The sequence below is a fragment of the Triplophysa rosa genome, linkage group LG23, assembly GCF_024868665.1.
Source record: "Triplophysa rosa linkage group LG23, Trosa_1v2, whole genome shotgun sequence".
NCBI classification, from domain to species: domain Eukaryota; kingdom Metazoa; phylum Chordata; class Actinopteri; order Cypriniformes; family Nemacheilidae; genus Triplophysa; species Triplophysa rosa.
In genome coordinates, this window is record NC_079912.1 from 7,183,385 (window position 1) to 7,304,815 (window position 121,431).

General features: G+C 38.4%; 2 protein-coding genes across 8 annotated transcripts; both read left to right on the forward strand.

Annotated features, from left to right (window-relative positions):
* Positions 1-3,150: 3,150 nt before the first annotated feature.
* On the forward strand, positions 3,151-16,922 carry LOC130546685 (polymeric immunoglobulin receptor-like). Of its 7 annotated transcripts, none has more exons than XR_008961801.1 (14): positions 3,151-3,250; positions 3,360-3,677; positions 4,683-5,025; positions 5,097-5,153; positions 9,696-9,796; positions 9,942-9,976; positions 10,129-10,188; positions 10,355-10,423; positions 12,304-12,400; positions 12,496-12,600; positions 13,759-13,953; positions 15,817-15,917; positions 16,017-16,075; positions 16,153-16,922. XR_008961801.1 is itself a non-coding variant. In XM_057322047.1 (9 exons), exons 1-8 carry the CDS (start codon positions 3,157-3,159, stop codon positions 10,418-10,420), a joined length of 1,074 nt encoding a protein of 357 aa, XP_057178030.1. In that variant the 5' UTR covers positions 3,151-3,156; the 3' UTR covers positions 10,421-10,423; positions 12,304-12,485. The 7 variants fall into 7 exon arrangements, 3 of the variants coding, with proteins under 3 accessions (XP_057178030.1, XP_057178029.1, XP_057178032.1); XR_008961803.1 differs by having other exon boundaries at positions 10,132-10,188; XR_008961802.1 differs by lacking the exon at positions 16,017-16,075.
* Positions 16,923-41,759: 24,837 nt separating this feature from the next.
* Positions 41,760-101,102, forward strand: tgfbr1b (transforming growth factor, beta receptor 1 b). The gene is made up of 9 exons (XM_057323078.1): positions 41,760-41,886; positions 66,242-66,487; positions 71,181-71,417; positions 76,445-76,675; positions 77,552-77,719; positions 83,914-84,070; positions 86,683-86,807; positions 89,544-89,674; positions 96,348-101,102. Exons 1-9 carry the CDS (start codon positions 41,814-41,816, stop codon positions 96,471-96,473), a joined length of 1,494 nt encoding a protein of 497 aa, XP_057179061.1. The 5' UTR covers positions 41,760-41,813; the 3' UTR covers positions 96,474-101,102.
* The last annotated feature ends 20,329 nt before the right edge of the window (positions 101,103-121,431 follow it).

Below are 121,431 nucleotides of genomic sequence, written 5' to 3' on the forward strand. Positions count from 1 at the left end.
AAAGCAACAGGTTATGGAAGGAATTCTGTTTCAATAGATTCATTTATTTATTCATATTTTGAGTTAAAGTATCTTTAATAATTTATTATTTTATAGTAATTTATTTCAAAATATTTTTAATATGACTCATTGACTGCTAAAACATCATTTGAAGGAAATCTCTCACAATTATTTTGTCTTTTATGGCGTCTGCAGTTTGCAAGAGCTTCTACCACAGACGTTCACTGAGAACTATGCTGTGAGATGCCTTCATTTTACATTGTTTTCACTCCCAGCAACAACCCCTGACAGGCAAAACTAAGAGACCACCGTTTTTAGTAACTGACCTAGAACATGGTGTGATCGCTCATCGACGACCTTGTCTTCTAGAGAACTGATAACTCTACTGCTGTACAGAGAATGTAATGAGACCAGAATTAGATGAACCCTATCAGATTATTCTCTGTCTTGGAACATTTTAAAGTGAAGCTTTTGAGGGACTCTTGTGTTATTATTTGATTCCTAAAATGCATTCACAATTTCCATGTTTGTATAATCACATTACAATTCAGATTTATTTTCCAAAGCTCTTTTCACAGTTTTGCATTATTGCAAAGCCTTTACAGTAAATACATGTTAGTAGAGACAGTGGAGACGAAATGAAAAAGAGGAAATTATGAAATGCATCGAATACGTGGTAGGATTGCATGATTTTTATTAATGTACTGTATATATTGACAAAAATAGCTCATAATAGTTGCCGGGATGTTTTTAATTGGACAGAGCTATTAAAGGAATTCTGTCATAATTTATTCACCCTCATGTCAATAAAAAAAATGTATGAACTGTATAAACCTGTGAAACACAAAAGAAGACTATTTTTGAGAAAATTCTCAGTGGTTCATACAATGGAGGTTAATGGGGTCCTACAAAATTCTTCCAAATATCTTTCGTGTTCAGCAGAAAAAAAGTTTTTGAATAGCGTTATAGTGCATAAAATATGAAAGAATATTAATTTTGTGGTAAAAATCCCTTTAATGGGGGATAATATGGGTATCATAGATCCTATAGAGAAAAATGACTTAATTGTCCTAAAATACAGTACATTTTTGTCACAATACTATGTACCTTCCGCATATTCAACACTACAGATACGTCAACATTTGCATTGCCTTTATAGGAAAAATGCGTTTTAGTGGATGTTTCTGTTCAAAACAACATGCAAAACAAACTGAAAAGGCTGCTTTAGAGTCAGAAAGTGGTAGACATCCCAAATGCAATGCTGGGAAATTCCTCTTAAGGCTATTGTTACATATTGTGCATTTGCTTTTAATAGATTCCAGCACTTTCTAAAATGTGTCACTTGCCAGAAGCTCTCTGCGCATGCTTCTCTATCAAATCTGATGATAATAGAAACTCGTGGCTTTTGAAACTCCAAAGGTATCAATTTTCTCAGAATCACACATTCTCTGGAAGCCTGCAGCAAAGGTATAGTACAGAGTGAGGTATTGTCTGCATGTACAAACTTTTTCAGCTTTTTGACTTGATGGGGATGAAAGAAACAGCAGTAAAAAGGTACATGTGACAGAACACAAATGCTGCTCATTTTACTGGTGTGAAACAGGATATTTATTTAATAAGATGAAATTTAGGTCCAGGCTCCATGACAGATATTTAGCATGCTTTAATACAAAAGACAATTCGTGTGAAGACGGCCCGCTTTAAGAAACCTGAGGATTCTACCGGACAAAAGGTTGAGAGAAAAGGACTGGGATCATATCACTGCTGGAGAAACTCGGTCATTTTCACTAACAGCAAAGATCTTTCATCATCCAGCTTCAACTATCACTTAACAACCAGCACAGGTGTGGATACGCCTGAGTATGTGACTATGATTTTTAACAAACTACTGTCTGCCACAGTATTTTATTTTTGGAAACAAATAAAGAAGATTATTTAAGAAAAAAACATTTCTTGCATTTAATGGTTTGAGCTGTTTTAATAGGTGATCAGATGCCACATTTGTGCTCACTTAAAGGGATAGTTCACCCAAAAATGGAAATTAAAAATTAAAACAAATTCTTTTTGGGTGAACTATCCCTTTAAGGTAACTCAGCTTTAAAAAATCATTTTAGGATGTTATGTGACATTTATTGGAAATAATAAAAGATTGTACTATTGTCTTATCAAGCACAGTAAAAGTCCACATATGTCCACAAAAAAACAGCAACTTTACAGTTGTTATTAATGGCAAATTAAGACATGGATTTGCAAAGTCTGACTGCATGTGTGTTTAATTTGGTTGAACACATACAAGTCATTGCATGTGACTAAGAACTACAGCACATACTCTGTTGCAAGTCTGAGACATTTTACATGAACCTTAACAGAAAGCGTCATAGATGAAATACTATAAATGATCTTGCGTAACTCTTTGGGTTTGCAAAGAAACATAGATGATCATTTCCTGTAATGTGCAAATGTGTATGTGCATCCAAGTAATACATGGGAACACTGTCCAAAGACGCATGGTGATTTGACCACAAGTGTTGCATAAACGTTTACATCAAGAGCTTCCTATTGATGAACACCATGACACCATACAGTAGTAGTTATAGGCCAACTATATTATAAGATCTACAACAGTATCTATTGCAATCTTTTATATTTTTCTGATGGGGCTTTGTCACTTTAAAAATAATTAGATAAATGTGGTCCCAGTTTGTTGTTTTGAGTCGACAATATTTGCTGACAGGATGGTGTTTGTTCTACTAGCATGAAGCATTTGTGCATGTACCGGAAGTTTAGTTGTCACACAATACACGCTTCATGGACTGCCTGTGGTTTTCATAGGCAATCAGTGATCTTATCCTGTAAATGATGTACTGTAAAGTGTGATAAAAAAGGAAGAAATTGTATAGCTGTTTTACAAATATATTCTTATACGAAATTAAAGTTTGATTTAATATATGATTTAATACGTGCCACAGTGTTAATGAGGAGAGGTTAAGGTTTCATATTAACAACAAGAACAACAACAAAAATGATTCTTTGTGAAATGTATCAATGTCAACAAGAGATCTAAATCGGAAAATGTAACACTGATACAATAGGACTTCAACCCAAATAACCTTTCATAAAAGTGGGGGCGGCATTTTCCGATGTGTGCAGGAGGAAATGCAAGTGGTAAAAAAATGTTGGCAGTCTCATACTTTCGCAGCCACAACAATGAATCGGCATGTTCTTATTTTCATGCTTATAAACATCTCAGGTGAGGCAAATATGAGATTACAAAATACAATTTTATACACGTATTTTTAATTAATGTTGGACATTTAATGAACAGACTCAATTTAATAAAGTGAATCTTATCTCTTTAGGTGCACAAGATGTTCGAACTGTCAGTCAAGTGTCTGTCCAGGAAGGAAAGTCTATCATAATCCCATGTTGGTATAATCAAATTTATGTACATGATGTAAAATACTTAAGTGTCGGACAGTATTTAATTACTAGTAAGTATGTGGGCTCAGATGGTCAAATGAAACACAAGGCAATATCTGTTTCGGATAATAAAACGTTAAATATTTTGACGGTGGAAATGAGGAGTGTTCAGAGGGGTCAGACGGGCAAATATTGGTGTGGAATTAAACTACCTGGACCTGATGTTGTAGAAGCATTCCATTTAACAGTCACCACAGGTAAAATTATCACTTTATTACTTTAATTCATTGAGATTAAGTTTGACCGTGCAAAACACTCTAGAACAGCAACATGAATAGCAAGAAACACTATAATATAAAAAGTAGGCTAATGGTAACACTTCACAATAAGGTGCTTTTAGTTAACATTACAGTAAATGCATTAGCTAACGTTAGCTAATGACCAATTTAGTTTTTCAGCATTTATTAATCCTTGTTAATGTTAGTTCATGGTGCATTAACTAATGTTAACAGTGACAACATTTGATTTTAATAATGTAGTAAATGCTGAAATTAACATTAATTAATATTAATAAATGCTGTATTGTATTGTTCCTTGTTAGGTCATGTTAGCTAATGCATCAACTAATTGTTAACAAATAACACATTATTGTAAAGTGTTACCAAAGTAATATAAAGTATGATTAAAGTCCCCGTGAACCGGAAGTTTCGATCGTTTTTACTTCCTATTCGGACACATTTCCGAGTGAAAAGGAATTTCAAAGGAGAAAATAGTGGGCGTGGCTTGCGTTTTTCCCTGCGAATTGATTGGATGTGTAAAAACAGCTTTTGCATTGATTTTGAAATGAAATTCGCAGCAGACTGACAGTTGAAGGGGAGGAGTTAACGGATGCTCCGGCCAAGCCGTATAATTTACGTCATTTGAGATGGTCAGTTCAGGGCAGAAGTGCATTTTCAGATTTTAGCTGAAGATTAGGAGGGTACATGGATTTTAAAAAGAAAATGACTTATACATTGATAAACTATTTACTATAAATGCTGCAATATTTCATGAAAAAATAAAAATTGTCATTTTTAATTTTACTGGGACTTTAAAATGGGTATATAAAATGTATACAAAGAAATCAGACACTCAGGTTGCATTAAAAAAAACTCAGATTCTTAGATCCTTCAAAAACAAAGCTGTTTTTCAATTATTATTTTGGTAGAAGTATCTAAGAAAAGCATATTTAAGTTAAACATTTGCTTGCTCTTCCGTTTCAGGTATCTCTGGCCTCTATGTAGAGAATCAGATGTTGATGGGTTTTGAGGCGGGTAGTGTAAGCATCTACTGTCATCATCATACACCTCGTAAAAGAGATGAGATGTGGTGTAAGCTGGGCGGTCACTGCATGACTGGAACATCTGGATCTTTAGAAGGAGCTTCTGTTGAGGTCAAACATTATTCAGGATTAATGATTGTGACCATGAGCAAACTGAAGAAAGAGAACACAGGATGGTACTGGTGCTCTGCGAGGAACCTACAAATGCCTGTTCATATTACTGTATCTGCCAGAAGAGAAACTATCAGCACTGCCACCACAGAGATGACCTCTAAACAGCCAACGTAAGATAAAGATCAGTTCATATAAAATAGATGTGATGATGGTTTGATTTCACTTCTGTATAATTTCCCAGATCATCCAGCACTGTACAGTTCTCAGGAACCTTCACATCTGTTCCTCAAAATCTAAGGTAGTTTCCAAGAGTCATATACAGTATGTGTATAGTATAGTTTGTATAGTCATGTGATGTGATGCATTGACCTTTTCCAATCAATCTTAAAATGCTAATCTGTTTACAATATTGACTTTTTTATCAAATTATAAATACTTATTACACGGCTCGTTGGAATGCTCTGATTGGCCAGTCGCGACATTTGCAGGTTCGTTATTCCCAGATAACAACCTCTCAAAACTAATAACACATGGTAACCCGGATGCAGCAAATCATTTTGACAGGTTTTTGTTTTGACAAATTAAATGTAAATATATCTGGTAACACTTTAAAATGCTGTTTCATACTTAATAGGTAGTTATGCAGAAACTAATGCATAACAAATGGTTAGTGCTGCATTAACACTGTAGTCATTACTGATAACTAATAAGGAAGAAAGATGAACTAATCAGCAGGTAACACCATCCAGATGTTTAAGGTAAGTAACAATTAGTTACTTATTACTTGTTTAAAAGTCATTAATAAATACTGAATGCTGTGTCTCCTGCAGAATTGCAAAATAACACATTTAACTGTTTATTATAATATAAATAATCTAAAAGGTGTGCATAATAGCTGACACACACATGGACACTGTACAGTTAGTCTTGTGGGTATAAGTCATTCCCTTTAAATGCCATTGAAGTTGGAAAAAGGTATTTTAATGTGTACTTTAGAGATGGTCCCTAAATTCACGAAAGTTTAATGTCAAACCAACTTTATGCCAGTGAAACGCGGCAATGAACGCATGCTTTATATGCGCCACGCACTCGTGTGTAAACACATTAGGACAATTTATATATAAAACAGTATACAATATTGGTTAATGTTCCTGTAGGAAGGAGCATGTTCTGTTGACAGAGGCTTCAATTCCGCGAGTAGGCTACAGTTTGCAAAACCGTGCGCACGGATTGCGAAAGCGTGGGCACAGATTATGAATTCGTGGGTACAGATTTCAAAAACCGAGGGGACGGTTTACAAAACCGAGAGCACGGATTGTAAACTCGTGGGTACAGTTTATTAATCCGAGAGCACGGTTTTGTAAACTGAGGGAACGAATTACAAAACTGTGGCCATGGATTTGCGGATCTTGTTTTTTTTTCTCCGTGGGGTGACCAGAGGGCTCCGTAGCTTCCAGTTGTTTCTGTAAATCAGTGTCTTGTTTGCTTCTCTTTTCTGTAGCTTTCATCTGTCTGTATAAATAATTTATACTATAAAGACAGCAGCGATTTCATGTTGAATATATCAATAAAGTAAATGGATAGATGTGGTTTATAGCAGCATTTTAGCAGCATTCAATCTGAACACGCTGCTGCTGTGACTTCTGCATACAGGGCCGTTATGTTCATGCCCCTCCCCCTTAAAGTAACAGTGCATTATTTGCGGTTACAATACTGTAACGATTGATTGACAAGAAAAACTTTCAATTTTACCACAGAAACATTAGTGACAATACAGTGATTAGGAGGGGGGTTATTTTTTACTATTCTCTTTTTATTATTTGTTTTGAATCGATATAAATAAAAATATTACATAAATAAAAAATTCTACAACATTCCCAAAAGAATTTGTTCAAATTAATTAAAACTATTCGTATAATTATGTTGGCTTGACAGAGCCAACATACTGATCTTGTATCTAAGCTTATTATTATTCTTCCAATGATTCTTCTTGTTCTTCTTCTGATCCCTCAAATTTCTGACTGCTACTCCTCCTAGAGCTTTCAAGCTACATCCACCAAACTTTCCACAAACCTTCAAACTGGTCTGACTTGAGTTGCTATATCTTTTCTGACTGATCCGGGTTCTGGTTTTCGAAAACAGGACTCTCAAAACCACCTAATTTCCCATAGACTTAACATTGCGACAAACTTTGACGGGTCATAACTCAAAGTGAGGATGTCGTAGAAACTTGCGAGTTATCATGTTTGAAGAAGCTGGCAGGCTCTGTAAGAACTTACCTCACAATGGGGTGTAAGTTGCACCCCTGGGGCGTAAGAGCCCCCCAAATCCCCCTTTGACTTATAATGGGACAGGAAACATGCCCATATAAGGCGTCATAACTGTCCCATGTTGAATAACTTCGCAGTACAACCACTTAGAGACAAGGGGGTGGGCTCATTTTACTCAGGCAACCAATCAGTATCCCAGGAACTTCCTTAAGCTACGAAGCCACGCCCATAGCAACCATTTACAGCAACCTAGCAACCGCTTCCCATAGACTCCCATTGTAAAAAGTCCAGATGGATATCTTTGCAACACAGTGTCGTAGAGACAAGGGGGTGGGCTCATTTGGCTCAGGCAACCAATCAGTATCTCTGAAACTTCATTAAGCTACGAAGCTACGCCCATAGCAACAAAACATGTTAACTTAGCAACCATTTAACAAGACCTATAACTCTACATCAGAACATCGTAGAGACATGGGGGTTGGTTTGTTTCACTTGGGACTTGAAGCATCATCAATTGGTTTCTACTAAGCCACGCCCATAGCAACCAAACAGGTTAGCCTAGCAACCATTTAGCAATACCTATATCTCTGCATCAGAACATCATAGAGACACGGGGGTTGGTTCGTTTCACTCATAGCTTAGAATATCATCAACTGACATATACGAAGCCACGCCCATAGCAACCAAACAGGTTAGCCTAGCAACCATTTAGCAATACCTATATCTCTGCATCAGAACATCGTAGAGACACGGGAGTTGGTTCGTTTCACTCATAGCTTAGAGCATCATCAATGGCATATACCAAGCCACGCCCATAGCAACCAAACAGGTTAGCCTAGCAACCATTTAGCAATACCTATATCTCTGCATCAGAACATCATAGAGACACGGGGGTTGGTTCGTTTCACTCATAGGTTAGAGTATTATCAATTGCAGATTCCAAGCCACGCCCAGGTGTCGTTATAATCATGCTAGTAACATGCTAATCATTCTAACAACATACTAAACCCGGTTTTAACACACTGGGGTCACATTATTTTTTCCATCATGTTAGAAAAAGTTTAACGATAAAATCTTTCAAACTATTTCAAACTCTTCAGGACAGGCTTTGTCAAGCCAACATAAAGTTTGTACTCGAACTTTACTATCTAGTTAATCCTAATACCAAACAGGTATCTTTAATAGGCTGTTTACTGGCAAAATTATTTTTCGCAACTGTTAGTGAGTAGTTAACGGATAGTTATTTTAAATGAGTCTTATTTAAAGTGAAAGTGACCTATTAGTCAGATATGGTGACCCATACCCGAAATGTGACCTCTGCATTTAACCCATCCAGAGAGTAGTGAACACACACACAGCAAGTGGTGAACACACGTACACCCAGAGCAGTGGGCAGCTATCACTGCAGTGCCCAGGGAGCAAGTAGGGGTAAGGTACCTTGCTCAAGGGCACCTCAGTCGTTACCCGCCGGCCCTGGGAACCGGCAGGCCACGACTGCCCCTGACTATTATTGTACTATAGTTCTGCAGGAGACTAGAGCATTTAGTTGTTATTAACAACTATTAAATAAGTAATAAGTAACTAATTGTTACTTACTTTAAACATCAGTATGTTGTTACCTACTGATTAGTTAATCTTTCTTCCTTATTAGTTATCAGTAAGTCACTAACCATTTGTTCTGCATTAGTTCCTGCATAACTACCTAAGTATGAAACAGTATTATAAAGTGTTACCATATATATTTTAATAACATATATATAAATATATGTTATTAAAAAAAAACATATATATAAATATATAAATATATATGTACTGTATATTTACAAATGATTAAACCAAATTGCCTGTTCATGATATCTGAACGTTGTTTCTTACCTTAAAACCGAAAGTAAACAGCTTCCTTACGAAAATTAACCATGTTTTTTTTGTGGTACAAGTGTAGTAACCATGGTTTTTTGGTGCATTGATTACTTAGGGCAAAACCATGGTTTTACTACAGTAACCATGGTTTTTTGGTTTTAACTGTAGTAAAACCATGGTCAATTGTCGAGGAAGGTCTGCATTAGGCAAAAATGAGCTAATAAAATATTTCAAATTCACATTTCATGTCCAGTTTTTTTCTCATGTGGTAGTAGCCGAGTAATAAACGGGATAATGTACAAGCAGCCGGCTGTTATCGCGAAATAAGCCCCTTCCGCTTTGCGTCGGGTCCTGGGGCCAGTTGCATAAACATAGCCGCTAAGTTAAGACTGTGTCTTAACAACTATTCTCACAGACTAGCAAATAGTTAGGACTAATTTGTCTTACTTTTCATATTTCAATTTGACCAATCTACCTTTGTATGTACAGTAACTGACTTGAAGAAGTAATGACCAGTCATGTAGAAAAAAAATGGATGACTAACTTAAGCAGTTAAGGCTAAGCCGTTTATGCAACCGGCCCCTGATCACACTGTCGGGGCTTATTTCTGCTATAACCACCAGCTGCCTGAACATTATGCCTTACATAACAAATGTCTATGACAATGATCAGAACAGTTCTTAATTTCTTAATGTCATTTTTTCTTGCAGTCATAGTGAGGAACCTGCCGTATCATGGCTAATAATTCTGGGAATTCTTTTTGTGCTAATAGTGATATGTAGCTGTACTGCAGTGATATTGCGCAAAAAGAGTAAGTCTGTTGCATACTGTGCATGCTCTTGTGTCTTGTTATTGTCTACAAGAATAGATAAGATATCAAATGAAAAGGCCATTATAATACAGTACAGTAGAACCAATGATTGACTCATAATCTGTTTTGAACAATAAACCAACAGAACAAAAGCCAAGAAATTCCACCTTAAGAAAACAAGTGAGTAAAAGAAGTCAAGAAGTTGTTATTTTAGCTCACACCCCTTTTATTCAAATCATTTATAACCTCTGCTGATGGTTTCTAAACAGTGTGCAAGTGTTTGCTCAGAGCTCATGATGTTTATGTGGTTAAATACGTTGTTGTTTCCAAAGCAGTCAAACACTAACAGTGAAGAAACACACTTCAGTTCAGGTGAAAGACAACCGACACAGGTACTGCAATGTTTTCAAAAGTTTGAAAGCTTTTTATACAAAGTACAATGTCATTGGAAGGTTTTTCTTGGCTTTGTGTGTACATATAATTTTTGGATTAACACTATAAATGTGAATTTTCATTGTAAAAACTGGATGATATACTGTGGTATTTCACATTTGACAGACATCACAAGCAGCTCCTGAAGATTATGAGTTGATCTACTCGACGGTTTCATTTAAAGAGCATTAACAGGTAAACAGATCAACTTATATCAAGCACCAGCATAATCATAAAACTCCCATCTCGTGTTTTCTACCTTTACTGAAGTAGATCTTGGATAACAAAATGATGAATGTAAAATAAATCTGTACTGTATATACATTAAGATGGACCTTTGTTGATTTTAGGTCAAGGGAAATTCTGATAGTTTGACTATCATGCTACACGTGGACTTGTTTAGCTTCCTCAAAAAAGTTTCCATGTTTGCAAATGGTTTCTAAATGTAAATAGACACATGTGAAGTGACTTCAGAATCAGTCTTCAGTGTTTTCGAGCAACTTACTGATGATGACAATTCAGTAAAAGGTTGTGTTGCCAAAACTGATAAAAATGTTGTGAAAGTAATAAGGTACTCGATGCTGTTCTTTATAACTCATGTCTCAGCCATGATTTATTCACAACAAAACAACTACCCTCAAGTACTTCATTACTTAATAAAATGGTTACCCCAATAATACAAGCATTAAAGCCCAAAAATATATGTTATCAATGCAACTTTCGTGAAGTCAAATTGTGGTCATCAACAAAAGACAAAACCGACATCTCTCTGACTTTATTTTTTACTGTTTGAAGTACAGTACATATGAGAAACACTTTATTTATTCTGTTACATATACCTGCACAAATTTGGTGGATTATTAAATTTAACTGTTAAGTAGATTGTGTTCTGCCTGTCAAGCAATGTGTTTATACATAAAATAAACGTTTCGTCACGTTTCATTTAGTTTATTGAGTTGGCTTGTGCAATTTCTGTCAAACAGCTAACAAAAATGTCACGTGATTTCCGGTAAGGGAAGCTCCCTGATTTTTGCGTTGCATTGTGGGAATTTTTAGGGAACAAACGTTTCAGTGCACTGGAAAGATTGTGTGAATGAGAAAGCCCTTAAAATGGCCGACTCACTGATCTGTGCCCCGACTGCTGAACAAGGGAGCTGACTGAGACACTTCACTTTGCTTTGTGGACATTGTAGTCTGTGTCCTTTGAAGGTCACATCCTTCAGATTGAGACAATCATTTTTTATTCAGTTGACAGGTGTGAAAGAGTAATGTGTTGGCACAGCATCCTACTTCCTTTTCTACCAGTATGTCCTACGAAAGACGTTTAACTGTTGAGGATGCTCTGTATACCGCATCATTCAGAGATACAAAGGATAGTGATATTGATCAGTTTTAGAATTCTTAAGTAATGTTGGCCATGGCTGCTTAGCACATAAGCATGGACAAAACAAGTGGGTAAACTGTAATAAGATGTGGTGGACAAAAAAAAAGGAAACAACAATATGTAGTTCTCAAGAAAAGGTCACCACAGCCAACAACATGGCAAAGAACAACGGAGCAAACTAACCAACACAGTGTTGTCATTAATGTACTGCTATAGGATAGAACTGATATGTGGAGAGATAAACACAGGCACAGCTTCACTTGAACATTTTCACACATGCAGACACAATGACGACTGCAGCTCTTCTGCTGGTGTTTCTTCTAACAGACATTTTAAGTAAGACATAAATTAACAAATCTGACTGACAGTTTATGAGACGTTTCAACATGAGAACATTCAACAACAATCTAATGTCAGTGTTGATACTTTGGGAATGTTGCATGCTTGAGATAACAATAATGAAGTCTCCGACAATGTGATTCTATGTCAAAAATAGGATTTGAGAATTTTAGGAAGACCTTTAACATTTAGATTTTTCAAGAAGCAACAATAAACAAGAAGGCCTGTGATTGTACAGCCAATGGGAAGCATCAACATAACACAATATTTTATTTTATTGTTTCAACATTTAAGATTATGCAGAACAAGGAACCCAGGAATTAAGTTATCAATGTGTTTTTTCTATCCGCAGGATCTGAAGAAGCCCTCACGAGTAAAATATCTGTTAAAAAAGGACAAACTGTCATAATCCCTTGTTTATATGATGCTCATTTTGCTACTTACCCAAAGTACATAAGTTTTGGACCTTATTTTAGATTGAGTCATTACACACAAAACAAGAGAATATCTATTCTGGATTACAAAACACAAAACTTTTTCACAGCAACGCTGAGGAATGCTCAAGTGGGCGACACTGTAAATTACTGGTGTGGTGTTGATTTACCCGGACAAGATCGTGGAACACATTTTTCATTAGATGTCACAAAAGGTAAGATCATTTGTCTTTGAGCAATATAAAGCTGGCTGTCTTTTAGTTTGTTTTTAACATTTTTGGGGTCTTGTCACTCATTATCCAGAATGTTAAAATTTAGAAGAGAATAATTTTGTCTCTTTATGTAAAGCCTGGTTCTCACTGGAAGATATTTTGGCTAAATGACTGATAAATAAAGTGACTCATCACGAGTCACATAAACTTTTTATTCACGTGCCCTCATAATCTTAAATCAAAATCATAAACTTCCCGTCCCCCTCCAAACGGCATCTCTTCGTAAAATATCACCACGTAAAATGTCTTGACTTCCAGGGTTATAAATATGTAAATATACATGCGCTATGTGTACCAAAAGTTGTGCTGACTGACATGAAAAAGGGGGAAATTCATGTCCATGAACACGAATCAACAGATTCAAAATTTCGTGACTATGTTACCAAATGCTGCAAGACGATCAAAAATAGCAGGGGATTTTTATAAATATTATTAAAATAGTATTTATTCACTTAGCCCCGGTTTCACAGACAAGGCTTAAGACTAGTCCCAGACTAAAATTAATTTTGAGTTCTGAAAATAATTTGCCCTGACATATCTTTATATATTGTTTTGTTTCAAGATGCACATCAGTAATGTTTTTTTCTACGACATTTTAATAAAATAGCCTAAATTAACTAAGGCATAGTCCTGGTTTAGGCTAAGCCGTGTCTATGAAACTGGGCCATATTGTTTAAACATTGTTTAATTGGCAAGGTATCAGCATAACACCACAGACTCTACTAAAGTGTGACACGAAAAAAAAAGTTTAAAAAAAATATTTTTTGTTTTGATTTATTACTTTCCAAAGTTAATTTCAGCTGTTGCAAAGTAGAAAAAAGAAAGCTGCTACATACCTCAAACGATACCACCGACCTTTGGAATGTGCTGTAATTCTAAAATGCACTTTACTTGTTGTATTACCGTAAACTGGTCCCGACAACCTGTTTCATAAACTGGTTTTAGGGGTTGATAAAAACATATCAATTGCCACATCAATTGTTACTAGGATTTGAAGATTTCTTGCTATTACATGTTACTACATTTATAAGGCTGTAATAAGGTCCTTTGAGTGTGTCTTTGAGGTTGCTTTATCTCTGACCGTTTCTTTCCAATGTTTAGGTAACACAAAGCTTCATATCTCCAGTCAAAATGTGACAGCAGGGTGAAAATATAAGCATCTAATGTTATGGAGCTTCAAAATGGTGTAAGATTGGGGGATCATGTGCTGAAGAAAACATAGGAACCTTGGATAAAACCAAAGTGGACATCAGCGGTGACGACAAAGTGTTGAGTGCAGAGGTGGACAGTAACGAAGTAAATTTACATGAGTACTGTACTTAAGTACACTTTTTGAGTATCTGTACTTTACTTGAGTATTATTTTTTCTGAGTACTTGTACTTTAACTTGACTACATTTGAAAGACAAATATCATACTTTTTACTCCACTACATTTATAAAAAGGTCCAAAAGTAGAAAATGGTTTCTATGCAGCGGGGTTTCCTGTGTGCACAATTTATCTGGCTTGCGATCTGCCAGGACCTTTTACTGTTGCCAAGTATTTCAGATTTTCTAAGCTCGCGGTTTTCCGGCAAGCTTTGAATGGCCATTTGGCAGATTTTTTTAACGCAAATCTGGCAACTCTGGGATCTTCCCCGCTAAACTAATGTAAACGTAGGCGCTGCTACATCGTTGATAGCGCTCTAAAAAGGCAAATAGAACATTAAAAGAGGAAAAAGGCACATGTTAAAGTGTGGTGTAATCATCTGTGGGTTACGATCAGTCAAAGATCGTTGAAACATTGTCATGAAAATGATCGGCATAACGGCTAAACGGTAAATAAGCATCACATACACCTTGAGCTACACGTGCGTGTTAACTTCTGATCTGCTGTTATATCATTTAAAGCGATTTGGAAAATGAATGATGTTTCTACTGAAGTAACTATAGTTGAAGTATTCCTGTTGAAATAAAAACAATAGAACCCTGCCCAAAATACAACATAAAGTGTAATGGATTTAATGGTTATAATGGGACTTGTATTATGGATACTTGTTGTCTAGTTGTATGTGATGGATTCTATTGGTGGGATGGTAAATCCTATTGGAATAAAACCCAAAACACACTACAAAGAGGAATTTAATTTAAAAATCTCATTCTAATTAAAAAATTCATTGTTTTTTTTCAGCAGGGATGGTATTTGCATTAAAACCACAGTATCCACAAATTTACCATTTTCTAAATATAGGAACCATACTCCAATTAATAATCTTTAGTAAAACCACAGCAACTAAACATACCATAGTTTCATTATATTCATTATTATACTAGCTATAGTTTATGTTTGTAGTTAAATTATGGTAATAAGTCCAACAAACACATGGCTTCTACACTTTACTATTTACAAGAACCTTACTACTTACTGGTAAATTGCTGCTAAAACTGGTAAAGGGAATATACAAAATAAAAGAACACTGCTCATAAATACATATAGGCCTAGGGGGCTAATGAGGATAATTAGGCTAAATGATCATACAGGATTATATCTAAACTAAACATATGTGTGCTAAACATATAAAGCTCTTAAAGGAGTTGCTCACTGCAAAATTTGCCCCCATTGACTTTCCATAGTAGGAATAAAAACTACTATGGAAAGTCAATGGGGGCAAATTTTGAAGTGAAGTACTCCTTTAATACAACTGATTCTGTGAGCTACTCGGTGTATTCAGTAGGGTGCTTCAGAGGCACAAGGTATACGACGATAAAACAATGCACAACTGACATAAAGGAAATTTACTTTTAATACTTGAGTACTTTTAAAAGCACGTACTTCTGTACTTTTACTTAAGTAAGAATCTGTCTTTACAACTTTTACTTGTAGTGGAGTAATATTTGACCAGTAGTATCTGTACTTTCACTCAAGTAAGGAAGTTGTGTACTTCGTCCACCTCTGGTTGAGTGTGACATTAAAAGCACTGCAGAGAGAGGATGCAGGATGGTATTCATGTTCTGATGGGTAATCACAAATACCTGTTTATATATCTTTGGGAATGCCCCCACGTTTAAAAGACACCTCTGTCCATCTAAAAACATAAGCAATTGTAATCAAAAGATGTATATAACGTCATCAAAAGAAATCTGGATTGGTTGACCTGATGCTATTCTCTACTTTATAACAGGTCTAGTGATCATAAGCAATCCTTATGGCTTGTTATTTTGGGGCTGGTGCTGTCAATAATAATCTGCGGAGTTGTGATATTACTTCATTTTCAAAAAAGGAGTAAGTGATTTCTTTATTTGATCAGAAACAAATCCTGAAAAAATACTTGCTCTCGCTATAAGAGATAATTAAAATACATGTGGGTATGTCTACCTACAGAACGGAGAGCAGCTGCTTTAGATATTTATGAATGCATGGACGGGAAACGATTACCTCAAGTAAACTTCCCATCTTAATAGTCATGATAATAACAACTATTGTCTGTTTTCACTTTCTTTATTTTGTTTTAATACAGGAAAGTAATCGTGAGAAAAATGCACACGAAAATGCATATGAAGTTATGAGCAGAACTGAATGCAACATCAAGGTATTTTTGCTTTGTAATGTAATAACGAAAACCCACTGAACAGAACAGTAACTGTAAACACTGTAACTGTAAAGTGCTTGAGTATATACACATTTACACACATTCTTCCTGTACATCATATTCATTTGTTATAATTTGATGACAGTTTTTGCTTCTTTGTGTTTTTGTCTGTCTGTGTGTGCGTGTGTGTGTGTGTGTGTGTGTGTGTGTGTGTGTGCGTGCGTGCGTGCGTGCGTGCGTGCGTGTGTGTGTGTGTGTTATGGTAGCAAGCAGTAAAGGATGATAAAGATATATTATATGCAACTGTGGTGAAAAAAGTCAACATCATCTGATCTTCATCTCTTTCTTACCTTTTTATAATCTGAAGAACATTTTTTCGCCATAAAGAACCTTTTGTGAAACAGAATGGTTCTTCGGATGGTTCTTTATGGAACCATTTAGACAAAAAAGGTTCTTCTATGGCACCATGAAGAACCTTTATTTTTAAGAGTGAATAGAGTCCCTTTAGATAATTTCTGATAACAAGCAAAAGAAAAAATAAGTAAATGACATTAGCTAGCAAGTTAAAAGTATGTCTAGCCAGTATTATTTTGGGTTATCGAAGAACCATTACTTGACTAAACTTAAATGAGAAAAGTTTCAAATTTCAACAAATTGTTTATTTTATAAAATTATTTTATACAATAAAATTCAACAAACTGTTTAATCGATACAATTATTATAAAATATAATAGTAATATAAATACATTTTAACATAAATAAAATAAAATATAAATAAAGTTATATTATTAGCCACTTGCCAGATCAACAAACAGACCGGAAGTTAACTTTGAGCCAGGCGTGTACATCCGATGAAGATGTCTGCTGCACACACTTCACCTTGTCTGGTCTGACTAAAGCCCATTGCACATTGAGTCCGAAATTTGCATCCGAAATTTCCACACGTTAAAAAATAAATACGACCTCACGTTGTGTCAGTCACATTTACACACCGCCTCTGATATTTTCGTCCGTCATAAAAAAAATTCAGACCGGGTTCGATTTTCTGCGTTTTCGCATCCGTAGCAAGCATTTTGAGTGGCCTTTTATAACAATTCAGACACACCGTACAAACGAGAGGCAAATACGAAAAAACGCATACGAAAATTTCGGACTGTATGTGCAAAGACCTTTAGAATGACAGACTGCTTACATGCTACACTTAACACTTTTTGTAATGTAAAATTACATGTTTTTTGTTTTCTCCATTGGAGTATTGGGATCCTCGCCACCGTTTGAATACTTTTTTGTACAATTTGCCTGGCCGGGGGGGGGGCTGCTTTATTTATTTTAAGATTTTACTTAATTAATATTACATATTGGAATTCATAGTCTGTTTAATATTTGAACTGTGTTTCTCTCTTCCTTATCTTAAATGTGTACTTTAAATGTTTTGCTTATAGTCAATATGTTTTATGTACAGCTGCTTTATAACAATGATATTTGTAAAAAGCACCGCTATATAAATAAAGTTGACTTGACTTGACACAACTTTACTGTTAATTTTTGTTTTGTTTTTTGTTGGTTCAAAAAAAAACTGTTACCTTAAAATTCAAGAAATTCCTTAACTTAACTAATTTATTAAGTTGAATTAACTCAAAAGCAACCAGGTTACTTATTTTTTTAAGTTGAACCAAAAAAATGTTTACAGTGTAAATTTGCAGCTTATGTCTTTTAACATTTTTACTGCATTTCAAAACTGCATGAAAATTATGTAACAGTAAAATATCACAACATTACAGGGGTTTTTTTGTACTGATTATTTCTCACCTGCTTCTGTTGATGTTTAAATCACGATAAAAACATGTGATAAATGACATGCATTTTATAGTTGCATCACACAAATCCACAAACACTTACAAAACAGTAGCAGACATGGTGAAGGGGGTGGGTTATAAATGAGGAACTGTGGATGTAATAGGAGAATATTTGTCATGCATTTCTAACAAGCATTCTCACAATGACACAGTGATGGACCCGTGTTGCCTTCTGTTCGTCCTTCTGTTGATAAAACTTTCAGGTAAGATTGATTGCAAAACATAATAAATTCTATTCTAAAATTCTATTCACATTTAGTTCTGTAATGATTTACGATTTTGGATTGTTGTGAGGCAGCCTTAAATTAAATATTAATACAGAAAGTAGTGACAAAGATAAAAGAGAACCAAAGAACACATTTTTATTGAAATAAGCAAAGTAGAAACATCTGAGCTCTTAAGACTTGTATAATTAACTATTTTAATTTAAATAAATGTATATTTAAACTAATTATTTTATTTTGAAGGTACTCATGATGTCATAAAAATACCTGTTCAGAGGGGACAGTCTATTCTAATTCCTTGTTTATATAAACGGGAATATGTATATTCAAACGATTTCTTGAGTGCCTTATGCTATCGGGTTTTGAGTCATCACAGTAAACTCTCTTACCAGCGATATAACCCCCAAAAAGTATTTTTCTCTGATGATAAGACTCATAAAATCTGCAGTGTGGACAATGTTCAGGAGTCTGGTGATTACTGGTGTGGTGTTCTTCCACCAGGCAGTCCTAATAAACAAACTACCTTTGTTTTGGAAGTCGCTACAGGTGAGGCTATCATTCAATTTGCCGTAATCTCTTAATTAACTTTATTATTATTATTACACAAACAGTTACAGTAAATTAATGTAGTTTAACTTTTTTGTGTATTTCAGGCCCTTCAGGGCTTTATGTGAGCAGTCAGTATCTGACAGGATTTGAGAATGACAGTGTTACCGTTACCTGTTATCATCACGGGAAACATTATGTAAAATGGTGTAAGTTTGGGGGGCACTGTATGAGTGGAACATCAGGAACTTTAGACGGAGCCTCTGTTGAGATCAGATATTCTCAGGCGTTCATGACTGTGACCATGAACAAACTGAAGATGGAGAACACAGGATGGTACAGTTGCTCATCAAAAGACCTTCAGATACCTGTTTATATAACTGTAAAACAGAAAATGAGCCTGACTTCAACAGAATTACCTCAGATCACACCTGAAACAACTGCCAGAAAAAGGTATTTCATGATTGATCAGATGTGGCATTTTTTTCGATGAAAACGCTTATTTTACTAAATGCTGTTTACAAATGATCATATCTTCTGTTCTACATTGCAGGACGGCTGTTCTGTTTCTGTTGCCTGTGATTCTGGAAGTCCTCTTGGTCATATTAATTTATGCATCATGGAGACTCTTTAAATTATGCAGAGAAAGTAAGTTGAGTTTTGCGATACCAAATTGATCTACAATCTGTGATCAGTGATCACACATTACACGCTGTGGCATTAAAATACATAGTCACATGTTTTAATTTCTAATGAAACGCATTCTTTAGGATGCTTAATATCTAGGAAACACGAAGCAGAAGCCGCTTATTATGTAACAATGCACAAGAAACAGTCGTCGCACGTAAGTTCATAAACACTGCATCAGTTCTCTGTAAGCATTACACAATGAATAGATAGATTTGCACCAAAGAGACAAAAATCAGACAATATCAAATGAAAATCAGATGATTAATCCAATTAAACTTAATAATTAAATAAATAGTAACCGTATGATGTATAAGGGCTCATATTTACTAATTTAAGAAATAATACTTTGTTTCTTTTTTGTGTCAAATTACAGCAAACCGGCTGTGCAGATGTTGGAACATATGAAAGAATGGCTGGCCTTAAAAGTGATATTGAGGTATAGTAAAGCACAACACTTCATACTGAAATATGTGATGTTCCGGATGTAAATGGTCTATTATGTGTGTAACAGAGTATTTTTTCAATAGATTTAGCTGTGGTTTGTACTAATGTTTTTTTTTCTATCCTCAGACGGAGCCAGATTATGTCAATGTTACAAAGACATGACAACAAGTCTATTGTTGTTTCTCTTTTCTTTACAATTTAAGCACTGTATAAAGTATTTTTGATCATTTATTTATTTTTCGTTTGTGTAATTGTTTAAGTAATGTTTTTTTTAATGTGAGGGCACCTATATTGAGGCAGCAGATGCTATATAATGTGTTATGAAGTGTAATTTGTAGGACAAGGAAACTGGATAATTAAAGGAGTGATGGTTAATGCATGCGTTTTGGAGCAAACATAACTGTTGATGATACTTTGATGGAGATATCACAATCCAAGCACAATCAAAAGGAATGTTTTTACACAATCTTGTGCATCATTACAACAATAAATGGTCAATGAACCCTTGAAAGGTTTGGTTTTTGTGCATGTGTATGACCTTGTTTTAATATCCCGGTGGGGACTTAAACCCGATTGCACACCAACTCATGGAGACCCATGCTGACCAAAATTGAGACTTATAAATCGTACAGTACAGTTCTGTCGCACCTGCATGGTTAAACGATTTAAGTGTTTCCTGAAACCATTGTTCTAACGATCAGTCGCAAACAGAGGCGTATTAAGACCTCATGGTGCCCCTGGGCAACAGCCCCAGAGGTGCCCCCCACCTACCCACACGCAAGAATCCACTCATTAAAAGATTTATATATTAAAAGTTTTTATAAGAATGAAACTCAACAATTTACAATGTACTATTTTACAAGAATTACACATTAACATGACACTTTTGTAGAATAGAACACAAAAAACAACTCTTTTCATCAAGTATTTTTAACAATTAGGCCTACTGTAGTTGAGGGGCACCTGCTTTCTGTTGTAATGTTGTATTTCTTGTTTTGATGTAGTGAAAAACAAAAATCACTAACAACATTTTTTTAACAGGTGTAAATGTTGTGCGTGCCACAAAGTGGGGGTACAGGAACATACTATACTGTATATATATATATATATATATATATACAGTGGTGTGAAAGTGTTGGCCCCCTTCCTGATTTCGTATTTTTTTGCATGTTTGTCACACTTTAATGTTTCAGATCATCAAACAAATTTACAACATGCAGTTTTTAAATGAAGGTTTTTATTATTAAGGGAAAACAAAATCCAAAACTACATGGACCTGTATGAAAAAGTGTTTGCCCCCTAAACCTAATAACTGGATGGGCCACCCTTAGCAGCAACAACTGCAATCAAGCGTTTGCGATAACTTGCAACGAGTTTTTCACATCGCTGTGGAGGAATTTTGGTCCACTCATCTTTGCAGAATTGTTGTATTTCAGCCACATTGGAGGGTTTTCGAGCATGAACTGCCATTTTAAGGTCATGCCACAGCATCTCAATAGGATTCAGGTTAGGACTTTGACTAGGCCACTCCAAAGTCTTCATTTTGTTTTTCTTCAGCCATTCAGAGGTGGACTTACTGGTGTGTTTTGGATCATTGTCCTGCTGCAGAACTCAAGTTCGCTTCAGCTTGAGGTCACGAACAGATGGCCGGACATTCTCCTTTAGGATTTTTTGGTAGACAGAATAATTCATGGTTAAATTTATCACAGCAACTCTTCCAGGTCCCGAAGGAGCAAAACAGCCCCAGACTATCACACTGCCTCCACCATATTTTACTGTTGGTATGATGTTCTTTTTCTGAAATGCGGTGTTACTCTTACGCCAGACGTAATGGGACACATACCTTCCAAAAAGTTCAACTTTTGTCTCGTCAGTCCACAGAGTATTTTCCCAAAAGTATTGGGGATCATCAAGATGTTTTCTGGGAAAACTGAGACAAGCCTTTAAGCTCTTTTTGCTCTGCAGCGGTTTTCGTCTTGGAACTCTGCCATGCCATTTTTGCCCAGTCTCTTTCGTATGGTGGAGTCATGAACACTGACCTTAACTGAGGCAAGTGAGACCTGCAGTTCTTTGGATGTTGTTGTGGGGTCTTTTGTGACCTCTTGGATGAGTCGTCGCTGCGCTCTTGGGGTAATTTTGGTCAGCCGGCCACTCCTGGGAAGGTTCTCCACTGTTCCATGTTTTCGCCATTTGTGGATAATGGCTCTCACTGTGGTTCGCTGGAGTCCCAAAGCTTTAGAAATGGCTTTATAACCTTTTCCAGACTGATAGATCTCAATTACTTTCTTTCTCATTTGTTTCTGAATTTCTTTGGATCTCAGCATGATGTCTAGCTTTTGAGGATCTTTTGGTCTACTTCATTTTTTCAGGCAGGTCCTATTTAAGTGATTTCTTGATTGCGAACAGGTGTGGCAGTAATCAGGCCTGGGTGTGGCTTGAGAAATCAGTGGTGTAAAGTATTGGAGTAAATGTACTTAGTTACTTTACTTAAGTATCTTTTTGGCTACTTTGTAGTTGTACTGAGTATTAAAGATATTAGCAACTTTTACTCTCTACTTAACTACATTTTTGAACAAGTATATGTACTCTTTACTCCACTACATTTGTAATGACTAATGCAATTACACATTACATTTTGCATGACACCTATCTTATAATTAATATTGCCATTTACAGGGCAATGAAGGTACTACAATCTTGTGGATTTTGCTCTAACTTACAAAAACTTGTCAACATGGCTTCTTTATATGAATATGAGTGCAGTATCAGGTAGATGTCAATCGCTGGCGGTTTACACACGGTTAGCCCTTACCCGCTATTTCTACAGTAATATATTGGCAACACTGTTGCCAGCTAGTTACTGTAGGTCACACATCTACAAAAGCTCTTATTTTTAAAACTAACTCTTCCTAAATGTGCTCTAAACATGTTTGCTCAAAATTTGACCATGTGGTGGGACTATTGCCATGAAGTGATGTAAACCAGTAAAAAGAATGTATAGTATTTCAATTTTCAAAAGTGCTCTCACACTATATAGACAAAATATTAACCTATAGAATGAGTCGGACACAGAGAAATGAACAATCCACATATGAATCTCAACAATGGTGACAATCAACTGAACAGCTTCATGCTGCAATGCATGCTGGGTACATAGTACAAAACTCATTCATGATTGTTTGTCACCATTGATGAGGTTTGTATGTCAAGTGTCTAACTGTGTCTCAATTGCAAAGAAAGATTTTCTGACAGAGATCTTTCCATTATAACATGTAATCACTTTACCAAACATATCTTAATAAATCTTTAATGCTATATTATTATTATTTAATGATTGAATTCTTTCAGATGTATCTTCAGTTACTAAGCAAACATAAAGTTGCGGTTCCTGTAAAGTCCCTTTCAGTGTTATTGTATAAGTGTACATTTTAAAGCTACAAGAAAGTCAAAGAGTCCAACCAAAGCAAACACTGATCGCCATAATGGTGACTTAAAACATAATTGAACCACTATGAACTCGAGTTAAATCTCAATAAGATCTTACACAGATGACAGAAATAAAGTGAAAGTGGTGTCTGTAATATGTGAAGATGTTATTGATGTTTGTGTTTAATTCTCCTCTGGTGAAATCTTGACAGATTTATTGTGTTCATCTGTTATTTACACTTGTTCATCTAAGACTGTGTGACTTAAGTGCGTTAATAGATTCTTTAATAATGTATCTTCAAACAGCCATTGCAGTAGTTTACTGTAAAACACCTACAGTAACTAGCAGGCAACAGTGTTGCCAATATATTACTGTAGAAATGGCAGGTAAGGGCTAACAGTGTATGTGAAATGAGGACATGACTGCAGCTGGCGATGAGGCCCAAACCAGCATGTCCAGTGCAAAAAGGCTTTGACTTTTTGATTCTACTTAACATTACTTTATTTATCCGTTATATTGAAGAGACCTTTTTGAAGGAGTTTGGTTTACTTATGAGCAGTTGAGCTTAAATGAGACTTGGGTGTTTGTAATAGACGTACAGTAGGTTATGATGTCGGCCATGATTTGTTGCAATTTTGAGGTGTTCAGTCTTATTATGATTTAAGAAAATAAATGCGATTGCTCTCCTCACGAATCGACTGTTTCTAGTTTTTCACTGACATGTCTCTTAAGTGTTGAGGACTAGTGCTGCTTTGAGCCTACCTTCAGTATGAGTAAAATACTCAAGTACTGTTCAAATCAGATACTCGAAGACTTTTACTCAAGTCGTTTTGAAATTGGTGACTTGTAACTTGTAATGGAGTAATTTTCACTGCAAGGTATCTGTACTTTTACTTAAGTATGGTTTTCAGGTACTCTTTACACCTCTGTGAGAAATTGAACTCAGGTGTGATAAACGTCTTGGTTATGTAACCTCAGTTCCCTCATGGAGGGAACGAGACGTTGTGTCGAACCGACAGATGGGGTTCGTCCTTGAGAACCTATCGCTTCCGACTACTTTAGAAAAGGCCAATGAAATTGGCGAATGAAATTTGCATGCCGGACTCCGCCCCCGGATATCTGGGTATAAAAGGGGACGGCGTGCTTCATTCATTCACCTTTGTGCTGAGGAGCCTGAGACCTCTCTTGACTGCAGCAGTGGGCAGCACGTGCTGTGGCATAAGGGACACAACGTCTCGTTCCCTCCATCAGGGAACTGAGGTTACATCCGTAACCAAGACGTTCCCTTTCTTTCAGTCTCTCGACGTTGTGTCGAACCAACAGATGGGATTCCTATGGAAAAGGCCACGGCGCTGTGCTGTGTCACAATCTCTAGCAATCACTGGCCTGGGCGTGTCAGACGTGAGCGCTACTGCGAAATTGTAATCTACCAGTGGATAGGTAGGGGGTCCCAGAGCTTTTTGAAATGTGGGAAGGCCCCTGCCTTCGGCCCTCACAGGCGGCGGCCTTGTTTCACTAACAGCGAGAAGCCGCCCGGTACCGTAAGGCCACTGGGTAAGAGCTACTTCCTCAAATGGGGGACGCGCTACAGAGACCACTTCCTACAGTAGGGAGGAGTTTAGTGGAGATACCAACATGGTCTCGCCGTTTAGGGGAGAACACATGGGAGAAATGTGCGGACTGAAGGAGTTAACCGCAAGGTGGAGGTCCACCTAGGGAAGGTCATGGGTTGCCAAGGTGGGAACCAATCATGAGGATACATGAGACGGAACCGCCCGATTGGGGGGGGTTACAACATCCGGTAGCACTAGGTCCGGTAAGAGCTGTGTTGTGGATAACTCAGTTGGTACATGGCCTAAGGGGCAGGGCTGCTCTGCCCTGCCCACCCGCAGGAGGTGCTTGCTTAGTGATGGATGGAATGCCTGTTCTTCACCCAGTGGGGGAAGAAGGGGGGAAAAAATAGCACACTGACCCACCTGGGAGGGGGAAAGGTGCTTTCGCAGGCGTACGCCCTACTGGCCGCCGGTCTTAACCTGATGCCCTGCAAGACTCGAGCTGATACCAGTTTTACGTGGAGGCTGTAGAACCTCGCGAAGGTGTTGGGCGTAGCCCAACCCGCAGCTCTGCAGATGTCTGCCAGAGAGGCGCCCTGAGCCAGTGCCCACGAGGAGGCTATACTCCGTGTGGAGTGAGCTCTCACTGCCAGTGGGCACGGACGATCTTAGGACCGATACGCTGTAGTGACGGCGTCCATGATCCAGTGCACCAATCTCTGTTTTGAGACAGCCCTCCCCTTCTGCTGACCTCTAAAACAGACAAAGAGCTGCTCAGAGCTCCTGAAGCTCTGTGTGCAGTCCAAGTAGAGGCGCAATGCATGTACTGGAAACAACACGGATGGGGTTGGGTCTTCCTCCCCGGTGGGGAGCGCCTGTAAGTTTACCACCTGGTGTCTAGGGGGAGTGGTGGGAACTTTGGGCACGTAGCCGGGCCGGGGTCTCAGGATAGCGTGAGAATCACCGGGCCCGAGTTCTAGGCAATCTGTGGACACGGAGAATGCTTGGTAGGTCCCCTACCCTCTTGAGTGCCATCAGGAGAGCCGTTTTTATCGTGAGGTGAGAAAGAGTGGCATCTCCGAGGGGCTCGAAGGGGGGCCAGGATGGCATCAAGGTCGCAAGAGGGTATGGGGTGCGGACGAGGCGGTAGCCTTCTCATGCCCCTTAAGAACCTAATGATCAGGTACACTTGATGCTCCTCTTCCCTGACCTTGCACAGGGTCTGTGCAATGAGGCTCACTGGGGGGAAGGCGTACTTCCGCTTGTCCCACGGCCAGCTGTGCGCTAGAGCATCCGTGCCGAGGGGGGCCTCGGACGGGAGTACTAGCGGGCAATGGGTGGTGTCCAGGGAGGCAAACAGGTCTACCTGAGCCCGCCCGAACTGTACCCAATGAGCTGGACTGGGCGGGGGTGGAGTCGCCACTCTCCGCGAGGTGTCAACTGACGAGAGAGCGTATCGGCTGTCTGGTTCAGGTCGCCTGGGATATGTGTGGCTTACAGGGATCTGCTCACCTGTGGACTCCACAGGAGGAGGCGTTGGGCGAGTCGTGTTAGCTGACGCGAGCGAACGCCACCCTGTCGGTTGAATACGCTACGGCAGTTGTGCTGTCCGACCGGACCAGCACGTGCTTGTCCTGCACAAGAGGTTGTAGCCCTTCAGTGCGGGTAGCACATCCAACAACTCTAGGCAGTTGATATGCCTGCGCAGGCGGGGGCCCGTCCATCGCCCCGACACTGCGTGCCCGTTGCACACGGCACCCCAACCCTGCAGGGAGGCAGCTGTCGTCACCACGACATGCCTCGTAACCTGCCCGAGAGGGACCCCCGCGTAGAAAGGTCATTGAAGACCAAGGGGTTAGGGTGCGTCGGCAGAGAGGCGTAATCACCATTCGCCTGCTGCCGGTGTGCCACGCTCTCCAGGGATCTCGACTCTGTAGCCAGTGTTGGAGCGGTCTCATGTGCATCAACCCGAGGGGTATCACCACCGCCGAGGATGCCATGTGCCCAGGAGCCTCAGAAATTGTTTCAGGGGGACCGCTGACTGCATGAAATATTCAGTTCAACACTGACTGAGCGCGCTCTGAAGTCATTCAGCTGTAATGGAGACAGAGTTGAGTTCCATACCAAGAAAGAGGATGCTCCGCACAGGGGAGAGCTTGCTCTTTTCTCGGTTGACCTGTGGTCCCAATCGATCTAGGTGCCGAAGCACTAGGTCCCTGTGTGTATATAACAGATCTCGCGAGTGTGTCAAATGAGCCAGTCGTGAGATAGTTTAGTACCCGCACACCTCTCTCCCTGAGGGGAGTGAGGGCGGCTTCCACGATCTTCCTGAAGACTCGTGGGGACAGGGACAGACCAAAAGGGAGGACTCTGTACTAATATGCCTGACCCTCGAAAGCGAACCGTAGGAACGGGCGATGACGAGGGAGAATCGAGACATGAAAGTAAGCGTCCTTCAGGTCGATTGCCATGAACCAATCTTGACATCTGATAGATGCCAGGATGCGCTTCTGCGTGAGCATCCTGAATGGCAGCTTGAGTAGGTGCCTGTTCAGGGTACGCAGATCTAGCAACCCCCTTTTTGGGGACGATGAAGTACGGGCTGTAAAACCCGTTGAACATCTCGGCTAGAGGGACGAGCACGATTGCTTCCTCACCAGAGGGGTGGCGACCTCGACCCGATGCACGGGAGCATCCTTGCCTCTGCCTGAGGTTTGGAGGATGCCGAAACTTGGGCGGGCGTCTGGGGAGTTGGACCGCGTTGCAGAGACGGATCGTATCCCGTAGTCACCGTGACGGTTTGGGAAGCCTTGCCAGGCTCTCAGGGACCGATACAGGGAGGCTAGGGGTACGTTCTGCTTCATCGACCTCCCGGGGGGTGGTTCGATGGCTGGCAGTGTGGATCCCTCGCCGTGGGGGGGCGCCCGGAGAGGAGATCGGCTCTGCTGTTTTACCTGCCTGGCGATGATGTAGCACAACGCACCATCGATTGAGAGTGCATAGGCTGATGATTATCCTCAACATTGGGTCTTGCCTCAACGTTGAGTTGCCGAACACCATCGTGTAGAGGGTGAGAGCGGCTGTGATAATACCCAGACGATGATGTAGCACAACGCACCGTCGATTGAGAGTGCTTAGGCTGCTGATTATCCTCGACATTGGGTCTCGCCGGGACGCAACGTCGAGTTGCCGAACACCATCGTGTAAAGGGTGAGAGCGGCTGTGATAAACACCCAGAGAGAGAGAGAGAAAACTCTTAGAAGTGGGCTGTTGGGACGGGGCAGGAACCGTCCCGGATCGACCAATCAGCGAAGGAATGGCTGGGGTCGGGCCCGAAGGTATTCTCGATCTCCCTGGGGTCTTCCCATGAGGGCCGCTTCGGCTTCCACCGCGGCTGCTGACGGGGTGGTGGTTTCCTCTTCGATGTCTTCTTCCGGGGGGCCGCCTGAGTGGGGGGCGCCGAAACCGGAAGGCGTCGAAGAGGACCAGGGCTGCTGGGAAGCAGACTGTGCACGGGATCTTGACGGCCAGAGGGCAGCCGAGTCGCGGCGGGGGAGGATATCTTGATATCCTCTGTCTGCTTCTTTACTGTCGAGAACTGCAGCTCGACAGTATCACCAAACAGCCCCCCTTGCAAAATGGGTGTGTCGAGAAAGCGGACTTTCTCAGCGTTACTCATCTGTGCAAGGTTCAGCCAGAGATGTCTCTCCTGGACCACAAGTGTGGACATCGCCCGACCCAGGGCCCGCACGGTCACCTTGGTTGCCCGTAGACCGAGGTCGGTGACAGCGCGGAGTTCCTGCATAAGCGCTGGGTCGGTCTTACCCTCGTGGAGCTCTCTCAACGCCTTGGCCTGACCTGCAGGATGGCCATAGCGTGTAGAGAGGGGATAGCTTGGCCCGCAGCAGAGTAAGCTCTCGACATCTTGGATGCCGAAAAAACCTACATGCTTTGGACGGGAGTCTAGGTCGAGCCCCTGGGGGACATCGACGTATCCTCTAGCTGCCCCACCATCGAGGGAAGAAAGGGCGATGGAACTAGTTGACATGCACGCGCCGAAGGGGGCGTTCCAGGTCGTATTAAGTTCCTCATGCACTTCCGGGGAAACACGGCACTGGGGGCGAGTACGGTTTGGAGCCGCTCTCAAACCCGAGGTACCATTTATCCAGCCACGAGCGTTGGGAGAGGCAGTGCGTGCACTGCAACCCAATGCCGGTGGTCCGGGGAAGCATGGCTGACATTTCGACGTCCGCTTCTTCCTGGGCTCGACCCCCCGAGGGAGGGAGCTCCGAGGAATCGTCAGAGTCCGATGCCAGTAAGTCGCCCTCCGATGCTGCAACGGACATCTCATCATCATGCACCGTTTCCGAATACGTGGTTGAGGAACAAGACGGTGGGACCGTCTCATGGGGAACGGTCAGACGAGCGAGACGAGGTGTGAACGGTCCACGAGCCGGTGGCTGACAGATTAGCGCTCACAGTAATCCTCATATCACCCTCGCTGCTCGCTGTAGCGGACGGCAGGGCCATAGTTCCGCTGTCACGGAACGGGAAGCAGACGAGGTGGTGGCTGAGTCCCATGGGAACACAGCCACCCGTGACGCAACGTCTGAATCGTCAACCGCCCGCATTGCGGGCAGGACGTATCCACAAGGGCTGCCCCAGCGTACTGGAAGCAGACCTCGTGTCCGTCCCTCTCCTCGATGAGTGTGTTGCACCCACGAGAACAGCGGGACATGCCACGCTGGAGAAATTTGCTCTTTTAGAGAAAAAAACTCGAACACTTCTGGAACCGCCGAGAAGCCCAGGGGAAGTTGCCGCAGGAAGAGACAGTCCGCTGCACCACGTCGTAGAACCGGCAGTCTTGTAGTTGCTATCTTGTAGCGAAGTCTGTTGATCATGAGCGAAGGCTCCGAAGAACAAAAGGTGAATGAATGAGGCACGCCGTATCCCTTTTATACCCGGATATCCGGGGGCGGAGTCCGGCATGCAAATTTCATTGGCCTTTTCTAAGAAGTCGGAAGCGATTGGTTCTCATGGACGAACCCCATCTGTCGGCTCGACACAATGTCGAGAGACCGACAGAAAGGGAACTTGGTATTTATCAATATGGACGTGAGCGGTTGCTACGATCAAATCTCACGACAGGTCTCGGCTCGTGTAGGCTACGCAAGCTTTGAGAGATAGGGTGAAGGTACGTGTATGCTTTACTCTTCTGATAACTGATGAGGAATAATGACAAATAGAAAGATAGATTACGTTTTTTCGTTTAGTATAACAATGTAAAATTAGATTCCAATGCGATTTCTTATTTTCATTACATAAGTAAAGTATTTTCTTTTCTAGCCTAATTACAGTATATGATCATTTAAATGTTTAAAATTACAAGGTTAACGGGTGCTTTGGTGTACAAATTAAACTTTAATGAAATTTTTGGTTACTTCTAAGATCATTTACGACAAGTAAAATGCACAATTAAAAGTAAAACGTTTAAAAAACTACAATATGCCTAATCAATATATTTACAAGCCAAGGGTTAGTTTACCTATTTTGCAAGATGATAGCTTCTTTGTTTGACAAATATGCATTCTAATGAAAACAAACACAAAACACATGATTTACTGTTTATTTTATTTGTGCGATGTTCACTTGGGGGTGGAAGACTCGCACTGGGTCACAGCTCGAGGTTGCCTGGCTTTGTGTGGCAGGCTCCAGGCTGGTTTGGGGTGTGGGGTGTGGGGGCAGAAGACCGCTTGTTCTTGCCTCTGACAAATCTGAAAGAGAAAAAAATAAATGAAGCAAATTTAGAACTGTGTGTGCTTGACTTAAGCAGCCTGCAATGCAAGATTAGCAGAACCCCGTTTAGAAACATGCATCCATCTCCTCCGCCACAGACTAATTTCTCTTCACCTAAATGAAAAAAGTTAAAAGTTGTATAAAAAACATTTACACATTTAATACACATTTAATTGCGCCGCAAAAATGATCAGTAATTTACATCTACATTCGTTTTTACATTATCCCATTAATGTAACTCAAACAAAATTCTTTAAGACTGAAGTCAAATTAATTTGATTTAAATGCATTATCCAACCAAAGTAATTTAAAGCAACAACAATACTTTCAGTATAAAAATAATAGTGAAACAATAATAATAAATTATTTGCGGTCATTTTTACCATATCCAGTAAATATCCAATAAAAAATACAAACCTCAGCTGGAGTTCGGTTCGCTGTTGCCCGCAACAGTGATCTCTTTCCAAACTGTTTTTCACTTCTTCGGATTTCGCTTTTCAAAGTTAAAGTTTACAAATCTAAACCGTAAAAATTCCTCCTTTTGGCCGGATTACGTTTCTCCATGTCGCAAAATCTAGGGGCGAGGTGTCTACATCCACGAATTTATTGGGACGTGATATGTAAATTACGATTTATGAAGGTACGATCATTCGTATACATTCGTATAATATATTCGTATATATAGATGAGATTGGCGGCATGCGAATGTTTGATTAATCTCACGTGAACCCTGTCGTAAAATGATTTCTGCGCACGGATCTGCGCTCATTTCTACGTTAGATTGATAAATGAGGCCCAATGTATATATAACAAGGTTATCATTACTAATTTAACTGCTAGAGAGATGCACTGAACAGACGGGTTTCATTGCACATACAGCTATTCAAACGCTCTTTTTAAGCACAATGGGCCTCAATTATTAATCTAAAATAATCCCCTACTTTACTTTTTCTAAGGAGAAGTAATTAAATTACAGTATTTATTTACTTAGTAACTAGTTACACCCAACACTGAACCTGATACAGCATTTCACATTTTACAAACAGGCAGGAAATTATGAGTTGATATGAGTTGATCTATATAACACTTTCATTTAGAGAGCATTAACTGGAAAACAAACCAGCTTTTATATCCATTTTAAACAAACCCCAACATAATTATAAAACTCTCATCTCTTCTTTTCTATGCCCTTTTCTACAGTAGACCTCAGATAACAAAATTATGAATTTAGCTAATACCACTTTTTTGAAGATTAATTTTATTTAAATCGTGAGATTTGTTACATTGTCACAGATACCACACAGATATCATGTTTGACAGAATTTGACATTATCATGACAGGATCTGAGAATTGAGGTTTTACCATCTGCTGTAAACTAACTTTAGCATGCATCAGTGTAGTCTTCATTGTTTTCGAGCAACTTGGTTAAGAGATTGATTCCCATGCATAAACCGATAAAATGCTAAATCAATTTGGATATTATGAATTGAAATGATGCAAAACAATTATGCAAAAAATATATATCTTGCATAATTCTTGTGTTGTTCAGCCATTACATAGCACATAAGCATAAACATAAACAAGTAGATGTGGTGGACAAAAAAGGAAATAACACTACGTATTACTCAAGAAAAGGTCTGCACAGTTGACAACATGGCAAAGAAAAGCAGAACAAGCTAACCAATGCAGTGTTGTCTGGCACAAAAAACTATGCAATGTGTACTGGAAGTTAAGTTTGGACCACAGAAGCGGACATGCGCGATAACGTTTGTTTGTTATGAGCATTTATCTCACATGTGGTGATATAAACACAGTCACAGCTTCACTTGAACATTTTCACACAGACACAATGACGACTGCAGCTCTTCTGCTGGTGTTTCTTCTAACAGACCTTTTAGCTAAGACACAAATATAAAAAATCTGACAGTTTATGAGAAATTTCAACATGTGATCATTCAACAAACTATAGTCAGTGTTGATATGTTGTATGCTTGAGCTAACAAAGATGAACCTTCCAACAAGATCATCCTGTAATGTTAAAAACAGGATTCAATCATTTTTAGAAGACCTGTGTCCAGTTGCATAAACTTTATTTGTATAGCACATTTACCACAGCCACCTGACCAAAGTGCATTACAGAAGAGCCAAAAATACACAGATAACAAACCAGACAGAAAATCTAAAACAACCCATTTAAAAATGACCGTATCACAGTAGTCAATACGCTAAAGAAAACAGTAAAGATTTAAAAAAAGACAAAGAATGTCTAAAGGCAGGGCATTCCAAAGCCGGGCCAAATAAGGAATAAGGACCAAAACTCAATGTTTTATTCATAGGTCATTCAAAAAAAGAAGTTGTTGAATGAACTTAATTAAATTAAGGAAAACTTTTCCACGAAATTGAATTACATTACTCCAATTAAATCTAATTTGTTTGAAACGATTCTTTATAATCTGGTTGTATGAACTTAATTTTTTTAGTAGTCTTGATTAAATTAATTTGTGTCGTGCCTACTAAATAATGTTTTGCGATGCATAATATAAAGAATTTTACACTTAATTTTGTCATGTCTACTATATACACTGAAAAAGAAATCTGTTGGATTAACATGAAAAAATTATGTACATCGGCTCCCTTTCTGTCGGTCTCTCGACGTTGTGTCGAACCGACAGAATGGGGTTTGAAACCTATCATCTTCTGAGTATTTAGAAAAGGCCAATGAAAATTGGCAAATTAAATTTGCATGCTGGACTCCTCCCGGAAGAGTGGGGTGGCTGCTCAGCCCGGCCCCCTTAGGCCGGGTACAGTTGAGTTATCTACCACATAGCTCTAACCGGACCTAGTGCTCCAGACGTGGTAACCCCCCTGCTGGGTGGTTCCATCTGATGTATTCTCATGAGTGGTTCCCACCTCGGCAACCCATGACCTCCCTAGGTGGACTTCCACCTTGCAGTTAACTCGGGGTTAACAGTCCGCATATTTTCCCATGAGTTCTCCCCTGATGGCGAGACCATGTTGGTGTCTCCACTAATTCCTCCCCACAGTAGGTAGTGTGGTCTATGTAGCGTTTTTCCCCAGGGGGGAATAATGCTTACCCAGTGGCCCTTACGGTGCCGGGTGGCTTCTCGCTGTTAGAGAAACAAGGCCTCCGCCCGTGACGGCCGGTGGTAGGGGCTTCCCACCTTTTCTTCAAAAGCTCTGGGACCCTCTACCTCTCCACTGGACGGTTACAATTTGGCGCTAGCGCTCACGTCTGACTCGCCCAAGCCAGTCAGCGTCGCTCCGCTAGAGATTGTGACGCGGCACAGTGCTGTGGCGTTTTCCATAGGAACCCCATCTGTCGGCTCGACACATCGTCGAGAGACTGACAGAAAGGGAACGTCTTGGTTACGGATGTAACCTCAGTTCCCTGATGGAGGGAACGAGACGTTGTGTCCTTCTTGCCACAACGCTGGCCACCCGCCGCAGCGGTCGAGGGATGCTCTCAGGCTCCTCAGACCAAAAGGTGAATGAATGCAGCACGCCGTCTCCCTTTTATACCCGGATATCCGGGGGCGGAGTCCGGCATGCAATTTTCATTCGCCAATTTCATTGGCCTTTTCTAAACTAGTCAGAAGTTGATAGGTTCTCAAGAGCGAACCCCATCTGTCGGCTCGACACAACGTCTCGTTCCCTCCATCAGGGAACTGAGGTTACATCCGTAACCAAGACGTTTTCCTGATAAGATTTAATGGTGTTCTGTTGGTTCTCATCAGCCAGATAACATCCCAATAATTGAACCGAACTTATTACGAGGAAAAACTTTGATTAAAACACAGTCAATAAAATATCTGTTGAAAAAGGACAAACTGTCATGATCCCTTGCTCGTTTTGTTAATTTCCCAAAACACATAAGTTTTGGAGCTCATTTTAGATTGAGTCATCACATACAAACAAGATATTATCTATTTTGGATTACAAAACAGAAAACTTGAGGAATGCTCAAGTGGGCGACACTGGAAATTACTGGTGTGGTGTTGATTTATCCGGACAAGATCGTGGAACACATTTTCTATTAGATGTCACAGAAGGTAAAATCATTTGTCTTTCAGCAATATAAAGCCATCTGACTGTTCTTTAGTTTATTTTTATAATGTTTAGGGTCTTGAGTGCACCTATCGGACAACAGGAGGTAGTTTCATATGAAGGTGAAAATATAATCATACAATGTCATGGAGCTTCAAAATGGTGTAAAATTTGGGGACCATGTGCTGAAGAGAACAACAGAACCTTGGATACAACCAAAGGGAACATCAGTGGTGATGACAAAGTGTTGAATGTGACCTTGAAGGCACTGCAGAGAGAGGATACATGGTATTTCTGTTCTGATGGGAAATCACAAATGCCTGTTTATATCTTAATATACATGCCCTTTGACACACCTGTCCATGTCCATGCGTGTGTTATGGTAGCTAACGCTACAAGATAATAAAGATACATATGATCCTCATTAACAGACAATCTAGTCACTATATGCTTGTCTGAATCACAGACTGGTAAATGCTACACTTACCTGGTTCTCCTGGAGTCTCCAGCATTGCGCTTCCTGTGTTGTCCATCGTTCCTTGTTTGCACTTGTTCATCAGTTCCATGCGGAAAACATTACCTTTCTGGTGTGGAAATGGGTATGGTGTTCAACATTTATTTGCAACAACAAATATACGCGGGCACTTACTGTAAAACTACATAGGCAGCAGATGCTATATAATATGAAGCATTTAATGTGCATGTATCAGAAATGGATTTATACAGCCAGATACTGAAATTTATAGTTTGCCTGATGTCATGTGATGCTCATGTTATACAAGACAACCGATAATTAAAGGAGTAATTGTTAATGCTTGTGTTTTGGAGCAAACACAACCGTTGGTGATACTGTAATGGAGATATCACAATCTATTCTAAGCAGAAACAAAAGCAACGTTTTTACACAATCCTGTCATTGCTATAACACATGGTCAATTAACATTTGAAAGGTTTTATTTTGCTTGTGTTGTTGTGACAAATCATATTTATTTCATACTGTATAAGGGAACGTGTTTCATTCAAAGTAAATGGAAAGAGGGATTCAAATGTTATTAATAATGAATAAATAAAGTAGCACTGAAAGTAGGTTAATATACCTACTGTACATGCTGAGTAAATGCCGATAAATAAGCTTGAGTGTGTGTGTTTGCGTGTGCGTGTGTGTTCCTCAAGAGGGCCTCAGAGAGATTTGTCTTGAGTGTCAGAGGGTAATGTATTATGTATACATGGACGTGTGTGTATCGAGCGGGGTGCAAACGGCTTTAACTTACTAACCTGAACCAAACAGAGCTGATGGTTCTACATCAGTGGTTGTTCTGCCTTTTACATGCTTTAACGTATGCCTCTGGCTGACATTCAGCACAAAACAACACACTTTGTGTTTAAAGCCACTATGTAATATAAGAATGGTGAATGTAAAGGTCAATGTCTACAGAGGTTGGAAGAAGCTGAGCTTTTCAGAATCAGAATCAGAATCAGAAGAGCTTTATTGCCAAGTGTGCTTGCACACACAAGGAATTTTCTTTGGTGTTGGAAGCTTCTAGTACAGACATTTAACACAATGACAATACAATATAATACGATTTACAGTCTAAAAGATTCTAAATTGTGCATATATAAAATAAAGACTATTTTACAGAAAATGGGGGATAATAACATATAAGAGACATTGTACCGGGTAGTATATAGTAGAATAAACATATTAACAGATTGTATGTACACTTGTGCAAATGGATAATTTAGTAATTTTATTTAAAATAGTTTTAAATAAGGATCAAGCGTATTTATCCATCATTTTAAGTATTGAACATAGCCTATATTGAATATTATATAATAGTGCATTTGATTGTATCATGAAATAACCAATCACCAAAAGGTTATGTTCCTATTAGCCAAAGGACTTCAAATCCCTTGGTCAATTTAAGACTTGTGTAGAATCAGATTTATTTTTACATTTACATTTACATTTAGTCATTTAGCAGATGCTTTTATCCAAAGCGACTTACAGATGAGGGAAACAATGGAAGCAATTGGAACAACATAAGGACAACAAAAGCATAAGTGCAATAAAAAACTGGTCTCATATTTTTCTTTACCTTCTGTTAATTTAAACCATGTGTTTTGATGGCTGTTGGTTTAATATGCTGTTTACATTTTATTATTGACAAAAGTATTAGATACATTTTTATTTGGTTGTTCTGGTTGTGGGAATGAATCTCTTCACCTCAATTAACAATTATGATTAATTATCCATGATTAGGTAATGAACAGTCTGAAAGCAATTTCCCTGGAGTTCGAGTCAATCAGCGATTGTTTACCCAACACTGTTGTGCTTTGGCTTGGGGCTTATACGGCACATTTCTTTGCAAAGCTGGTTCGGAAAGATTTCTATTATGAAAAGCACTACACAAATAAATTGAATTAAACCGAATATTGTGGCGCAGTGACGACAGCTTGTCATAATATGATACACTTGCGTTCAACTTCATTTTCCATATAAGCAAAATACAAATACAATTATGAGTCTAAATAAAAAGTGTGAATGTAATAAGGTTGCGAAACACTTCTTTTTATCATATTCAGATGAAACGCATCACCATAACAGCATTACGGGCAGCTGACTTCAGTGAATAATGACTCAGTTACTTCTCTGATCTTAGAACAGCCTTATAGCGGCTGAATGAAATTTGCATTGCGTCACATGATTAGGGGCAGATTTGCACGGATTTGTGAGTGTGGGAAAAAAGTCCAGGTGGTGGGGGGAGGCCGACTGGGCTGTGAATGACAGCTGGGGTGTATTCCGCAGGGAGCGCCCTACTCGTTCTCATTATCTCTTTCTCTTTTTATTCCCTCCTTCCGTTTCTTTCTTCCAAGCGATGGGCACCGTGTTCTTTCAATTTTTCTCTCATCTCCCGACACTTGCTGTTTAGAGACAGTAATGATGGAAGATGCACAGATGGCTCAGAGCAGGACTCTGGATCTACCTGTGAGGACAGCTGGTGACGTCCCATTAACACTTAAAGAGAGGTCTGCCACTGTCACCTGAGCACCAGGAGGGCCTTGGCAGCCTTTGTCAGAACAATAATCAGGGAAATGAGAGAGAGAAAAACAATGCACTATGATTACAAATAGTCTTTGTATCGCAGGACCATGCAAAACTCAATTCTGTGGCGTTGTGGATGGATCACAAAGTGTCTGAATGGTTGCTAGAGCCTTGCTAGGGGGTTGCCAAGATATTCTGGGTGGTTGCTTGCTTACTGGGACCAAAGAGCTCCCTGTGATATGTGCGTCCTTATAGACATAAGTCTATGAGAAATTGCAACACAATCTCACGGCAATATCAATTTGTACGATCTCATTTGTATGTTTTAGTAAGATTTGCTTTTGCACCAGTGACGTTAGGTTTAGGGGTGGGGTTAAGGGAGGGGCTTCGATATGGCATTTTTTCTAATAATCATACATTTTTGGAAGATTAACATTGCATGAACTGATAAGAATTAGCCACCTCGTGAAATAGTTACGAAGTCTTGTAACTAATTCGTATAAATTTATACGATCTCATTTGTTTGTTTTAGTACAATTTGCTTTCGCGCCAGTCACGTTAGGCTTAGGGATGGGGTTAGGGGAGGGACTTCGCTATGGTGTTTTTCTGATAATCGTACATTTTGGACAATTCGCATCACATCGTTAAGAATTAGCCACCTCATAAAATAGTTACGAATTCTCGGGAAGATCAGGCTGGAAATTCTCAACAGTTTTTTTGTCATCGTTTACTGTAGAATCAAATCCCCAACCACACATATGAGCAATACTAAAAGTGATGCTCGCCTTGGTATCTAGCTCGAACATAATTCAAAAAAGTGCCAAGAGGTGGTTTGGGCCGATTTGAAATGGTGTTTCCTTTAAAGAAGACACTAAAGTGAGACCCAAATGAGAACACGTGTTATAACCCGTGACATGAGTAAGACTAATTAAAGATAAATGGTGTGTGACCCACGGTAACCTGTGAGGGAGGCGAGGGACTGTTTTTGCAAAGCAGACAGACAAGACACATGGGGGTTCATGTGACGACAATTGTGATTAACTCGCTAGTCTTGCAAAAGTCGACTGTCCTCATTCACACATGTCTGTTGAGCCACATATAGTTCCCTTAACTGGAATAGAGTCCTTCCGCAGAAACATAAATGCTTACAGGGAAGAAAGTTAGAGTTCCTCACCTCAATATTGCTTATTAAGGACAAGTCAGAAGAGACAATGGAGGCACTTTCAGTGACAGATTTTTTCATGGAAATGAATGCTTTTCTTTAGCCCTGCCAAATCAGAAAAGTGCCAGTTCTTTAAACTGTGCTAAAAAAAAACGTCTCTTTTACAGGAAGTTTAGTTGTTAATGTTTTTTTCTTTTAATACAGCACACTAAAAGTTCCAGACTTCAGAATTTTTAATAAAAAAATAAAACAGTTGTTTGAGGTGTACATGCTTAGATAAAACACTCACCTCCTTTATTTTCCTAATTAGCACAAAAACACTGTCATTTTTTTTGAACATGCACTTTTGTTGAAGAATTACTCTGTGGACCAAAATATTCCCTTAAGTTAACACATTTTTTGCTTGCCCTACTTATGGTTAACCCCATTACTGCTTAATAGCCACAGAAACCTTTTTTAGAAGAACACTGTTGTGCAGCGTAAATTAATGGGCGTTTCGGAGTTTTGGGCGCTAAATTAGGTGTGCCACCGACAGCCCATTTTAATTATGTCTCAAGGTCAAAAACCAAACCCATCATTAGGCAAAAACAGGTCAAGTTTCTAATTAAGTTATGTGTATTTTTTTCATTGCTATATGCCATTCCTACAACTTATTAAAATTGTTAAAAGAAATGCATTAAAACCATCTGTTGATAACATTAACATATACAGTACAAAACATTAAGCCTATGTAAGAAATGTTTGTAGGCGTTTGTATTGTGTTTTATGTGTCAGCTTTTGAATTTAAAATTGGAGATTTGAATAGAAATGACTGTAAATATATTTTGAGCATCTGACTTTAAAGTTAGGTTGAATTCAATGACAGTAAAATGCATTTTTTGGGGAAAGATCCATACTTCACAAGAACAAATGACAAATGTTTGTGGGCGGTTACATTTCCCATTTAATTGGATTTTATTGTCTGTGTTTGAATAAAAGACAAAAATAAGTTTATATTAAGGAGACAGATTTATGCTGGTAAACAGTGAAATGTGTGCTCTGTTCTTTAAACATCTAAATGAATCTGGAAGAAAAAGTATGTTTTTGTTTAAAAACTTATAGTTACAATAACACTGAGTGAAGTAAAATTGTAGTAATTACACACAATTACTTGAGTATGTCAGATCTCTTGCCAAAGTGAAAACTTTTCTCCCCAGACATGTTACAAACAGGGACATGTAGACAGCTGATATGACTGGTAGCTCTGTCTTTTAACTCAGATCTGAACATGCAGAACATAAGAGGCCTCGTGAAGATGACACAGCACCATGGCCATTATCCATATGTCAATCCACAATAATGCGATGATGGGGGATGTTATTTTGACCAAAAAGAAGCATAAAAGTTAGGCAAACCAAAAAGAAGGCGTAAAACATATCAAGCCAAACACAACTTTCTTTATAGCCCGTCTTCTCCATAATAGCTCTCTATAGGATTTTGAGGTGACGGCTTTGCAGAGAAGTTAGATAAACATCTCTGTTGCGATATTCAAAAGATACCGCCACATATTTTTTGGCATTGGGGTTTTAGTTAGTATGGAGATGGGGGATGGGCCTCTTAGTAAGCAAACCCTGTATCCTAGACCTGCAAGGCCAAGACAGAGATTAAACAATAGGCGATCATCAATCTCTGTCACTGCCCATGGGTTTGGGGGGTGGAAGGTTTGAGGAGGTCAGATGCTTTGTCCTTATTGATAAATATATGCAGAAATGCTGAGAAGCACCACTCACAACTTAGCCTGTGTGAACACCATTATGTCCAACAATGACAGTGTGTTATTCAGATTATATATAAACATTTTATATAGTTATTTACACATTTTAAAAATGCATGTTGTCCACCTACGTTTTGCCAGACAAATATTCAAAGTTCAATACCAATCATATTGTTATCAGATTAAATGTGATTTTATCTTTATAAACTTTTCACAGTTTATGACTCTTTACTAAAATATTTTTGTAAATTGATGATTTAATGGTATACAGAATGATTACATTATTAGCATGGTATTTAAACGGCCTGCATTTGATTATAAAACACATATGAAATGGTAACAGAACTGCCATTATTCCAACAAATATTACCACTTTCAGACAATCGCGGTAATGCCATATTTGTTTTCATTCATTGTTAAATAAACTTAACACCCGAAACCTGTTTAAAATATTTAAAATAAAATATTAAATAAAACAATAGGAGACGGACCTTATTTTGAAAGTAAAGCTATCATGATCTCTTTAATTTCACCAAGAAACGGTCATGCACAATTGATGTACGATTATTATTTTCGTGCATTCATAAGAGGTCATAGCCAAAACAAATCAGACCGAAGGGGAACAGGGAATTTGTTATTATGCAATAACAGAGTCCAGCTGAGGTCCAGAGAGAGAGAGAGAGAGAGAGAGAGAGAGAGAGAGAGAGAGAGAGAGAGAGAGAGAGAGAGAGAGAGAGAGAGAGAGAGAGAGGGACAGAGAACTGGAGGGAGAGAGAGAGAGAGAGAGAGAGAGAGAGAGAGAGAGAGAGAGAGTAATGTGGGTTTTACTCCGGCTGGGCGGGGATCGGTGTCGGTCCGTCCTAGCCAATGATCAAACGTGTTTTTCCTCTTCCTCTCTTCCGTCGCTCTCTCTCTCTCTCTCTCTCTCTCTCTCTCTCTCTCCCTCTCCCTCTTTTACTCCTCCGGCAGCTCAGTCTGCCTGAAGAACTTGAGTGTTGCAGAACAAGTGTGAGCGCAAGCAGGAGGTTGATGATGGATGCAATACCGTGTCGTCTCGTGTTTTTAGCTCTGTTCTTTGGAGCCAGGATCCAACACACAGAAGGTACAGGCAATACGCTCTCTTCTGCATGTTGCATGCGCGATTTTAAAACTCCATTCTTGCGTTTTTGTGCAGCGAATGCTTGTAGTCTGGGGCCGCTCGGAGGGTTGCTCTTTGTTTGCAAGCAACTGCAGCCCCAAAGAGTGTCTGTCTTTCTGCAAAGATGGCGCAGGTCAGCGCGAGACAGAGAGAGAAAGAAAGAAAAAAAGAGAGAAAAAATAACGATATGATGTCAGTGAAATGTTTGTTGTTTTGTGAAGTAATCTCCGAGAAAAAAATAGCGAAACCGACAAGAAAGGCGCAGAAGGCGCTTAAAAGTCCATCACATCACACCTGATTGTCACTGAAGATCAGACTAAACAAACGAACACGCGAAGAGTGTTCAGATGATTCATGTCTGAGTTGTGTGTCTGAATAATAGTTGTTCAACATCGTGTCTGACTACGGGATGTTCGTGTGTAATATTATTATGGTCAGTCTTTATGATCGCTGGATAGACGTGCTATATAACGTTACACTCATCTCATCCCTGTTTACAGCGGATCGTTCACATGCTTTTCTTTACTAATGCAATTTATTTGAGGTATTTTACATTGAAAGTGTTATGCGATTATTAACCATGCTCTCTAAAAAACGCGTCTAAAACTTTTTAATCTGTCAGATATTTGGGAAATAGTCGGATAACTCGCTACTTAATTGTTTTATGCGAAGTAACGGACTGTTTTGTTCATTAAGTCAAATAAAACGAATCCCATACGCAGTTATTTACATTAGCTAGCTGGAATGGGCTAACGTTAACTATCCAGATACGTCAACTGTTTAAATATACGCTTAAACCGCTTGTTACGTTGCGCAAATAAATTATAATATAGTGGTGATTTGACAGATATGACATTAAAGCGTTATGTTTGACGTTAAATGTATGTTTTTAACGTATACAAAAGTTGAAGTTGTGTTTAGTCAACTGACGTTTGCATACAGTAGATTAGCTGTTAGCTGTTTGGCTAACTTATCTAACTCCTCGATCGGAAACTTTAAATATCATTTAAATAAATTACACGACAAAGCTTAGCTGACCCCTTTGCGGTTGGTTATAAATGGAGAATGTGTCTAGCTAAATAGCACTTACAGAGTATTTCCTGGCATTGTTTATGTCAATACTAAGTTACCTGTTATTGAAATCGTACAGCTTTTAAAAAGTCGAGTAACGTTAGTTGCGGTACGTTGGTATATGAGCATTATTCTTAGATATGATTATTGTAAACATAAGTGACGGAGGATGTCACCTGTTTGTGTATATAGACAAGACTGTGGGCTGTGCCTCAAACCAGTTGAGTTCCTCCCTGGCCCGCAAGATTGGCCACTAGACACTAAAAAAGTACCAGCAACCTTGGTAATACAACAGTACATTAATATGCTTACCTGTAATTTTACCATCACTGTGACTACTACTTTAGTACGTTTATGTAAGGTTAGGTATTTTTGAACGTAGGGCTGTCACGATTCTGAAATTTGACTGACGATTAATTGTCTTCTAAATCATTGCGATTATGACGATTAATTGTCTGTTTTAGGGCTTTGGCGATTATGACGATTAATTGTCTGTTTTTGAGCTTTGACATTTTATTCTCATACATTTTTGATTCAGCAATTGAAACGACCATATTGTTCTGAATACAAGACTGTTTTTTTCTTGGAAATACATCAGAAAACATTGGGTCATCATATATTTAAGGTTTAGGCTTTTACCTGTCAATAATACGACTGCCAAATACTTTTAAATGAAGTAAATTGATCAGGAGTGAATTGAAGCCACCATTAAAATACTATCAGTCATAGAAAAGCTTCTAGTCTGTTTTTTTCTCACTTGCAAGACTACAATAAAATTTTACCTTTGTGTTAATAAAATTTTGGTAGACTGGTTTTCACACTGAGATTCGCTTAAATAATATTAAATTGTACTGCAGGTAATTTGTATATGTTTTAGTTTTTTTTAAGTGATTGTGTTGTGGTGGTACATTTTACAAGTATTACCATGCTTTAGTAACAATATATACACTAAAATATGCAATATGCAGATGCACTACAGCTCCCCCTAGTGTCTTCTATAGAGATGTGCAATAATTGCGATGATCTGAAACCATCGCGATGAGGTCAAACAATCGCGATGAGACGATTATTTAATAATCGTGACAGCCCTATTTGAACGTGCCCTAGTTAGTTAGCATGATAGGTTTTGTAATACAGCCTGTGCCAGCTGTGTTGGGTCCTTCATTATCTTAAACTCTTTTGTCATGTGGAATATTAAGATGGAAATGACTTCGGGCTTGAGCGTGTCACAGTGAGTTGAAATAATTATTATTCTGCTTTGTCTGATGGGCAGAGAGAGGGTACAGTTGTTGTCATACGCACTTATTTTCAAGTGACATAAATTTGTGTCACCGTAACTAAATCATTGGCTGCTTTACTTGAGCTATGTTTGATTCATGGAAGTCCTTGAAATTTGAATGCGAGGACAAGCACCGATGCTCAAAGCCACATGATACACTAAAACAGATGTTTTTGAGGTGTTTTTCATGCTATGAAAGCAGTTAAATGTAATTTTCTGTCCTTTGGCATTTACTTCAAGTATGAAACGAGAACATGAAATGGCAATGTTAATGTCACTGGATGTGCACTATACTTCTTGTCTGCTTCAGCAGTGCCCAATTATTCGTGACGCCTTGTAACCTTTACCTATGAATGCCGCTTTAAACAGTGAGTTGATGTACTAAAACATGGATTGTAAGTGTAAATACAAAGTATAAAATAATAATGCAAAGGTGTAGAATGGCTGCAATGCTGACAGGCCGCCAGTCTTTCTCCGACACCTTTGAAATGTTTGCGAGAGGTATGATGCTGGTACTCTTATGTTGTGTTCACACCAAACGCGAACAATCGTGTCCTCCTCACTCTTTATTACTCGTATAGTAGGTTATTTATGCGCACGTGACGTGGGAAAACATCGCACGACGGGGAGTCTTCACGCGTCCCGACGTGTCAAACAGTAGATGTCAGTGAGCTGTTCGCGCAAATTTTTAGCTCAAGTTGAATTTTTTTCGCGTTTGGTGTGAACACAGCATTAGCATTATAGACCCCATCAATGCTTATTGTGATGATGTTAACAGATCAGACCACATCTTTGTGAATTAAATGCAAATGCATTTTCAATTGTGAGAGTGTGGCTTTTTATATGGGCAATAAATTACACATACAGATTGACCATTTGTCTAATGTATTATTGTGAGCAAAATATACAACAAAGAACCATGTTGTTGTTCAAACTTGTAAAGAAGAATACCTCAGCAACTCGCAGATGATGCACTGTTTGCAGCTTAGCTGCCAGATGCATGACTAATGTGCGAGTGAGGCCTTCTCGGTTTGTGCCGTGCTGTGGATGTATACTACAGGCATATCCAGAGACACACTTGGGAGCATGATTTAAACCAGAGTTTAGCCTGAGGCCCCTGCATAGGCCCTTAGAGGCTCCTCTTTAGAGTGAGCATTTGATACACAGTCAATACAGTAATGTTACCTTTGGGATGAGGAATCTCAAGTATTCGTATGACCCCCAAACTGCCTGTTGTCCTGGCGTGCAGAACCAAAACTTATTTGAAAAGTTGCATAAATGCCGGCTAAGAAATTAATTCGGAGGTAGCGATGCGTTCGGCAGCCTCCTAGGGCTTTGGTATATTGAGGCATTGGGACTTTTTAAGTGGCAGTCTAATAGAGTTTTGTTTTAAGTGGCACTCTTTCTGTCGTGCAGAGTTGCAGTTAATAATGCAGCCACATTTGCAAGTCCTTTTCGCTGAATGGCATGACTAGAATTGATGCCACCGCAAACACCAGGCTCTCCGGCTGTTCTTTAAACCATTGAGCCACTGTCAGCCCGACAAAAAAAACGATAAGGGTTGCTTTCGTGCAATCCATTTGTTGTCTGTATTTACTGAAGCTATTTGGCCTAAGTGGCCTCCTTGGGTGCACAAACGTAAGCCTTCCTCATCATTACAGGATGGGTATAACGGTTATATAATCATTCACCACAAAATCATTGCCGACATTTGGAAATTCTGCTTCCTTTGGGATGAAACGGAGCTCTCTGTGAGCCCTTTTCTGTAGATCAGAGCAGTCTCGGATTCTCGTATTCGATCCTGTGTGGTGCTCTGGCTAGCTATAATTGTTGGAGGGATTTCATATCACTTCAGAGAATATTATACAGCCTGTGGGATTTATGGTTTAGAGCAATGAGAGATTGTGACATGATTAATGGGATGTGTCAAAAGATAAAACATATTGCGCGTGGTTAGAAATGCATAGTTTAAACAAAAAAAAACCCAAAACGTTTAATGAGTTTGATATCCCTAACATCTCCAGTTGTGTTTCGTGGAAGAAAAATACTTGATGCAGGTTTAAAACAACATTTGAACACACTATTAATTGGTAGCTGATGAAGGTAAAGAAACAGCCCTGCCCCAATGACCTGTTCCTCTCTGGGGCCGGAAGACATTGGCACGCGGTGCCCTTTTATGCCAGCGAAGTGCTGGAATGCAGCGAGTCCTGCTCTTTATTTGAGTCATTTGTTTTACTGGCTGATTTGAAAGGGAGCTTTGCCGGTTTTACAGCTTTCCCCTTCCTCTCGGAGCTAGTTACCTCGAATGGAGATTGTCCCTGTCCAATCGGCAAAGAGAGAGGGCAGTTTTATGATCCCTGTGTGGCTCAAAGGCTGCCTGGAGCGCCGGGTATTTATAAAGAAGTCCGTCATGTGCTCTGCAAACCAGCAATTAGCAGTGCCTCAGGCAGCGGGAGCGCTGGAAAAAAGTTAGGATGTAAGCGGAGATGAGATCGTACTCTTTGACGGTTTACTGCCCTTTTCTCTCCGAAGGCTTATTAGAACGACAGGTTGAAGAACGCAGCAGACGTGAAAAGTCAGTTTCGGAGGGCCGTGTTTTGGTGTGTCCTAGAAAATGTGTCTCCGGCTAACACTTGCGTGGGAACAATACGCCCACAGAGTACGGTTGCTCCATGACAGCAAGCAGGGAAGATGTCCCCTGGAGCTTGTGAAACTGCATAGCTCTGTTAACATCCTGCATGTGAACGCTCAACGGGAAGGCACAAACCAGAGAACTTTAAGGACACCCAGACATTCCAGTATGATAGCCAGTCGGCTGGAACTAGGTCACTGTCAAAGCAACAATTTCTTGCTGGTCTGAGTTTTTTGAGTGAACTTATAGATGTCTACCTAGCTTGGCAGGACCATTTTGTTTTACTCAATTTCTTGTTGTCATGTTGTGTACCGCCTTCAGGCATTTCAATATTAGGATAATATTTTCTAAATAACTGGTAGTCGCTTACGGAGCTGCTGTAGTATCGGTGCCCAAGAAGCTTTCCAAAAAGTCTGTATTCAAGCAGTGGTTTTCTTCAGGAGACATTTTAAATAAGCCAGATAACATACTTATTCAGAACTGAACCATCAGTTGTTTTGTGGAATATGCTCATGGGGAATATTTGGGCTGTCTATGCAGAAATATTGTATTGCATTACGGGACGTTAGGCATAAGATCATGTTGGCATGTTGGGTTTGGAGACCAATTTATGCTTCTGCTTATGTATATACATATATGTTTGTATGTAGTAGGGCTGTCATGAAATCAGACTTGTGCTACACAATTATTATGGCCAAAAGAGTTAATGATAATGATCTTACACTCACACATTTTACAGCCCAGCATTGGGTCAAGAAGGGATGAACCCAGCCAGTGGGTTAAAATAACCCAGTAAATGTTTGAATTTGACCCAATATTGGGTTAAAACAACCCAGCATAGGTTAATTTATAACCCAGTGGTTGGGTTTCTCCCATTTTGAGACGATGCTGGGTTGAAAAAAAACCCCTCATTTTCAAAGTGTATTGTAATATCTATTGATTTTTTCACAAATAAATGATCATTCAAATAATTCTTTAATTAAGGTTATTTTGTGCTGTCTTTTTTGGCCAATGAATCACTCAAAATCAGTTGTAGGAAGGCAGAGAGAAAGTTTTGCGAGAGAGTGTAACCACTGAGGGTCTTGTTAAACAAGTGGAATAATGTGTCCACTGATACTGGGGATGAGTTACTCACAATATTATCAATTTCACAGCAATTCGTAAATATTTTACGAGGTAGGTCATTTAAACGTGTACGTGTTTGTACGGTTTTTACGATTTGCTTTTGTGCCAGTGATGGTTAGGTTTAGGGGAGGGGCTTCAGTATTGTGTTTTTCTACTAATCGTAAATTTTTGTGCAATTCCATTTTACGAATTAGCCACCTCCTAACAGATTCCATCAATCTGAAGGAATCTACTGTTGCATTTTCTTAAAGTCAAATTTCTAGAAAGAAACGTGTATATAAGAGCTGTTGGATCCTTCTTAAAGGAGTAGTTCACCTTCAAAATGAAAATTCTGTCATCATTTACTAGGGGTGGGAAAAAAATCGATATGGCGATTTATCGCGACATTTCAGCCCGCGAGACGTTATCGATACTCTGGCACAAAGTATCGATTTTCTTTCAAATACAAAAGATCTAAATTCATACCTACACTGTGCTTACCAGAACAGCAGTACCCACATATTTCTTGTGGTGACGCTCACAGATTACGGATGGTCAGATGAACGGAAATTGTAATTCACAGCGGAGATGAAATACGAGCATAATGGCGGACCAACAACAAATTAGAGATGCGCCAGCGTCTTTTAAATCAAAAGTTTGGGCGCACTTTGGATTTCGTAGTGAATGTAAATAAGTAGACGTGGTTAGCTCTGCAAGTTGGGAATACTCTTTTCACCTTCTTTCAGTCTGCAGTTTCGTGATTCGCTCCAGTCCGGCGCTTTCTCTCTCACCCGCAGTGCTCGTGCAGGGGTGCAGGTATCTGCGCGTGCATATTAAAAAAGCTCATTCTCACGTATTTCAGAAGTCCAAGTGTTTTGTAAAGCTTTAATAGTTTTTATAAAGTTCAACTTAAGGCGAGCCGAGGTGAAACTTGCATTGAAATGCGCGATGATCCTCATAGCGTGAGCGCTTTGACGTGACGCGCCGCAAACCCCCGTTTTGGCAGACGCGTGTGGAGTCACCAGAGATTCACAGTCCAAAGACAAGCGCAAGCATAAACAAACAAATAAAGACAGAGTCGCAACACACTAAAAATGCTCATCTAATAGATCCTTTTTTCCCTTCATTTACAGATGTCGTGATGTATTTTTATAGAATTGCCAAGCGATATATCGATTATCGCAGAATCGGCGCATTGTGATATTATCGGTATCGTGAGCCCTGTATCGAATCGTATCGGGAGGTACCCTGCGATTCCCATCCCTATCATTTACACACCTTGTCATTTCAAACCTGTATGACTTTCTTTCTTCTGCAGAACACAAAAGAAGATATTTTGAAAAATGTTTGTAACAGAACAGCACAGCCCCCCATTCACTTCTATTATAACCGATGCAAGTGAACGGGGGGCTGTTAACAACAGTCTTCAAAAAATCTTCTTTTGTGTTCTGTGGAAGAAAGAAAGTCAAACAGGTTTGAAATGACAAGAGGGTGAGTAAAAGATGACAGAATTTTCATTTTGAGGTGAACTATTCCTTTAACCAAGACCAGGAGTATGATTCCTTATCATTTGTTCTTGGAGACAGACACGTATAGCGTAAAGCCTTGTGGGAAAGGTTAAGGTTGACAGGGTCCATCTGAGTCCTCACACCCAAACCCACATCTGTCTTGGACAAAAGGCTCGCAATAAAGGGGGGAACGAGGTTAGGGGCCTGAGTGGTGACCTATGGAAATGACTTTGGGATCGCTTGCATGATGATAAAAGGTTCCACAGCTCCCCAGCAATAAAAGCTTGGGGGAGGGGAATCGGAGGACCCATGTTTTGTGAATGCATGTATGGCGTCTGCGCACGAGTAGCCACTTCATTCCCTAACCTCTCTTCATATGTGACGTGCATGCACCCTCCGCTCAAAGTAATGATGTATGAACCAGCGCAGGGATTTCGGTTGCCAGGAAACGGGATGTAATTAATTCCACTGCACACGGAAGGTGAGCGCGAGGAGTTGTGCTAAGTGGCTTTCTTTGATGAAGAGTCCACGTGATGCAAAGCCTGCATCCCTCCTCTTTGGCGTTATATCCCTACAACCAGCTCTCTGGTTTTCCTTCGTGCTTCTTGGAATCCAAGCACGGGGATGATGACGTTAGCTTTGGTTTTTGAAGTTATTGTTTTGCTTCTAAAAGATTTTACACATTGTTTGAGAGGAGTACGCTTGTAATGTAGGTTTAAGATTTAAAGGGATACTTCACCCAAAAATGAAAATTCTGTCATCATTTTACTCACCTTAGTTGTTTTTAATCTGTATAAATGTCTTTGTTCTGATGAACACAAAGAAAGATATTTGGAAGAATGCTTATTTCCAAACAGATCTTGCCCCCCATTTACTCCCATAGTTGGAAAATTACTTTATCATTTTTTTGTTCTTTTGAACACAAAAGACGACATTTTGAAGAATGTAGGACAGCAAACAGTTCTGTGGCACTTTTGACACCATTGTATTTTTTCCTACTATGGGAGTCAATGGGGGGCAAAATCTGTCTGTCTATAAGCATTCTTCCAAATATCTTTCTCTGTGTTCATCAGAACAAAGAAATTTACAGATTTGGAACAACTCCAAGGTGAGTAAATGATGAGAGAATTGTTATTTTTGGGTGAAGTATCCCTTTAACAGCAAAAGCACATAACGTTAGTGTGTGTCAACAGAATACTTCACCCAACATTTCACATACTCATCCTGGATGTGTATGATTTTATTTTATAGAAGTATAAGACAAAAGACATCATTCACCAGCTCTTTGTAAAACCTTGAATCTCATGAATTGGAACAACACTGTTTTCGTAAGTTTAGACCTCTGTTCTCTGTTGTTTTAGACTTTAAAACCTATTACATCATAAAGAGCAAGATTGCGCTGGATGAAATATATTTCATGTGACTGTGCCAAGTTACTTCGTAAGTGTTTGGAGCTTTGTTTGGTTGTCCGCAGTGCCCTTTTATTTCCAAAAAAGGTCAGAATTACGTAGTTTCTTTGGTGCTGTCTGAATTGTATATCACTAATAACAGGAATAAAGATACTTCCACAATAAATCTCTTGTTGCTAAAGTCCACTAACAAAAAGTATGGTTTTATTACCCATATTTTAGGCATTTATTGTGTTATATGGTGGATTGTTTTGTGTGCCATTTAAAAACCAAATTCGTCATGTAAATAGTAGAGATGCACTGATATGTCGGCCAATAATTGGTTTCGGTCGATAAAAGCAATTTTTCACATTAGCGGCTATCGGCCGATAGTTTAAGAACAGCTGATGATCAGGGCTGATAGTCTTCTGTCAATCAAAAGAGAACAGGAAAATGCAATGAATTTTTGCTTCGTATGTATGTACTATGTAGAAAATGTTAAGAAACATCACCAGTTTGTTCAATATTAATAGTCATTATATAAATTAATAGCTTTCAGAAAGTAAAGAAATATTAATTTAATCTTCAAAATCTGTATCGGCTGATATCACCCAGGGCTCGACATTAATGCTCGTCCGGGACAAGTGAATGTTTTGTATGGGCAAGTGAGAGAGAGAGAATTGATAAACTGTAGTAAACACTATAGTAAGGTTCAAAAACACTATAGTGTCTAGGAATTTTACTGCAGTCTACTATAGTAAATAACACTATAGTATACTACAGTAATTTATGTGGACAAATATACCTCTATTTTATGGTAAAAAAAAAGCATATTTGCAAATTAGTTAAATTAGATTTATTTAGAAATGCAGGCTGACCAATCCAGTCAACCGCATTACCAATTTACTTCACGATGAAGATTAATTACTTGGCTCTAAAAACTCAACACACTCTTCAATTGATCCCCGTCCGCTGTTCGGGCAAGTGAAGGGATTGCGAACAAATAGCACACCTATTCATTTAACTCCACAGCGTGCTTTTATTACGCCAGCAGATTGCCTTGGCATAGAGCATGCAAGAGCTTTCACTTGTTTTCCCTCTCCCTGCCGAAAAGATTGAAAGGCACTTCTCTTTTAATGCAGGATAATTCAATTACTTAATTAGTGTTTCAAGCCAAAGGCTCCAAAGATGTTATATTCGATCGGCATTGATTCTCAAATTCAGTCATCATTGTCTTGAGAGAGGTTTTTCCTCTTTTCTTTTTTTGCATCCATACTTTTTATTTGTAGCCACTCTGGAGACTTGAAATACCGCAGACGTTTGAGACCCAGCAGTGCGAAGCTGAACCCCCCTGTCCCTTTCCCATCCATTAAAAAATGGCTTAGTGGGTCCTAATCAGATAGAGCACAATGACATTAGTTTAATTGAAAGCATTGTAGAACTTAAGGACTCAAAATTGCATGCTTTTCATGAACGGCAAAAGTTATTGCAGAAAGGGGCCAATTGTCCGTAACTTAATTAAATCGTTGTAGTTACGCTGTTTCAAGGGACCTTTTGAAAATTTTAACACACGGTTTTATGGCCTTCACTGCTAGGATTTATTGAAAGGTATGCGAATGCTGCTTTCAAATAAATTAAAAACAATTAATGGATAAATATGAAAGTCTTATAAAAGTCCATGTATTGCAGACTGTAAGAAAGTGAGAAACCTGTAGCTCAGTTGGTAGAGCATTGTTTAGATAAAATCTTCTGCCAAATGCATAAACGGAAGTGTAGAAATGAATACACAAGGATTTAAGAGTAACAAAGTCAACAGGTGATTCCGCATGAACGTGAGCTGACCATTAAACAAAACCCCATGGCAAGGTCCTGTTTAATAATGCCCTCCATAAAACGGAAACAAGTCTGTATTCATCTTTAGAAAGTATGCCTGTGGCCTTCCAGCTTTGATGTTTTCAAGATTTTGACAAGCATGGCCCCAGCTGTAGCGCACATGTGTCTCCCGTGCCATCTTTTCATAAAGTTTGTCCGTGGGTGTTTCGGTTCTCATCCTAACATAAACAGACAGATATGAAGTAATTGCGATGTCACTGTCTCGGCGGAAGGGGAAAAGTGATATGAAAGGCAGGGCAGGAAGCCGCTGTGGAAAAATAACATCTTTGGATTGTGTGAGAAGCAAACACGCTCGGTTGTTTAATGCCTGCTGCGTTCATGCGGCTCAGCTTTGTAGACCCCAATTGACTTGCGTACTTGAGAATATCACAGTGGTAAAGTGATAAGTGAACTCTTGTGTTAAGATCTTACTATGGGGAAATATTAGTCAAATGCCTCGTTCCATTTTTATCGGCTGTTATGGGACTTTGACGTCAGATGGTGTTCAAGTGGCAAGACTGCACTACAGCGAGTGAATTTGAATAGCTGAAAGACCAGAGCCGTTGAATATGAGAGTTACGACACTCACATAGACCTCCATAGGAAGAAAGGAAAGTAACTCGCATCATGAAGCGTCCGATAGTTCCAAACATTGCACTGAAGCCCATTCATTTCAGTGTCTCCCAAACGGACTTGCTGTACATTTAGTGAAATAACTACATGTTTTTACATTTTAACGAGTTGGCAGTTTAAAGTAAATGTTATCTGATCTTTTATTCATATTACTCCCAAGATAAAATGCTGATATAAATGTAGTGAACGTAGTAATCAGTGTACACAATGTGCTAATATTTAGCTAAATTTATGCAAATACAGCTGCTGTTACCTGTCCCGCGAAAATCTGTTTGGAACTATTGAGGGCTCCGTGAACCACGTGACCACACGGCGGCGAGATCGAGTGTCATAACTCTCATATTCAACGGCTCTGTAAAAGACGGATTGAACTCCGTGTTTCCCACAGGATTTTGAGAGACTGTGACGCTGATAACGGTCATACACTACTTAGCATATTTGTGACATCATCACGTCGTGTTTGCATTTGGTCTAGTTTTGGCGCTTGAAATCTGTTTCGCTTCTACTCTCTGATCACATTATATTGTATTTTTACACAACTGAATGCTATTTTCACATATTATCTGTTCTGTTGTCACACATAAAACAAGCATAAAATAGTGGCTAAACACGACCCAATAACATTTCTTTGTATTACTAACATTACTAACGTTTCTTTAACTGCTGCCAAAATCCTGATTCATAAACGCGACATCGTCTGACAAAATCTTTGGCTATATTAGCCTAACAAGGGTTGGGAATCGAAAATCGGAATCGTTTGGGAATCGGAATCGAAAGGCTAGGAATCGGATACTTGAAATAAAAATATAAATTCCTGTGTGCATATTTTCAGAAATGTGCTTGTGTTAACTTGTGATAAAGCATAGGAACCACAAATTGACCGTAGTTTCATTATAGTAACTACTAGGGATGCCACAATACTCAATATAATATTGAACCATTCGGTACGACCTTCACGGCTCAATACGTGTACTGTAAGTGAATTGCGGTTTTGCGTTTTTAAATTATTTCCGTGCGCTCAATTACGGGCTGGCGTTATTGTATGCCCGTTGTACTAAAGTGATAATCTCCGAATTTGGCACATCAAGAATGTATTTTTACACTGCATACGAAAGCAGCACGCTCGCATTGCTCTCACCCAGCACATGCAAAAAGAGCGCCTACGGCACCATGCCAAAGTCCGTTTAATGAAAGTCATGCCACTCGGCGGCCTTTTGGACATCTATTTATGTCATAACAAGAGCGCCTCCAGGCAGCTATTTAGCATTGCATGTCTTCCAATTAATTGCAATTGCAGTGGCGCACCTTGTTAATATATTATCTTTGGCCTTTCCCATTGAGCGCTTGTGTTTGCAGTGTTCACACGCACCGCACTTTACTTCCATTACAGCAGTCGCAAGTTTTGCATTGTTATTTTATAAGTGCAAAACCTCTTCAAGAAGCTTGTTTTACTGGCATGTTGATGAACAGTAAACCAAAAACTGCTGTGAGCCAGGAATTTGTACAAATTGATTTTTGCTTAAAGATAATAAAATAAGTAAAGTTGAAGGTACAATGCGGGATGTTTTGTATGATCTATTAACAGAAATGCAATATAACATACAAAACTGTGTCTTTAGATGTGTATAAAAACCTTACGTAATGAAAAGTTATGTTTTTATTACCTTAGAATAAACCAGTTGTATCTACATAGGGAGCGGGCCTATCTACATGGAATTTGTTATGTTGCACAGCCATGTTTTGTACAGTAAGCTCTAACGGACAAACAGCTCTACAGAGCGCGTTTCGTATATGTTGGTCTTCGTGTGTTTTTTTAGACGCAGCTTGCGTCATCACTCAGTTGAAGACGCACAAAGTAGTAAGTCGTAGTACGGAGAGAAGGAGTAGTCGTCGTCTAGCTGAAGCAATTGATTGTTCTGTCTTAGAAGTTTTGATAAAATGGAGGACCATGCGTATTATGCACAAGAGCCGACAGAGCGTGAATCTCCGTCGTCAAAGTGGGAGAATGGGAAGTGGGGACCTGACAAGAGCTGAGATGATAGAGCTGGATAAAGAAGGACGCGGTCTCTTGACATGTCTTCACCACAAAATTTCAAATGCTATTAGATTATTAATGATAATCTTAAACTATAATTTATTTTATTATTAAGTTTATTTATTTTATTTAGCCTTGTTGTGCAAGCTCTCTGGAGCTTGTGCAGAGGCAGCAGCTTTTGCCAGAGGGGAACTGGAATCCCCTGGTTGGGCCTGGGTTCTCCTGAGGTTTTTTTTCTGCCTGACCGGGGGAGGGGAAGTTTTACTTAATTAATATTGCATATAGGAATTTATAGTCTGTTATATTTGACCTGTGCTTCTCTCTCCTTTATCCTAAATGTGTGCTCTCACTGAGCGTGTGTGTGTGTGTGTGTCTCTATGTCTATGTGTGTTAGTACGTGTGCATATTGTGTGTGTGGAGTGTTTTGTGTGTGGGTGTGTCTGTCTTCTGTGTTTTCAACCTTTTCTTGTTTCTGCAGGTACAACTTTAATTATTTTGCTTATAGTCAATATGTCTCATGTACAGCTGCTTTGTAATAATGAAAATTGTAAAAGCGCTATATAAATAAAGTTGAGTGAGTTGAGTTGAGTCAAAGTAGCGCAAACGTGATGCTGCCAGACGAATTTGAGACAAATGGCGGCAGAAATCCAGGATAAACATCGGTGTATCTATTACCAGATGGAAGGCACTGTTGAAAGACAAATGTTTTCAAGGCGACGCCGAAGTTGCCTGTTTTCTGCTAGATTGGTAAAATAATTCAACATTTTCAATGTTTCCACTTTTTCAATGTTTACCAAACAACTGTTTTGTTGAAATGGTAACGTTAGCATTTTATACAAATGGCCATATAACCTCTGAATAATTATGTTGTCCCTGCGGTACGTACTCCGGTTGTTCCTGACTTTACAAAGGTGGAGACAAACGTCTACTAACTTACACCTAACTGCCTATGTCGCTGTCAGATCAAACGCTTTGAACAGCGTTGCTATTTACGATTAGCTAACATTAGTTACTTCACTACTCTCAGCGTGTACTAGATAGCACGCAAGAAATATATCTAATTATAGAATTGTAACAGTAACTTTCGCAATAGAATACATGTTAAATGATTAATTACGTTAATATATTGCCTTACCTTTGTAAAGAAACATCGTTGCTTGTATCACTGCTATCCGCTGTCTCCATAGACGACATCTTTTTTTACTGTTGCGGCCACCTTCGTACTTCGAGGGAGATTCGTTGCAAAACTATAATACAACGCTAGTGGCCGCTGATTTTCAAGAACTGCGCCTTTAAATAAAGAGAATTTCAGTAAAAATAACTTTTTACTGTTCCTGTCACATAAGCATAGAACAATGAAAAAACACTTTAATGTGCCAAGCCATCAGAACCCAACCGAAATGAAAAGCGTGGGTGAAAAACTGAGGTGTGAGCTGTATTGTTGCATCAATAGTACCTACAGTTTAACCATGATGTAGAAATTGTAGTAAATCAGATAAAACATGATTGCTATGTGTGTATATATATATATATATTTTTGCAAACCAGTCAATAAGCAGGCTACATGATCATACAGGTTGATATCTAAATGTTTTACTTCAACTGTGGAATCGAAACTGGGAATCGATAAGAATCGGAATTGATAAGTAGAATCGAAATTCGAATCGGAATCGCTAAAATTCAAACGACACCAAACCCTGGTTACTTGTTTGTCTCATGCAGCGCACAGCCATCAATGTGTTGTTGTGTTATTATGAGCGCTTTTTTATTTTAATTGCGAGTGATAGCAGACAATTCAGAAATTTGGGAGAATACACTGTTACACAGAGTTATAACTACAGAACACGCGCACGCACCGCACCGTACGACCGCTCTGTCTTACTTAGTATTAGTAATATTAATACTTAATACTTAGTATTAAGAAATCGTTTGTAAACCTCTCTACTTTATTAGGAATTGCTCTTCTTCCCCCCTCAAGACTACAGTGCAGGAGAAATTAGCAATGCACTTTCAGACAATAATGAATCCAGAATGCCTGGCTGCGTTTGGCTGTACTTTTTGTTTTGGTTGTGTAAATCATTCCACCTCACGGCAGCACCCATCTCAGTTGGCCGACCCTTCCCAAAATAGTTTTGGCTTTGGGGCTCTGTCCTCCCTACAGGTCGAGGCATGTTCCCTGTGCCACGTCGTGACCATGCCAGACCCTCTCTCAGCCAAGCGCTGAGTCAATATTTACACATTTCTTCTGGATTTCTCCTTTGTGACCAGCAGGATATTTAACAATGAAAACATCTATCGGGGCTGCCATGCTGAAAGTGAAGGGCCACGATAAAAGTTGGTTGCGCTGAGCTTTGGGGCTCTCATGTTTACCTCTGATCCATACGACCCTGCGGAAGCTGCTTGGAGGCCGCTGGCATGCTGTTCTTGTTGGGTCGAGGCCAGCAGATTTAGTCATTGTCCACTTTGCATCTAGCTGGGTAACATCACACTCTAATAATTGTTTAGCCTAGATTGTAACATTATACCACATAGCAGACATTGTGTTCTTAAGGGCAGTGAAGTCGAAATACAATCTAAATTGATCCTGATTCATGTTCTTATGCGTGGTTCATCAGTTCACGAAAGATTTGTTCTGCGCACAAGGTTAACCATCGTTGTACTGGCTATTGGTTAATATGAACTGATAACCAAATAACTTTTTAAGCACTTGTTTTTGTTATAGATCATTGCAATCTTCTAAAATCTTGCCAATAAACTTAAATATACCATTATGAAAATAATAAAATATAAATAATAATATTATTATGAACATTTATAATAATATAATAATATTTTAAATAATGTCACAATATAACAAAAATAATGTCATAATGTAATTTAGGGCTGTCCACCGATTAATCGCGTCTAGAATAAAAGTTTGTGTTTACTGTTTACACAATATACAGTATGTCTATGTACTGTGCATATTAATTTTGTATTTATAAACACATACTGTATATATACATATTTGCATGCTTATATTTATTTATAACTTAAATTATTAATACATGTTTATACATTTTTCTATTTTTCTTAAATATATACATGTACAGTACACAGACATATATTATATATACACAAACTTTTATTCCAGATGCGATAAATCGCGATTAATTGTTTGACAGCCCTAAATATCATATCAAAATATGAGGTCTCAAAATGATTTTTTTTACATTATGACATACATTCGGCTCTGTTGTGTAATGTGTATTATAATATAATAATATAATAAAAGTGTGATTGATACTATGAATTTCTTGATTAAACTGTAAAAAATGTCTTGCTTGCATCAAGCTGTGTTGACTTGAATTTGGTTTAACACTAAACTCCTAGATTAGGGCTACATGGTTAAATCGTATTTTAATCATGTTAATCATTTCTGCCTCCCACGATTAAGCATAATCATTTCGATGTTAATGTGTTAATAGTATGTCTAAAACATCATCATGATAAGCTTAAGATTTTTTGCGGCTGAATGTACGGTGTTTGGAAATAGTGCCGCATACATTTGAAAGCAGCAGATTCTAACATGTATTGATAGGCTGTAAAGTGTAATGAATATCCGGTAGTGAAATAAACTGACAGAATTTTTCCCACAGCCATATAAAGCCGGCCAGCTCATTTGGAATGTATTGCCTCGTGCGAATGCAAACCATTGGTGTATTTCCCTTAGACAAAATATCCTCTCCATGGCATCAATACAAAGATTCAGGTTGATATCCCTGTGCTAGTAGTACACGCTGTCCTCAATCTATAAGGGGAATTGTAGATTGCCTTAGCGTCCTGTTGGCAAGCCTTAAGCAATAGAAACAAGCAGAGCTTCTCCACCTCAGAGGATTACCAACATATGTTGTTTTAAATAAACACATCTAATAAATAAGGAAATGTCTTCACAATCGTGACAAGACAACTGCGGTTTACAGTCGGGGGCGCATGGTTGTAAATGCATTATGAATAGTTTGGAACGATCATTGCCTCTGTACCCAGTGACCTGTCTGTGTTTACCTGAGATGGAAATGTGCTGAAAGCTGCTCTATGAAGGTTGTATAGATGTTTGTTTGTTCATCTCTCGTGGTAGTTTTGCAGTGAACAAATGAGAGAATAAAGGCAGAGAGATAGACAAAAGAATGCTTGTTTTCATTTTGCATTTGAACACTGACTGTTACATTTTTTTCAGTTTTCATTTGTCCCAAAGCCTCTGATGGTGCTCTCTCAAATTCTTCTCAAGAGTGAATCTGTGTAGTTTTTTTTTAGCAAGGATACAACCAAATAAGGCACAGTAGGTTTCTAACGGATGTTTTAGCGATGTATTTTATCATTCTTGTGATGTTACAGACTTCATTTCCTAGTTGTTCTTTATCAACGACCGTATTTGATGACCGTAAATACTGTAACAGTGTTTCTGATGCGTTCCTGTCGCTCAGTTGTTAAAGCAACACCAGGTTTGATTCCTGAGGAGAAATACACAAACTGATAAAATGACCTTGATGCACTGTATGCCGATTTAACGTGTCTGCAAATTGCATTTACGTAAATGTAGTATACAGAATGTGTAAAAATTCAATGGACAATTGACATTAATCTATTAAACAATCAAGATTATCAATGAAACTGAATTTAAACCAATACTAGTTTACTCTCTTCAACAGTCGAACCACACAAAAATGATCCATCAATATTTATGAGAGCAGATGTGCTCATGTTTCATATACAGTCTTTCTGATGTGACTTCATGGCAGCGTAATGGTGCTAAACCGAAAGACATTGATTAGTCCAAGAATGGGAAAAATGTTTCCAAACAACGATGTTCAATACAACATTGCCAAGGTAAGGTGTTAAGACGGATTGTTTACTGCTAACGGTGGCATTGAAAGGGACACCTTAGGATTTCCATTTCCTTTCTCGTACAAGCAAGCCCACATTGCTTATGTTTGGAACGTTGTGTTTCAATGACCAGCTATGAAAGCTCTCACTTTTCAAAGCTGATACAGAGAATGGAATTCAGCCCGTTGGAGAGCTACAGCGAGTCCCGTTGCCTTCCGATATCATACGTGATTTTTGGAATTTGCAAGTTTTTGGAAAATAAACTAAAGGATAATTCCCGGCTGTCCACATTGCTAATTTAAGCATATATGTATTGAGACCTTGCAACCTCCTCACGCTTAGCACAATGTTGACTTCTTTGTCAGCTTATCGGTCCACGCATTTTGTTCCTTTCTCCGTTATTGCATCTTTCTCGGTGGGAATCCGACAGAAACCCCCCGATTAGCCCCATACCACAACTGACAGCTATGCATTGTTTGTCTGTTGCCTAGCAGCGGCTCTAAGCCTAGAAATCGTGCGGTAGAGCCGAAGGGTTTATGTGCCAGCTCTGCATTAGGGCGGGGCTCAAGTCAATCTGTAACCCTGAACCTCTTTGATTTTCACAACCCTCAGTTAGCCCGATCCCTCAATATCTGAGGATTGGATAGGTTCACATTTTGAGCATCTTTAAACCCTACCAACAGCAAGCTTTGTTATTTTATATTTTTAGTCATCCCCAAGAGATTTAGAGCAGGGAGGTATTGGTTTTCATAAAGATATTTTTGAAAGGTATATTCACTCAGTTGGCAAGATTAAATGTCAAAATAGTTTTGTTAAAGTAACTATTTTCAGGACTGTGCGTAAAGAGCTAGAGTAAATGTGTTCTTATGTGCGCCGTGCATACTATATCATTCTGGATAATTTCATTTCAGACCTTCAAAGAATTTGCTTCAGGCGCTGTACTGTGCTTCTGTAAAATTACAGTAGCCAAAGGAATCTTGGCCTGATGGTCATAACCCGCATCTTTGACGTGTTTGTTTGCTTTCTGTATTTCCTGTGTCAAAGCTGTAATGAGATCATTCAGTCAACGTCAGGTTAGTTCACCTGTTGGGTAAAAGTTATGTAGATTCTGGATAATGGTGTGTTTGGTCAGTTGGCTGATTTTTGGTCATGCATGACCAAGAAGGTGGAAATCCTGGGACCACACACAATTGCAAACATGGGTCCAGCTGCACAAGCGTAAAATCTGGGATCGATAAACTACAGTGACTGACTAGTCAGTTTAGTAGGGCTTACAATTTCTTTCTTTAGATTTGATGTTTTACCAACTCTGCTTGCTCAAGCTATTAGAGAGTTCGGAGGATGTAAAACCCTTTTGAAAAAACTGAATCTTTAATTTAGGGCTGCAGCTATCGATTATTTTAGTAATCGAGTATTCTACTGATTTTCCACCGATTAATCGGGTATTCGGATAATAAGTACTTTTTCTTTATTAAAGAGCAATACTAAATATACAAGAGAAAACAAGACAGGTCTCTTAAAATGAACAACTCATTTGTTTCCTTTTTAGAAAAATTAACATTTTTATTGCTGAAACTGCATACATTAATATCTGTGAAAACTAAACCCATTTAGTACATTCAATTGCCATATTACATTCAAAATGCAATATAGGCCTAATACAAATGTATAAATAAGAAACATTAATAAAAATAGAAAGAATAATTTCAAAGGTAAACAACTAACTTCAGCTTATGCATGATGCATTTAGTTTATCTGAATTAGTCTTAGTTTCTTTTTTTTACTATTAAATAGTAATATATTTGTCCACATAAAAATACGGAGTTAACCGGACTTTTATTTTGGCAGGTTGTCGGAACACGCTTATTTTTTAGTGTGTTAGCTTCACTCAGTAAAATGTTCTGAAATAAACTCTCAGAGCAACTCTGGAGATGAAGTTCATGTGTTCATGTCCTCATAAAGCGCAGACGCAGACAAATTCATGAGCATCACGCTTGTAGCACGTTAACATTCACTCAGACACGCAGAACAGACAGTTGGCATGTGTAAATAACATGATTCAGCATCCACTAGTCCGAATCTAGTTTTATGGACTCAATGCAGCCGGAAAACAAGTTTCACCCGCAAAATAGACTAAAACAGTAAAATAGCAGTTCACCATTTCAATAAGCTATCACTTATTTATCAGCATGAGAAACACGTGTGAGCGTGTGAACAGACTAAAATGCGTGTGTCTCACGGTAAATGCCCTGTAACATGAATAGAGTTTAGCGGGCTGTGCGTCAGTAATAACGGTCCGTGGGGAAACGCAGTGCTCCGTGTCTACTGTAGTTAAATGGATTAAACGAGGCTTCGAGGCAACATAAATGGCCTCTGATGTTTTGTATTCGAATTACTATAGTTACTTGAGGAATCGTTTCAGCCCTACTTTAATTCTTTAATTGCATCCCATTTACCCATACAAATTCAGATGGTTTTTTCCAATGTGTCTGATCTTGAGAACCCTGCGATTCTGCTCCATTCTGACTAACTCCAGCTTTTTCATATGCAAGAATGCATCTTACCAATGCCCTCTTAGAATCTCATCCGAAGGTCATACAAACCCAAAACCAGACTGACCCTGCCGGGCTTCCTCTACAGTCTAGTTGTCCAGGCAGTCGATTTTAAAATATGTAGTTTATTCGCATCTCTGCTCGAAACCAAAGCTGTTGGTTGGCAAGTGCAGAGAAAAAGAGATGTGGGAAGAGTAGGGGGTCCTGGGAAAAGGTGAGGGGAAGATTTAGGAGGAAGAGAGGAGAGACAGGCAAGCATCTCTTCTCATCAGGCTGGTGTGTACTGCTCAGTCAGCTGTGAATGAGCTCTTGCCCTCTAGGCACCGAAGGGGAATTGCGTAACAGAATTCAGTGCTCGAGTGAAGCCATTAGTACATGTCCTGTTTCTGTGGGTGCTGGACCGGCACTATAGTGAAAAAACAGCAGAAGATTTTTTTGTACGAATTTTTACTAGTATTGATGTGAAAACTGCCTGAATTAACAATCAAATGAACAATTAATTAAATCAACTGAATTTGTTTATCTTATGATGTTTTGGAGTGACATTGAATCCTTTAACTAATGCAATTGTAAAGTCTAAGCATTATGAGATGCACATTTTTTTTTCAATTCTTCATAACTACGCCTCCACATATCTTTTTTTATTATAGCACTGCTCACTTTATTTTACTTTTGTTTTAAAATGTTATTAAAAATGCTGACAAACATTTCTTTAGAATTCTGTTACAGGTGAAACCTACACTTTTTTTATTTTAGACAAAGCAACAGATTGTTATTTGGGGAAAAACGTGAGATAGAACATGTTTTTAAAGGGGTCATATGACACGGCTAAAACGAATATTATGGTTTGTTTTAGATGTAATGCAATGTGTAAGCACGATTTAAGGTTCAAAAACGCTGTATTTTCCACATACCGTGCATGTTTGTATCTCCTCTTTGCCCCGCCTCTCTGAAACACTCAGATTCTCATCTGAAGAATGTTCTGAAAAGCGAGGTGTGCTATGATCGGCCAGTTAACCAGTGCGTAGTGATTGGTCGAATACTGCAAGCGTGTGGCAGAAATGTAACAACTTCAGGTTCCAAAGCAATAGTGCTGACAGGTACGCCCACCTTACTTGCGTATGCATTTGGGCGGTCTTAGTCAAATCATACCACGAACTGATGTGGATTTGTGGGGGTGTGGTTACACGCGGCGTTTCAGGCAGGTCTGGGTAATACATGCATGGGCAACTTATAACACACCAAAGAAAAACACGTATTCGCGCCATATGACCCCTTTAATAAAAAACGTTCGTTTGCTGTCAAGTTTGGATTTGGATTATGCATTTTGTTTCTTTACGTCATTGTTTTGTATCCAATGATTGTTGCTGCTTTTTTTTGCCACATGTTTGTAAAAAAAACCCAGACGATTCCCTTTTTTGGTTGTCCGGCCTTCCGTTCTCCCCTTGGTATTGTTCTCTTGTAAATTTGAGAGACAGCTGTCATGGCAGCTTGCACCCTAACAACCGTGATTCAGTCACTGAAGGTCCCTGTGAGGTCAGCCATCTTGAATTTCATTCTCAGAACTTTTTCTGCTTTCGTGCAACACTTGCGTCAGCGTTGCCATTTTTATGCAAAACATGATTCGGGAATCGTTCTTGGGCTCTCGTGAGACCTTGGTTTTGCCCTTTACTGTTGAATGATTTTTTTTTGGGTCACTCATAAATCATTTTTTTATATCGAGTGGGGTACACACCTAAATACTGTGACTCTGCGAACTCTTTCTAAACTCTCTGTGCTTTCCAGCAATCAATGCTTGTATCAAATTCCTCATCTAGATGGTCAAAAAGAGGAGTTATAGTGTAAGTCTTTGACATATCCGGTGCTAGACTGTCTAGACTTCCAGATATGCCATGCTGCCTTTATTGTTGCTTGTGGTTTGCAGTTTGCTCATGCAAACCCCACCCCATTCAGACATCCTTTCTCTTACTATTCATTTCCATCTTCTCGTCTCTTGCACATTTCCACTTCCAACTACCCCGGTGTATTAAATATTCTCAATATGTTTGCCATGCTTTTGCAGGTAATTTAAAATGAAGCATTTTTGATATTTAATGAATTTCCCCCCTTTTCAAAAGTTTTGCAGACTCTCGCATATATGAAACCACAAAGACACTTTCATTGTCTCTAATTATATCTGCGACATGTCGATGGGTTCAAACTTCAGCTCGTACTACCCACACATTAGTAATGTTTTTTTGACAGCTAGCTTTATTTCTCGCTTTGTTTGTCCCCTGTCCTTGTCTCATATGTCTTCTTCCACCCTACGCTTGTTCCCTCACAGTGACCTTGTCAGACAGCCTGAGTCAACGGGCTGATATTTGTGGCTTCTCACGGCTGTGTAAGTGCGAACACGCTGCTCGTCTTCAGCATGCGGCACTGTGACGCGCTGGCTCGGGTTCATGTGGGGGGTTTTTTCGGTTTGACTGAATAGAACTGAAATATTTATCAGTAACAAGTCACCTTGCTTGAACCTCACCTAGGCAGCATACAAATCGCACGGCGCATTTGCCTTTCGGTCTCAGACAATGTTGTGTCTGTTGAGAGTAACCTGTTTGCCCCTCGTCTGTGTCGCGTAACCATGCCTTTGTAATTAGCAGGTTTATGAGGCTGTCCGAGATGCAAACAAGTTCAGCGGGTGCGTTGTTTTTATAGCTATTGCTTGTTTTTTAAAGATGCATGTAACCTTTTGACATGTTTGGATTGCTTGAAATAATTAGTTTTTCTGTACAAAGAAAAGTACATAAAGTTCAGATTATTTTTTTTGAACAGTGAATAAACGAAAAGTGTTATTTCTAACAAAGATACTCCAGAGAGAAAGAGACCTAAGTGACACAACTAATAAAATTTTATTTGCTCTCCTGATCTATATGAAAGATCAACATTTTCTTTGCATAAAATCATGAGAGCATTTTACAGTGAGCTTTATAGATTGTAGAGTTTTGGTTGTAGTTTTGACAAACCTCGGCCTTGCCTTTCATCCTTGCTGGAATGGTGAGTGAAATGAGCACATATGTACAGATGGAGGACTGTTATTGGACAGCGGCCATCATATGTTTGTTGATGAGGAAGACAGGCGGTCAGTATGGCGCAACCAATCTCAGACAGCACAAATGCTAATGCCAATCTGTTGGCTCCAGGTTGTGTCCTTTTCTTTCATGACCTGATACATTTTAACCAGAGAGAAAAAAACGTTGGTGTCCTTTCAGGACAGCTCAATGTAAAAGGTTGCTATAATCAGGACCAATGTCCGATGTCTTTAATATTTCATTGTAATGGCTCAGTGCCTGAGCTGACATTTGTCTTGTTAAAAATGGTCTCCTTTGTAATCCTTCTTTTTCAGCCTTACAATGCTACTGTCACCGGTGCCCGAACCACACCTGTGCCACAGATGGCCTGTGCTACGTGTCCATCACCAAAACGCCCAGCGTCACCACGCAGCAGAGCTTGTGTATCAGTGAGCCGGAGCTGATCCCACGAGACCGGCCCTTCATCTGCGCACCCTCCACCAAGGACGACACTGGGATTTTCCCAAAGTGCTGCGACACAGACTGGTGCAACAAGGAACCAGACCTCTCATTAATCCCAGGTACAAACCAAGCCTTTTTATCAGAATGAAAGTGTGTGCACACCAAATAATGATTTTATTTAGGAAATCTTTTAAATAAAGATTATAATCAAGTTCTTCAGTAATAAAATCTATTCATGGCATTTTTCGTAAAACATTCCCTTTTTACAGTTTTTCTTACAAGTTCAGGTTCAAGTTATTTGTTTATAAAGCACATTTAAGCATGGCCCAAGCCAACCAAAGTGCTGTACAATTGTCCATAACATAAGAAGAAAAAGAGAAAAAGAAAAAAATATATGAATATGAAAACATATAACATTTCTACAATGAATAAAAACCAACAGAACATACGCCAGTAAAACCAATTAGTAAAAACAAGTGCCCAAAACTTTTTACAGTACCGTAGCAGGTCTGATATTCCAAGCATCTTGTATATGTTGCTTTAGTCTTTGCTGTTTTAGTCCATCTCTTAAAGAGATAGTTCACCCAAAAATGAACATTCTGTCTCATTTCACAGCTGTGTGACTTTTTCTTTTGCCGGAGATATTTTGAAGAATGTTTGTAACCCAGCAATGGCAGTCCCCATTGACTTGCATTGGTTTTGTGTCTATACAATAGAAGTGAATGGGCACCGCCATTTTTCGGTTACCAACATTCTTCTAAATATCTTCTTTAGTGTTCTGCGGAAGAAAGAAAGTCATACAGGTTGGAGAGGTTGAGTAAATGATGACAGGATTTTCATTTTTGGGTAAACTATCACTTTAATGTACCCATATCACTGTTTTATATAAATATTTATGTTTTTTATACCTAAATATTATCATATTGTTAAACATCTAATTTGCCTAATACTTTTTTACAGTACTGGATATATTATGTTTTTTGTGTGTGCTGATGAGTCAGAGCGTAACATTTTGTCAGACGTGTTAATGTAGATTTCTTAAACGAATATCAAATGTATTTTTATAGACATAATTGCTTGATAATATTGCATGTAGGTTTAAACTAGTGCTGTCAATCGATTAAAAAAATTAATCGGATTAATCACACATTTTCTGTGATTAATCACGATTAATCACACATAACAATAATATTTTAAAATATACTTTTACATTTTAATAATTTCACATTTAATCTTCAAATTGATGTAGAAACAACATATTTCTTTAACAGCGTCATTTTATGAATGAAAGAAAACATTTTGATATTAGTACTGTAACTGATGTCTCTATTAAATTGATTATTTTAACATTAATTATAGCCATTCAACAATATAATTGAGAGCTATCATGAAATATACAGAAATTGAAGGAAGTTGTCAAACACTTTACAGTCTTTAATGCTAAATTATAAATTAAATGCAGAAGAATTCTCATTAAAGCTACAAAATCACATTGATTTCTTCTTTTATTTTGTTTTTTGATTAACTTTTGTGACAGGAGTCACAGCAGTATGTTTAAGAACGTGGCCCCTTTAAGAGCTGTCTCAGTACGCAGATCTGACCGTCACCGCACTCCCATTTTCACAACTCTCTGCATTCATTTAAGATTTTATTTTACACTTTGAAGTCTTTCTTAAGAAAATGCTAGACAAAACGGGCTTTCTGACATAATCTTGTATGGTTTTATCCATTCAAGCACGAAAGAGAACTTAACACGGATGCGCTGTCTGACAGAGATTCACCGACGCAGCCTTCAACCCATGACTGTAGACACCAGACTGGACCTCGCGTTGCGTTTTGCCGCGTCCCACAGTTTAGAAGCTGTCTATCTTCATTGAACGCGTCAAAGCAACTGTTTAAAATCGCGCTTAAGTGGTTTAAAATCCTGTACACGAATAAAAGCTTGATTACATAATGTAACGCTAGACAAAGAATGTCAAAACAAACGGATGCTGCGTTAATTGCGTTAAATATTTTTCACACGTTAATTTGAAAAAAATAATCGCATGTGTTAACGCGTTAACGTTGACAGCCCTAGTTTAAACATAACTCTCAAACACTCAAACGCTCGTACATTTAGAGCCCGACTGTGAATGCCTTCAGGTCTTCTCTGTTATTAAATTATTATCTTGATGGCGTGGCAAGAAAACCTCACATTTTACTCGTGAGTCCTTCCACTAAAACTTCAACCATTACCTGAGCCAGACAATGTACTACGGAACCTGTTGGTGGAGGCGTTAAAATCCTGCTTCCTTTCTTTCACGCTGTTGTGTTTGCATCTCCTCTAGAGGAATTTAGTATGAAGACATCTTGCCTTAGTACCAAGCCAGTCTTCAATGTAAACAAAGGAAAGTCATTTAGAACAGATGGTTCCACCCGCGCTGTTTGTTGCCTCCTTCAGCCTGTAGGCATCACCCTTTTTTTCTATGAGTCAAACCGTCGTCAACCTTTCTTCTGTTTTGCATTATTTTCCATTTATCTGATTGGGAACGCGTATGTTACCATGACTGTTATCGATATCTGAATGAGGTGGATGACAGTTGTAGTGTCCATAACATAGAAGGCCATCCTAAAGTGTAGACGTAGTCCATCGTCTGTGTTTTTGTTTTGTAACAAGTATAATTTTAGGCATGCAGAAGAGAGTCTGACTCATGTTTTCTTGAAAGCAGACACTCGTTGTCTGGTGTTGTTTTGTAAACCTTAAACCTAAAAATGTTTAACTATGGTCTATTGTGTCTTCTCGCTCTATACTGTATGTTTCACTGTCTCGGGTAATGCACATTGTACACTATGTTGTACAATACAGTATATGGTATTATGTACAGAAAGAACTTTTTGTTAGAGGAAACACCTTTATTATATTTTATTAATAGTTTCAGTTAGCTTTTATTTTTTACATTTTTAGTTTTTATGTTAATTTTTGTAATAGTTTTAGCAATTTTGGTATATGCTTTTGTCATTTTATGATTTAGTTGCTATATTAGATTAATTAATTTAATTTTAGTTTAATTTTAGTTTTTTGTTTATTATAATAATTTTAGTGCTTTAAACTTATTTCCGTTTATTTTTGAGGCAACATTTCAATCTTTCATTTAGTTTAAGTTTTCCAATAATTTTTAGGTCAATATTTGATTTGATTTTAATGAACAGAAGGAGTTTTCAAAGTTTTAATTTTAGTAAACTAAAACAACCTTGGTTACCAATAAACATCTGTTTATAATTACTAAACCCTTGTTAATAGTCTCTAAACATCAGAAAAATATCAGCCTATACACAAGTTTTCCATTTTTAAAAAGGGAAATGCACGTTTTAAAAACTTAAAAAGAGACCTCACATGGGTATTTGAACCACCAAATGTATATATATATATATATATATATATATATATATATATGTGTGTGTGTGTGTGTGTGTGTGTGTGTGTGCTATTATAGTGAAAACCTTTGGTAAAAACTTTTTTTATGGTAAGGTTGGCATTTTCACCGAACTGCCCAGACCTATCTGTTGTATGTAGACTACGTTCAGACATTTATAGTACAATTACATTGAGGCATTTAGCAGACACTTTTATCTAAAGCGACTCTCAAAAGTGAGGAAAAGAATACAGCCACATTACATTTGCTGCTTTCTCTAGATAGTCCAAATTCGCTTTTTTCACTTTTTGCATAATCTGGTCTTCATATTTTATAAAGTAGGCCTACCTTTACATTCGTAAACCTTTATATCTACAATAGCAAAATGCTTGAATAATGACATTCCTAAATTTCAATAAAATGGGGAGAGGTCTTGGAAGTAGTTTTCATTTCACTTTCTTGTAGACCTGATATTTATTTTATTAGTGGAAATGCTTTAGGAGGATGAATTTAGCGTAATTTGTGAAAAGGCTTTTAGCGTTTTGACAGTGTTGTTGTTGACCTCTGAGAAATTGCATTTCTTAATCACTTTAAAGCACTGCGGAAATACCCATCAAAGCGTTTTTTTTTTTGCAAATTCTCCACCTTTAATGAAGTTCAAGCAGTTACAGCCAAACCTGATAGTCTGCAGTTGTCAGTTTTCCTGTTATTATGGGTAATTTGTAGATGTTTTTGTGGGGAGTATGATAGTTTTGTGCAATTAAAGGTTATAAGTATTCTTATATTATTTTTGTTTAATATCTGTTAGTTATCCTATTAGAGGGCACATCAGTTTTCTATCTTGCGGCCATTATTGTAAATTCCCTATGCAGCTGTGTAGACAATAAGCATAAAAGTTCCGATTATTTTTACGTGAATGAGGATGTTTACCCAATTTACCTAAACAGTTTGTCATGATTATGATTTAATAATATCATTTAATTTTAATATCATCAACATCGTATAAAATGTACGAAAAATAAACCTGTGCCTTTATTAAAGGGATAGTTCGTGCAAAAAATGAAAATTCTATCATTTAGTTGTTCCAAACGTAAATACATTTCTTTGTTCTGCTGAACACAAAAGAAGATATTTTATATTTCTTTGTGTTTAGCAGAACGAGGAAATGTATACCGATTTGGAACAACTTGGGTGAGTAAATGATGACGGAGTTGTTATTTTTGGGTGAACTATCCCTTTAAGTAACCCGCCATAATAAGCTTAACAATTTCTGTTTAATCCACAAGTGGCCCATTGTCTGATTCTCGTTTTGGTCATTAAAACTAAATGTAAACCGTTACAACAAGTCATTAATACTTTCATTCTCTCTGTGTTTGTCATGAATGTTCTCAAAAACCAGTTTTCCTCTTTCCTCCTGCAGTGCCAACACAGATACCGCATCCTTTGGGGCCGATGGCGTTTGCGGCTCTGATCGCTGGCCCCGTGTGCATAGTGTGCTTCATGATGGTCACTGTGTTCTACATCTGCCACACCCGCTCGGTCATCCACCATCGCGTGCCTAATGAGGAAGATCCCAACATGGACCACCCCTTCATCAACGTGGGAACCACGCTCAAAGACCTCATCTACGACATGACCACGTCAGGGTCGGGCTCCGGTACGTCACTTTTGGTTCATGTCAAGTAATCCCTTTCAGCAAATGCGTGTTTCGAATGTCAAATCTCTTCTCGTCTCTCGTCAACCCTATTTGATTCACAAGAAGCTTTTCAGTGGATTCTTTTTATTCTTTATTTGTCCATGTAGTGTCTGTATAATTACCTGTTTGTCTTCCTAAACACCTGCATCCTTTTCTGTGTGCATTCCACACCGGTTGTTTACGTCTGCATGTCTGCTTGGCTCTTTGTTGTCTAGTTTGTGAATCGCTACCTTTCTTTGTATGCGTTTGTTTGTGTGTGTGTGTGTGTGTGCGTGTGTGTGTGTGTGTGTGTGTGTGTGTGTGTTTGTTGAAACCCAGCAGTCATCGCACGAGATCTCGGGCATGTTTAAAGACAGGGTGCAGAGAGTAAAGTGGTGGTTGTCTTATTGTCACGTCTTTGGCTGCACAGTCTCCCCAGCAAGCCGTAAGAACACGAAGGCTTTGTTCAGACAGACAGAAAAATCCAGGGTTTTTTTGCCACATAAGAAAAAACATATTTGGGGACAGGAACTAGTATGCTGTATTATTTGGGTCTACGTCATATTCGAAAGCTGAGTTGTCCTCTACATAGCAAATGTCACGCTGACATACATAAAGAACCATATACTGTATATCTGTATGCATATGGATGCATTAAATGCATCTCTGTCTTACAATATGTTGTTTCATGTATTCTGAGTTCATAACCGAGGCAAGATGTGATTTAATATCAATTGATATAAATACGCTCAGTATTCACTTCACTGTCTGACTAGACGATCACATTTTATGGTTTGCTAAATGATAGACAACCTCATAAAGATCAGATTTGTGTTCAATGTGAATAAAGTCTGGTTCTTCACAGCTCTTACGTCGCTCCCCAAGGTATGAGAACTAGAACAAAGTTCAAACAAACCTGCAGACTTCGGTTAAGGTCACATATCCCCAGATATCTACACCAACTTGGTTTGCGCAGTTAAATCATCTTGCTCAAATTTTAGCCAAGTGAAGAAAAATGTCTGTGGAGGTGGTTGAAACTGAGCATGTCCAAGGACACAATCATGCTGCAGTTTGAATTGGTAAATAAACCAAAATGATTGTCTGATAAAATTATGAAGAATTACGTCAAAAGAAGTCGGTCTTCCGACACCCTCAACTCATTAACATTTTATTTAAAGGCCAAGTGTGATTTCTCTGCCACCCATAGTACCAAACCGATTTGCAAAAACAATCGAAATTCCAGAATCTGCTGCTTTTGCTCCTCTGCCCACCCACCATCTTTCCCACCCCAAAATTAAGACGTCGAGGCAGCACATGTTGGGCCGCTTAAAGGGATAGTTCCCCAAAAATGAAAATTCTGTCATCATTTACTCGCCCTCGTGATTTCAAACCTGTTTGACTTTCCTTTTTCAGCGGAACACGAAAGCAGATATTTTGAAGAATGTTCAGTGCACCCATGCACTTCTATTGTACGGACACAAAACCAATGCAAGTGAATGGGTGCCGGTTAACAACATTTTTCAGCAGAACACAAAAGAAGATATTTTGAAGAAAGTCAAACAGGTTTGAAATGACAAGAGGGCGAGTAAATGATGACAGAATTTTCATTTTTGGGTGAACTTTCACTTTAAACTAATTATAATTCTAACGGCTTGACTGTAGTTGTATTTGCGTATTAGTCGACACAAAACTATCGTCAGCCCTTTTTAGCTAACGGTGCATTTCTAGTTAAATGGATATTCAATAAAAATGTAGGACAGGACTTGAAAGTTTCATCATGAAATAAAAGAAAAGTTATTTTCCTCCCAGTTCCCGTTAACCTATTTCTTAATGCACTTTGGTAGTCTGGTCTCTGTTAAACATTTGATTCAGCCTGTACGTCTGGTTTGGAGCGGCGCCACTGACTCGTCTTACTGTAGCTGTCTGAGTCTGGATGTGACATAACCTCGGCAGTGAATCACATTGTAGATGTCGTTTTTCACCACATCTTCCTCTGTGGGTTTTGTCCGTGAGCCGCAAGTATGTTCCACGGCACCGTTCGCTGTCTCTGCATTTCTCCGCCTGTCTGGCTGACCTTGCTGTCCCTGTCATAGGCAAATTGAATCGGTGGTTTGAAGCATGCATTACTGAGAAGGTCACAGGTTGATAAGCCCACACATTCGCCCACTCCTCTGCTGTTTTCAGACTGTTTTCATGTTCTGAGCATGAGACGTCTAGTTGGTTCTATGAAGATGGTGAAACAGTTTTCGTCTGTATGTATGTGCATTTTTCTTTGTCTTAACAGTAGTTTTGAGCATTGACAAGAATGACCTTTAAATTAGTAACTGTTCCATAATTTTAGGCTATTTTATTTACACTTACTACAGTTATTACACTGATGGTATTAGGGATGCACCGATACCAGTATTGGTATCGAAAATATATTGGTATCGACCGATACCAAGCTCATGTACTCGTAATGACACACCGATACCAAAGACCGATACCTCACGTGACATACATAGAGCCCTATGATTTCCGCAATGCGGAAAACGCGGACTGACTCGAGGAATCCATGCATTTCCTAACAAGAAATTAGCGCTTAACAGCTAACATAACAGTTAACGAAATATTCAGATACTGTTTAAATATGTATTCTGCTTGTTTTACGTTACCGTGTGTGAAAGAGTGGTGCGGTTGCGTGTACTGAACGCATTGTGCTTGTGGAGCTTTCAGCGCCAGCGTTTCACTGCACGAGGACACGAACACATAAACAAACACCATTTGCGGCGATCCGTCAAAATAAAAGTCTGGTTAACTTAAACAAACGCTCTTTGCGGCGTCCCGTCAAAATAAAAGTCCGGTTGACTTGAACAAGTTATAATACACTCACATTTTACCACACCACCCCCCTTAAATTTTTTATAATTTGACCACGGAGTATATTCTTTACTTTAGTAAACTGAAGTAAATGTGCTAATAAAATTGTGCTACTTATCATAAAAAATAGAACTTGATTAAAAATAGTACTTAAATTTAAGTAGACCTAAAACAAAAGAAAAGAAGAAAATGTACCAGTAAGATACTGGTTTATTAACATTATTGTACATTATACAGGCATCGGTTATAGGTATCGGTATCGGCGAGTACCAGAAAAAAATACTCGTACTCGGTCTTTAAAGAATGGTATCGGTGCATCCCTAGATGGTATGTTCAACCATCACATAACTTGGTTCACGTTCACCTGCGTATTCAAACTAAGGTCTGATGTCAATGTCTGTTCATAGTCCTTCATTCATTCACATTGTGCTCTGAATAATCCAGCCATGCCAAAAGTGGTCATGTCCTTTCTACATGCCATAGAAGGACCTTTTTTGTCTAAATGGTTCCATAAAGAGCCTTTAACATCCGAAGAACTTTTCTGTTTCGCAAAAGATTCTTTGTGGCGAAGAAAGGATCTTCAGATTAATAAAAAGTAAGAAAGAGACGGTTCTTTAAAGAACCGTTGAATGAATGGTTCTTTGTGGGACCAAAAATGGTGAAGAACCTTTTAAGCAACCTTTTCAAGAGTGTGTGGGATTATTGGCCGGATCGGTAAGATTTTAGTGTCACGGTGGCCTGCGTCTGAACACTCATTGCTTGACACTGACCCCATCCACTGTCTCCATGGCTTCTCATCGTCCCCATACAAAAACACGCTCCATTTAGCTCCTAATGGCTTGTCCTGCTATTTTTGAAGTGGTACTGGTACGCCGAGTCCGTCCCTGAATGCTTTAGTATAAAATGACTCACTGTAATGTTGATGGAGAACATAAACCTCTAGATCGGCCAGTGAGGTCAACTGGTTTTGATTTGTTACTTGACAACACACTCACGCAACACACATTCTTTTTCATCGCTTTATGCTTCGTTTTTTGAATAGTTTTTTACTAAAATGTCTCTTGAATTCTTACTGTTCTAATATGAATGTTAAAATGAAGTATAAATATGAAATCTGTTCTTGGAGGATTTTTGGTGGTTATTTTACTGGTTGTATATAAATCCGTTATTAAGAACACCAAATAATTGAGATGCCAAATATTTATATCTATTGTTTACCGCACGACCTAGTGTAGGTGTTTGCTTTTGACGGCAAACGATTTTTAATTTGATCTACATCACGGAGACGAGTTGAAGTCTGAATCAAATGTGACAGCAGAGAAAGACTGTGAGGTGTGAAATTATATATTGAAATCAGAAATTGCTATTGTGGTGTATTTGTTAGTTAATGGTTTAGTTTCATTGTTGTGCACAAACAGCACAGTGGTGTCTTGGAGCTGTTTCTTTTTTAATTTGGTTGAAGCGATTCATGGTCTGAATCAATAGCATCTGGTTTAAATTATGGTCTGAATCGATCTGAATCAAATTCGCCGGTTCAAACGAAGGATCATTAAACCAAAAGGTGTTTTATTTGATAGTCTGAGAACCTTGTCGTGTTGTGCGCAATGTGGAAGATTTGTTACTGACTGGTTGAGCATGATCATATGATGATGTGCAGTTGAGGATCTTATAACAGATTTGTTGAAGAAATCAATGTTTTAATATATTGCAATATTTTACCTCACAATTCTGTATCAGTATTGTCATACCAAGAATTTGTATTTGGCTTCAGTGTTCAGAAGTTTTAAAACACTTGACTGAAATGTTTCTCGTAATCTTAAATGCTTTTGCAAATTCTAGGCAAAGGGTGGCTACTTTGGCTACTTCTTTTCGAAGCGTGTAGTCGCAACATTCCTATAGTTACAACTGTTATTTCAGTTTTGATAAGTTCACTGTTATTCAATGATGTCACAACGTCGAAAAAATATAGATAAAGAATGAGTCTTTCAATTAAACGGGAAGTGTACGTTTTCACAAACATTCACAAGTCCAATGCAGATAAAGGAAAACAACATATACATTTTTACGTTACTATGCAGTAAACATAAAGAATCGTTTTGCTTTATTCTCGTCTTTTCATTTGTTTTTCATAAGCTTTCCAACTTTTCCAGGTCTGCCTCTGTTGGTGCAGAGGACCATAGCGAGAACCATCATCCTACAGGAAAGCATCGGCAAGGGTCGGTTTGGTGAGGTGTGGAGGGGGAAGTGGAGAGGAGAAGAGGTGGCAGTCAAGATCTTCTCCTCCAGAGAGGAACGGTCCTGGTTTCGGGAAGCGGAGATTTACCAGACCGTCATGCTTCGCCACGAGAATATTCTGGGCTTCATCGCCGCTGACAACAAAGGTCAGCAGCACTGATGCATGCTGGGATTCGTTAAATGGCTCACCTTGTTTGTGCCTCACTTTAGGATAGACGCTATTTATTTTTTTGGATGATAATGGCAGATTATAGAATTTTTGCTACGGTTAAACTGGATATGAAAAATGCAGCCACGGAAAAAATTGAGACCATTCCAAATTTTCATTTCAAATCAGCATTTCTAGATGTATTGTGGTCATTCAAGTCCGGTGTTTGTTGAATTTCAACAAAATCAAACCTCAGGAGAGACTGTGTCAACCAACAGCAATGTGAAAAAAACTGTGATAAAAAAATCCAGGTTATCATATAAAAAAACCTTTTTTAACTTTTCCTAAATACTGTACTTGTATTGCTTAAAAGTTAATCTGAACTTGTTTTCTTTGCAGTATTTGAGAGCATCTTTTCTAAAATTTTGACCTGTTTCTCCAGTTCTCATTTTCTGCAAATAAATGCAAATAGAAACAATATTTTTATTTGAAATTTGAGAGAAATATTGTTAGTAGTTCACAGAATAAAACAAAAATGATAATTTTATCTAAACACATACCTATAAATAGTACATTTTAAAATCAGAAAAATGGTCTCTTAATGTTTTCCGCGGCTGTATCTGCTTTTATCTGTTAAAATCATGTGATGTGTAATAGAAAATAAAACTCTGTTACTTGCAACTCACCAACATTCTATCAGACCCTCTTTCTGAGAGACTTTTGGGAAGCAGGTGGCATGTGATGGTCATGTTTACACTTATGTTTGTATTGAGCAGTTGTTAAAGTCTGCCCAGCTGATTTGAGATCTCACAAGCCATCTGGAGGTCTCTCGCTGTTTGCTTATCTGATCTGTTGTTTCTTTTCTCTCTCTCAGACAATGGAACATGGACCCAGCTGTGGCTGGTTTCAGACTACCATGAGCACGGCTCGCTCTTCGACTACCTGAATCGCTATACAGTGACCGTGGAGGGTATGATCAAGCTGTCTCTGTCCACTGCCAGCGGCCTGGCTCACCTGCACATGGAGATTGTCGGAACACAAGGTACTCATTTGATCATCTGCGCTCATGTGGAATGCCAGAAGTTAGCTTGACAACAGACAGTTGCGTTCACATCTGCGGTTGATGTACTGTAATGAGTGTCTCTTTTGCCGTTTGAAGAAGGATTTCGACATTAGCAACATTTGTGTTAAAACACCTAAAAAAAATCCAAGCATTTTCCAGATTTAAGACTTAACAATTATAAAAGTAAAACAATTATATTCTTTCCCACTTTATGTTGTGTGTATTTATATACAGCCACAGAAAAAAATAATTAAGAGACCATTTCTAAGACCATTTTCAGTTTTTCTGACTTTACTATTTAGAGTTATTTGTTGAGGTAAACTGTTCTTTTTTTTATTCTGTAAACTACTAACAATATTTCTATCAAATTTCAAATAAAATATTGTATTTATTTGCAGAAAATGAAAACTGGAGAAACGGGTCAAAATAATATGCTCTGTTTATTCAGACCTCAAATATTGCAACGATAACAAGTTAATATTCACTTTTAAGCAATACAACAGTCATATTTGTACATGTATTTCGGAAAAGTTCAAAAACATTTTTATGTGATGGCACCAGTTACAATAGTTGTTTTGGAAAACCAGTAGCCACAGTATTAAGCCCTGTTAGGGTTAAGATTAACTTTATTAATCATTGTATTTATTGATATTGATTATCAATATTATTTGTAATATTAGGTATAATTATTGACACCTCGACCTCGCTAATTTTCAAACCCTGGCTACGGCCATGCACACAAAAATGTTAACATTTTTTTTGCCCTTTTCTTATGCAAGTACTTAACAAATAAATACACCCAATATACACTCACCTAAAGGATTATTAGGAACACCTGTTCAATTTCTCATTAATGCAATTATCTAATCAACCAATCACATGGCAGTTGCTTCAATGCATTTAGGGGTGTGGTCCTGGTCAAGACAATCTCCTGAACTCCAAACTGAATGTCAGAATGGGAAAGAAAGGTGATTTAAGCAATTTTGAGCGTGGCATGGTTGTTGGTGCCAGACGGGCCGGTCTGAGTATTTCACAATCTGCTCAGTTACTGGGATTTTCACGCACAACCATTTCTAGGGTTTACAAAGAATGGTGTGAAAAGGGAAAAACATCCAGTATGCGGCAGTCCTGTGGGCGAAAATGCCTTGTTGATGCTAGAGGTCAGAGGAGAATGGGCCGACTGATTCAAGCTGATAGAAGAGCAACTTTGACTGAAATAACCACTCGTTACAACCGAGGTATGCAGCAAAGCATTTGTGAAGCCACAACACGCACAACCTTGAGGCAGATGGGCTACAACAGCAGAAGACCCCACCGGGTACCACTCATCTCCACTACAAATAGGAAAAAGAGGCTACAATTTGCACGAGCTCACCAAAATTGGACAGTTGAAGACTGGAAAAATGTTGCCTGGTCTGATGAGTCTCGATTTCTGTTGAGACATTCAAATGGTAGAGTCAGAATTTGGCGTAAACAGAATGAGAACATGGATCCATCATGCCTTGTTACCACTGTGCAGGCTGGTGGTGGTGGTGTAATGGTGTGGGGGATGTTTTCTTGGCACACTTTAGGCCCCTTAGTGCCAATTGGGCATCGTTTAAATGCCACGGCCTACCTGAGCATTGTTTCTGACCATGTCCATCCCTTTATGACCACCATGTACCCATCCTCTAATGGCTACTTCCAGCAGGATAATGCACCATGTCACAAAGCTCGAATCATTTCAAATTGGTTTCTTGAACATGACAATGAGTTCACTGTACTAGAATGGCCCCCACAGTCACCAGATCTCAACCCGATAGAACATCTTTGGGATGTGGTGGAACGGGAGCTTCGTGCCCTGGATGTGCATCCCACAAATCTCCATCAACTGCAAGATGCTATCCTATCAATATGGGCCAACATTTCTAAAGAATGCTTTCAGCACCTTGTTGAATCAATGCCACGTAGAATTAAGGCAGTTCTGAAGGCGAAAGGGGGTCAAACACCGTATTAGTATGGTGTTCCTAATAATCCTTTAGGTGAGTGTATATATATAATGTACTTAATATTTTTTATTTTGCAAATTCAATTCAATATTTTTTGAAGGGACATAAGGTTTAAAAAGTTGAGTAATATTACCAGTAACTTCTAAAACTATCAACAATCCTTGGTATCGCCTTACTGTATATCCAATAAGGCCTCACTTTTTGGATTTTTGGAGTTACGTTTAGAAAACTCTGAAGGTTTTACAACCGGTTCCGTTCAGAGGAATAAAGCGCACGTATGTGAATAGATTTACCTATCAATCACCTTAACGGGGCATTAAGAAGCATCTTTTGGCTGACGGTGAGTTTCCTGGGAGGCCTCAGCCTGCTTCTGCGTAGGATGTTGTCACAACATGAGCTATAGCAGATGTTAATTCATTTGCTCATTTATAGCGAGCTGCTAATTCATCTTCACACAGACTGTGTTGAATTCCTTCGAATGATGCCAGATCGATTCTTCATCTTTAAAGCCTAGTGCTTATTAAGGCTGGAATTGGAAGTTGATTTATTTTCAATGGAGAAAAATTGTGGTTTGAGTGGTTGTTTATGTATCCAAATCTAAAGCATAAGCACTTGCTGATTTGAGTCTGATTTAGACGCCTTTATCACGGTCACAGAATGAAATGGTATTTTGTAAATAATAATGTCATCAGCAGAAGCGTTTGTTGTTGTGGCAGGCTTCATTTAACGCCACAGCAACTTTATTACATTGGTATAATTGAGACATAATGCCCCATTACGCTCGGAGAGTGTGTCTCTATGAAGCTCTTTAAGATCAATTTAACGTAGCCTGTTGTAGTTTAAATTGTATAACGGAGCTTTAATTTGTTCACGGCTGCTAAAAAAAAACGTGTGAAGTGTTGACTCGTACTTGGTTTCTGTGAAGTGGATTTGCTCGTACTTTTCTTAAAGGCGGGGTAACCGGTTTCCGAATTACGCTTTATACAACTGAGTCGGGCCGAGTACCAAAACAACCTTGTAGCCAATCAGCAGTAAGGTGTACAGTGCACAGGACGGACATTAGTGGAGCCGAGCGCTGACGAAAGCGAAAGATGGGGGTAGGGGTGTGTCTGTTTTGGTGATTTGAACATCAACAACGGCTAAGAGAAATCGGACACCCTGCCTTTAAGGCTCAAACTTTCACCAGTGGCATGATTGCATCGCCATATCTAGGGACCATAATGCCATACTGGCTGTAATAAGACTAACAAACCACCCAGAACACCGTAGCATGCCCTTAGAGCAGTGGTTCTCAAACTTTTTTGTTGTAAGGCCCCCTTTGTGTAGAGTGCATTGCTTTGCGGCTCCCCAAATAAAGACTTATAATCTTAAACTTAAAATTAATTAAACCAAGAAAATATTCAGTTAAACAATGCTAAAACATCAATTCTTTTGGTTGGTGTCGTTGTTTTTCTGATGTTTGATTGCACAAAATTTATGATAAATATCTATATTTCTAAAATGCCACAAAATCTGTGACCCCCTGGAACCATCTTGGGCCCCCCAGGAGGCCACGGCCCCCAGTTTGAGAACCACTGCCTTAGAGCAACCCAGAACACCCTATTAACCGCATAGCAACGGACAAGGACACCTTGGCAACTGCCCAGACTGCTGTAGCTTTTGCACAGGAAGGAATTGAAATGTGAAAACGAAGAGGTATGTCAGAAAAGTTCACATTATGCTTTGAAAGGGCAGTCATTTTCTTTGTGATTGTCACGGCTGTAATCTTTGTGTAGTTTTAGGCCATGGAAGGTAGCATGAGGATCTTCTTGTCAAGCCGTTCTGCTTATTTCCCTTATGAACTTGAAGGTTCAGAGCAGCAACATAAAGCAGATACATGCTGAGGCAGCATTAAACCGACAGCGACTTTGAGCTGCGAATAATGAAAGCATTTATATAGCTCATGGGAGCACAGTGAAATGGTCCTCCAGGGAGCACAGTGTTTGTGTGCTTATGTGTGGGGGTGTACATGTACAGTGCCTTGCAAAAGTATTCGTCCCCCTTCATTTTACTCGCATTTTGTTATCCTGCTGCCTTAACGTAAACTACTTTCTTTTTTTACATTAATCTACACTCCAAGTTTTCACGTGTCTTCACTGAGCAAAGGTTTGAGTGTGGCCACTCGGCCATAAAGCCCGGATTGGTGGAGTGTTGCAGTGATGTTTGTCCTTCTGTAAGTTTCTTCCATCTCCATATATGATCGTGGAGCTCAACCAGAGTAATCATCAGCTTCTTGGTCACCACACTAACCAAGACCCTGCCTCATCGATGGCTCAGTTTGGACAGGAGGTCAGCTCAAGTAAGAGATCTGGTGGTTCCAAACCTCTTTCATTGAGGATAAATGGAGGCTACATGCTTCTGTGAACCTTCAATACAGCAGATTTTTTTCAGAAGTCTTCTCCAGATCTGTGCCTTGATACAATCCTGTCTCAAAGCTCTACTGGCAGTTCTTTTGACCTTATGTCTTGGTTTTTACTTTGATATGCATTTTCAGCTGTTGCACCTTTTATTGAGAGGTATGTGCCGCTCCAAATCATACTTATTCAATTGAATTTGCCACAGGTGATATCCACTCGAAGTGTAGAAACATCAACAAGCAAAACTAATGCATCGGAGCTAAATTTCAAGTGTCCCAGAAAAGGGATGCAATGTAGTTATTTCAGTGTTCAATTTTTAATAAATTTGCAAAGTTGTCACAAACTTTTTTTTGTCACTATTATGCATGGAGTGTAGATTTATGTTATTTTGTTTTATTTAAAGTAGTTTAAGATAAGTCAGCAACATAACAAAATGTGAATAAAATGAAGGGGGCTTAATATTTTTGCATGGGACTGTATTGTGCATGATTTTGTGTGCGTGTGCGTGTTTGACCTGTAAGTGTTTCTGTTCTTCAGTCTTCAAGTCTTGATGGCGTGATATAGTGAGGGAATCAGATGGTAATACTATGGCACTTTTGTGTGTGCCATTGTAATGAAATTAGTGTATGAATACTTTGAAACCCCATAGTACATAGGATCCCCATTGGATTGTAAGGGATACTACATTTCTGAAAGTATAGTTGTGGCTAAACATTATGTCCATTTTATTAGGAGTGTAACGATACGCACAGCTCTCGATTCGATACGTTACACGATACTGGGTTTATGGTTGCGATTGCACAACGGTATTTCAAATAATAAAAATAAAAAACTGACACTCAAATTACTGATTTTCCGAATTTTTCCTTTAACAAATGTTGCAAAAATTGGGTGGTTTCCCAAACAAGGATTAGCTTAAACCAGGACTAGGCCTTAGTGAATTAGCATGTTTAAGTCGTTTTTAAAAACATACTTTACAAAAAAAACATTACTGTTTCCATCTTGAGAAAAAACAATCGCATTGATATACTGTATTTTAAGATATGTCAGCGCAAGTTGTTTTCGATCAAGACACCTCTAACATTTAAGTTGGTCTGGGACTAGGTTTAAACCCTGTCCGGGAAACCGCCCCTTAAGGTTTAATTCAACCATCTTTATGTAAACTAATAAAAACTGAATAGATCTGTCACAGAAAAATAAAACTGAATTTTAATAGCTCTATGATACATATCTCAATGTTTTTGTATTGCGAAACGCGATACTTCAATATATATTTACACCCCTACCAGTTATACAAAATTTGCTGTAAATGCTCCTTCGGGTTTAATTAAACCATCAAAATATGAGACGTAATGTACAAAATGATAAACTAAAGTTATTTATTGGACAAAATTATTTGACAAAAAGCAAACCATAGTGTATCAGGAATATGCGTTCTATTCTAATATATAAAACATAAAGAAAAACAAACATTGACTACAACTTTATTAGTTATTGATGTTTGCCGATCCTCTTTTGTGGTACTATTTTGTAGTCATTCTGAGCTGTCTTTATAATCTATGCACACGGTTTCCCCAAAAACATGCTTACTACACTTACTACTGTATAAGGAAACCATTGTTAACTAAGAGATTTTCATACTGAAATCCACTGCCTTAAAAAAATGTAACACAAAAAAATTGTGTCTAAAAAACATAACATTTGCTTCTTCAAGCCTTGAATTCTTTTTCTAAATATGGCTATTTTTTCCTCTAATTCTTATTTCCCATATTCTCTCATTTGATTCCAGGCAAGCCTGCTATCGCCCACAGGGATTTAAAATCGAAGAACATTCTAGTCAAGAAGAACGGCACCTGCTGTATCGCCGACCTGGGCTTGGCTGTGCGACACGACTCCGCCACAGATACCATCGACATCGCCCCCAATCACAGAGTGGGCACCAAAAGGTAGGGGGGGATCGTTACCATCATCATTTCTTTCGTTCTTTCTTGTGTTCCTCACTTTACTCTAGATGGCGCTTCTGCCTTTGTCTTGTTGTTCATTTTCTCCCTTGCTTACTCCAGCTTTAATCCTCCTAGTAGCATGGCCTTGTAAACTAACGGTACTGTTTAGCGTGTTGACAAAATGTTCATACGCTCACCTACTTGTAAGTCGCTTTGGATAAAAGCGTCTGCCAAATAAATGAATCAGTGAATTAGTACATTCATTCGTATAGCCAGTTGCTGAAATGTATTGTGGGTGAGTGAAGGTGCACCTCCATCACCTCAGGCTTAACTATGGCTACCAGTATGTGAGGAGGAAACTATTTCTACTTGTTTGTGGATTTTTTGTCATTGTTATTTTGTTTGGATCTGGTTTTTCTGTTATTGTTTCTCTGACTTGGGGGAAATGGTTATTCAAGAGAACAGGTAACATTCGTAGGATATTTCAGCCGTAGTTTTAGCTTTTAATTTGGAAAATACCGTCAATAAGGAGATCTTAGCCTTTACTGGTTGCTAAAAGCATAAAAATAGCCAAAAAGCATTCAATTATACTTCATATTTTTTTAATTGTGGAGATCTGCGACTGCAGGTTCTGTGCGGGTGTAGCGTGGTCTCTTTGGTAAGATGGAATGTGATTTCCTGAGGTTGATGTGATGTAAAATGGCCTGTAATTTTCCCAGTGAGTCATCCTGACTCCAGCTTGTCTTAAGATCAGTCTAGTGATTCATTCCGAGACGGACGTTTTGTTTTCCTCGCCTGCTGATTGTCCGACTCCATTACCATACGCACGCATCCAATGTGTTTCATGTATTAAAGTGATAGTTCAACGAAAAATTCTGTCATCATTTATTCACGCTCATGTAATTTCATGCCTGTATAAATGACTTTGTTCCGATGAACACAAAGATATTTGGAAGAATGTTAGCCATTTTCAGTTCCGGGACATCATTGACTATCATAGTAGGAAGAATTAAATGGTAGTCAAAGGTGCCCGAGAACTCTTTGTTTTCCTAAATTCTTCCAAATATCTTTGTGTTCAACAGAACAAAAAAAACGATATTTTGTTCCTACTATAGTAGTGGACGATGTCCCAGAATTGCTAACATTCTTCCAAATATCTTTCTCTGTGTTCATTGGAACAAATAAATTTGTACAGGTTTGAAACAATCTGAGGGTGAGTAAAAGATGACAGATTTTTCATTTTTGGATGAACTATCGCTTTAATCTATCTCATACTATAAACATTGTATACTGTTTGTGGTAGACTCTTACGACAGATTTATACAAAATGAATAAGTAAATGTCAAGTGCCCTTAGCATTTTTGCGTCAAATTGAATTAGCGTGTTAAAACTCATTTGCCTTAAATATAAAATGTCAAATGAAAAGCATAAAGTTAATGTGGTCTTTACTTCTTGTAGTGGGAAGAGCTTCTCAGAGAGCAGCAGGAGGTCTGGCTTGGTCAAGAGTTTAGTCGTAGATGTTGGATAACCCAGCTACTATCTGGGCTCATGGCCAGAACTCCACCCCACCGGCCCATGAATGTGTTGAAAAGAAACTGACTCACACTCCTGATTTTTTCTCTCAGATTAGTCCTTCTAATGCCCTTGCTTCCTGTGCAAGACTTCACATAACACTTCAACCAACTCGTGTTATTCGCCCCCTCTTGGCACGACAGCGGCATGACGCATCAAAGCATCTGTAAAAGGCGTTACCTCTGAGGCTTTTGTTACATTTCTCACCCATATTTAAATCACAACAGCCCAGCGAGCGTAACAGTGTTATAAAAGCTCTTTAATGTTAAAAAATAGGCGCATTTACAGCCTTATTCAAATAAAATACAATAATATTATATACAATTAAATTAAATATAAAAAATATAAAAAATCATATAAAATAATTAAATTAAATTAATAAAAGCCTTTCCACTGTGAGTTTAAAAGTTTTATTTAATGTACATTATTTTAAAGGATGTGGTCTCAAAAATGTATCTACAGTCGTAGTATTTTTCTTCCAAAAGCGTTTCCAGAGCACTTTTTTTTGATGTGGTGTCTGTAATGTTTTTAAAACATGTGATGCAACATAAACTAAACTACATGAATTCAGCATTTATTGCAACATTGCAGCAAATTAACATTTAATGCAACAATGCAGTAAACTAAACTAAAACCAGAATAAACTGGTGTAAAATGTCTCTGCTCACTATGAAATTATTATGACTAACATAATTGTAAAATTAACTATTTCTATAAAGAAAAACATCAGTTTTAATGTGCAAAAGGAAAGGCTTTAACGGTGCTTTTTAAATTATTTATAGATTTATTTTCTACATACAGTAATACCCCAAATACTGCTGATTTCCTGCTTTCTCACAAGCAGTTTTGTGTTGTGCTGCACTTCTTGGTCCTTGAGGAAACTACATTTAGTTTCTCTTACACACCTGTGCAAATGCTGAATAAAGGGAACCTCAAAAAAATGCAGTGTTTTAGTGTGCAGAAATCTAGCACACCTTGGGATTATAATCATTTTGCTTTGTATGAATCAAGTCAAATAACTGTTCAATTGACTCTTTCAACAGGTATATGGCTCCAGAGGTGCTTGATGATTCCATAAATATGAAGCATTTTGAGCCTTTTAAGAGGGCAGACATCTACGCTATGGGTCTGGTCTTCTGGGAAATCGCAAGCAGATGTTCAATTGGAGGTAGGGTTGTGCGGTAAACCGTTTTTTTACCGGAAATTTACCGGTACATGTTAGATTTCAATCGGTTCAATACCAGAATTTTGCTTGTTTCGGTACTAGTCCACCGCTATGCGGCAGTATGCCACAGAACTGACGCAGAACCGGCCACATAGAAGAACACGATGAATCGCTCTACAAGCACTTTTGCAACCATTTAAACCGAGACACTGTGAGTGATTTATTACAAATTCGGCTCTTTCTACTTTTGCGGAGAGATCTTTACATTGTTTTACAGTGTAACGTATATTCTACATGCTGCGATGCGTCTGTACATCCCCATTCAACGGCATACATAGCGTATACACAGGGCTGGGGAGTAACGAAATACATGTAACTTAGTTACGCATTTAAAATACAATATTTGAGTAACTGTATTTCATTACAGTTACTTTTAAATGGGTGGTAATCAAATTACAATTACATCCAAAAAGTATTTTAGATTACCACAGTGATTACTTGGAATTTTTATGTCATTTATTTCATTTAAACATTCACATAAACTGTAACAGGCAATTCATGTAAACCGCAATCTGTGATTCTCTGACTGATGCAAATGCATCCTAAACTACATTTATGCCCATAAATTTCGTACCCCTTGCCGAATATGCAAAATCATAATAATAAAAAAAATCATAGGAATTTCATGTTAATTTTATTTAGTACTGTCCTGAATAGGCTATTTCACACAATAGAAGTTTACATATAGCCTACTCTGAAGACAAACTGACTAAATTTATACTGATTGCCACATTAACAAAATGGGTTGCACTTTATTTTGTAGTATGTGTACCTATAGTGTACTTACAGTGTACTTACTTAAGAAAGTACTGGGTAGTATAAGGTAACTTCATGGTATAAGTTTAGGTTTAGGGGTAGGTTGAGGGTTAGTACCTAGTTATTACCCAATTATTATATTTACTGTAATAAGTACATAGTTTGTACATGGGAAACTGGACTGTAAAATAAAGTGCTACCAAAAAATGTACAAAGCCTTGAATCTTTATTGTCTGTTGTTACCTGAATGATCAACGACTGTTTTCATGTTTTGTGATAGTTTTTTTGTGAGTTTTTAACTCACAATTCTGACTTCTTTTCTTAGAATTGTGAGACATATACTCACAATTATATATATAATGTCCAATAAGGGAAAACTGTAAAACTTCTGTTGTTTAAAAGTCCTCTGTTTGGTGATCCCTTTGTTTTATGTACCATATTAGTATTGCAAAGTATTATAAAGTATTTATATTAAGTTACAAAACTTGTGTAATCTAAATAAATACATTACAGATTACTTTTTAAAGCATGTATTTTGTAATCTGTAATGAAATGCATTTTAAAAGTAACCTTCCCAGCCCTGCATATACAGTATAACGTTATCTCTGTTCCAGACATCTCAGTTATTCTACTAATCGTCATGAAGTTCTCTTTCGCGTCTTGTATATGTTCTTATACTGTCAAATACACACGCTGTTATGTCAAAAACAAAAGGTTCACATAAGCACAGTCCGTTGTGTTTTAAATGTATATCCGCATCAAAAAAAGAATTTGCCTTAAAGTGACAGTAACCTTATAAATCTGTGTCACTTATTAACAGTGTTGGGTGTAACTAGTTACTAAGTAATTAGTTACTGTAATTTAATCACTTTCCCCTTTAAAAAAGTAAAGTAAGGGATTACTCTTATTTTTTCTGTAATTTAATGACAGTTACTTCTGATTTAATTGAACTTAATACTGTGTAATATATTCAATAGTGGAAATGACATCAAAATTATAAGTCTAACTTTAAAATGTATGTTTTAATGTATCCTTCTTACATTTGTAATACATTGGTCAGTTAATACAAATAATTTATGTAGTTATTTATGTATTTTTTAATGAATTAAAAGAGCCGTTTCATGTCTATCCTTGAATCAATTCTAATCACGGATATAGGATATAGAAAGTAATTAGTACTAAGTAATTAAATACTTTCTGGAGAGAGTAATTTGTACAGTAATCTAATTACACTATTGAATATGTAATTAGTAACTAGTGATTAATTACTTTTTCAGAGTAACTTACTCAACACTGCTTATTAAAGAGAAAATTTAACTTTTGTAGCTTTATTTAGAGTCATTGCATATTTATTTTGTACAGTGAAGACTGTGCAGTGTTTTATTTTTATTGACCATTCAGTTTTTATCTTGAATGCTTCTGTTAAATAGACCTACTTGAAACATTTAATTGTTGTTCAAAATTTAATTGTTCATATTTGTGAGATTATGATGATAAGTCTATATAACCAAAGCATTTTTCAGTAATACAGTGTAAAAGTGTAAAAATAAAATGGTGCTATATAAAATATAAAAAACATATATAAAATATGCATTAAAGCAGTTACAGCAGTTTTATGCAGTCTTCTTAATATTTTTTCAAATCATTTATTTTGGGGCTGGTTATTGATCACCGATGGTACCGATATTACCAGTATTAGATTCTGGTACAGTACCGAAGCCAAAATTTTGGTATCGAGCCAACACTAATTGGAGGTAATAAGTTCTACATCAAATACCGGTTTTAAATTATACCATTATTTTTAGCATTTCTCATTTTGACGTTCAGTCTTATTAGTGGTGTCATAACCTAAGACACAATGTACAGTATTGTGTTGTTTTTGGTGGCTTTGTGCCGGTGGATCTTTAACATGTTTCTCCGCAGGCATTCATGAAGACTACCAGCTGCCGTACTATGACCTGGTGCAGTCAGACCCCTCGGTGGAGGACATGAGGAAAGTGGTGTGCGAACAGAAATTACGGCCGAACATTCCAAACAGGTGGCAGAGCTGTGAGGTAAGCAAACTTTGACCAATAAAAGGACACAAGTGCATGAGAATGTTAAACCAGATGACTAAACCATTTTTTTTTTGCATATCTAATGCAATAACATTCATTTATAAAGTGTGGCTTGACGGGACAGTTCACCCAAACATAAATTCTGTCATCGTTTACTCGCCCTAATGAGATTCCAAACCTGTATGACGTTCTTATTTCTGCAGAACACAAAGGAAGATATTTGGAAGAAGGTTGGTCACCAAACAACATTGGCCTCCATTGACTTCCAATGTATGGACACAAAATATCTTCTTTTGTGTTCCACATGAGTCCTATACAGGGTTTAAATGACATGAGGGTGAATAAACAACGACAGAATTTTTATTTTCGATGAACTGTCCCTTAAAGTGTCCAAAAATATCTTGGTGGGCCACTGTTCGTACTGTACACCCTTGGTTTACCTTTCATAAAATGCATCCTCTTTATCCAGACAGAAGAATTTTAATTTCCTCTTGTAGATCAATAAAGGTAATTTTCCAGCATTTCATTACAGCGCACACAAATCTGCCCTCTCTTTGGGGATAATCACATCACAGCGTTCCCCCGGCAGCCGAAGAAGCATTACTGAATCTTAATAGTGCCGTTTAAAATCCCACATCTGCGCTCTGCTGTTATTGGAAACACAACGCTCCTCCGTCCGTACAAACCACGGTCCTCAAGGGAAGCGGCGTTAGAAAAGTACTGTGGTATTTTCACAGTTCTCCGATTTCCCATCTGTATTGCCAAGCGTTCATCAAACGATCGCCCGACGGTGTCCTCTTTCTTGCTTGGGAAGTGACACAATTTGATTGGATTTGATCCACGATAACGCAACCCTGTAATCTAATCGTTCTCAGCCATATGAAGACTGCCAAACAGCGTCTCTTCATCTTGCCTTCCGTTCTTATTAATAGATACACCGGCTGATGTTTCTTCCTCCTGACCGGTGTTGGAGGACTGCGGTGTTAGTGCGTGACTCAGCAACGGTTCAAGTGACATTTAATGTTTGCCGTTTTAAGCAGATGATATTTCTGCATTCCGATCGTGTTTACGGGTTAGAAATGCAGGAGAGGATATTTTGAGAAATGTTTCAGTGGTATTGTGTCCATGTAGTGGAAGTCAATGGGGTGCAGTGTTGTTGGGTTACTAACGTTCTTCTAACTATCTTCTTTTGTGTTCTGCAGAAGAAAGAAAATCATATCCCAAACTTGTTTCTACAGCTTTATTTTTGTACTAGAAAGATGACCTTATAATGGCGTAATTGTTTTAAATGAGTATACCACATAAGTGATTTGAGATAGAGAAACGAAATGAGTCTCGCAGCACGTTTGGGTGTGGTTACATGGTTCTGTCTCTCCTGCGTGAGGCGGAAACAAAAATAATTTCATTTACATTCTGTGCCGTACTTTCACATCGCGAGTAGAAAGTGGGCGTGAGTAATTGCCCCTAAGAGAGCTCAAATCTCTTTAGAGATCGCTGTGCATTTTGTACGCCGGCAACACTGCGCCGAATATAAAAAGCTCTTTTGCTTGGATGTAATTTGCATCCAATAAAAATCCCAGCAATGAGAAGATCTGTTGAAGCCGCGCTCTGTCAAATGCTCCTGAAAGCTTCACTTTATTAAGGGCACTTAGAAGAGCATTTCTGCTCAGGTTGTTAAGAGATGATGTGCAGATAATGGAAAGAGGGCAACGGTGTCGTATTAGTATCTGTTCTAGCATGTGTTGAATATTAAGATGCTTGACAGCGCGCTAAAAAGTGTTTGATATTTAATTCAATACAAGAAAATACAAGAGACTTTATGTAACCTATGACAAACAACATTCAAATGCACTTTTGCACTGACTCAGGGCTGTACTTTAACTTTTTTGCACATAGCACCGGTGCTACAGAGGTTTAAAGTTTTGTAGCACAGGCCAAACAGTTGTAGCACAACTATACACCTGTTATCATCTTTAAAGTGGAGGTCATCACATAAATAGACAGGTAATTAAAAAAGGACAGTAACGTTTAGAGGTCGTACTACAAGTTAATTATTTTATCATCTAGTTCAAATTAAGCGGAAATTTTGGCGGGTCGTCGCAAAGAGTTTCAGTGTGTTTGTGTTTGACAGTATCGTCACTCAAACGTAAAATATACAAATCCACGAGTGTCACGCTTGTAACATGTTAAAGTGCAACTCATTCATAGACACGCAGAACAAGCAGAGGACATATTTTAATAGTAGAATTCCGCTTTCGTGATTCCTTTCGTGTTTTCGCACATCGCGCAGATCATAGGGCTCTAGATCAATATACTCAATGCAGCCGGAAAACAAGTTTTAATTGCATAAACTAAATAAAAACAAAAATAAATAGTGGTGCGTAGGGCTGCAGCTATCGATTCTTTTACTAATCGAGTATTCTACTGATTTTTCCATCGATTAATCGGGTATTCGGATAATAAGTACTTTTTCTTTATTAAAAAGCAATACTAAATATACAAGAGAAAATAAGACGGGTCTCTTAAAGTGAACAACTAATTTGTTTCCTTTTTAGAACAATTAGTTTTTATTGCTGAAATAGCATACATTAATATCTGCAAAAACTAAACCCATTTAGTACATTCCATTGCCATATTAAATTCAAAATGCAATATAATACAAATATATAAATAAGAAACATGAATAAAAATGGAACTAATAATTTCAAACAATAGCCTATGACTTTTATTTTGGAAGGTTGTCAGAAGACCCTTATTTTTTAGTATGTCTGTTTCTTCACTCAAACAATAACATGTTTGTGAAATAAACTCTCAGCGCAACTCTGGAGGTGAAGTTCATGTCCTCATTCAGCGCAGACGCAGACAAATTCATGAGCATCACGCGTGTAGCACGTTAAACTGTGCAGTTCATTCACTCAGACACGCAGACCAGACAGATGAAATGTGTTTTAACAGGATTCGGTGTCCACTAGTCCGCATCTAGTTTGATGGACTCAATGCAGCCGGAAAACAAGTTTCACTCGTAAAATAGACTAAAACTAAGTAAAATATCAGTTCACCATTTCAATAAGCTATTAGGGCTGTGACGGTGGCAGTTTTTTACCACCGCGGTGGTAATAGATGGTGCGGTGGTTGAGAAATATATATTATTTATATAAATAATATTTATATTATTATATTTGCGTGTAGCAACCACATGACGAGTGGAAGAGAAATATAGACCTTATTTAAATACTTGAAATTGTTAAATAATTGAAATATGATATCTGAAATAAATGAGGATGAAACATCCGTCAATGTTTAACGCGCAAATCCATCAGTGAAACGGCACGCTACAGCATATAAAACATTTAAATAAACATCAGTAAATAATGAAAACTTAAATGATATAAGAAAGCTAAATACTAAATAAAAAAGCTCTTGTTGCAGTAACTTCAGTCAGTGGCGTATTAACCCTTACAGTCCTTAACAATTCCATTTGAAACAAACTGTTTAAACCTACATTGGCTTTCCTATTCAGATCGCCATAAAAACTTTACTTTTTCCGACTCGTTGATGTGAAACTTACTTGTTGACATTGTCCAGATTAAAATGTGTACAGCTGCACTAAATGCGCGTTCAGAAGATGTGCACAGGAGCGCAAATGAAGAGATGTCTCTCCGCAACCGCGGAAAAACCTGCGCGCGCTCCGACACTAAGCAAGCGGGTCATAGCCAGTTTTGATTTTACGTATCTGTTCATTTCTCAACAAGATCCATTGCAGAAGCCGCAGAATAACCTGGGTTTTGCCGTGCAGGCCTGCGCGTATGGCAATAATTTCTGTTAATTTAAAATCTTTTAAATAAAACCACCCACAACTGAAAGGCTACAACTAGCAATCGTTATCGCAACTCTCATATTTATTACACCTATATTTGTCAGAGTGACGTGCACTACCGCCGGTGGCAGTTCACCGTCATGGCACTTTACCACCGCGGTGGTGCGGTTGTTACGGCAACCGTCACAGCCCTATAAGCTATCAGTTATTTATCAGCATGAGAAACACGTGTGAGCGTGTGAACATACTAAAATGCGTGCGTCTCACGGTGAATGCATGAGACTGTAACATGAATAGAGTTTAGCGGGCTGTGCGTCAGTAATAACGGTCCGTGGGGAAACGCAGTGCTCCGTGTGTACTGCAGTTAAATGGATTAAACGAGGCTTCGAGGCAGCAAAAATTGCCTCGATGATTTTTTGTATTCGAGTTACTCGAGGAATCGTTTCAGCCCTAGTGGTGCGCCATTAGTTAACCTCACACACGAACAAGCACAACGACACACGCACTTCACACAAACAGCGGCTCTGTCTAATACACTTGCCAAACTGTATAACGCGTGCTACACTATTAAAGTTATTACTAGCACAGACTGATATTTTCGTAGCATGTGACTGCTGTTAGCGTTTGTATGGCTTAGCTATGCTTGTATGAAGGCTTTGAGAATGTTAGGTAATAATTTAATGTCTTATTTTTTTCTGATTTCAAAGACATTAAAAAAAAGACAGGATTCGTTCACTCTGTAGGATTGTCTCAGTAGATAGAAATAGCTCATGGTTTAATTCAGTATTCTTTTGTAGTTAGATTTTTTTTTGATGGATTCAATTTTATTGTTTTTATTTCCCAGAAATGTCCTAATAAATAGTTAATCTGTGCAATTCATATCCTTTTGTCCTAACCAGTCATGTGTTCTTATAAACTGTTGTGATGAGTCATAAGTGTTTTTCTTGTAAGTGATGTTTTAGGCGTACGTTTTGATGGTACAGTAATTGAACTCTTGAAATGACTGAACTGTTAAAAGTCCCATCTGGCATAGATTGGTAAATAAAGTAGGCATTTAGAAAGCCTTCTATCAGTTTCAAACGATCTCCAAATACAGCGTTATATCCACCGTTTATATAACATCCATCACTAAAATGCTGTGAACAAAAACACACACCTCACTATCGCAAGAGTAGCAAGCTACAGCTGCAGGCCTACAGCGCAGCCAATTTTGATGGAAAGCGGGTCTCGCTCGTCGGTTGATGCGTGGGCGGGCTATTTCTTTCACCTTGCTGAGAATTGTCCAATAAGGGGCTAAGAAAAGTTGTTACGAAATGGATTTTCGAGTTCGAAAAAAGCTTTCCGAAACCTATACGAACGCTGGGGGAGTGTACAGAGCACAGAAATACTACGTAATACGCCCAACTCGTTTTTTGACAAGTTGACCATGTCAAGCAGAAGACGGCACGTTTAACATTGTAAAGAAGTCAGAATGCATGAAACGACGTTGCACCACCCCTTTAACTTTGGCAACCCATTCTGTGTGATATGGCTCACGTTTAAACTAACATAACATTGTATGTTACTTAACATGCGTATCCTTACATGGGTTGAAGTGAAATGAGGGCAAACTGACATTTCCCAAAAATTCATACTGATGGTTCAACTTAAAAATCATAATTATAAGCTTACATTTGTAAATGGGGGCAAGGTAAGGCCCAACAAACACAGAACATTCCCCTAAGGTTAGTTTTTGGTTGCCTTTTTGTTATTTTAGGGAATTTTTAATAACGTCAAAAGGACTTTTTTCCGGGTTTTATTTTTTACAACCAGAAAATAATGTTCCCAGAACATTGCAGAGTGTTTTTTTTTAATAATCAGAAAATAACAAATACACAACGTTCCCTGGTGGTTGTTTTTTGGTTGTTTTTTTGCAACCAGAAAACCATGTCCCCAGACTGTTGCAGGGTGTGGTTTTTTTAAATCGCCTAAAAATAACTTAAACAGAATGTTCTCTAATGGGTATTTCTTGGTTATTTTTTGCAAGCATGTTTTTTTGTGAAATAGTGAATAATACAACTCGTATATCTGAAAATAATAATCTAGTAAAATGAGTCAATTTGTTTGTAAAATAATCAAGAATTTACACACAGCATGGATGTACTTACTTATAACTGATGTGCAGTGAGGATCTGTGAAAACTAATTTAGGGTAACGTTCTGGGAATGTTTGTTTTTGGTTCCCAGAAGGTTTTTAAGGTTTGTTTTTTGGTTATCTTCACGGAAATAAAATGTTAGTTCAGGAAGCCTCCTGGAAAAACAAAACAAACTAGTGTTCCGGGAATGTTCTGGTTACCAAAAATTGTACGCTTGGGGAGTTTTCAACACTCATTGTTATCGCATTTGCTGAAAAAATGTTGCTTAATTTTGAAGAAGTTTCTTTTGAAAAGGTCATGGATTGCAGCTTTAAACAGATCACCCAAAAATGAAAATTCTGTCATCATTTGCTCACTTTCATGTGATTTCAAACCTGTATGACCTGTATTCACTTCAGTTGTATGGACACAAGTCAATGGGCACCACAGTGGTTTGGTTACCAACATTGTTCAAAATATCTTCTTTTGTGTTCTGCAGAAGACAGTCATGCAGGTTTAAATTGACATGAGGGTGAGTAAGGGATGTCAGAATTTTCATTTTTGGGTGAACTATCCCTTTAAACAAACGTCTGTATATTGTTATATTTATGCATTTAATCAAGTGACTTAAATACCAAACATCAAATCAGTTTCCTTTCGACTCAACCCCACGACTTTAAGGTTGCAATTGTACAGCTCCACCAGTTAAGCTACATTGACATCTTCTCTTGCATTTTCAGGCTCTACGGGTCATGGCCAAGATCATGAGAGAATGCTGGTACGCCAACGGAGCCGCCCGTCTCACCGCCCTGCGCATCAAAAAGACCCTGTCCCAGCTCAGCCAGCAGGAGGGAATTAAAATGTAGGCCAGTCGGCACGGGACATCTCTCGACTTGCCATTTCAAACATTGACGCTGATTACACTGGTTATCGGTACCTTTATCACTATCCTTTGTTATTGCATCACACTCTGTTCTCAAAAGAGGACGTGAGCACTTTGAATGAAGTTTGGCGTTTGTTTTCGCATCTTTCCACTCGGTCTTAAACAACGGCGGGCGTGGACTTTGCAGCGCCCACGATGTAATAACCCAAAACCTCTGGTAGGGAAACATTGATAGGCTGACCCTGAGGATTATGGGATATCACTTTTACGTGCGAGCACAGCACCGGATTCCAGCATGGCAGGTACTTAAACAAGTCTCTTGGGTGCTGGGTTAAACAGAAGAAGGATTTTTTATATTTATACACGTTTGCCTGTTCTGTGGCTGAATAGATTCAAAGTTTCGTTGTTTTTCTCCCATGGAGGTCTGACTGTTTGTGGCTGACTGAGTTCTGTGGGACCTTATTTTTGCACCTTGTATTTTCTTTCTGCATATCACTGCTGTTCTTCAGGTCAGGGCAACTTGTACATGTTTTTCTTCTTTTTTGTGCGTTTTCTTTTATTTGTTGCAGAAACAAAACTGGACATGACCTCATTCAGTCTAGGCGAACATGCTGTGACATATGCAATATAGAGAAAAGTTATCGACTTTATATTTTTACTGCTCTGCTACAACAACTTCAACTACGATGACAACCATGCCTTCCAAGCCAGGTGTTACCAGAAAGTGCCACTGCTTTGAACCAACCCACCCTCACGGTGTGAGCCGGCCCCTTTCGGTCGCCGTCGGTCTAAACGTATCCGTGAAGGTTCTTCAGGAGTCTCTTATGCACACGGAGCAAAAGGGGCCACCACACTGGAATTCTGCTGGTGCCATTCTTTATCATTTCTGCCTCTTCATCATCTTCATCGATGCAACACCGAGGGATGTAACAACCATCCAGACCTCTTCTCATTTTACCGATTCTGTTTTACAGACAACATGAAAAAGCTGCACATTGGTGAGCCGATGACCGACCCGAGTACTCTGTTGGTGCTGGGATTGGACACCTGTCTTTGTACTTTCGTTTGATTGGTCGGAGCGGGGATCCGTGGAAGCGTGGGCCAGTATGTTTCAGCACAGTAGCTTCATCTGCATCAATGACTGTAGCTTGAGGAACTGTAGCTTGATGCAAAAACAGTAAAACGCAACATGGACAACATGACCACCGGACTGCTGAATGGTTGGCTTTTGAGAAACAAACACAGAATACTAAAAGAAAAATGTGATCGCATTAAAAATAAGCATTAAACAAAGGTTCTCAATGATTCGAATATTAGACACTTGCATTCTCAGTGTATAAAGACGGTACAGTACATTCAGATAAATATAGCAAATGGATATTCACTAAGCCATAGGTTTTCCAACATTTTGTGGCAACCTTTTCTAACAGAATGTAAAAAAGGAAATCTATTCAAAGACTGCTAAACATTTGGAGCTTAAGGGACCAATCGAACAAGTCGAGGTTGTTTTGTTTTGTTGTAAAACGGTGCGTTTGGTTTGAGGTCAATGCTGTATGTAACAGAATACATAAATGTAGCACCAGTTTATGTGTCTCTACGGAGGTGAGCCGGACAAGCCCGCTGTCTCGAGTGTCAAAGCTGGATGATATTTAATAGCGTTGTGTTCCATGAATGAAGACCGAAACAGGTATCCATTTCCTGTGTGATCATCCCTTCTTGAGCTTCGAATGGAATAAATCACCGGTGGCTTTGTTTTCAGATTTATTAAAGACTGTTTAGTTTTTTTCAGTTTGCTTTAGCAGAAAGGTTTATAATCTTTGCTGGTCAAGTTTTGGTCTTGTGTCTGCTGCTGTGCATTGCTAGTTTCTCTGCTGGAGCAGGTGAAGGACACACTAGTTTCTATTTCCAGAAGCAGCAAAATGCCCGGATTATATTTTCAACTTTTCTTTGCATCAATTTTTGCTACGTGTAGTACATTTCTTTTAAATAGTTTTTCCCTTCACGAGTATAATTTATTGAATGAAACCACAGATGTGGTCGTTAATGGTGTGTCAAGTGTTTCAAAATAAACACAATTACGTGTTATGAGTTTAAAGGAACAGTTCACCTAAAAATGAAAATTCTGTCATCATTTACACGTTGGTCCAAATCTGTCTGAATTTCTTTGTCCTGATGAACACAGGGAAAGATATTTGGAAGAATGCTTGTAACTGAACGGTTCTTGGCCACCATTGACTACCATAGTAAGAAAAATTGCTTCATAAATTTCTTTATTCTGTTGAAGATATTTAGAGGAATGTAGGAAAGCAAACCGTTCTGGGGCACTTTTGACTGCCATTGTATTTTGTCCTGCTATGGGAGTCAATGGTGACCAAGAACTGTTTGATCAAAAGCGTTCTTTAAAGTATCTTTCTCCGTCTTCAACCAAACAAAGAAATTAACAGATTTGGGCCAACTCGAGGGTGAGTGAACGATAACCACATTTTTATTTGTGGGGTGAACTGTCCCTTTAAAAGCTTGTTTGAATCGACATTGTTAAAGGTGCCAGTCGCTTGAATTGAAAGTATTATGGTGTGTTACTGCTTGATTATCGGACGCTGTCACTCGGAGACCCAATGAGATGTTCCATACAGTAAATGACTCCTACGTGTTGAAAATTCCTGAATGAAGTACTTTTCTAATGTGTGGATAGGAAGTATTGTCTATAAATAATGTGTAAATGTACATAAATATGTATGTGTCTGGCTGGTGGCTTTACGCCTTGTACAGAGTTTACGGAAATTTAAATTGAGGAGATTTAAGTGTAAATTAAACCCAATTTGCAGAGCAAAGCAATGAACGTTGGTGTCAGAGGAGAACATAAGCTAAAAGGGAAAATCCGTTTTTAAAGTTAATATGGTTTCAGGGAATGTAACTGTGGAAGCAATTGGCGTCAGTCATGATGTTGGACACCTCGCCAGCAGCCTTTAGTTTTACATGTTAACATCCGTGCGATTCATTATAACATACAGGTTTCCTGTTGCCTATGAAGGCTACGCCGCACCAGCTATAACTTGACAGAAAAACCATACCGTTGCACCCCTGTTCCCACGCGAACGGGCGAGACCCCAAGGCGCCTTTTAAACAGTCCATTCCTTTTTAGTGTAGCTCAGTTTTTCTACCTGTCAGAATTTAGAGAATGGGCTATTTGAGACACGCTTGACGTCTCGTCCTCTAGCAGCTAACATCTCTCTTGAACTTCTGTGCCTCCTCCAAACTCATTTGCAGCGTTGGGTTACCAGGAAGCGTTCATTGAAGGTGGCCGTGTTTCCAGCAAGACGTCCGAAACGTTGCCCTTACTTGACCCAGACTCCAGAACTTTTGGTTAGTCATTCTAAACCTGTGATGGCGAATTATGCAAATGTTTCACACTATGACGCACAAACTTGTTTTATTACACACTGTCAGGAACTTATCAAAGTTATCGCGACCTGGATGTAAATGTCTCATGTGACAGAGGTGAATGTTAACAGCTCAACAATTTACATCATTTCTTTCACCCGTATGCCATTTTTTTAAGGGGTTGTCGTGAAAATACACGGGTCTTTTACTTGTTTATGCAAATTTGCAGGGTCACGCAGACCTCAGGCTCTCCGCTAGCAATCGCTATGTTTGTTTGATTGTACCGCTATGCCAATATCCGGACACTGTGAGAAAGGCCCTTGACAGACGTTGAGTTCGCTGGCCGGCTAGGATTTGATACAAATGTGTTGGAATAAAAGCACAGAGAATTTCATTTAGAGGAACATGAAGTCTGGGTCATTTAAGGACAGCGGTGAGCTAAAAAGTTACACATTGTGCATTGTTCTTGGTCAGCGTGTGTGGCTGCTGAGGTTGTGGGATGGTGACGTAAAGCTTTATCGTGTTGTATTTGGTGCCTAAGTTTGACATTTTTTTGTATTCCACTGAGAATGGTGCACTGCATGGGACTTATTTCTAATGGTTTCATCATCTGTTTTTTTTTTAAATAGATATTTAAAGAAGAAAAAAAAAGAGATTTCATTTCAATACATTTTAAAAAGGTCAAAACGTCATGAGAAAAAATACCTCCTCTGAAGACCAATGTGTTTTCACCTCACTGTACTGTATATATTTGATTTGTTTACTTTTTGTTCTTTCAAATGCTAAAAGTGACATGTTATGTCCGTGGTACTTATGTCAATGGTGTCGTATTATTGTCCAGACAGCATATATTCCTTCTTTAAACCATTGTTTGGTTTGATTTTTTTCTTTTGTTCTGTATGGATTACAAGTGCTTTATGATGTCATACTATATCCTTTAATGCCACCTCCTCAGCTGTATAGGAAATGCCTTGTACTGTTTCTTTTCCAAAAAAATAAATAAAAAAGTTGGATAAGACGTGTGGGGAGTTTCACAGAGCCTGCATTACAGTGACCTGCTTGATTTCTAAAGCATTATGTACAGTATTGACTTTTTATAGCGTGTACAGACGTACACATGAACTGCATCATAGTGGAGTGACGCTCAGTGTGGCTTTCGAACATAGTGGATTAGAGATGGGTGTGAATAAAATTGTTACAAATTCTAAATGTACTGTTGTTTTATTTTGAACAGATTTTTAATGTGCAATATCCAAGAACGTTCATGTTTTTTCACATAATTTTGAAATACGGTTAAAAACCATCAAATTACAGAAAAGATGGTAAATTTACAAGAAAAACAGGAAAAACTTAATTTTACATGAAAACAAATTACAGCCTATTTCTGTCCAGTAAGTTCTTCTAAAGACATGTAGAGAAACATTCATGAAGTTAACGTTCATCTTTGTAGATCCTCTGTTTTTCTGTTACTATACTGAACTATAAAGAGTGAAGAACCTAATAATTACTTGAATTGTAAAGAAATTGCATAGGACTTTATTTTACAGTCCTACATGAATGTGCCATGTATTTGCAGTAGTCCTTACCCTTAATTTCATGTAGTTATGCAATTATATTGCTGGGAAAGTACAGTTTAAGTGCACATAGGCTACTTAGTTTCTGATTTTAAGTTTCTGACCACACGACGTTTTATTTTAAGTAGGATGCTGCAATGAATACATGTGAAATATATGACTATTCTGTCAAATCTGTCTGATTTTCTGACTGCAACGACTAACCTTCCATTTAATTTGGAATTTGCTATGTATGTGATTACAAAACACATTATTTTGGGATCTGACAGTACTGCGACATTTAAAAATGCAGAGAAAAAATCACACATTTTGTGAGAAAGTAAATCAGGAAGATGTAAGAAAATGTGTGAATTCATTTTATGATTGACAGATTATTCCAAAATAATTTTGCTGGTAAATAAGCTTCTGGTTTTGCACTCATGTAGGCTCATCTCAAGAGAAAAAAACGTGCTATTTATGTTTTACCCAATCTCATTGTGATGAATCTTATTGTGGAACCCGTTTTAAATTATTAAACTTTAAACGTTTGTTTGATTCAAGTATCTTACCAAACCACAGGAAATCTTAAAATCCTTTTTATAGCTTTCTTTAAAATAATTCTTGGCTCACTTTTACTGATAAGATATCTTCCTAACTCATACCTTCCCTTTGGAGCTTATAGATCAAATGAGAAGAACATCTGCCAAGTTGCAGAAGCTCAACGGTAGAAAAAAACATTAAAGCGGCCCTAACACACGCGGTTTCTGCCAATCTCATATTAATCTTGAGTACCTATAGAGTAGTATTGCATACTTCGTATCTTCGAAGAGTATTTAGTTTGATCACATTTGAAAAAGATATATACAGCTGTACGATTATTTCCAAAAGCATACGGCGTGTGCGAGGGGGGGGGGAGGGTTAGGCTGAACTAAAGCACGTGCGCATCCATTGCCAACAAAACACAGACATCAGTTTCACTCACCGCAAGCGGTTCATGTCCGGCATCTTTTAGCGCTGGGACGGCTCCATATATCAGTTTCAAACCATCTCCAAATCCAGCGTTATATCCACCGTTTATATAACATTCATCACCCAAATGCAGTGAACAAACAAACACCTGAACTTCGCGAACGTATGCTCTCTCTCTCTCTCTCTCTCTCTCTCTCTCTCTCTCTCTCTCTCTCTCTCTCTCTCTCTCTCCCCCCTGCACACACGTGAAAGTGACGTCTGCGCATGCTCCTTCTCCTGCTCTCCCTGCTGCCGTGTGCTCTTCCGGGAGAATTGTCCAATAAGGGACTAAGAAAAATGTTACGAAACAGTTTTATATGTTCGGAAAAAAACATTCCGAAACCTGTACGATCGCTGGGGGAGTGTATCGAGCACAGAAATACTACGTAATACACCCAACTCGTTTTTTGACAAGTTGACCATGTTAAGCATGAGAAGACAGCGCGTTTAACATTGTAAAGAAGTCAGAATGCATGACACCGTTGCAGCACCCCTTTAAAATGATAGGCAGAAACTTTGGTTTATTACCATCAGGACATGAGAGGTTAAAGGTTACATTTCCCTATATTACACTATTTGTACACTATGTATTACACTTATTTCATTAGATGATAAATGCAAAACTAAGTACATTATTTATAAACGTAATTTCAAGGAAGCAATCCAAAAATATGTTTGTTAGGTATATCATTTTTTTAATAAATAAATAAAAAACATTTCTTAGAACTTGTATCGTCTATTTGTATGTTTAGAGCGTATACTTTAATATAGAAACAGAATGAACGACTTACACTAGTCTTACAAGTTAGTCATCCAGTTTTTTTCTTCAAGACTGCTCATAACTTCTTTAAAGTCAGTTACATAAAAAGGAAGACTTGTCTAATTTAAATCTGAAAAGTAAGACTGGTTGGTCTTTGATAATTGCTAGTCAGTCAGACTATAGTTGTTAAGATGCAGTCTTAACTTAGTGGCTAAGTTTATGCAACTGGCCCATGTTCATCTGAGGCCATTTGTGACTAATTGTATCTCAGAAATGAAATATTTGTCTTTGTTTAATTGCTCTCTGATTAGAAGGCTTCACTGTAAGAAACTGTAATTTTACAGAATCCACGTAAAATGTAAAAAAAAGATTTTTTCATATATTTGTTGAAATACGGTCGACTTTTAAAATGACTGAAAAGACAACACATTTACAAGAAAAATAGGGAAAACAATTTCGTATATATCCTTATACAGTATCCTATAATTTTTTTTGGGGGGGGGAATTACGGTATATTTCTGTTTTTTTACAGAATTGTTTTTCACAGTGCTGTTTAGTCCTTTAGTATTGACATGTCAACTTCAGCCCCTCCTCCCATCTCTAATTTACAGGGCAATTGATTGTGAAGTGTTTTAGAAATTGAGAGAGAGAGAGCCCAGTGTCTTGCCGCATCTATAGCACCAATCGATACTTGTGACACTGCCAATTATACTGGCACTTCCAGCTGACCTATTCAGATATTCTTCTGTAAACTGAGTGTTGTTTCACTCTCCTTTTATGGATTTCTTATTAGCTAAGATATCCGTTTCCTTCATTTAGAGAGGATTAGATGCACGCTTGAAATAACAGGCCGAATTCTCACTTTCCCTCATTGTTTTACATTTTTCTTTGTTGACATTATCACAAATAGATAAGTGGGAAATTTCTAAAAACATCTGTTTATTTCAGTGTACATTTTCTGCATATTGGCTGACAAAAGCGATTAACTTGAAGCTAGATCTGTACCCCTGGGTAAGTCATAGGTAAATTCAACAGGATTTTGTAACATTGTAGTATTAATTATGTCCAGTGTTGGGTGTAACTAGTTACTAAGTAATTAGTTACTGTAATTTAATTACTTTTCCCTTGAAAAAGTAAAGTAAGGGATTACTCTTATTTTTTCGGTAATTTAATGACAGTTACTTCTGATGTAATTAAACTAAATACTTTGTGTAATATGTGTGTGTGCAGAAGTAAAATCCGTGCTTTAATGTATAATTCTCACATTTGTAATTAATAATAATACTTTATGTAGTTTTATATTATTTATTTGAATGAATTAAAAGAACCGTTTCATGTCTATCCTTGAATCACTTAACTAATCAAGGTTGATGTAGGATATAGAAAGCAATTAGTAATAAGTAATTAAATACTTTTTGAAGAGAGTAACTTGTACAGTAATCTAATTACATTATCGAATGTGTAATTAGTAACTAGTAATTAATTACTTTTTCAGAGTAACTTACCCAACACTGATTATGTCAGAGGTTTATAACATCATAATTCAATGAGATAGATTTGGGTCATTTTGTACACACGTTTGTCCTGCCACATTAGCTGCTTTGAGACATGAATCGGATGTTTTTTATTAAAGCAGACAGACAGTTAAAAGAAAGAAAGCAATAACGATAAAGAAAACTTGTACTTACAAGCTGCAATGAATGTCACAGGCTTTTTGACAGACATTTGATTCAATTGTACTTGCTGTGTTATGTCAATCTGTAGCCCAAAATAGCTCAAAGTTACGTCCAGCTGCGGCTGACAATGATAAATCTCTTTTCCGGTCGCATGTTTCTCCAAAAGCAGGAGTTTGTTGAAAAAGCTGCTGATGAAGAAAATATGCAACGGTGTTGAGGAATTGATTGTGTTAGTAAGTGTGTGTGCGCTGAATAAGGAGTGAAATCCATTCCCTCTTTAACAGGTATGCGTGTCCTTAACAGCTTGTAAATCAAATCAAATGATATTTATTTGAAAATGTAAAAATGCAGTTTGCACAGTAAAAAACCCAGTTTATCTATATGCCCAACAAGGGTGTGTGATTTCCTAAAGGTCAGTCTCCAAGCTTTACCTTAGGGCTGCAAAAAGATTTTACAGGCTTAGAAAGATTTCGTCTGTTTATGTCTGTAAACTGCAGTGTTTCACATACAAACCTGCTTTATTACATTTAATTGGCCTATAATAGCCAAACTGCCTGAAAGAAGCGAGTCCAACACAAACTCCCCCAGCAGGGGGCACTATCGGTCCTTAAAATGTACAGCTCTTTTAAGACTTCTGCATTTAAAATGTTATGCGTTTGTGAGGTACATTGTATAATTTTGCATACATCTGATATACATTTGTTTGAGTGAGTTTTATAAGTAATTATTTTACTTAATATTTTGAAATTACACCAATGCGATTTTACACACAACACACACAAACATCTACTATAGATTGAAATATATTATATATATATATATTTTTTTTCTTTTGTGAATTCTGTCCTACTGCTGCTAGAATTACGATATTTTGTAAGGGTATGGGTTATTTGTTGTTTTCCTTTGTTTGTTTAGCTTCCCAATATATTCATTGGAATAAAGAGCCACATTCCCGCACATACATAACGCAAAAATGCAATATGCAGTAAGCATATTTTGTTTGGGGAAAAGTACTACTAATTCAACAAGGACTTTATAAAGCATTTATTGCAATTTATTACATCTCCAAAGAGTTTGGAATTGAGATTACACACAGATTTCCCGTGGGCTTTATGCACATCATTTTCTAATACAGAATAGCAACAGAGGTTTGCAATTATCTTCAGAATCCAACAGTAGGGTGTTAGCAGGGCGACTTCTCAACTTTATGTTTCTGTGGTGACATTATAAAATTGGATATTGAAAATGAATTTACAGAGCAATAACCTACATCAATTTCCACTGCCTAAGATATGAGATGTATATATATCGCCTCATGAGGTATTTGTCTTGTTTACGAGTTAAATAATTGCCACACCTTGTGACCTTTACCACATCAGAATATAGATTTGCTGTCCATGTTGAGCACGCGGAGACTGCAAACAAACAAGCATGCAGAGTAAACGGTCTCTTTCAATTTTTTTGTCTTTAACAGATTTATGATTGGCATTTGCATACACGTCCTGAAATCACAGATTTGATTGAACATCACTGTATAATTACAATGGAAGTATCGCTTTTAAAATTGGTCATATTTAGGGTTTGCATTTTGTATAACTTAAAAAAATAAAGTTGAAACTGGTTAATCTATTTTGATGAGTTAAAGTTATGGAAAAACATATTTTTTACACACTACTGTACTGTTTGTGCATGACAGCATGTACAGCTGCGATAGAGGACATGATCTCTGGGTAAACAGCATGGCCTTTGATGAAAGATGAAAGAATCAGAAAGGAAATGTAATAGCTTGTGCGAGGGAGGATTATGGGATAGAGCCAACAGTCAGGCACTGAACAAAAGCCATTAATCATAGAGTGACATTCAGCATATGATAAACACAGTGGCATAGCTCCAAGTGGCCCTGGAAATTACTTCATTTGGGCTTGAGGCCAGATAGGACAGTAAGTCAACAACTTATAGGATGTGACTGAGAAAAGCCTTTGGGATGGTAGGAGCTAATGAACTGGACTGGAGTGTTATCACATATTTGTCCAAAACTGTGCAATTTATCACACGTTTCAGCAAAAAACTGACATTATTCGCTCAGCTAAATGTTACAGAATAGAATTAAAACCACCTCAATGATGTTTGGATGGTTATGGGCATTTCTACTGTATGTGCTTGTTCTGTCGTATGGGAGTCCTCCTTTGTTTGTTTGTTTGTTAGAGGGCTGAGTTTCACCATAAATTAATGATAAAATATTTTTATCAAGAAGTCTTTATTTGTTTTGTAATACTTGTTTAATGCTCACATACTGTGAGATCTTTTTGTATAGTAATTTCAAAATATGAAGCTTTCAGCACGGTTTTGGCTGGCTCTTGTTTTGCTTTTGAATACGACTCTCGTTCTCACTCCTGAGTCCTGTTATGAATGCAAAGGCTCGAAGACATTTATGTATTTCGTAAAAACCATTGATGTGCATTAGTGAAGAATGTGAGCCGACATGTTTCTTTTATCACGCTGTGTTGTTTCTCTGTGCGAACTCCGTGTTTGCGCGCGCGCGCATTTAGCAGGCACTTTAGAACGCAGTTTAATTGATCACTGCTCGTGCCCGGTGTAGATAACTGAGGTAAAATAAAAATATATCCAAAACATTTTTAATGGATCTTTAGATACAATGCAAATGAATTATACCAATGTTGGGTATGTTACCTCAAAATGTCATAATACATCACCAGTGTCGGGCAAGTTACTCTGAAAAAGTAATCAATTACTAGTTACTAATTACATATTTAATAGTGTAATTAGATTACTGTACAAATTACTCTCTCCAAAAAGTATTTAGTTACTTATTACTAATTGCTTTCTATATCCTATATCAACCTTGATTAAGTGATTCAAGGATAGACATGAAAGGCTCTTTTCATTCATTCAAATAAATAATATTAAACTACATAAAGTACTCTTATTAACTGACCAAAGTATTACAAATGTGAGAATTATACATTAAAGCACGGATTTTAAAGTTAGACTCTGAATTTTGATGTCAATTCCACTATTGCACACACGTATATTACACAAAGTATTTAGTTTAGTTACATCAGAAGTAACTGTCATTAAATTACAGAAAAAATAAGAGTAATTTCTTACTTTACTTTTTCATGGGAAAAGTAAATAAAATACAGTAACTAATTACTTAGTAACTAGTTACACCCAACACTGTTCATCACTTAGGCTACGTTAAGTACTCTACTTTATAAAAAACGCATTAACCTTGTCAACATTGACAATAGAAATTATGTTTTTCTAAATTAAACATTACCTGTAACAAGCTGTAACCATTAGGCCCTACACTTCTAAATAAACATGTTTTCATTTCAGTAAAATAACCGAATAAAAAGGATTAGTCTATCGAATAAAAATAATTAGTAATTAATTAAAATGTCTACTCATTTTAACAAATCTAAATTTAAGTTTAGATGCAAGTACATTACAAATGACTTATAAATGAAGAGTAATCCCCTCTGTTACTTTTACTTACAGTAATTATACTTAGTAATCAAAGACACCAAACACAAATAGTCATATTTGTGTTATTAATATCTGTTATAGTTGTGGTTAATTACTTGCTGACCCTTTTCTGTTCATTTCTTTTGCATTTCTGCCATTTTATTACATTAACCGTATCTGTTGTATTTGTGTGCAGGGGCATCAGAATGCAACATGCCGTGTGTTCATTATATGTTTGTCAGTAAACTTGCACATGACACGGTGATCTTTGAGGGCCTTCACGTCAGGGCCTTCACGTCACTCTCGGAGATTTGAAACGAAAAAATTATGAGACGAGAGAAACTGAAGCTGTGACCTGCGCATCAATGACCAAACTGATGAAGGTAAGTTCAGCTATTTTACATGTAAACATTGACTTATTTATTTAAAGTATTAAATGTGATTATGGGATTTATAGTCACTGGGGGCAGAGGTCACAGGCTTTATCAATTAAATCGATTTAAAGGGACATTAAGAAAAACAAGCAAAAAAGATAAGACACACACTTTTAATAAGCATTTACAAATTTTATTCATTAAAATAACATTGCTGAATCATTTTTCGCCAAATGGTTTGACCTCAGTCTGTTTACTGTTGCTTAGCAACAGCGCAGCTCACCTCCATTTAGTACACTCATGAGTATGCAATGTTGTAACAAACTAATGTTGTAACATGTTATATTGATCTGTACTGTGGTCGGTATACAGTATCCTGGTGTTACTTTGGTTGGTGTGGACTGACTGTAAATATAGTCCCTAAGTGTGTGTTTCCCATACACACTGATGATGTGATCATCCGCAGTAACACTATGGTGACCATCAGAGGAAAATCCACATCCACATACAACAGACATGCCAAGTAAGTCACTTGATGATGTTATGAATATGAATCTTTTAATGAATATCAACCAGTCATTAAGTCTTTGTTGTTTTGTTTTGTAGTAACTGGTCTGAACCATTAAGTGGATCTTCAAAAGCAGTTTGTAAACAAAAGCGTTGACTTTATTGTTTACATTGTACTGTATGATCTCTTTAAGCAGGTCAGAGTTGACCATGAAGAAGCCTTGGACAATAGGCCTACATATAATTTTACTGTAAAATTCAGTAAATTAAAAATCGTTTTTTAAGTAAAACATCACGTCACCTTATAAGTTTCACATTTTCTGTAATTAACTTATTCAAATATAAAATGTGTACCTTGTTTGTGGTTTAGCTAATATACTCGCATTTAAAATTCTCTACTAAAGCATTGCTGTGAAATATAAGTTGGTGGGTTTCTGTTTGCATTGTGTTAAGTGTCTTTAGTTTGTCTCTCTGGGCGTGATGGGGTTCTGCCTGGTAATAAATCTCTTTGGTCTTCTTTCAACAGCAAGTGAATGGTTCTTCTTTGTCGCTGGAGCAGCTTTTCAAGGTACTGAAATCCACCGAACAATATGAAAACTATGTAAACTGCATGTTTTTGTAGGAAAAGGCGTATAAAGCATTTATTTGTAAATGAACAGACTGAGAATCTGGCTGAAGCAAATGCATCCGAGGAGGACAAAATAAAAGCTGTCATGTTTCAGTCCAGCCGCTGTTACTATTCTACCAAGTGAGTATAATAACATTCACATTGTGACCTGAATTTTCAAGTGCTCTCCATCATGACTCTCATCACTTACCAGTGAAGCACTCAAGCTGCTTGGAGGCCTTCCACCAAACTATGTGTGCTATAACTGTGGCGTACCTGGGCATCACATCAGAAACATGGGTAACACATACAGTAACTAAACATGTGGACAGCATTTGTGTGCACGTGTGGCCATGAATGTAAATGCAACCTGTCGCTTGTGCCGTTACAGGATCCAGCTTTTGTTGGGGGTAAGCGCATACAGAGAAGCGCAGGAATTCCTGTCAGATGAAGATCCGGTGCCCGATGCTCTGCTGTGTCAGATCAGCAAAGATCTCTTGACTGATGCTGTGATGACTGCCTGTTGCAGCCACAGCTTCTGCGATGAGTGTGAGTTTCTACACAAGCAAATATCACTCAGTTTTGTTTGACCTTTGGCAACATATGTGATTGTTTGGTCGCAGGTATTCGAACGTGTCTGCCCGATTCAGATGAACATGTTTGTTCCAGCTGCACAGTGTCATGTGTCCTGATGATTTGAATATAAACATGTTCTTACAGCAGGTAAGACTGTGAAACTGTACATCAAGTTTGTTCTCAAGCATCAAGCTCTGTCTTCTTTTCTAACCGTTTTCTGTTTCTTGCTCACACAGGAAGTGAACTGTTTTAAGAATACAGCTGAGGGGTCTTGTTTCTCACCCCAGACCCCCCAACCCCCCCCCCAGAAAATCCCTGTACTCTTATACAGCGTGTAAGAGGCGACGGGGTTTGCGTGAGAATGTCAGTGAAGACAAAGGCTCCGGACCTCTGCCCAAGAAATCCAAGAATGCGTCCTTATGAAGATCATCCAGGGAGATTCATCATTATGTATATATTATGTATATAGTTAGATATCACAGACATAAAGAATTAATATTTTACATTTTATACAGGTTTGAGTGTTTATGAAACCTTTGACATAGTAGAAACTTACACACACACACACACACGCACACACACACACATCGTATACACGATTTAGGGTTCTGAAACGCTGTATTTTCCACATACCGTGCATGTTTGTATCTCATCTTGGCCCCCCCTCTCTGAAACGCGCAGATTTTTTACAAAGCTCATCGCACTGAAAAGCGAGGTGTGCTATGATTGGCCAGTTAACCAATACGTAGTGATTGGTCGAATACTGCAAGCGTGTGACGTAAACGTAACGCCTATTACCATTTCTGGAACATCAGGTTCCTCTTCAATTGTACTGACAGTTACGCCCACCTTACTTGCGTATACATTTGGGCGGTCTTAGTCAAATCATACCACGAACTGACGTAGATTTGTGGGGGTGTGGTTACACGAGGTGTTTCAGGCAGGTCTGGGTGAGTATTCGCTTTTAGATAGAATGCATCTTTTTGCAATTTTACGTGTCTAATACATGCACGGGCAACTTATAACACACCAAAGAAACAGAAAAACACGTATTCGCACCATATGACCCCTTTAACTTTTGACACATTCGTGAATGTACACTGGTTCTGCGGTGACATTTCCACACCTCTAAACATGATGCGGCACAAAGCGAAACGTGATTGGTTGCTTTACCTGTCCTCTTGGGCGGGCCTTGGCCAAAGTTCCCAGACATTCAGTATAATACAGCAATAGCAGATCCATGCAGGGACCCTAATCCTGAATTTAAATGTAATAATAAAACATATTTCAAAGCTCATTTGTAAATTAAATACAATGAATTGTTCACACAAAAATGAAACGTGCCACAAGCTGTTCAGGTAAAATCACCCCTTGCATGTTCAACAGAAGGCAGAAAAGTACACAGGTCTGGAACAGCATGGGGGTGAGCAAACGATTGCAGATTTTTCTTTTTATTTCACAATACATAGGAGTAAAATGTATTTCCAAACCACATTAGGGAATCATTCTTACCTTAGCATTGACCTGCCTTAATCTGATGATATCAATGAGGCTTAGATCACCACAGCTAATAGCAAATGCATTCATCAATCATGCTGTTCAAGAACTTGAGCTGAAATGAATGGTGGTGACCTTTAAGACCCTCCGGCCAGCTGAACCCTTGTGTTCATCAAACTCAAAGTGTCAGATGTGTCAGCTGTTTACTGGAGCAATGCCAGTCTCAATACTCTCTCTACTGTCTCTTTCTTTCTTTCTTTTTTGCTTTCTTACTTTCTCTACCACACTCTTGCACATTCTCTCGCACTCACTCACTCACTCACACACACACACACTCTCACTCACACACACACACACATCCTCTTAAAATATGTTAATATTCTTTATTTCTCATCCTCTCAGAGTTTGGGTGATGTTTTATATATACACTGGGCAACAGCATCAATAATATCAAAATCATTAAAACAAATAACTGAGACAATATTGCAGGCTCGGTTTTCTCAAAAAAAGTGTATTGGAAATGACATGCCCTTGAATAATTTATGCTGTAAATTTAAATTATATATGAATTATATTATATATATATATATATATATATATACATTTATAATTACTTAATGCATTATTGTAGCACATGAGTGACACATTAGATAGAAATACTAATTATTATTTCAGTTTTTCCTTTCAGATTTGTTCCCATATTATTCTACGTTATTGTCATTTCATCTCCTAGAGACTATATCAGATATCTCTGCGGTTGTTCACATTACCATTCTGTGCGAAACCATTCTGGATAACACAGATGTTGCCTTATGTTGGGTTTACACAAGTATTGATGGCATTGATAAACAACCTCAGTGCTCATGGTTGGCCAGTCTTCAACAAATCATCATTATAAAATTCCCATATGGAGACAATAAATGGCATTTTTACCCCCTCTGTAGGAAACACATCAAGACACATCAATAGGCCCTTTTCACAATGACGTCACTTAACTTCCGCCTTTTCGCAAATTAGTGTATCATAACATCCGTCTTGCAACAAACAAGAAGAAGAAGAAGAACTTCCGTTTTGCCGTCGCGCTGGAATTTAACAACAGTGGAAAAAAAACTGACAGAACACTTATTCAAGTACTTATCCCAGCACCTTCGCTAACACAAAAAGAAAACGAAACACTTACCTTCATAATCAAACAGGTACTGTTCAACGAAGAATTTGTTTCCTTTATCTAGCTTTGATCTTGTCGTAAGCGAAAATTTGTCTGCAAGATGTTGTACATCATCTAGCCGTATTTGTGGCATCTGTGCAAGGAACTTGGTAAACTCCATTCTGAGGCGCTAGCGGAAGTAACGATACACTGCTTCGCGGCAGAACGGAAGATGCGTGACGTCATGTGAAAAGGGCCTATTGCACACGTCAAGCCATTTCATGCAGTTTTGTGTTTAGTGACACGTGTTTTGAAAGCATGTGTTTATGTTTGGACTACATATAATTTGCATATAATTCTGTCCATATACCTTGGCAAGATTTCAAGGTCATAGAGAGTAGTTAAAGCTGTCTCTAGATGAAATGACCATCTGCACCTCTTAGTCATCACACTGCTAGCCAATGCCAGTCTCATCATGTGTATTAATTCCACTTTGGCTTTAAAAAGACAGTTCACCCCAAAATAAAAATTCTGACATTACTTACCCTTGAGTTGTTCCAAATCTGTATAAATTTCTTTGTTTGGTTGAACACAGAGAAAGATATTTGGAAGAATGCTTGTAACCAAACAGTTCTTGGCCACCATTGACTACCATAAGAAAAATGACAACAATGTTAGTCAAAAGTGCCCCAGAACTGTTTGCTTTCCTACATTCTTTAAAATATCTTCTTTTGTGTTCAACAGAACAAAGAAATGTATAAAGCAAATCAAGATCTGTTTGGTTCCAAGCATTCTTCCAAATATCTTTCTCTGTGTTCATCAGAACAAAGAAATGTACAGTATAAAGCAAATCTCCATTTTAGATAAAAATATTTTTGTATGTTTTAAAAAAATCATGTGCTTACAATGCCAAGATAATGCAGTCAAAAATAGTTATATCTTGCATAAAATAATTATTTTAATTTTTCCTGCTCTTTCGGCAGACATTCCCACGGGGCTTCGCGGTAGCCGGAAGCACTGTCATTGGCTGTTCTTGCTATGAGACTCGCGTGAGAAACGTCCTCTGTCAGGCGTCAACGTTCGTGTTAACATAAAAATCTAAAGGAAAAATAGCATAGAAATGTAAATGCGGTGATTCTTTGTCAGAAATAAAGGAAAAAGTTTAGACGCTATGACAAAACCTACTTAAATTTAGGTTTTATAGAAGGACTAGACAAGTCTCGGCCAGAATGTGTGTTCTGTGGTGAAAAATTGGTAAACGACAGCATGAAACCAAGCAAAATGAAAAGACACCTTGTAAAAATAAGCAGTAATTTACAGTAGCCTATACATCTCTTTATGCAAGTACAGCAATGTTAATGTTTAACAGTTCTTTCATAACGTTCAGTTTACTCTGTATGTTCATACAATAACCTGAAAATAGACTGAAACAACCTGAAAAATAACAAGTTAAAAATGTCATTAAAATCTTTTATATTACTCATATTTAACCATTTCATTTAATTTATTGTTCAATTATTTAATTTAATTTATTTATATTTACTATCTATATATGTGTGTTTGAGTAGCAATTATGTGTGTATACACACACACATATATGAGGGTTGGGGGGGCTCCGATTGTCATATAATGTACGTGGGGGGGCCCCAAGGAAAAAAGGTTGGGAACCACTGCCCTAGTAGATCCTCAAGCGCTGTCTTCTTGGAAGCAGGTTCTGTCTCTCCTGACTCGACTCCCAGAGCCCCCTCTCCCCCATGTGTGGAACAGTGAGCTGCTGCCTCTTCTCTCCTCTCTGTACTCTTCTCACCTGTGGTCTTTAAGCAGCAGAAATGCTGGCTTTAACCTTAAGCAGCAAAGTAGTCCCCCCTCTCCCTCTTAACACAAACACACCCACTCTGATGCTGTCATGTTTCTAACACACACACACTTTGCATTAATCTATTAAACATTTTCAGTTGGTACTGGGAACATAAATCTAGTAGGAAAAAAATTCACACACACTTTCACAATTACAAAAGGAGTAAAGCAATTCAAATTGATTTATTCCTGATTTTGCTGCAATTGTTCCGCCTTTGTCTGCACCCTCAGGAAGTTGGTTATGGTCTAGCTGCGGTAGAGTCTGGAATCTTGGATCCAGCGCAGTGCTCTCTAACAGAAGCTTGTATGCATCGCCGCTGTATCTCCCTGAAATATGACTGAGGATTGCTCTCTTTGTGTCGGCCATGGTGGGGGAATCGCCGTCATTTGGTGCCATGCTCTGTTCAATCATGCTCTTCAGTGGCACAATGAGAGACACTGTGGGGCTCTTCTCCTCACATAAGACTGTGGTGGCTGTCTTCAAAGGATTCAGCAGCTTCACAAGGTCTTGGGCATTCAAGATATCGCTGCTGTCCAGTGTATCAATGTTACGGGTGTTTTGTCTCATCTCAGGGCTGGTGAGAGCTGCTGACATGGCAGCTTGCTGCTCCAGGTAACGAACCAGCATATCTAAAGTGCTATTCCATCGCGTGGTAACGTCCATGATTCATTTGTGTGGTGGCAGTTGTAGCAGCTTCTGCTTGGACATGAATAACGCGGCAGCCGTTGAACTCCGGTGAAAAAAAAGCGTTACTCGTCTCACCCGCCCAAGCAACCGAGTGACACGCGCAACACCGAGGCCAGCCTGGGTAGCAAGGTTTTATCGTGTGTGCAAAGCACTTGATGTGCGGCTCCAATCCTGCCTCTCGCACAGCCACTTCCATATTACGCGCATTGTCAGTCACAATTGCGATGCCATGGTTTGGTTTTTTAATCTCCCAGTCAGTGACAGCTGCTTGTAAAACTTCAGCTATGTTTGCCACTGTATGGGACTCTAAAAGTGGGCGAGTCTGCAGTACAAAATTTACCATTTCCCAGACACTGTTGATTATGTGGGCTGTAATTGTGATATAGCCCTGCGTACACCTAGAAGTCCAACCATCAGTAGTAATGGCGATGCTTTCTGCCTCTTTCAGAGTCTGTACAACCTTGGCTTCTTTGTAGAGGTTTGGGACCACAGTGCGAGTAAAATGCGCGCGTGATGGGATGGTGTACCTCGGTTCCAGTGTGTGGAGTCGCCGAAATCCCAGATTTTCCACCACCGAAAATGGCCTCATATCAGCTGCAATGAAAACGCCGATGTCTCTCGTTATTGCCGTGGCTCTTGCACTTGACGGTGGAAGAGATGCAAAGGCATTTAGAGTTGTTTGCCCTTTTAATGTCTTCGTCACAGGTGCGGCTGGTTTTAGTAGAGAGCTGTGGTGGTTCTGTGTGTGTTTTTGCATAGTGCTCGTGTTAGCCGCGGTGCACGGCATTGTTTTCTTACAATGTTTACATATTGTGTTCGTTTTGTCTGTCACTCTTTCGCCGTTTCTTATTTCCACTGGAAAACCACAATGATTTAAAAGTGGCAGGGGGATCTTCAATACAAATTTCACCCTCATGCTCCATCATGCTGACATCACAACTCACGAGACAACTTTTCACCTCGACGAGAAATCTCGTCGCGTTTTAATCTCGCGAGATCTCGTAACACCCCTAGTTCCAAGCATTCTTCCAAATATTTTTCTCTGCGTTCATCAGAACAAAGAAATGGAATAACTCGAGGGTGAGTAAATGAAAACAGAATTTTTAATTTGGGGTGAACTATCCCTTGAACTAGCTCACCAAAAGGAGGGTTGTCAGCATTCACTTGTTTGTAGTTTTTCCTCATTCTACCGAAAGCACTTGTTTATTACACTTCATACAATACAGTAGGCCTAACAGTCAGCTGGATAGGAATCATTAGCACAAACAACACGAAACAAAACAAATCTGTAGCATTATGCCATTAAAGCAAAATGAAACTTAACACAGGTTACTGTATATTCTCTGACAAACCATTTTGTTGTACTAAACAATTTTGCTTTTCAGGAATGTACTTTGTTTTAAGATGTTAAGTCTGATTTTCATTCTGAAAAGTTGCACTCTTGAATTAATCTGACCTGACAGCAGCACAGCATGAAAGATCTGTTGCTCGTTTCTGTCTCATCCAATCATGCAGTAATTGTGTTAAGGAACTTCTTTAAAGTGTATACAATGTTTAAGAGCACCATACAGTCTTGATTAAATTATTTGAAGCAGTGCAAAACTAAACTTTCCTTCATATCACTGATGCCAATAATATAGTGAGCAATCTCTTCTAATCATAGTGTCTCTACACCATTAGCTTCACCATGGGGGACATACAGAAATATAGATTTTTGCTATCTTCCATCCGTTTCATCAAATTAAGATATCAATAATTCGTATTTTGCTTAAATGTGAATACAGACAGTTGACCTTTAATGGATATATCAATCCTCTATTTCTCTCACAGACTATATTGCAGAATGTCATTACACTAGTACTGTTTACTTATGATAGATTCTCACACATTACCAGTCACATTATAATCCAATGTGTACTGAAAAGAGGGAGGTAAACAATGCTCTACTGAGATGTGTCTCTCTTCCAAGCACAGATGGAGTCTATATATAGTAGCGTATATTCACTGTTAATTTGGCCAGGCTGATAGGCAGTTCATACTGATCCCTTTCATCTCACTGAGTCTGACAGGTTTGTGATACACAGCTAATAAGTTGTTTCAAAGTGATGTATGCACATTGACAGAAGTATTAGATTAGCCTGCACCTCATGTTATAACAATATTATTCAACCCCAAAGGCATTTAAGACTAATTTGATTTACCAATGCCATCTTCTTAAATTTAAAACTAGGTAGCACTTCACAATAAGGTTGTATTTGTTAACATTAGTAAATGCGTAGACAATGAGTAGATTTCAGCATTTATTAATCCTTGTTGTAGTTATTGTCAATACAATTATTAATGTTAGTTCATGTTGCATTAACTGTGTGTGTAATGATTTTAGCAAAGGCTGAAATTAAGATTAATAGATGTAGAAGTATTGTTACCTAAACATCTTTTAGAGGGGACTTACGCTATGCCTCGTGGTGATTAGACGCGGTTGGAAGTCGCTCCGTGAACATTCATGTATTTTTTTACTCAGCAGCAGGGATGGATTACTGAGCGGGCCAATGGGGCCAGTGCCCAGGGGCCCTTGACTAGCATGAGCCCGAGGGGGCCCTGGGCTTCATAGTCTCGCGGGAACTTTGGCCTCTTTCTTTGGTCAAGGGCCGCCCTAGAGGCCATATGACTGACAGGTAAAGCAACCACGTTTCTTTTTGTGCCTCATCATGTTTAGAGGCGTGGAAATGTCCCCACAGTAACAGTCGTGAACCTTGCATACGTCTAAGAATTTGGCGTTTAGTCGATCGTGAGGAATTCTTATTGCAACCGATGTAAACATGACAGCTTACTACTTTAATCAGGCTTAATTATTTTAGCGTAACTCGGACAGTTTGAATACTCATGATCATCTTAACTTTCACTTTCTATAACTGTGAATGCGCAACTAAGGGAAAGAACAGAAAAATTGTGAGAGGGGGGCCCTTGAAGGTAATTGGCCCCGGGGCCCTTTGAAGTCATCATCCGTCCCTGCTCAGCAGTGTTATTTATTTCCGTCATACATACCAATTGGTAGATTTTTTTACAAATTTACGATGAATACCCAAATGACTCAGTTTCACTTACCGCGTGCGGTTCATGTCCGTCATCTTTTAGCGCTGGGAACGCGCCATCTATATGTAAAAGAAACGTTGTTACGAAATGGATTTTAATATTTGAAAAAAGCTTTCGGAAACCTATACGTGTGCTGGGGGAGTGTATCGAGCACAGAAATAATACGTCATATGCCCAACTCGTTTTTTGACAAGTTGACAATGTCAAGCATGAGAAGATCGCACGTTTAACATTGTAAAGAAGTCAGAATGCATGAAACATTGTTGCACATCCCCTTTAAATAAAGGTGGCCTTCCTCATTCTATGTGTCAGGCTTCAATTTCATTGATTTTGAAACCTAATAAAAAACTCTTAGGCCAGACCTGGGCATTGTACGGCCCCCGGGCCACATCCGGCCCGCTGGCTCTCCCTGACCGGCCCGCATGAGGTCACTGATAAATTAGAATTTAAACGCAAATAGGTGTAACAGGTGAACGCAATACTACTGCACTGGTTTTATTTTAAAGGCAACAGCGTTTTGCGCTTTAGCTGGCGCTGAGCCAGAGAGGGAGGAGCTTCGCACTTGCCACAGATCACTTCTTTACAGTGTTTTCGAGCACATATTGTTTATTTTAGCTTTCAGACATTTACATTCACAAAAGTTCTAGCAAAACAATACATTTATAGTTCATAAAATACACATAATGTTTATGAAAGTGTCAACAATCATCCTTAAATGTTATTTGACAAAGTGTTTTATTCATGTCAGATACACATTGTAATGTTATAGGTAACTATAAAGTTCCCTCTATTCTTCTTCCAGTTCATCACCAACTTACTTTCATGTCTGTCGGGAGTAGTGATGCATTTAACGTGTTGTAAATCCGACAGCTCCGTTTATCTGAAATGCAGCAATCTAATGTAGCGTCGCCCATCGTTTGTTATCAAAGGTAATTATAAAAGGTGTTTATACAAGCAAATTATTTACTTATATAACTTATATTTGAGAATTGAATATCGTATATCTCATACAGTTTACAAGTGAATATTTTGAATTAAAAAGAACAAGCAACACATCACTCATACTGTGTGTCACGTGACAAGCATGATGTGTTGCCATGGAAATAACCATAGACATATACAGTATATATATAACTAGACGCCGCATTGTCTGCTGGATCGTACGTCAACGCCGCTACCGTATTGGTGAGGGCAAAAGCCAACTACGAAGACAAGTGAATGATGGAGCTGCGGTTATCTGGATAAAAACACAGCATCGTTTTCATTTCTCAACTAATTTCAATACTTTTCTATTTACGTGGAGTACAGAAACGTTTTGGCTCCAATTAAAGATGGTTAGACTTGAAAATGTATTATTTGTCATATGGAACTGTTAAAACTCAGGCTTGTCAAGTAATCGTTTATGCATAATAATTGTGTACACATCGCTAATGTGAAATAATTTAAAGTAAATTAAATGCACATGATCAGAACACAGCTCATTCACTTTAAAATCATGGGAAAAATCAAAACAATTAGTCTTTACCCTATGACTATATACTGCTATTTCAAACTTACAATGTACGGTAGTGTTATTTAATAATAATAATAATAATACATTTTATTTATAGGCGCCTTTGTTTTACTATATCACGTACATCATGTTTTACTGCTGTAACGGGTTTACCGGATAAATAAAAGAACATCTTTTATCTTTTTATCGTCTAAAATTACTACAGAAAAAGCCATTAACACAGTGAAAAACATTCATTTTATATAACGCGTAAATTAAACTATATTACCTTGGGTGTTTTGTTCGATGATTCAAATAAATCTCTAGGCTACATGTCTGTTTTATTCTCGACTACTATAACGTGGTTATTTATTCTGATTCTTGTCTTGTCTACAACATATCACTGAACATGGTGCCATCCAGTGGATTCTCCCGAATGACAGGCACAAATAATGGATTTCACATTTCCTTATAACAACCATTCATTTAAAGTAGCTATAATCGAGACACGAAGGAACTATAAGACATGGTAAAGTTGTACTCTATACGTATATCGTAAACCATTGAAATATGTTAAGAAATGTAAACGTGATTGTTCTTTTTATGCCCAAAAAGCGCAGCTCTCCCGTTGGGTTCAGTGGGCTTTTATTGCACTGTTGCCCTCACCAATATGGCGGCGCTATTAACGTATCGCAGCAGCGGAGCAAAGCGGCCAATGCGGCATCATAGATATATATATACATGTCTATGGAAATAACGACCGCCTTAAAGGGATAGTTCACCCAAAAATAAAAATTCTGTCATTATTTACATTCAAGTTGCTCCAAAACTGTATATAATTCTTTGCTGTGTTGAACACAAAGAAAGGTATTAGAAGAATGTGGGGAAACTAAACCGTTCTGAGGCACCTTTAACTAGTAGTTTTTTCCCTACTGTGAAAGTCAGTATTGCCAAAGAGCTGTTTGGTTCTTTGTGTTTCACAGAACATCGAAATTACAAACAACTTGAGGGTGAGTAAACGATAGAATTTCATTTTTGGGTGAACTAAAATACTCAAGCTGGAGGCTCATCTACAGTATTTAAAATTTACATGTGAAACTAACATCCATGCATGTGACGTGACGGTGTGACCGTCCTTTTTTTTGTAAAGATATATGTATTGGGCAGAACTAAGTAAAGTGTATTGGTCCGGCCCTCTACAACCATGCCAGTTTCTCATGTGGCCCCTTGGGAAAA

Bases quoted from the DNA above. Each gene is read 5' to 3' on its own strand.
- LOC130546685 (XM_057322047.1), top strand. From the start codon at position 3,157: ATGCAAGTGGTAAAAAAATGTTGGCAGTCTCATACTTTCGCAGCCACA. The intron at 9,797-9,941 runs GTAAGTCTGTTG...ATAAACCAACAG, and splicing joins AGTGATATTGCGCAAAAAGA to AACAAAAGCCAAGAAATTCC. The intron at 9,977-10,128 runs GTGAGTAAAAGA...TTGTTTCCAAAG, and splicing joins ATTCCACCTTAAGAAAACAA to CAGTCAAACACTAACAGTGA.
- tgfbr1b (XM_057323078.1), top strand. From the start codon at position 41,814: ATGATGGATGCAATACCGTGTCGTCTCGTGTTTTTAGCTCTGTTCTTT. The intron at 77,720-83,913 runs GTACTCATTTGA...ATTTGATTCCAG, and splicing joins GGAGATTGTCGGAACACAAG to GCAAGCCTGCTATCGCCCAC. The intron at 86,808-89,543 runs GTAGGGTTGTGC...GTTTCTCCGCAG, and splicing joins AAGCAGATGTTCAATTGGAG to GCATTCATGAAGACTACCAG.